The 144,179-nt window shown below is 37.6% G+C and overlaps 1 pseudogene; it reads left to right on the plus strand.

Moving 5' to 3' along the window:
- Positions 1 to 47,253: 47,253 nt before the first annotated feature.
- On the plus strand, positions 47,254 to 113,290 carry LOC149263555 (protein-tyrosine-phosphatase IBR5 pseudogene; annotated as a pseudogene).
- The last annotated feature ends 30,889 nt before the right edge of the window (positions 113,291 to 144,179 follow it).

Raw genomic sequence — 144,179 nt, forward strand, 5'->3', positions numbered from 1 at the left:
AGAACCTCCAAGTGGAATCAAGAACTGACAGAGGGAGAGGACACTAGTCAGATCTCAAGCTGACTCATCCTCTCTCCAAACATCTATATATGGATCTCTCCTCCATGAGATCTAGAGGCTGGAATTTTGTTATTGCAAAGAATTGTTGTTGGTTTGAGACTGGAATTATTGGGTGCTTAATGCTTTGAGGGAAGGTGAAGATAGGAATTTCATTTGCTGGGGAGGAGATGCTGGATTGGAACCTTCTTGGTTGTATCTCTTCCTGAACCTTGTTATTCATCAATAAAGCTATCTTGGTTTCTCCTATATACTGATGTATCTTTGATGTATGGTTGCATTAGTATGTTTAGTTTATTTCTAATCCTGAACTAGTTATGAATATGAATCTATGTCTTTGTGTAGTGTTCTCTTCTTGTGATCTTGCAGAAACCTCTTGAAGCTGGGCGAGCGAGAAGGCAAGTAGCTGGGAACTCCCAAAGAGAAGAGAGAACTGGATCGAGGGACAAACGGAAGACGCCGGTTAGTCCATCTATCTCTCTTCATTCTTAATTCATGAAGGAAGAATACTAGAATAGCTGTCTCTGTTTGTTGCTAAGGCACTGTCACACCTTAGGTGGATAGGATCGTCCTACTTAGGCATTTTTCCCCACAACAGAAGGGTGGAGCAGGTCGTAGGAAAAGGCACAAGTCGTAATGCGCCCTGTCTTGGGCAAAGGCACATGGTGACATCACACATGTTTCGATTATTGGTTGTGGGCATGGGTGAAGGCACTGGACTTGACATGGGTGTCTCGGGTAGCTCGGGTAGGAGTGCCCGCTCGTCGTGCAAGGTTAAATGAGGAGCGCAGGTGGAGAATTGGTGAAGTCGCCCTGTGCGTGCAAATGGTGGAAGCTTTGTTGGTGAAGCCGTGCAAAGGTGAAACGAGGGTGTCTTGGTGACTTGGTGGAGTCGCCCGCCCATTGTGCACAAAACAAGGTTCGATTGAGAAGTGCGATAGGTAGCTCGTGTGAGGGCGCGCCCACCCAGCTTGGGCAAGGAATCTTGGTTATCACACGGAGGTGTGGAAAGTTGTAATTTTGGCTAAGCATGAAACTTGGTGTTTCCCAAGTATACTTGGAAAGGTTTGTAATATTGAAAGATTGTATAATATATTATTTGGACCGACTCATTGTTCAGGGAGTTACCCCTCCCTTTATACTGTGCAATTGTGTTCTCTTTTATAATTGCTGATGATAATGAACGTGTATGGGTGTTCATTGGTATAAAGGAAACATAATAATTACTTGGTTTAGAAACACAAACTAAGTAGGACAAGTGGTTAGGTGTAGTCCATGAACATAAGTATTGGTGAAAAGGAAGTGTTCGATGGTGCCGCACCTTGCCAAGAGCAGTTGAAAGATTACCGCCAGCCTAGGGGCGTGACAGTATTGGTATAGAAGAAGGATGGAACCTAGAGGCTCTATATTAACTATTGGGCACTGAACAAGATCATTGTCTGGAATAGGTACCCAATCCCATGAATTTATGACCTTCTGGACCATCTCAAGGGTGAAAAATATTTCATCAAGATTGACTTGAAGTTAGGTTATCAACATGTGCCTATTGAACCCTCCGATGTCTAGAAGACTACCTTCAAATACAAGGAGGGCCTTTTCAAATGGTTGGTCATGCCATTTGGATTGATGAACACCCCTACAACCTTCATGAGACTGATGTACAACACCTTGCGACCCTTCACCAATGCATTTGTGGTGGTTTATTTAGATGTCATCTTGATCTTCAACTAGATTTGGGAAGAACACCACCACCATATTTGATAGGTCCTTCAAACCCTTCAACAACACAAGTCGTGTGCTAACTTGGAGAAATGCACCTTTGGCCTAACCCAGGTTCAATATCTCGGCTACATCATTGATGAGCAGGGTGTACATGTGGATGCATCTAAGATACAAGTCATTCGGGATTGGCCGGCCCCAACCAATCTAATAGAGTTCCATATCTTTTTGGGTCTTGCCAATTTCTACCATAGGTTCGTGTTGGGGTTATCTCATATCACTTGACCTTTAAGTCAAGTCACCAAGGGTGGAGCAAAAGAAAATTTCTTTTGGTTTGAAACCCAACAGTGAGCATTCTCTGAGTTGAAGAAACACCTATCTTCTGCACCAGTGCTCATGTTACCAAACCTGCAACAACCATTTGAGATTGAGGCAGATGCCTCCAACTATGCTATTGGTGCACTTCTTGCTCAACATGGGCATATAATGGCTTACCACAGTGAGACACTTTTAGAAACAGTCCAAAAGTACCCCACTTATGACAAAGAAATATATTCCATTGTGCAGGCCTGTTGTCAATGGAAGCATTACATTCTGGGGAAGGAAACGATCATCCACACAGACCACCAACCTCTACAATTCATACAGACACAAAGGAAGTTGCAGAACGATTGCCATCATAAATGGTCCACCTATCTGCAACAGTTCCATTTGAACATTAAGTATAAGAAGGTGTTGTAGCAGCTACAACCACCCCAAAAATTTTGGTCTGCACCAATTTCACACCCTCCCTTGAGAGTTTCACTTGATGATTGCACACACTCGAGTTCACTCCATGAGCTCATGTGAGTCTTTGCATCTGAACTGCTTGCTCTTTTCATTCAAGTTCCTATATGCCGGTGTCTAAGTCATGCTTGTGACCATGTTTTGGTTATGCTCAAAGTCTTCACCTTCACTTCATATGTTCTTGTTGTGTTTGCTATGAAAGCATCTGTCGCACTCGCACACAGAGTCACATTCACTGTCGTGTGAGCATTGTCTTGATCAATGAATGATTAATCATGATTTTCTCGCTTCTCACTTTCACCGTCGGTCAATCATGTTGAACATGTGTGTCTAGATGGTTTGGGTCATTTTGTCATCGAGTTATGTGAGTGTGTGTTCATATGATCACCTATGCATCATTTGATCATTCATACACTTAGTCATTTTTGTTGAAGTACTAACGACTAGACTCCCCTCTGATAGCCATACCATCACCCCACTTTTGACTCGATCAAGTGTCAACCAGAACAGCATAGAAGCACCAAGCTAGTCTTTTCAAGTTGTGCTGCCCACAAGCAATCAAATCAACTTTCATGCTGACCACCTGGACAGTCAGACCTGGTAGTCACCATGGGACTGACTCCCTTCAAAAATTGCACATAGGCCACTGACCTCACTCACTCCATTGGCTGAGGAAATTGTGCAGACCGGTCAAACAGACACCAAGTGCCCATCCCTATCTCCTTCAGAAAATTGCACAGTTTTCCCAGTCGGTCATCTAGACAGTCGACTAGCTGCTCCTCTAAGAAATTGTGTAGTTTTCATGAGCAGGCCTTCTTCCATCCAATAGGCCTCTCAACTTAGAAATTGCACATAGATGATTAGTAGGTTTCCTCCCAGCTTTAATGTAATTTCCCCACCAACAGCTCCTAGAAGCAGAGTGCCAGTTCCCTCCAGGAATTGTGTAGTATCTACTACTAGTGATTGAGTAGCCAATTGTCAGTTCCCTTTGGGAATTCTGCAGTTTTGGTTGCCAGTATCCTAGGCACTTCCTCCGAAAAACTATGTAATTTCTGCCCGCTGACACTTCATGCATCTTGGCCCGTTCCTCTGGAAAAGTATGCAAATCTAGTTGTCCAGCCCCCGGTGCCTATTCATTCCAAAAACTACGGAGACCCTGCCTACCTTGCCTTCCTATAGCCCAAATTGTCCCTCCCGAAATTTGTGCAATTTTTCCTCCCATGCGATCTAGACCTTGCAGATAGTCACTGTTGACTCAGATTGCCTCTCTCTATCACTGAGTGACTCTTGCACAATTTTCATCAGCGGTGCCCAGAGCCATCATCCCATTTCACAACCTTGCTGCCTCTCCCAGTCATCTTTATCCAAAATGATCATGTGTTATGGTAGACTAGGAGGTTTTAGATTTGATGTCATCTCATCATGAGTGACTGCGGGTACTGGTACACTGACAAACATCGCAAGACGAGGAATGGGATGAATGAAGGGAGCACATGCAAAAGGACACGTTCACCAATGGACGAATGAATGATGCATTTGAAATAGATGAACACAATGAAAATGCACCTTCGTGAATAGATGAGCCTATCAAGCCTTCCAACATGCAAGCAAGTAACAACATGCTAAGGCTTCATCAAGTGAACCAAGGACCATCGATGACTCCGTGCACTTCGCCATGTGAAGGTGAAGCTTTGATACACCATGAAGACACCCATCACCCAGCAACACTGAAGCTTGACATGCACTTCAACAATAAAATGAATGTACCATCACTGTCATGTCGACTCATGTCACGAGTCATGTCGCCCACATCTCTAATATGGGCTATGTTGTCAATCAATATGATATAACGTGGAAGTCCAAGAGACCCACTCGTTGAACAAAGAGACATGTAAGTTGAGAAGCCATGGATGTCAAGTGGTCATGACGGTAGTCGAATAGCCATAAGGGTTAGTTTCACACTTAGCTATAAATACCCCCTCATTTGTACATGCAAGGGACTTTTTCACCTTAGCTCCTCCCACATAGCCAAGAGAGTCTATAATATTTCCTTTGAGGAGAGTAAGTAGTGGTTCTAATGCCCCACACTAGGGGTTAGTGACGTATGGTGTAACGATGTGTCTTGGAACTTTTGCTTAATCTAGAAGCTTGCTATAGGCCAGGACGTTTTCACACATGTATTATATCTGTTGTAAGACTAATATTTAACACTTGTAATGCATGTTTCTTTAACCTATGTTCTACATCTTAACTATTTCACTTGTTGTAATGCATAATCCATTAATGGAAATGTGTTGTATATGTTGTTAACATTGTCTTGCTCGTGTAGATTAATCTCTCAGACATCAGATGGACCTTTCACATGAAGCTTGTTGTAACAATCGTTGCACTCGTTCAAACTAATCTGTTGAGAAATGTATGTGTTATCTTACCTTGTATGTTGTGATTGTCGCATCCATGTGGATTGCTCCTTTGGAAGTTGTGCATGTCCTATTGTGTTGTGTGTTCCTAGCTGAATTGGGACTTCATCCCATCCAACTTGGGACTCACTTTCACCCTCTCCCTTTATAGTGAAATAACCATTGACACAAGTACACTTACACTCACCAGGCATGCGAAACTCACTTCCTAAAGACAAAGAAAACCACTCTCTTGTACTGACAAGCAAGAGTTGAGGCAAATACTTAAGACAATGGCAACTAGGCCATCATACTGGATGGGACTCCCACACTAAATGGTGTGAGGTCTAGTTGGGACTTCATACCGAGGTGATCCCTTAAATGTTGGTGGGCCCAGCACCATCAACAGAAGGGCAGCACCAATAATGTCATTGATTGCCTCAGCCAACCACCGATCATGGCACTAATCACTGTGCTTGACTCTTGTTAGCATAAGACATTGGGGTGGCCACATCTTTACAAGAGAAATCTAGAATTCGGTAGCATATACTAGACACTCCTGGAGGGGAAGAAAGTTCCAAATTTTCACCTTCAAGATGCATTTTTACATCACTTGGGACACATATGTGCACCTTCAAGTGAGCATGCCAAGACGATTTGGGAGGCGCACTACAATTGGGTCATTGGACATTTTGGAGTAGAGAAAATAGTGGCAGTATTGCAGAAGTATTTTTATCGGCTGAAACTTCATCAGGATGTTTAGAAGTACATTAGATCATGCAACACATGCACCATTTCCAAACCAACCATCAGGAAGCAAGGCCTGTATACTCCTCTACCTACTCCTAGTCGGCCTTAGGAATCCATCTTCATGGATTTTATGTCAGGCTTCCTTCTACTAAGCACGGTAATGATTATGTTTTCATGGTCATTGACAGATTCTCTAAGATGGAAATCATGGTGGCCTACAAGAAGAGTATCACAACAAAGGCAATTGTTGAGCTCTTCTTTGAGTGACTGTGGGTACACTTTGGGATCCCACATTCCTATATCTCAGATCAAGACAACAGATTCTTGAGTGGAATTTGGTCAAGTCTCTGGTCGATGCTGGATACAAAACTTACTAGGTACATGAATTTCCATCCCCAAAATGATGGCCAAACAGAGGTTGTCAATAGGATGATCGTATACATTCTATGCATGTACTACTCAAAGAATCCACGCACATGGGATGAAAGTCTCCCCTATGTCCGACACAACTACAACAAAGCTCTCCACAGCTCAACAGGCCATATCCCCTTTCAGGTAGAGTTGGGATTTCAGCCATTATGCCCCATTGATTTGGCCATACCATTTGCAGCCACTTAGGTAGATTAGGCTCATGTGTAGTCCGAAACTAAAAGGGATAACATCTTCATTGAGCGCATTCAACACATCTTCCAATAGGTCCATGATATATTGGACAAAGCTAATGCCAACTACAAGCAATGCCATGATCAACATCAAGTGTCACACAACTTCCAGGTGGGTGACAAAGTTTTCCTACATTTGCAGAAGGAGCGCCTTTCTAGACCCCACCACAAGCTTTGCCTGCTCTGGTATGGGCCATACACAATCAACAAGGTCATTAGTGACAATTCCTTCAAGCTTAGCATCCCACCGTTCCTTGGTCTCTTCCTAGTGTTCAATGTAGATCGCCTTCAACCATACTTCCCACCATTGTTGGGCACATCTGATATTGTAGAACAACTCACACCAACAAAGCTCAACCCAGACTGCATGGAATGGGCCATAATTGATCAAATCATGGACACATATATCAAGGAAACTTGGCAACCATGGATATAGCTATATCGAGTTGTCAAAGTAGGCCAACTCCTTCACCAGGGACCAAGTTTAGCAAAAGTTTCCTCATCCCATGGAGGAACTCAATGCAATGGGGACCATTTCTTCCTAAGGGGAGGAATGATCCAGGTGGATATTGGTGGCCACCCACCTATTCCACATAGACTCCCACCATTGTTTCTTTCATTTCTTGCAGTTTCCTTAATTGTAGCATAGTTTACTATTTTTGGTATTTTTTGGGTCTTGAACTTACGAAGATGTTTTTAGGCCCTAAACAATGTTTTTTTGGCAAACTTCCTCTATCAATTGCTATGGGAATCATGTCGGAAACTATAATCCTTCGAGATACTTTTCCAATGAGGTATCATACGTGTCAAACAGAGATAATATGACCAAGTTACGAACCTAGGAACTTGGCTGCACAACTAACCCCAATGAGGCCCATAAACTCTTGGTGTTGCATCTCCTTAGGTTAGGGTTTTGGTTTTTTATGGTTTTCTCTTATTGTTCAATAATAAAAAGGCCCTTGAGCCTCATTGTAACTTAGTTCAGATGCATGTAGCTGCCACATCTCTTCTCAGAGATAAACTACCATCGCCCGAGCTATCTTATTTCCATCCTATTTGTAAGCATAGTTCAGTATTTTTCTATTAATGAAATGAAGAGTTTCCCTGCTGCATCTTTTTGTTTATGATTATATCTGTAAGTTGCAGCATTCATGTTTAAGTTCGGATCAGCCACCATATTTGAACATTTACTCTTGGGAATGATATAAATTTTATATGTTTATTGAATGTACCTCTAGGAAGGGTAATTGAGCCAAATTTAAATAATTTTACATTTATCTGTTGAGAAACATTGATTCATATTTAAGAGAGACTCAGATGTCCTAAGAAATGACCCTTATCCTCAACCCAAGGGCTGTATCTAGGAGTAACAAAAGGAATGACATCACTATGTATGATATCTATAGATCACTAGATGAACAAAGGAAATTTAAATTCCTTGCAATGCTTGTATGGACAATTCAAAATGCCCTAGGGCTAACACATTTATGTGGTATGTTATAATGTTACCCTTCACTTTAATAGTGTTTAATTTTATTTAGTTCATTTCATGTTTGTTTTTAAAATAATCCCTTCATTGTACATACTTAAAATAATTGATACAAAAGTTATTCCATCTCTTATAGGTCTTCAAACAAAGGGTAAATTTGTTTATCTATTTTTTGGTCCTAAGATTAAATCTTGTTATTCATGAAGATTAGGAAAGGAGGTGTTTGATGGGTATAGGAACTTCCTTTCTAAGAACCATAGGTTCCAAACTATCGAAAAACAACTTTTCAATGGGAAAGAATAGACTAGATTTAGACTATCGAGAATGACACCTTGTGCATGGAAGTTGCAATATAATAGAGTCTCTCAAGGTATGGATCAAATTGTCTATGTATAAATATACATGATGTGTTTGGATTATTTTATTTTTTACGGCATTTTCTTCACTGTACTAATCGATAGGTTCTATTTTTGTTATAATATCTTTAACTATGCTTCACCTTGTAGGCCATCAAGGCATTAATAACAAGGCACTTCCATGATAAATGAAAAGTTATCCCAATCAATTAAATAGACTCTCCTACTATGAGAAGCTATAAATTGTTAATTTGTTTGATACAATGCACATCAAGTATAATGTAATAGACACCTTACAGTGAATCTTAGATGGAAGGAGAGATAAAGAAAAAAATAATCAAGATCCGTAATGACATTAAGGAGGCCAATCATGCAATGAAAAGTGTGATTCATTCAAATAGCGATGGATATGACCAATATATAAGTGCCCTTCCATAGTTATTGACAGGGGAACAAAGCAAGGATGTTAAAGAGGTTATTGGAAAAATTAAATTTCCAACTGGATTTTCTTCAAACATAAAGAATATCCTAACAAATAAAGGTGAATTAGGTGGGGCAAAAACTCATGATCAAAATACACTCATTAAGGTAATTATTTTGGTGTATATATTTGTGCCTTTGTGAAACAACTTGTTAGTGTTTTTTTCTACTAATTTTAAAATAAATAACGATCAATCATTATTTTTGTTATAGTATGTTCTACCTCTATCTCTCCCAGACAATTTTCACAACAATGTAAAACAAGTTATATATTATCTTGGAAAATACATGAGGTAAGTGTGTATTTAAGTGCAAAGTGTAATTTTCTCAATAATTTATTGTACAACTTATATTTGACTGCATGTGTTTTACTTGTCATCATGCACTAAATACTTTTATATTGAAACTTGTGATTTTCTTGCATCATTTGCAAATGGTTGTCATCTGAAGAAATCGATAAAGAAGATATAAAGTCTTGGAGGAAACAAATTCCTCATCTAATTTGTGAAATGAAAAAGTATGAACCTCCAACATTTTTCAATGCAAAAGAATGCTACCTTATACACTAAGTCAAGGAGATTTAAAAGTATCAACCTATACACAAAAGATCAATGTCGATGTTTGGGAGGCACTTGAAGTCATTGAAGGCTTTGGTCAAACAAAGAGCACATCTTGAGGGTTCTATGGTAGAGGAATATATGGTATACCAAACCATGGTTTATATTCTTCAATATAGTCCCGCAATTGGAAAAAGTATTAATTTATTGCATCACATTTTGGATGTCAAATCCATGAACAAATTTCAAGGGGAGCACCTATTAGGGAAACGTAGAATGAGGAAAGTGAGATGTAAGTAGAAACTGGATATTTATAATCTATTTAACTTTTTTGTTTCTATATATGTATATCATACTTATTTAATTTTTATTCTTTCTTCATAATCCATTATTATAAAGGTATAACATGGTAACTAATTATATATATGTGAATTGTTTTATTTTAATACAACCAGTCGAGAGTGGGATGCAATACATTTATACATTGCGAACAATATTGATTCGATGAAGGTATGGATTGAATGATGAAAACAAGCTAATAATGGTGAGTTATCATGGTATGGTGTGTCTACATTGGTCAAAGAAGCTCAACATAGTGAAGATACCAATATTACACAGAGGGAAGTTGATTTAACATATGGTTTAAAAGATTATTAGGCCAACATATGCACCCATAGTAATTAATTTTTTTACAATTATATTGATGCATATGGTGTGTTTTTTTCTTAATTTGAAAATTTTCAAAGTATAAATATGTTTATCAATTAAAAATACATTTTTTATGTGTTTGACATATTGCAGTTGAAACACCACAACAAAATGTGGTGCAATGGATGCAAATTTCACATCAGAAAATTGGATGAAAAGATGAAAACTTCCAATAGTGGGATAACTTTAATATTTTAGGTTATCAATGTTGCCTCTAGAGGTGACAGGCATCTAGAAGTCTCTAATAATTGATATTATGGGTCTACATGATATACTTGAGTGTAACTTTAAATCCTTCAAAATAGTTGTGTTCAACGTCAAATGGTTTAGGCTACAAATCCATGAACTTGACCTTGATAGAACTATTATTGAGCATGCTAACAAATTTGCCATGGTTGATTCAAGGAATTTTGAGCCAAGATCAGAGCCGTATGTTATTCCACGCCAATGTGAACAAGTCTTTTACATAGAGGTTCCAGGTAAAGCAGGTTGGTTATATGTTGTTATATATGATCCAAGAGGAAGGTCGATAAAGTATAATGTTGTGGAAGAACTAGATGAAATTGAAGAAGAAGTTGATGTAAAGTAGAAGGGGGTTCACGTTTCAAATGAAAACGTTGAAGAATTTCAAGGATATGTTAATCGAGACAATGTTGATTTGGACAAAATAGATGATATATTTGATGTTGTGTTGAACAAAGAACTTGAAGAAGTGAACCAAATCTATAGGAGCATGCTCCATATGATGATATAGATGATGATGATGATGATACTGATATGGAAAATCCCTTGAACATGAATTCTGAACTGGATAATATAAATGATGAGTTGGATGAGGAAGAATGTCAATGATATCAAATTGTTGAAATGTACGAGGTATGTATTTATATGTTTTCAGTTGGTTTGTTCTCTTTCGTTCACCTTAAACTTTTCTTTTCCTAGTTTTTATGTTTGATTGTTATCGTATTGCCTTCAAATATATTATAGTAGATAGATTAGATGTCAAGTAATTGAGATTGATGTGATGGAGGAGAGGGGCCATATGAGCTTCCCCCTTTATGTGGTTGGCCATTTTCAATAGAGAATATAATATTATTGAAACAGAGAGAAACTCATTTAAGTTTATACCATCATCTCCAATTTTAACTTTGGATTGTCTAATAATTTCCAAGGTTTTCCATTTACTAATTAGTGGAAATTATTCTTTGACACAACATAGAGTTACCTGTGAATGGGGAAAAAGGAAAACCTAAGTTCAAATGACTAATTCATAGAGTTCATAAATGAAAAAACTAAGTTCAAATCAAAATGTCATGACGAACATACATTCAAATCATCGTCATTGTCATCGTTGTCATGTTTTTCATCATCATCATAAAACATAAGCTAATAATGTGCTAAAAGGAATTCAAAAAATGCACTCAAATTGAAACAAATATGTGCAATGAATATTGCTCAAACATAAGCCCCAATGGCTACATGGTCTTTGAGTATGTTGTACATTGTCCAAGCTTCTAGATAGACCTCCGAAAACTTGTGAATGTATTATTTGAATGCTACAATGACCATCTTAGAAAACATTGTAGGGAAATCGTTAAGTCCAAAATGTATGACATTTTCTAAACCCCATTTTGTAGCAAAAGTTGTCTTCTTCTACTGTTTAATAATATCCTAATAACCCATTGATGAAAGAATAGGTTTCTTTCCTACAAGATGGTCAAGCACCTAAACATTGGATGTGATCAAGAAAGTGTCACAGACACAAGAACCATTTAATCCCTTGACATCCACATAAACACATGTCCTTTCTCATATTTTCTTATCCATAATTACAATCACGATAATCCACTCTCAATCTCCTAAAAAAAGATATTTCAGTAAATAACATTTTGTCTATTTCCTCCTTTAAGTTCTTCCTCACTCGATAATACTTCTTGTAGAACCAATTCTTGATAAGTTTTACATTTAGTTCAATTTTATTTTACTCTCCACTAGCTCTCTTTTGATTCCATTTATCTCTATAAACTCCATGGAAAAAATCTCATATTCTCTAAGCAAGGTTACAACTTATGAAATGATATTCACATCCTAGTAATATCACATTGATGTTACGTTGGGCTTGTCTATAGGACTATATTGCATTTCCTTATATTTAGGGATGCTTGATAGTTTTACTAATCTTAATCATCCCCAACCTCCTAAACAAATTTCTTTCAACCATTCCTCAAATATGAGGTGGTACAACTCCTCACACTATCCTATAACCCCATAATTGTTCCTAGTCAGCTAACCATATATACTGATGAAATATTAATATTTAATATCATTTATATATATATATATACACACACACATACATATAATATAGAAAATAGAATATATATATTATATATAATATTTACTATATATTATATATATTTTATATAAAATCTATATTAGATATAATATATATGGTATAATGTTGTGGTGTAATTTGTTATTAGAGCATTAATCGAAAAGGGTTATTATGGCTAATCAAGCATAGAAAATCAGGGGTGTTCAAGTAGGGAATGAGGGCATGAGGGAATTTGAGAACTCAAGGGAATACAAGAAGGCGGTGGCAGGTGTTGACATGTAGTAGAAGGTGTGGACATGTGGTGGCACAAAGGGACAACAAATATGCAGGTATACATAGCCAAGTTGATTATTTTTGTTTTGTGGCATCACATTGGTTCAGACATTTGTGGAAGCAAATGGCTCTTATCCAATGGCTCAAGAAAAGCATATTTTAGTCTCAAATATGAAACCTTTCTTGCTTAGGGAATTATTAAAATATTTAAGAGTCTAGGGCTCAGAATTTTTGCAGGTTAATTATAAAAATTTAATTAATTTTTTTGAGCCTATCTTCTTTGTAAAGCCATGAATTTTCATTGAGGTCATCTTTCAGTTTTTTTAGGGGTCCTTGAGATTTATTTGAAGGACAAGATTGACTCTCCTTGGTGGCCATCTACAATTTTTTTTAAGTTAAAAGAAAACGTGTATTTCCTTCTCCCTTGAGCATAACCTATCTTGAATGTATTCCTTTATAGGGTTTAATCATAGGTCAATTGATCAGTTGACATTTCAACTAAGCAACAAAAAATTGGGGCCTTAGCTCTAATATCACATCTTATCAAAAGAATTGTAGACCTTTGTGGAAGATAATGTCTTTTAGCCAAGGGCTCAAGAAATTTGTCTTTCACTCTCAGATCTAAAATCTTTCTTTCTTGGAGAAATATAGAAATATTTAAGAGTCAAGGGATTATAATTTTTGCAAGTTAATTATAAAAATTAATTAAATTTTGTGAGCCTATCTTCTCTACAAGGTTGTGGAATTTTAGATTTCATATGTCATTTTCAGAGGGGGGCGTAATATTTTTCAGAAGGACAGGAATGAGTCTCCTTTGTGGCCATCTAAAAAAAAAATTAAAGTTAAAACAAATCGTGTGTGTCCTTCTCTCTTGAGCGTAAGGAAAATTGAACACATTCCTTGGAAGAGTATTTGAAACCAAGAGAGTACTCATTGAAAGCCATTAATCAAAATCTTAAAGGAGATTCGTATACATTTATGAGCTATTTCCCTCGCTGCCACATTCACATGTGAAATCACTCCTTTTCCATGAGTGAAGACCCCTCATGTAGAGAAAATGAATAAAACTTTATGAGGGATAATTTACTCAGGCCTAGTAATTATTTTCCTCCTAAAGTCTTCTAGTATGAATATTCCTCATTCAATATAAATTATGGACAACTTGAAGTTTTTTTATTTATCTGTGACAAATTTTATTGTTTATAGGCCTATGATTATCAAGTTTCAATGTGATTATCCTATGCATGCAACACTTCAAATCTAATATGTTAGGATAGTTTGCAATAGGTGGCAACGAGAGAAGAATCATGGACACAAGGCCTTATGAACTCACTCCAAGAGATGATATTCCTAGTTAAGTGCTCAAATGACAATATTTTACCTTCAAATAAGAAATGTAACTCTGCACCAAGTAGTCTTAGCCTGCAATCAACCACAGTTAGCCTATTAACCAAATGCAAAGCCTTTCAATGAAGTAATGGAAAGTTTCCAAGTTAAAACAATGATAAACACTTGCAATACTTTTGATTGGGCCTATGAAAAATGTGGATTAGTATGAGGATCATATGTAATAAGTTTAAGAGCCCTCCAAGGCCTACAAATAAGGCTAGAGGCACCTTACAAGTGATCCATTCCAAGAACAGAGCATGAAACACCTGCGATGATGGATGGAGGCTTACAAAAACCATATAATTAGCTCTTAAATCACCTACAACAATAGGAAACCCCTCACCAGGTTTGCAACCAAGGAAGAGAGGCCTATTTGGGCCTACGCTAAGTCAAACAAGACTGTAAAAAAACCTTTAAAGACCTTTGGCTAGGGCTCCAATTGATTAGACCATGCAACTTGGCACAATGTTATGAAGAGACAATGTTAAGCTAAAGGAAGAGGTTAAGTATTACAAACAAAAATGTGTAGATAATCTCAATAAATAAGGATCACGGTATAAAGGGTATCCCTTGGAATTTTTTAGGTTAACTTGTGGGTAAGAAGAGATACTTATGCCTAGCCTCAAGGATTTATTCACAACACTTTATCCATGTAAGGAGTTTTCAACCATTATCTTATAGGTCAACACATACTTAGAATAGTGGGTGACATAATTGGATAAGAAGAGGTAAAACTTAGATGAATTCATTAAAGGGAAATAATAGTCTAAAACCCTCCCCAACAATTTCCATCCATTATATTCAAGTGAAATAAATTGAAATTTACAAGCATATAACACATTAGCGACATTAGTCCAAAACCCTCCCCAACAATTTCCATCCATTATATTCAAGTGAAATAAATTGGAATTTAACAAGCATCTGCCACATTTTTTAAAAATGGACTGGTATGATTGAAATATTAGATATCTTGTTTGAAGGCCATAACCTTTTACACCAAGTGCCACAAAATCTCCATTTGTCTAAAATTCCCACCCCTCTACATAATATATTTGTAATTTATTATTTACTATTCTAAAAACACTTCTCCCATATACCCACTAGAAAATATTGTTAGAAGCTATGTATCGACAATACATATGTCCATACTAGAATTAGAGATAAACATTATGAATGCTCCATGGTTAGATCTATCTAATCTTCCTTGAAGCCTGTTACAAGATGCTCTTGACTTTCATTGACATTGTTCACAACGTTGTCAAAATTCTCTATGAGCTCCCCATTCACTACATCCTCCATATCATCGACGAAAGATTGATTGTGCACTGGTCCAGCTTCATCCCCTCTTCTTCCAATATTATCAACTCTAAACTCCAAAATATCAACAGCTAACTAAATATGCTCTTTTTTAAGCTCCAATAGCTCCAACCATTGCGACAACAATTCTTTATAGGCACGTGTATCTCCCAATTGCATCTCAGAAATATTGGATATCAAGCTGGTCATGAATTCCACCATTCCTACAAGCCCATCTATAATGGTTCCGATCTTGTAACACCCCCGAAATTAAAACATGTGATTAATTAGATTAATCATGCGATTTATAATCAACACACAATTGATCAACTAATTGACATCAAATTTCAATAAATGAGTAGAGACTACTTACCTGTGGTGATGATGTTTCTCACTTGTGATTTTAGGGTTGAATCATGATAAGAATGCTTATAGAGTATTATTCTACATTTGATAAGTATTGAGATGTTTCTCATATAGATGATATGATGAGGGTAATCATTCACATGTGGTTCATATTTATATAGTTGTTAAAATAGTGATGATTTGTGGAATAAACCTGAACAACGGGACTCGTGCATGGGCTATCGAAGCCGAACGAATTTCAATAGTGATGATGTATCGTTAGGATGATAGGCGTTGTGATGTTAGGCCAAGGTATATTGACATATTCATTTGCTACGTGATGATAGGTATTTAATGTTAAATACTCATGATGGATATGATATGCATAGTGTGGCATAGGAATTATGATGCTAATGTTATAACTTATGAAGGTATTTCATAGGGTGAAACATGTGATAGTTGCATACAAATTTATGACATGCATGAGCATGCAGTTTGTTATTATTCATAATGTTGCGATTAATAATGATGAATGTTCTCATGATGACATGCAAGACTTGGCATGTGGATTATTTTCTATGATACTATGATGCTATAGCTAATACATTGGTTTCATGTTGAGGTGTGATGATTGACAAGACTCCACAAATGGGCCGAGAGGGCCGGTTTACTTGATGATCTCATGCGAGCCCATACGCATGAGGGAGAATAAGTAACACCATATGAGTTCGGGACAAACTCAATCAACACTACATATGCCAATGGTTCCTTTGTCTTGTGTAGCTCTTGATGGATAGCTCTTGAAGGGCTATGTGACCATCTTGAGGAGGCCAAGTGCCTGATATTGTAGGCTAGGTGCCTAGTATTGGATTGGGATGCCGAAGTCTGGTGGGGGTGTAAGGACTTCGATGCCTGGGGTTGTGTGCCTTAGTAGTTGTGGAGGGAATGGGCCAACCTTTCAAGATGCCCGGAGTCATTGAGTACCGTATCGGATGCCTGCCTTGGGGAAGATGAGGTCTAAGTTGGGCACGAACCTTGCCGCCAGCCTTGGACTAGGATACAGACTGGGGAGGCTTATGCCTGGTTTTGAAAGTGGGAAAAAGGACAGAGATTCCTTGGGATTTCCCAGGTGTTGTGAAACTTTCGATGCCTGCTAGCTATACTAGCTCAGCAGAGGGTGTCGGTGAACATGAAGTAATAAATAACAAAATAAAATGTTAAATAATTCAACTTAACTTCGGGACGAAGTTCCTTAAAGTGGGGGATTATGTAATGTCCCTTAATAATAAATAATAATAAATAATAATAATAATAAATAATAATATAATATAATATAATATCAAAATACAAGAAAATAAATAATAAACCATAAATAAAAAAATAGTAATAGTAAATAAATAATAAATAATAATAAAATAATAAATAACAATACCAAAGATCTAAACAAATATAAATATAAATAAACAAAAAAATAGTAAAAATCAGTAAAGCTATCAAAAAACCAAAAACAAAATCAATAAAACAAGAAAGCAGTAAAAATCAATAAATCTATCAAAAAGTAGAAACAAAAGAAATAAAATAAGAAAATTTGCATGTGGACACATGGAGTGTGTGCATGTGGTTCCCCTTCCAATGTTTACTCTATTTAATAGATGGTGAGGAAGATGAGAGGCATTCCATCATTCCATGATTCCATCATCCATTCTCTTGGGAGAATAGTGTTGTGAGATAAAGGATTCACTGGCAGTAGTACGTTGATTGAGGGCTCGGGGGTGGCTAGTTGTAGCAAGATTTTGTGCAATTGAGCCTACAGTTGGTTGGAAAGTCGTCCCCAAAACCTTGTTGCGATATGTAGACTTCAACCACAGGTAAGTGCTACTCATAGTTTGAACTTGATGTTAATTATTTGATTATTTACATGTTTATTTTGGGTTGTCACAGATCTCCTCACTGAACTCCCGCCTCATTGCACTCCATTTCCACCTGAATTCTCTGAATTTTCTAGCTCATTGCACCTATAATTTTAATTCCATTGTAATGCAATCCTCCACTACCCTGTGATCTATATATATTGACAACATTCCCTTCTTGCCTAAATTATAGAATCCTACTACATTGAAAGATGATTCTTTCACCATAACCACTTGCGTCGTATCCATTAAATTTTTGACACGAAACCTTTGGTTTTACAATGCCAAATAGATACTATGGATCAAAATATATGGGATCAAACATTTTGTATACCATATTATGTAGTCCACGGCTTGTCGATATGTCCTTTATTGATTTCAAACTTGCATTGCTGCTCTAGGTCACCGAGAGGACTCGATTCTCTAAAATAATGGAAGGCCTCCAATACATGTACCTTATTTAATAAGGTTCTTAACTCAAAGGTGTCCAACATGATTATTATAATCAAATCTCTATTCCAAATTTTAATACTTCTCAATGCTTGAAAGTTCCCATTTGGCTATTGTACATTATGGTGAAGGCTTGATGATTATGTCCTCACTATTTATCCTTAATTCCCCACACTTTAATAATACACCCTGATTTTCCATAAGATCAAATTTAACATTAATATTTGATTTGATATGGTGAAAATATATATTAACAAAATTCTTAATCATTAAATTAATTCAATGCAATATGGAGGAAGCCAAGGATCATCATTCTAACAATTTTTTAACAGTTGTTGAATGATGATCTTAGAGTCTCCAAATACCTTTAGGGAGCAAAAATTATTGATGAAATCCAATTCCAAACCTTGCTAAAGTGCATAGTACTCTATCTTTTTATTTGTCGACAACCCTAATCCCCAAGAAAAAATTATCTCTTTTTCTTCATCGAGGTGAGAAAGAACCCATTCCACTCCAGCCTCTATCTAAGTTTCCCATCTCCTATTTGTTGATGATGTATTGTGTTTTATTTAAGGTCTTGTAGGGATAACATTGATCCAAAATGGATCTAGCACAAACTTTTAAGTCTAAAAATCTTCTTCACAAAGGAAAAAAAAGGGTGCTAAATGGCGCAAATGCATGTAAATCCGAGTTTGGATAAACATAAGGGCAACGGTGGAGGATCATGGAGATAAATGGTTTTACAAGCAAATATTAATAAGGCAGCGAACCAATCGACAGTTCGGAACAGGGGCTTGTTATATGTATATATATGTGTATATATATATATATATATATATATATATATATATATATATATATATATATATATATATATATATATATATATATATATATATATATATATATATATATATATATATATATCACATCGCAATAATATAAAGGGCAGACAACAAGCCTGAAGCACAAGCGACATGAGATTGCGATGTTCACTTTATCGCATCGTAATGTGCCATGGGAGATGGCCATGACTCGTATCCAATGCGCAAAGTAATTGCGATATGCGATGGGGATGCGTGGACTCAAAAGGATTTATGAATGCAGTTAAATTCCATTTGAGATCCGGCCTTGAGCATTTCAAGTAGATTTCTTTGTATTTCCCATTTATTCCATTATTTGGGGTTTTGTTCGGGTTTCGCCATGGGCCATGTGATAGGAGATTTGTGATATGCGGACTCGAAAAGGATTATGATGCGTCTATTTCCATTTGAGTTCCGGCTTGAGGCGTTTAGGTCAGATTTCCATGAGTCTTCTATGTAATCCGTTATGTATTCGATTTGGGGATTAATAACGGAAAAAGGTCAGGGTGGTCGGGTTACCCAAACCCACTGTTTTGTTTATTTGTGAACCGACTCTTTATATGAATAGTCAGGCTTCCACACAAAAAGGAAAACAGTAATCAAACAAGTTATAAAAACACAAATAATATGGAGGACAGAGGATTAGTGGAGGGCCACCAGAGGTTGGGAGGACGGAGAAGCCAGAGCCGAAGAGTCGGAGCCAGAGCCAGAGCCAAAGAGCCGAAGCCAGAGCTAGAGCCGAGAAGCTAGAGTCAGAGCCAAGGAGCCAACACCAAGAGCCAAGAGCCAGAGCCAAGAGCCAGAGTCAAGAGCCAGAGCTTCAACATCCAGGGATAACATGGTGTTTGAACCCACTGTTTATGTGAAAAACAACAGGAGTTAAGTCAAGAGCTTGTAAAGAAGACTTATACCATAATCCCAGAGAGCCTAGTTGAGTTAACTAGAGCTCATGGAGATGTAGCCCAAGATTTGTGGGTGAACTCCAAATTAAATTGATGTTTCTGTGTGTGTTTCACTACTACATTATCTCTGCTATTTTATTTAATGTTATATGCATTTATATATCAGTTTAAGCACATCAACTTACAACACAACAACAAAAATTAAAGAATGTAATCAGTTAAAAACAAATACCAGCATACACCTATATTTTCAAGCATTTCTTAATTTTGCATTGGTTAATCATTAAGACTTGGGAGAATTTAAAGCTTTGGAAGTGGGAGAGGTTCTTGTAAGTTAGACAAAAAGCCTAAGTGCCCCATTTTCATATTAGGTGGTATCAAAGCTTAAAATTGATTAACCCCACCTTCATAGAAGGTATTATCAGAATGCTTGATTGACAAAGCAAAGACTGCTTGTCTGAAAGGTGTTTGAACAACAAGAGGCTAATTGTATGCTTGTTTTACAGACTGACTATTTTCTGAGTTTGCAGAGGTAAAGGGAAAGTTGTTGCTAGCTCAGTCCAGGAAGGACAAATAGGAAGAAGGGATGAAGGCATTCTTCTATCCAAAAGGACCTCAAGGTAATCCAAAGCACAAGAGTTTTGTTGCAAAAGGTTGCTTAAATAAGCTCTTTATTATCTTGTTGAATTTTTTTTTTTTCATTGGCATAATGGCAACTTCTACAAGTGGGTCCTAAAATTCTACTCTCTTCACAAGATTCTTTGATGAATACATGAAGCAAGAATTGTCCACCATGATGGATATAGTGAGAGAAATGTATGAGGATGGAAGGAAGAGCAGCATGCTTAGAAAGAAACTGAATTCCATGAAGGAAGAGAAGTAGTTGCTTGTTGACAAATTGCAGGAAATGGAGAGGCAACTTCATATTGAAAATATGAACCTGAAGAAGATGCATGAGCTGGAAATACAGCTTTTTGTTGCCCAAGAAGCCTTATTCAAGCATCAGCTTAAAGAAGAGGTAAACCATTCTAGTTTGTCTTCAAATTCCTTTAAGGATGCTTATATTGGTTCTTTTGAAAAACATACTAAAGGCATAGATTCCAAGCTAATGTCCAAGATGGGATATGAAGGAAAGGGTTTGGGTAGACATGCACAAGGTATTGTTGAGCCAATAATGATTGAGGAGAGGCCTAAGTATTTGGGTCTTGGATATGGACACGCTTATGGAGAAAGTTCCAAGGCTGCCATGAAGGTCATTGAAACAACTCTAAGAAGGAGTTACATTACAGAGTGTGAAGGTTGTATTCAAGAGGAATGCGATAGCTTGAAACATCAATTATAGGATGCAGGTGTTCAAAATCACACACTTGAACCAGAGAGTTTGGGAGACTCCAACAGCCTTGAAGAGATTGATGGTATTCCAAAGGGAGCCACTTCTTAATTGGCTTCACATCCTCATGAAGGTGATAAATGTGAAAGAGAAAGGTATAAATTGGGTTCTAAACATTTTCCTTTTGATTGTGCAAAGCATGATAAATTTCCACATATGTATGGGAAAAGAATTGCAAGTTACTTTTGTGGGCTAGATAACCATAATGTTTCTAGATGTTGGAAGAGAATGGCCACATACAGGAAACTTTTGAAGGAAAGGAAGGAAGAAGCCAAAAGTCCATTGGAAAAGTCAAATGATGTTGTCAAGAGGATGCACATGCAGTGCACTTACTGCCGTAAGCAAGGACATCTTGTTGTAAAATGTTGGACACTTAGTCCAACAATGCCTCCACAAAAGCCGAAGAAAGTGGAAAGAGAAGATGGCAGAAATGGAAACGAAGATTCCATGAGTGATGTGTCTCAAAATGATTCACATGTTGATGTTGATGTGCAGACAAAGGTAGTACCTTTGAAAGGGATTGGTAAGAAATGGTTAGAGTTCTTATCCGATTAACATTGCATGTCTATTGATGCATCTATTTGCATTTCTTTGTTAATAGAATGCAAGTCACAGGTCTACCAAGATGGTGAATGGAAAAAGGTTGAGTAGGAGATTCACTTTTTTTCTACAACATTATATTTCATTTCATCTTCAAAAGTACAGTGTGCTTAAGCGAAATTTGAAAGATGAAATACATGCATGAGCTTGATGTGCATGAACACAGGGATGTTGATGATTTCCTTGTATTTGAACATGTGTGTGTAATTATCTTGTAGGGTTGATTGCTTTGACATTCATGTGATGCAATGTTGACTTGGGAGTAGTTAACTTGGTCTCCTAGATGGGGATAATGATGATGTGTTTCATCTTTCGAAAAAGAATCCAAATGGTCTTTTTCTACATGCTTGACTAGAAGGGTCATTTTTTTTAAAGGCATGTTTTGTGGGCTTGTTGTCTAGTCCATCATTTGTATGTAGATGTAAGACATGGAAGTGTACAAAATGTGAAATCTATTCTTTGTTGAAGTAGGAGTTTAGGCCATCTAGTTGTGGTCTGTATTTCTATTTTTGTCAACAGTTGTTGTTGACAGCTTGTCAAACAGGTACAAATGAAAGTTTTGTGGAGCAAATGTACTTCACACTTGTTTGAGCCACCTTGGATCAATGATCAAGGCAGAGAAGCTCAAACTACCTTCTATGACCATTTCAGTAGAAGTTCTACAGAAAGGCAAGGAGGAAGACAACTCTTCCCAGGAGGACCAACACATTGAAGAAGGGAAGTGGTAAGAAACTTTGGTTCAGAGGCACTATGCATAGGAAAGTGTAGGGAGGCTGAAAGAAGAGGGTGAGTTACTCTCATCGACTATTTAGATCAATATATCAGTCTTTTGGAGTCCAAAAGATTTTTAGTGGGAAGGCGTGATCCAAAATGGATCTAGCATAGACTTATAAGTCTAAAAATCTTCTTCACAAAGGAAGAAAAAGGGGTGCTAAATGGCGCAAATGCATGTAAATCCGAGTTCGTATAAACATAAGGTAAAATGTGGAGGATTATGGAGATAAAATCTTTTACAAGAAAACATTAATAAGGTGGCAAACTAATCGACGGTGCGGAACATGGGCTTATTTTATATATATATATAGATATATATATATATATATATATATATATATATATATATATATATATATATATATATATATATATATATATATATATATATATATATATATATATATATTGCATTACAATAATATAAAGGGCAGAAAACAAACCTGAAGCACAAGTGATATGCGATATGTGATTACGATGGGTGATATGTTATCACATTGCAATGTGCCATGGGAGATGGCCATGACTCATATCCAATGCGCAAAGTGATTGCAATATGTGATGGAGATGCACGGACCCGAAAGGATTTATGAATGCAGTTAAATGCCATTTGAGATCCGGCCTTGAGCATTTCGGGTAGATTTCTTTGTATTTCCCATATATTCCATTATTTGGGGTTTTGTTTGGGTTTGGCCATGGGCCATGCGACATGCGATTTGCAATATGCAGACCCGAAAAGGATTATGATGCAACTAATTCCATTTGAGTTCCGACTTGAGACATTCAAGTTGGATTTCCATGAGTCTTCTATGTAATCCGTTATGTATTCGATTTTGGGATTAATAACGGAAAAGGGTTAGGGTGGTCAGGTTACCCATGCCTGCCATTTCATTTATTTGTGAACTAATTCTTTATATGAACAGTCGGATTTCCACACAAAAAGGAAAATGGTAATCGAACAGGTTATAAAAACATAAATAATATGGAGGAAAAAGGATTTAGAGAGGGCCACCAGAGGTTGGGAGTATCGAGAAGCCAGATATGAAGAGCTAGAGCCAGAGCTAGAGCCGAAGAGCCAGAGCCAGATCCAGAGCTAAAGAGCCAGAGTCAGAGCCAAAGAGCCAGAACCGAGAGCCAAGAGCCAGAGCTTCAAGAGCCAGGGATAACATGGTGTCTGAACCCACTTTTTATGTGAAAAACAACAGGAGTTAAGTCAAGAGCTTGTAAAAAGGACTTATACCATAATCCTAGAGAGCCTAGTTGAGTTGACTAGAGCTCATGGAGATGTAGCCCAAGAGTTGTGGGTGAACTCCAAATTAAATTGATGTTTCTGTGTGTGTTTCAATGTTGCATTGTCTCTGCTATTTTATTTATTTTTATATGCATTTATATATCAGTTTAAGCACATCAACTTATAGCACAAAAAAAAAAATTAAAGCATTTAATCAGTTAAAAAAAATACGAGCATACACCTATATTTTCAAGCATTTCTTAATTCCCCATTGGTTAATCATTTAGACTGGGGGAAATTTAAAGCTTTGGAAGTGGGAGAGGTTCTTGTAAGTTAGACAAGAAGCCTAAGTGCCCCATTTTTATATCAAACATCTCATTGAAAGGTGATAAATTTTTTTATCTACAAGGCCATTGAAATGGTCGCTAATGTGTAGAAATGTTTTATGATCAGTGATGAAAAGTCAAAATCAGTTAGAAATATGGATAGTGAATCTTTTCCTTTCCCTTCAAAAAGATTGGAGGACATGCTCAGTTACTTAGGTTTCTATTTGAAACCTAATAACTACCATCCAACAAACTAGTTATGGTTAGTAAGAAATGTGGAATCTAGAAAATCATTCTCTATATTAATATTTTTATCTAAAAGTGATCCTTTGATTATATTGAAATCAGTTCTAGAACACATCCTAGTATACCAAACCTCTATTTCTTTAGTTCCAAAGTGAAGGGAAACACAGTAAAAAATTAATTATAGAGCATAAAATATTTAACAATAATACACCAACTCACACACACTAACTCAATCAAATTTCATTAATAGTTGCATATATTTATACATGAGGATAGGTCTCAAGATTTTTTCATCTCCAAAAATTTCTCAATCAATACCTCCACAATTCTCTCAATCAATCAGTCCACAAATCTCTCACACAAAATAACAACTTTACAATAACACTAAGAATTAACAAATGGATCATTATTCTAACATTTCTTTCCCATAATGATCATTTGGAAATATTCCAAGATCATCTCTGAATTTGCAGATCTTTTCCTTCGATAGTGCTTTGGTGAATATATCAGTTACATGTTCATCTATTCTACAATACTCGATTTTGATCACTCTTTGCTAAACCAGATCCCGAACAAAATGATACTCAATATCAATATGTTTAGTCATCTTAGGATAAACTAGATTCCTAGACATCTGAATATCTCTTTGATTATCACACATCAACTAAGTGGGTTGTTCTTGTTATTCATGTAGATCCTCTAGAATTCTTCTCAACCAAACTGCTTCACATGTTGCTGCTACTGATGCTTTATACTTTTCTTCTACTGTGGAGATAGAAACTATAGGTTACTTGTTAGTACTCCAAGCAACTACCGTTGAACCCATAATGAATGGATACCCTCAATTTGATTTCTTGTCATCCATACATCTAGCCCAATATGAATCTACATAACCAATCAACCTTAAATATGTTCTAGACCTGTATACCAAACCATAACCAATTGTTCCACACAGATATCTTAAAATCCTCTTTTGCTTCTTTCCAATGCAATTCCTTCGGTTCTACCATAAATATTGATACCATACTGACTGAAAATCAAATATCTAGTTGAGTTGTAGTTAATTATATCAAAATTCCAACCAATTGATGATACAAAGTAACATCAACTGAATTAGAGTCATCATGTCCGTATAACTTGAACCCAACTTCTAAAGGAGTTTTTGTTGGCTTGAAACTCAACTTTCTAAAATTCTTCGAAATGTTCTAAGTATACTTGGCTTGTGACATGAAAATACCATCTTCCTTTTCCCAAACATCAATACCCAAGAAGTAGTGCAACTCACCAAGATTTGTCATCTCAAACCCCGCAATCACACATGACTTAAATTTTTGAAATAGTTCATCATTGTTACCTATGTAGATCAAATCATCAACATATAACACAACTATCAGAATGTTTTGTCGTGACTCAAAGATATAGATATTTGGCTCAGATAAACATTTAACTAAGCCATGGTCCTAAAAATACTTATCAATTATTGAATATCTTGCCCTTGGCACTTGCTTAAGACCATATAAGGCCTTCTTCAACTTATAAACATAATCATATTTTCTTGGCACTTCAAAACCTTCAATTTTCTCCACATAAATTTCTCCATACACATAACCATTCAAAAAAGTTGATTTAACATCCATCTGAAAAATTGGCCATTTGTATCGTGCATCTAATGCCAAAGCCATCCTGATTGTATACAACCTTTCCACTGGGGAAAATGTCTCAATATAATAAATTCCTTCTTTTTATGCACATCCCTTTGCAACTAAATGAGCCTTATACTTACCAATTATGCCATCTTATTTATACTTGGTTTTATAAATCCACTTGGTGCCAATTACATCTTTTCTGTTTGGTAATTTTACCAAGTCCCATGTATCACTTTTTACCTATGCATTCAATTCTTCTTCCATAGCTTCATTCCATTATTTATTTCTTGATGCTTCTGCATAATCCTATGCTACATCCATTTTCATTACCTATCCCATAAGTGCATAATTCACTAGAGAAATTTGAGATCTAATAACCCTTCTTTCAAACTTTCTATCCAACATACTTCTTTCTAAATGACCCCTTCCAAGCCACTTAGGATTCTTTTTACTTCATCTATCTTTACTAACTTCGAATTTGATTCATCACCAATATTCACTACATCTTTCTTCAATTTAAATTGTAGATGTTATGGCCAGTAGATTCCCTATTCATCAAACAAAACATCCTTGATTATTATCACCTTCCTTGCTTTAGGATCAAACAACCTATAACTTATTGTTTTATTACTATAGCCAAAAAAAATACATTTCACACTCTTATCATCCAATTTCTTCCTCTTTTCCTTATGAAAATGTGCATATGCAGTACAATCAAAAACATCCACATGTGCAACACTTGGCCTATATCCTAACCATGCTTCTTTTGGAGTCAAATCCAACATTTCCTTTGTAAGACGTCAATTAAGAGTGTATATTTTTGTGTGTACTGCTTCAGCCCAAAACGCATTTCCAAGAGAGTTGGTTTTTAACATGCTACTAGCCATTTCAACTATGGTCTTGTTTTTCCTCTCCATGACATCATTTTTCTAAGGAGAGTATGAAATGGTAAACTCTCAATTTATTCCATTTTTCCTATAATAACAAAAAAACTCATTTTAATTGTATTCTCCCCCATTATCTATTCTTAGTGTGAGAACTTTTAGAACACTTTTCTTTTCAACTAAAGCCTTAAACTCAAGAAAATGAGAAAACAGATTAGACTTCTCTTGTAGAAAATACACCCATGTGTTCCTAGAATAATCATCAATGAAAGTGAGAAGTTCCAAAAGACAAAGTCTCCATTGAACCACACAAATCTAAGTGCACCAATGTTAGGAATTCTCTAACCTTACATGTTCTATTTTAAAAGCTTTCCCTATGTTGTTTCCCAAAAATTCACCCTTCACATACATCAACATCTAACTTAATATAAGGAATACCATTCACCATGTTTTTCTTTCATAACAACACCAAACTCTGAAAATTCATATGTGTCGTTATATAATGCCAAAGCTTACTATTTTCTTCTTTTGTTGCTTTCAAGCTTTTTGAATTACTTGAATCAAAGGATATCTTGAAAATTATATCTTCAGTGGTTTCACCTCTTGCTACAACTGCATTGTGATTCAACTTATCCATGACTAAACACTATTTATTATAAAACACTAACTTGTAATTTTGCTCAATCATTTGTCCTATAGAAAGTAGGTTCTTCTTCAATGTTGGTGTCGACAAATTTTCTTCAATTAACTTATTCTTACCATGCAATGTTGGTATTGCAACTGTGCCTTTTCATTTCACTTCAGAAACACTATCATCACCAAATATGTCTTTTCCAAAATAATTCTCATTTATTTTGGTAAACAACTCCTCTTGAGATGTCATATGAGTTGAACATCCTGAATTGATATACCATTCTTCACTTTCTTCACTATGTTCCATCAAACTTGAGATGAATACCTTCTCATTTCTAGTTTCTTCAATGACTATATTAGCACCATTACGCTACATATCTCACATTTTTTCATAACAATATCTTTCAAGATGCCAAAATTTTTGGAAATAATAACATTTTGGTCCTCCACCTATTCCTCCATTTCTACCTCCATCTCTTCCCTGTTGTCTTCTAGAAGATCCATCTCTGCCTCTTCCCCTAAATTGACTAGGATTCCTTCCTCTACCTCTTGAAGGAGATGCATTTCCTTGCTAATTTTGTTGATTTATTTTTTGATTTTGATTGTGATATTGACCCCTATTCCTTCATCTTCCTCTATGCCTTGTAAAAATTAATCTTCCACTTGCTCAGATGATTTATTTTCCTTAACAGTTAACAAGAATCCACTTAAATCATAAATTTTCACTGTATTTAAGTCTTTGGAGACCATAATACTGGTGGTGACCATCAAAAATTTGGGAAGAACAATTCTTAAAATCTTCTCAGTAACCTTCGTTCTGGAACATCTTCATCTAATGACCTCATCTGATTAACAAGATCTTTCATTTTTGTGATGTAATCATGAATGGATTCATTGCTTTGCACATGGGTGTTATCACCAAAAAATTGATCATCTAGCCTTATTTACTAGATGGATCGAAGCATACCATGTAAGGCCAATTTTACCATAGTAAAATTGCTTTCACTGTGAAAAACTATTTAATAAACCATAGTTGTTAAGTAATTTATAATTAAACCCATGAAGAATAATTAAATAAATCACTATTTATTTAATTTTCATCGAGGAATAATTAATTAAACCATTGATTAATTAATATTCATTGTTATATTTGACCTAGTTATGAAAATTAAATAGATAAATTATTAATTATCTTACTTTTCTCTAGGAATAATTAATTAATCGCTAATTAATTATTATTCCTTGTCAAGTTTGACTAAATATCTCATGAATAATTAAATAAATCATTATTTTTTTATTATTCCTTAACCATATTTCTTGAGATGATAAATAAATCATTTATTTATTTATTATTTCTAAATAAAAGTTTAAATTCTTTTTCCCTCCTAACCAAATATAATAAAATATTCCAAGTGGCTTTTCCAAGAATGGGGTTAATAATTTTTTATTATTGCTCATTATTCGAGGATAACTCAATATTTTGTTATAAATAGAAGGGTTTTCTATTCATTATTCACTTTTGATTATTTTCATTATTGTACTCATTGTTGTAACTCTAATTTTTATCACCGTCGCACACCATTTTTCTTCCATTTGAGTTCCCATTGAGCTCAAACATTTTATTTGTTGGGTTTACACATTATAGAGGAGAGAGACTCTACACAAGCTGAAGACGTTTGAGGATAGCCAAGAACCCATCCCATAGAGAGGGACTTGTAACACTTATTTGTTCCCTTCAGAGGTGTTGTTTAATAAAATATATTCTTTGTATATCTAGTTTCCACTGGATTATTAGAGTTTCCCGCATTTATTACTATTCCATTTTGTTCTTTAACTATGATTATGGCATAGATCAAGACTTTGGTAGGTTTTGTTTTTATCATTTTCTGCATATCTACAATGTTTAGTAGCCATTTATATTTTTGGGATTGTTTGTCATCCACAATCTTAGGTGATTTCTTTCTATACACCTTTAAGAAGAAAATACTATAACAAAATTGGTGACTCCACTGGGTTTTTACTTCTTATCTGGAAACATGGATGACCTTCAGTTTTTAGCTTAGGGTTTCCTATTTTTTCTGTCTCTTAATGTTGTTTACTAGATTTCTAACCATAGATCTGTCAAATTTCTAACTTCTAGAAGTTTTCTGGTCTTTTTCGTAGGTCATAGGAACTAGCCACGATAGAGGCGGCAAATTTTTCTAAGACTTTCTGACCAAAAATCAAGGAGTAGAAATCACACTTTTCTACCCAAAGAGTGTGATTTAGAGGTCTAGAGCACACCTTTCAGCCCAAAATGTGTGATCCCCATGAAATCAGGTTAGTACCTTGGATGTTTAGGGTTTCTGGGTTTTTTTCATTTTGTTTCTAGGTTTTTCTAAGGGTTGTCTATTGGGTTGGTTGACCATCATCCTATCCCGCTTAGGCATTGATCTACTTTGATTTACTCGTCTAAGTGGAATTTATCCCCTTAGGGCTTCTACTATGATTCCACCTTTATAGGAGGAGCTTAGGAGAGTAAGAAGTCTGAGTTTCTGTAGCACTTTCAGCCATATTTTCCAAATCTATACCCCTTTGTTTCAAATCTTCAAAGATAGGTTGTTTCCATCCAAATTTTCATCTTAAACCTTGTTTGGTCATTAGCCTTAGGGTCCCATCGATTACCCTAGGTTTTACACCCATCTCCATATCTTTTTGCAGCGATCTTCCTCTCTGGTTTTTTTTTGTTGTTGCACCACTTTCCAGCAGTCTAATGTCACTTGATCCCAGTCACATCGACACTTAGATCTCTTGACCCTTTTAGTGTGTTTTCATTTGATTTCACCACCAACCAGCCACGTGTTTGCAAACCCAGTTTCGGTGGGGTTTAGCTAATTGATTTGCTGTTCGTTTTCTGTTTTGAATTCCAATTCTTTTCAGTGATTTTTTTTCTTCTTTCAAACACGATTTGGGCTTAATTAATAAACACACTTGCACACATCAGCACGGCTTAAGAGAAGGGTTCTTGGTTTACACCACCAAGCCAAGACTTAACATAATTAATTTATCTTCCCACGTAGAGAAAAAGCATATTGTTAATCTCGCTTCACCATTTCTATGTCCCTTGTGTGTTACCACTTGTTCCTTCATCTCCAGTTTCTTCTTGGGCATAGTACTCCTCCCCATATGGTTCGAGTTCATAGTCCCTCGATTCCCCATATTGAATCCTCTTCTAGTTCATCTGATTCCTCATCTCATTCAAAGCCTCTTACACTGCATATCGTCATGATGTCTGGACCCACAGTTGGTGCAGCAACCCAACATGGTGTTGGCTCTAATTCTACCCTAGTGGTCACATCTAGCTAAACTATTCCAGCGGCTCCCATGCTCCCTTTTATGGTTGGGTTAGGTCTCCCAGATTTTAGCCAGTTGATAAATGACCCTACACACCAAGATGTTATTTTTCCTACTATGTCGACTAAGCCTCCCTCTGACATCCAAAAGTTCAAGGGTAATTCTCTAGAGGACCCTACCAATCATGTCCGCTCCTTCCACATGTGGTGTTCATCCAATTCCATTACCAATGACTCCATTCGTCTTTGGTTGTTCCAACGCACGCTCACTAGAGACGCTACAAAATGGTATGTAGACCAGCCCATCACATCTCATTCCGTTTTCGGGATGCTTGTTAAAGCATTCCTCTCATATTTTTAGTTACCTCTCTCATATGACACTAGTATGGAGCTCTTCACCACATTCCGTTAGTCATCTGCCACCCGTCTTTCTGTTCATGTTCAGGAATGGCATAGAAGGAGGATCACATTTTGTTCCCCGCCCTTTAAAGACCGTGTCTATCTTGATTGGTTTCTTAAGATCCTTTTATCACCCATTGGCAAAGATGTCACGTCCCATTTTCCTCGAACAGTGGAAGAAGCTCTCCAAACCGCTTTGAGATATGACCTAATTTATGCGCAATCAGATTATGTCTATACTATCATTCGAGACCTCCCTCAGCCTGGAGGTGCCAATGCATCAGGGCATCTCACGTCGCCAACGATATCATTGGAACCCTTTCACATCCTTCGCCATATACTCAGAAACATTATGGCTATCCGCAGGGGGGCACCAGTTCCTCTAACACTTATTCCCCTCCTTCTAGCAACATCTTTTCATGGCTATCCAATGCACAGCCTATTTAGCAAATCATTGCTCCTTCCTCTGCACAACAAAGCACTCCAACCCCCCAAGCACTAACATTGTAGCCTCCCATGCATTCTCAGCCCCAGTAGCCATTTCCCCCTCAGGGTCAAGTATTCGCACAACAGAGTGTGACCAATCCCCAAAATTCGAAGAAAAAGAATAAGGGGAAAGGTAACAAGGGTAACCAGGGTAATTAAGGTAATCAACCTAGTGAACCCCAAGGGAACTAGCTTGACACCAACAACTAGTAACAGGGCAGTCATCCCAAGCAGAACAAGGTTATTTGTACAAACAATCCGTGTGCATGTTTTGGTGTACATGGCCATTATATACATGAGTATCCTCTCTTACCACAGATGTGCCAAATGTGGGAAACTCTAACAGCTTCTAGAGGTCAACCCCCATACAGCAATCACCCCGGAATCATGCACCATCTCAATAAGCAATGCTTACAAATCCTTTCCCTCAGCAAGGATTTGTTGCTACTCAAACTCAGTTAGGTTAAGAAGCCCATCCCCCAACCTTCTGGTACTGGTGACTACTAGATCCTCATAGTGAATTCTGATGAGGTTAATCCCACTAATATCAACCGCAAACTCGGTCGTGTCAATATGACAAACCATCAACTTCGTCCGCCATTGAGTCCAAAACAAAAGCATCTATTGAGCCTCTTATGACACCAAATGGCCCATTATAGATCCCTCAGCCTAAAGTTGAGGCCATTCCCAAGATCCCAAAGGGACCATTATGTCGTAACGCATCTTCTAACCGAGCTTCCCATACATATAGTATAGTAGATGGCTTGGCGCAATCACCTGCCACCATGTCAACATTGGAGGTAATCCAGTCATGCCCATCTCAAAAGAAATTTATACTAACTTCTTTGGGCACAGTAGATACATCAGAACATCCCCCATTACCTTCATTCATTGCTTTCCAGATACCAATCTGAGTCCGTAATGCCATCATCTCCTGATGCATTATTGACGAAGGTGCATCCACCTATGTGATGTACGCTTTCATTTGGAAACAAATTAAGTCACCTAAGCTATCCCCATCCACCATAACTTTGCATGCTTAGAATGGTCATTCCTCCCAAATTCTTGGCATGTATCACAATTGTCCCATGACTCTTTCGGGAAAGACTATCCATGTAGACAATGAGGTTATTGATGTCCCTTTAGATTACAACATTCTCTTGGGTCGTAGTTACACATATGCCATGTCAGTCATAACATCTGTAGTTGTCCGCAAGATGTGATTCCCCCCTGAAGGATAGATTGTTACCATCAATTAGTTGACATACTACGAACCGGTATTGGTGACGTCCTCTAAGTCCATCATCTCATCAACATAAGATAAGCAGTTTTCAACTCCTCTCACCAATGTTTCACCCGGAGTCTACAAAGATTCCTCTTTGTTGGGTGCTTTCCCTAGTCCTCCCCCTCTCATCTTAGAGCCTAACTCTTTGAGTGTTTTCATGTTACAAGCATCATGGGTTGCTCTCAAGTAGTCTAGTACATCTGACCAACAACCAGCTCCTCAACACCCTATTGTCACCCTCTCAGTCGAGCGATCTGAATCCAACCTCCCAAGACCTCCTCCATTTGTGGTTGCTTATCCTATGTTCCCACCAGGAATTGTAACTCCAGGTCTCAACCATCCAGGAGTTGTTCCATTGGGACATTACCCTATAGGCCAAATACCTTTCTTTTTTCCTCCTCCGGGAATCCTTTTTTTCCCTATCATGGTTGCGCTAGTTCTCCCTAATATGACTTTGGGGATCCTAGTATGGTACATTGATACCCTTGCAAGCACTCTACCTGGTCAACTAAGACCTTATCATGTTTGACCTTGGTTCAATCGGTCCTGTCGGCCCCTACCGACGCTCCAATTCCATCACAACCTCAATAGGAACCCACTTCTATTGCGAAAGCATCCAAACAGAGGGGGAAAGCCAAGAGAAAATAACCTAAGTACAGTGCTCCCTAATCTCCTCCAGATCCCAAGGCCCCAAAGTTGTCACCTCTGTGCGCTTTGTGTAAAGCTATTGGGCACATCGCCAATAATTGTCCTGAACTCCCTCATCTCAAACCTTTGGTTCATGAAATGTTCCCTAAGTCAATATCCCTGAAGTTCATGTTAACTTACCAGGTCCAGCCAAGAAACTTAGAACGTTATGCACAAATCACCTTTGTGGCTTATGCGATCATCATGGTCACTATTCCCATCTTTTTCCTCATCTCGATGAATTTCGCAATTGCATTAAGGAACTTCATGAAGACGAGACCACTCATAGTGGATCACCTACTCCTTTACCCAAGGATTCTAGCACCATAAATAAACTAGAACAGGGGGACTCTGGTCCCACCATCGTGACCCCTCCCCCCGATGTGAAGATGACGAACTCCACGAGCCATATCCTTTACCTGTCATCATCCTTGAGTTCCTCACAGACAAACCTTTCTACGGTTTCTACGTGTGTTTCTATCAAACCTCTTTCGATAGAATCCCAAGTCTAAAAATCCATAGATCCTCCATCTACTAGATTTTCATCTACCATTCCAGATGATGCATACGTGAACCTTCTCTCTTAGGTCAATGCACCATGTACTGCCGCCAAATCATGTAATCAGTCTTCCTCCCATCCACCCATCTTCCATTCTGATAAGGACATCATGGAAGCTATGCCTACCCCTGATTACCCTTGCACTTAGGCAAGGGGTCATATTTTTTTAGTATTATGATGGCCATCTCCTTCCTAATTCTCCCAATGCACTCTCCCTCAAGAAATTTTGCTCATAGCATATCCCTTTGATTTTCATGTCATTATTTCTGTCATGAAGTTAGGTAGGTTGCATCATCTCATATGTTTTCTTATGCACCTTTCAGATGGATACATCATCCACATCGTATCTCGATCATGCTGACGGTGCAAGCCGCTTTTCCAAGAATCTAGCCTCAGTAGCCTGGGCCATTTTTACCCCCATTTATATGTTATTTCTTTTGAACGACATGTGCATTGGATCTACCTCCAATAACCAGGTCGAATATGATGCAGTGTTAGGTTTGTTAGTCGATGCCCTCGCTCATTGCATCCTTCATCTTCATGTTCATTTAGATTCCTTGCTACTTGCATGCAATTGAATAGTGTGTATCATGTGCATAACCAAGTCCTATTTAGAAAATTCCTATGATATAAGCTATTGGTACAAGAATTTGATATGATTACTTTCAGTCATGTTCCTAGAGCCCAAAATTACTATGTACATACCATTGCAAATAACATTCTATATTTGCATTTATCACATGTATATCACATAATACAACCATAAAACACAATGCATGGTGAACCATCATCATCATATACAATGCATAATCATATTATGTATCACATAAAACATATAAGTGTTGATGAGCCTAGGTATTGCAACAAGAATGTTGCAACTCCTAAGGCTACGGACTTTAATTATCAACCCGGGGTTCATACAAACTTAAGAGGTGTCGACACTATATGTGCAGCATACAATGTGTCCTTCCTTTGTTGTCATGATATAATGGAGTGCATGTACTGAAGTCAAATCTTAAACTAATTGCAGAAAATGAAATGTTTGAAATGGAACCTTAACCTATTGCAGGAAAGAAAGTACAAGGAAAGAGACGGAAATTCAATGCTAAATCACACCATTTCCTAACTAACTGCCAAGAAACTATGCTTTGCGATAATGATAAATTATCATGAACCAGACACTACTATCTAAGCACGGAAGTAAGAAGTATCAAACATCACTAATGTCCAAGTAAAGGGAGCGAAATAAATCCACTTTTGTCTTTTTGTGTTTTCATGCAAAATCAAGTATGCAAACTAATGTCTTTTGGTGATGTGGCAGGTGAATTAAGGATGTTAGAGGATCAATGGAAGGGTTAGGAGAAGGTTGGATGGTGTGGGATACCCTTGGGATGTTTTTGGTGACTTCCTAGAGGTTTTCCTCAATTCGACCTCAAAACAGGCCATTTTAGGAAAACCTACAGGATGTACTAGAAACGTACAAGATGATCCTGTAGGAATTACAGTGAACCTAAAGGATACAACCGAGAGAAAAATGTGAGGTGTTGGAGGTGATGGGAGGCCTATGAAAGGTTTGTGATGGGTGGAATGGAGTGGGATAATTCCTAGAATCACTCAGAACTCAAAACCAAAGTTGGGAGATGGATCGATTCGCTCAAAAAGCTTGGAGAAGATTCCTTGTGAAATGATGAAATTGGTGAGGGTTTAATGACCAATCAAATCAAATCCAAATTCGATGGGACAAAAAATTTTATTAACTAGGATGTATTAGGTCCTTATTCCAAGCAAAATTGCTCAAAAATACCTATGTTAACCCATGCAAAAAAAATAAAAAACATTACTAGTCAAAAATCTAGAAATTTGAGAGCTAGTAAGCTAGTAAATATAAGAAATGCCTAACCAAATCAAGTGCAAATGCAATGGGGTGATTTTTGTTATGAAATAGAATTTTTTTGTGATCTAATTCAAGTGGAATCAATTTGATTGAAGATTGTTAGGATGCTCTAAAAAATAGAAGAAATTTACTATTCTTTGCTAAAAAGGAGGTCCATCATTCTAGATTTGGGAATAAGAAGACTAATCCAAGCATCTCAATGATTACTATGAACTTCCAAAGCTTTTCCAAAGATGAAAAAATTCTTGTGATCTTGCAAAAGAACTTACATCAACCATTTAACTCAATCCGACAACAAGAAATCATTAATTCTAAATGTAGAAATAGAAAGAAATAAAAACTGGAGATGCATGTGAATAAGCAAAGAAAAGGAGGAAAGAAAATAATACAAAAGGGCTCTCAGGTCCCTGGGATGGCCAAGCCCAAGGAAAATCAGAGACATATGGAGGAGAACAAGATTTAGAAGCTGAACATGACACCAATATTCATTATTTTCATCAATAGAATTACATCCCTGTAAGAAAATACAATGGAGATGCAAAAATACAAGCTCTATCCACAATAACACTAATCAAAATCTCCCCCTACAGGAAAATTTGACTTCGTACTTATACAAAATGCTTAGGAATAATTCCCCATGAATGGAGGAATATTTCCCCACCAAAATCCCTTGATTAGTGGATCTAGTCCCCAATACTAGGATATGAATTAAATGGCAGGGAACACATTCCTAGATTTTTTCAATCATTCCCTAGAAGAAACTTCAACATGGTACTTATACAAAATTATTAAGAATCATTCCCCATGGATGGAGGAAGCTTTCCCCACCGAAATCCCTTAATTAGTGAATCTGCTTCCTTGATTAGTGGATCTGATCCCTTGATTAGTGGAACACATTCCTATATTTTCTCAATCATTGGAGTTCCACAATTTTTGCCATAATTCCAAAATATCTTGTTTACTTAGTATTTATTAATGATCATCTAGTAGTAGGGAGCAAGTCCATAAATTATTTCCTCCTCCAACTCTTCATAATCTGCCCAATATTCTCATAATATTCCACCAAAATAAATAATATTATGCACAAATATTCAATTATTCATAAAACTTCCTAATGAATATATTAAAGTTAAAAATAAATTAGCTAATGCAAAAACAAAGGTTTAATGCGCTGAAGGATGGTCATAGGCCTTAAATTATGTTTCAAATTAGAGGCATGGGCCTTAATTTATGTTTAATTTAGAGGCCCATCATACCCCCTGCTAAAAGTGTTGCTCATCCTCTAAGAAACTTAGTGAGCTCATTGTGCTTCATCCATGGCCCTGGTGGCCTCTCTCTTGTGCATTAAGAATCTTAACTGTAAGCTCTGCAAGGACAAGCCAAAAAAAAATTATGTGCAAAGAAAAATCCTTGTTTCTTGAGACCATTAGTTTGCCTGCTTCCCCTTATTCAAGATGGTTCTTGATTTTTTTTCAGTTTGGCAAGGTCTTCCACACCCTTATCAACATTCTGCTACCTTGTTCCACCACTTATTTTCCTTAGGGCTTCCTCCTGTAGGATTTATGGGCCACTGTAATTCCTACTGGATCATCCTGTAGAAAACACAGTCTCTTTGTAAACTGAAGTAAAGGAGTGGAAAAAATGACATAAATGGTGTAGGAACGAATGGTAATGAGTGGTAAAATAAAAATTTGAGTGATAGGGGTCTCTTTGTGATCCTCCTTTTCTCTTTGACTATCCCTCTTGCTAACCTGCAAATGGAAATTTCATGAAAATGGAGAGGATGCTCTCTTTGTCTTTTTTTCAAGAATGAAATGGGCTAGATGAATGATGAATAGATAGTGAATATGAAGTGAATGGAGGGATTGGAGTGTTTGGTGACCTTGGCCTTTGCAAAAATTTCTTCTTTTAACTGTTGTCCTCATTCCATGAAATCATCACACTTCATAATTTGACTTTTTAACATTGCATGAGTGAAGAAGTGAGTTACAATTAACTAGTTGAAGGTGACTAAGATTGCTGACTAATCCTTATCTTATAAAACCTCGTCTCTCATGCATTGACAACAAATTTCTAACTATAATATGCTCAAGAGAAGAGGTCGAGAATATTGCATACATGTACCTACTGATGAGCCCCAAATTTGGTAACATTTTGGGCTCATTTGGCCTAACTACCTTTGCTCAATCCTTCATTTTTCATAACTTATGCATCATTTTTTAGTATGTTTATGTCATTTGTACGAATAAGGGCAGTCACTATTCCTAGGTGGCTAACACATGCTCATTTCAGGTTTTTTGACACATGATTGGAACAAAATCGAGCAGATAAGGGCCAGGAGACAGACAAGATGGGGTTGAGGATTCATAGGAGGGTTGTCCACAGCATTAAATGGCCTTCCTCGGGATCTTCACCCCCAACTCCGAGCTCCAACAGCCACCACAACCGGATCTAGAAGGCAACCAAACGGATTTTGAGGAAGCAGCAATTCACTCCTAGTTTGGTCAGCCAAGTCCCACTGATTTAGGAGGCCAGCTTGGGGCCTCGTGATGTATAAATGATAAGGCTTTAGCCTTTGAAAAGGACTTTTTGAAACATTGTTGCACATTCTGCACTACGAGCTGCTAGCTCTGTTTTTGCTCTTTTGTAGTCATTATTGGCATACTTTTTGACTTATGATTATTATTTCTTAATGGGAAGCAGTCAGATTTGATCTCAGTTTTGAGTTTTTAAAGGAGCCATAGCTCTCGGGGTTGGGCCCAACCTGAGAGCCTAAGGCCTCCTTCTTTTGTATTGTTATCTTTTCTTTCAGCATTATGGTTTTCTTTACATGCACTTGAAACGTAGTTTGTTGAGTTAGATTTCGTAGTGTGGTTAATTAGGTTATTGTTAGAAGATAGAGTCGCTCCAGATGTTTAGAATAGAGTAAAGATATTAGAATTGATAAAAGCTCCAAAAAAGGGTTGCCTGCACTCTCATTTTCACCTCTTTCTAGGGGCTGGAATTGCAGACAGTGTTACCCACCAAAAACATTGGTTTACGTACTCATGCAATCTTTGGTGCAATATTTTCATTTGTAGTAGTTGTCCATGCGCTCAGACCTCTTGGAATGTTTCTTTGCTTCAGTACCATACATGATTCTCTTTGGAAATAACGTTGTTGTTCATTGGTTTCATTAAATAGTTAGAATAGGTTAGTCATATTTTGGTTATGTGGAGGACGTGGATGATTTGGTTCAGTTTACACTGTGCAGTGCTACTCCCTCACTCTCTCATCCTTCTAAGCCTTGCCCAGGCCAACTGCTCATCTCCCAATTAGACCCCTTGTCTCTCAACTACTCTATTGCCCACGTTACCCTGCCTTTTCGGCCTTCCATTCCCTCTACCCTCCTTCAGACAAACTAGCTTTACACACCCCCTCATCATCTCATCTCTCTGTCACTAAGTCATTAAAAACCTCTCTCCTACCTCCCTATCCACCCATGCAGCCTCTTCCACTCACCCATCATCCAAAATCCAATCGTAGAACATCATGTAGGAATTACTGAACATCCTGTAGAAATTTTGAAACATCCTGTAGAACCCCTGCAGACTTCCTGTAGAAGCTCATAAACTCAGTTTTTGGCAGCCAAACTTTGTGAAACTCTCTGGAAGGGTGTTAGGAACCCCTTAGACCCTCTGTGAACCTTCCCAACCTTTTCCAAGCATTTCTCCTCCTTGATCCACCTCTGCACAGTAAAAGCTAGATAAAAGCACATGCATGATAATTCTAATAACTGAAACAAAAATACAAAAAAAATGTTTTCTTCAGATAGAGGTAGTCTAGACGCATGCATTCTACCTCCATAGAAGTAATGGCATCTCTTTCAGTAGTTTGCATTTCCATCTCTGCATCAGTAAGACTAGCTGGTAGAATTAGGGTTTGCTAGGGTTTGCGTTTCTTGTTGACTATCAGTTCCTTTCTGCAAGTAGATCAGCTTCCTTTGAGTTAGCTTTCGTCCATCAGTTAAAAATCTTCTTCTAAGAGCTCATAGAAGTTGGCTTGAGCCCCTAGCGAACTTGTGCCAGCTGACCAAGTGACAGCTGCAGCAAGAGCTAGTAGTTGTGCATACAGCACCGTCGCTTCCAAGTTTGTTACGAACTACCGGGTTGATAAAACTAAAGAAGGAAGCTCCAGGAGTTGTAGCATTATTGCTACAATACTGGAGCCCACCATCTTTTTGGTGCCGTTGCCGGGGAAGCGTCAGAGTATTGGTGATTGTTTCTTTTCTTCTACTTTCCTACTCTCGCCTTCTGCTAAGTAGTTTATTTCATTTTCATTCTGCAATTTCTTTTCTGCAAAAGTAGCATAGACATTTCCTGCTTTCATAGATTAACATTTCAATTCCGCAATTTCATTTCTACAAGCGTAGATTAGCATTTCAATTCCGCAAGCGTAGCCTAGCATTTCATTCCTGCAATTTCATTTGAGCAAAATAGATTAGTTCTTTCATGCTTTCATTTCAATTCCGCATTTCCATTTCAGCATGATAGTTAGTTGCAGTTCAATCTGTTTTAGTTTTGCAGGTACCAGAAAAAACAAAAGCAATCAAAAGTCTTTCCATTTCATGCCTAGTAGAAATCGAGATAAAACAGGCAAATTCTTACCCAACACCCGCACCACATCACTAAGTCACCCTTCTCTCTTCTTTGGTGACAGTGATCCAGAAGAACCTATAGGCGAACCTCCTGAGACATACGAAGATCCTATAATAGAAGAAGAGTTAGAGAACACTCCATCTGAAGCTATGGCTGACAATAGGGGAGAAGATGAGAGAATTGAAGGTGCCTTCCCCATCTGAGAGACCAATGGAGACATGAAAATTAAGAACATCAGCCCCTCCGCTTTAACTCACTTCCATGGACTGACTACTGAAGACCCTGATACCTTCCTGTTTGAGTTTGTCGTCCTTTGTCGAACCTATGACTATACCGAAGATGAGAAAAAACTGGAACTCTTCCCCTCTACCCTTAAGGAGGCAGCATTACGCTGGTTCATGGGCTTACCTGGGAACAGTATCACCACTTGGGCCCAGATGCAGCAAGCTTTCAATACCAAATACCGGGACTACTGTAGGTCCAAGGAAGCCAAGGGAGAAATCTTTCAGATGACCATGGGGAATGATGAGTCTTTAGAAGATTACGAGGAAAGGTTCCAACTTAGCTATAAACGGGCCAGGTGCACACTTGACCCTGAATCCCTCAAGTTGGTCCTGCTCCGAGGAGTCCCTGAAGACCTCTTAGAGACCCTTCACATGCTAGCTGGAGGAGATATTTACCAACTACCTTATGAGGATATAAAGACTGTGTTTAGAAACCACTCTAGGGCAGCCCAGAAAAGAGGTAGAGGAAACCTCCTCTCAGTTGGTATTCCTTTCTCCAAACATGAGTTTGCAAATCAATTAGAGGACCTCAAGAGTGAGGTGAGACAGACCATCGCCATGCAACTTGATACATTCCGAATCCAGCAGAAGAAAGAGGAAGCTGAGAGGGCTTTGGCTATCTTCTGCCCTAGGTGTACAAGGAAACACCCTAAGAACGAGTGCCCATTACATTCGGTTGAGGTATGTTTTGTTTGTGAGGAGGACCACCCCACAAACCAATGTCCAACCTTACCTGGGCTTAAAGCCATGTATCAAGGGACAGAAGCGCCCACTGAACCTCTATATTTCCTCAACCAAAGGAGGCCACATGGACCTAGACCTTACCAACAGGGGATGCAAGGGACGCCCCAAGCTTATTACAGCCCCAACCAATCTGCTCCTATGCCTTCTTAGGGTCCCCCTGCTCATCCTTCCTGGTCTATACCTCCTCCATGGTCTTACCCGCCTCAGTACCATACTCAGCCCACTACTCATTCGTTTCACTCACATGCCCAGCCACAACCTCAGTGGAATGCACCTCAATCGGGGTGGAGGCCCCAGTACAATACTCCTCCCGCCATTTTGCCTCCACCACCAGCTCAACCACAACCATTACCTCCTGCTCCTCCAAGGCAACCCCAAATGCCTGCTCAACAGAACCCGAACCCCAACAACCGATAGGCCCAGCAGGTATATACTGGGGAAACATCATGCCCTACCTATGCTGTGGAGATCCAGGAGATCAACCTGCGATCTGGAAAGACTCTTTCGGATCGCCAACCTCCTCCCCCGGAGGACGAGGAAGATAAACAGGAAAGTGAACCAAAGGCCATTCCTCCCTTTCTTGAGAGACTAACGGCCACCACACAACCCAACCCAGAGGAGGATGAGCTTCTGGGAGAACTCAAATAGTTGTGTGTGAGAATACTTCTTCTCCAAGCCATCAAAGATGTACCGATATACAACAAACTGGTTAAGGAAAAGTGTTTCAGACACCCAGGCAGGCGAAAAAGAGATGCTTCAACCATCAATGTCATAGGACAACTGTCTGATCTTATGTTGGGGCAGGCCATCTGCCCAAAGTATCTGGATCCTGAGAGTCCTGTAGTTGATGTCCACATCAATGGCACCATCATACCTCACACATTGATTGATCTGGGGGCTGCCATTAATGTGATGACTAGGGATACCATGCTCAAACTCAACCTTCAGGGTTCCTTGAGAAAGACCTCAACAGTCCTGCAACTAGCAAATCGCTCCACCGTGACTCCCGAAGGGATTGTAGAGGATGTCATGGTATCTGTTGACTCTTGGGAGTACCCTGCAGACTTCTTGGTCTGCAACCAAAGGCAAAGCTTACTGGATACCCTCTTATTTTGGGAAGGCCCTGGTTAGCCACTGCAGATGCTTACATAAGCTGTCGTGCAGGAAACATGACCATCAAAAATGGTCCTATGTCCAAGCAGCTAGTCCTGTACCCTCCTGCCCAACCCCTATTAGAGCATGACTTACCACTTTGGTTGGAGGAAGGAGAAGAGGATGAGGTGTACTCAGCACCTTTGTGCACCCTAGACACCACTAGGGGAGGCCCCCCAACCGAGGATGACTTGATTGAGACCTTGATCCAGAATCCACCTCCCAGTGCATTGTCCTTAGGGGAATTGGTGGAGGATGCCCAAGCCAGCACCTTAGTGGACCTTTGTGTGACCAACCCTGTCACTCCCAGAGTCAAAAATGTGGAGTTCGGCCCCGAGAGAACGTTAAAGATCAGCTCCTCCCTATCTCCTTCCCAGGAAAAGGAGTTGTGTAGTCTGTTGGCCAGTCATCTAGATGCTTTTGCTTGGAGCTATAAGGAGATGAAAGGATTCCATCCTTCGGTCTGTACCCATCACATCTACATCAAAGAATATTGTAAACCGGTTAGGCAACCCCAAAGGAGAATGAATCCAGCCCTTAAGGACATCGTCAAGGAGGAATTGCAAAAACTGTTGGATGCCGGATTCATTTACCCCATCTCGGATAGCGAATGGGTGTCCCCTCTGGTGTTGGTTCCCAAGAAAAATGGGAAGTGGAGAATCTGTGTGGACTACCGAGAACTGAACAAGGCCACCAAGAAAGACCATTTTCCTCTACCCTTCATAGATCAAGTGTTGGATGGACTGGCAGGAAAGAAGTTTTTCTCTTTCCTAGATGGGTTTAGCGGGTATAACCAGATCCAAATCAGCCCGGAAGACCAAGATAAGACCACCTTCACTTGTCCTTGGGGTACCTTTGCTTACCGAGTTCTTCCCTTTGGACTATGCAATGCTCCTGCCACCTTCCAGAGAGCCATCTTGAGCATCTTTTCTGAGCTGGTCCATGATTCGGTGGAAATCTATATGGATGACTTCACTCCTTATGGGTCCAACTTCCAGGAAGCATTGTCCAATCTGGGAAAAGTCTTAACCAAGTGCATTGAGATGAACCTGTCCCTTAGTCCTGAAAAGTGTGAATTCTTGATGACTGAAGGGACTGTGCTAGGCCATACCATTTCTTGCCAAGGGTTACAGGTGGATCCTAACAAAATTGCTCTCATCAAGAAGGTTACACCTCCTCAGAAGGTAAGAGATGTTTGAAGTTTCTTAGGTTTAGCAGGGTATTATAGGAGATTCATTAAAGACTTCAGCAAGCTAGCCTCGCCATTGTTTAGCCTCTTGGCAAAAGATGTTGAGTTTAAATGGACTGACGATTGTCAGAAGGCTCTGAATGAATTAAAGGACAAGTTGGTGTCTGCCCCAATCTTGAGAGGTCCAAACTGGGCCCTACCTTTCCGCATCCACACTGATGCCTCGAACAAAGCCATAGGGGCAGCCTTAGGACAAGTTGAACAAAAACTTCCATACGCCATATACTTTGTCAGCAAAAACTTATCCAAGGCAGAACTGAATTACACTGTAACTGAGAAAGAATTCTTGGCCGTGGTCCATGCACTGAACAAGTTCTGACATTATATTACTGGATATCAAACATTTGTACATACTGATCATGCTGCAATTAGATATTTAATGAATAAACTAGATGTGAGTGCTCGTATTATTAGATGGTTACTTTTGTTGCAGCAGTTTGATTTGACTATTGTTGACAAGCCAGGTAAAGAAAATGTTGTTGCTGACTTTTTGTCTAGATTGGATTTACCTGCAGGTGAGGATGGAACAGTGGATGACTAGATGCCAGATGAACATCTGTTTGCTATCTCAATACTCTCTCCATGGTTTGCTGATATAGCAAACTACCTTGTCTCAGCACAGTTCCCTCCGCACCTATCCTCAAGGGAGAAGAGCGGGATCGTGAGGAAGAGTGCCTCGTTCACTTGGATCAGGGGCAACCTGTTCAAGCTTGGCCCTGATCAGATCTTAAGGCGTTGTGTAAGGGAGGAGGAAGTCTTTGATATCCTCCTAACCTGTGATGACGGGCCTTGTGGAGGACATTTTGCAGCCAAAAGGATTGCCTTCAAAATCCTGCAGGCAGGCTACTATTGGCCCACGCTTCATCAAGATGTCAGAAGGTATATCAGCCAATGTGACCAATGCCAAAGGATGGGGAAACCGACTCCAAGGGACGAAATGCCTCTCCAACCTCAAGTGACTCTTGAGCCATTTGAGAAGTGGGGTATGGATTTTGTGGGTCCAATCAATCCTCCTTCGAGGCAAAGGTCTTACATCATTGTGTGCACGGACTACCTGACAAAGTGGGCAGAAACCAAGGCAATCAAAGCAGCGACAGAAGAAAAGGTGGCCGAGTTCTTAAGAGAAAACATCTTCTACAAATTTGGCTACCCAAGAGAGCTAGTCACTGATCAAGGAAGCCAATTCACCTCCAACTTAATTGAAGACCTACTCACTCATCAAAAAATCAAGCATAGGACTTCCACCCCCTATCATCCTCAAGCAAATGGGCAGGTGGAAGTCACCAATAGAGCATTGGAAGGGATCTTAACTAAGGTGGTGAGCAGCAGTAGAAAAGATTGGGCATATCGCCTTGTTGAGGCCACATGGGCTTACAACACCACTTGGAAGACCACAACCGGCTTCACACCTTATGAGCTGGTTTATGGGAAGAGAGCTTTGCTGTCAATTGAGTTCGAGTACAACACCTTGAGGATGGCAGCTCAGCTGGACCTGGATCTCAGCCATGCCCAACAAGAAAGGTTATTGCAGTTGAATGGATTGGACGAGCACCGAATGCAGGCCCTTCTCCACTCAGAAGTGGTTCAACTTCAGAGGAAGGTGTGGCATGACCAACACCTCAATGACAAGCAATTTCAGCCAAGAGATTGGGCGCTGTTGTATGATTCCAGGCATAAGGATTTCAAGGGGAAGCTGAGAACCAGATGGCTGGGACCATATGCAGTGGAAAAATGTAATGACAATGGGTCTGTTCTTATTCGGACCATTGATGAGGAGGCCATCCCCATGCTTGTCAATGGGCATCGACTAAAGATCTACAGAAACACTCTTTCAAGGCAAGAATTCATCAAAACTGTGGAAAAATCAGCGCTGGTCATAGAGAAGGGTTCTGCCTCTGTTTTGGGCATACCCTGAACATCTCAAAAAGAGAAAAAACAAAAAATAAAAAAATAAAAATAAAATAAAAAAATAAAGATCCTTGGGTGAAAACCTTTCTGAGGCTCTGAAGGCAGATGGTAGGGGTGAAAACCTCATTGAGGCGTCCCTGCTGTCTTCTGAAAATGTGTGAAAAAAGACCCTTGGGTGAAAACCTCTCTGAGGCGCTCAAGGCAAATGGTAAGGGTGAAAACCTCATGGAGGCGCCCCTGCTATCTTTCAAAAAAAAAAAAAAAAAAGAAAAAACAAGCAAAGAAACAAGGAAAACAGGTTCAAGATTTTATAATTCATGCAGGTTGCAGGTGTTCCATGCAGGGAAAGAGGTCCCTCAACTCAAAGACAAGTGTCCCTATTATGCTACCAGGTGACCTCACCAGCACTCCCTCTAGAAACACTCATCTCTTCCAAGGTCTGGGCATGATTTGATCACAGTTTAGCCTTCTACAGGAAGCTACAGGACTTTCTACAGGAAGTTCTGTATTTCTACAGGAAACTTCCTGTAGAATCTTTGGACGGCCCAGAACCGACTGTGTGGGGAGATCTAACGCCCGAGGTCCGACACGGAGGCATGCAAGCTAATGTTTTCTCCATCACGCACTGTTGTCGCCTCCTTCTACCACCCCAGTCGCCATGCAATGGAAATACCTACACAGTCAAATCAGAACGTTGAATTCTCAGAGGAAGTGATTCTCAAATGGAATAAAGGATGCAGAGACACCATGCACTACTTATCAAAGCCATCCGAGGATTCTGCGACCGTGACCGTGATGCCACCATCTCCACCGTTTCGGCATGCACCCGAGGAGGACAAACTGCTACAAGACATCCTACAGGAATACCGTAGCAGTTCATCCAGCTAAAGTGTACACCATCAAGGTGCCTGCAACACCTAAAGCGGGCACATGCACCATCCGCAGCCAGGTAATAAGCTTCGTAACCAACAGCAGTCTGCAAGGAGGAACCCCTGTGCCTGTGCATGAAGCAGCAGCAGGCAGATTCGTCACCCTCATCCCGAAACCTGAAAATCACGTTGTGGCCACACAGGTAAGTGCCTCACCCTTTTTTCGTCAAATTACATGAACAATGCTCTGAAATGTTTGCAAGTGTGAAAATGAATGGGTTGAGCAGTCGGGTAGCCATTCAACTGGCCACCATGACCAGTCTGATGGTCTCGTTAGATTCGGAAAGTGTTGGTCGTGTCAAGCAAAACGGGAAATGGACACGTGGGAAGCGTCCAGTTGGGGAGAAGCGGCAATCTAACAGAAATGGTGGTGGCAGATCTGCAGGGAATGATGTGGCGGTCAGGGAGACTTGCAGTGAAATGAATTGGTGACGTCGTCCAATGGTCCGGTAGGGACAGCTCACCCCCGCGCCACGAATTCCGCAGGGATTCAAATCTACTGGCTAGATCGTCACTCCACTCATTTATCATCAGCCGTTTTGTAGTCGAGTAAGCGTCCGAATTTCCCTGAAGCTCGTTACTCCAATTCTTCGACTTGTTCCAACGTCTGGTGGTTGCACAGAAGGCGCAGAACCACTGACGTGCTCTCTGGAACCTGTGCACGACTTCTACAGGAAGCTGCGCTACAGGAAGCTCGCCGCTACAGAGGAAATCGATCTATTCACGTCAAAGGTGGCGAATTGGGAAAGGTAAGCCTGAACCTTTTCCTCCCATGCAATTGGTTGGAAGGGTGGCAAAGTCGACGTCCTCAAAAAAGTAAAACTACAGTCTGAGCATAAAATTGCAAGCGTCGTCTTCCTTTTGCATGAAAATTGTCGTCGTAGTATATGCGGGGTTTTCTATAAGATGTGGTTCGTAATTGAGCCCCTGTCAAGGCTCACCTGTAGATAGCCAAGAATTCACGAATTGTGTGCTTGACGGAGGCTTAATTCTATGCTCTGTCTCAAGAAATCTGAAAGGCCCATCTTTTGATACGCACCAGCCACCTCTAGCTAACATAGCAAGCTTTCACCATGCCGGGTGGATTCATTAGGAAGGAACCGACAGACTCAAAGAAGCTACGGGAAAACCCTGAGGTGGTAGAACTGTTCTCTCGTGCACAATGGATGTCGTTCTGCGACAAGCTTCAAGGTTATGATGATGAGGTGGCAGAGGAATTCCTGCGAGCTTTGAAGCCAAAATCAAAAACGCTGGCCGTTGTAAATTTCAGGGGTTTGAATCTCAGACTCGCCCCACAGTTCATCAACAGAGTCACTCATCTCCCAATGGGGGTACCGTGGGATAAGGAGGAGAGAAAACTAGGCCAGAAGGCTAAAAAGGAGTTCTTTTTACCGGAGGAGCAATTCTCAGAGGATAAGAACGGGGTTCGCAGAGCTAGCCTACAGCCGCTTTGGAGTGAGGTCAGCCTCCAAATTATGAAATATATCACGTGCGAAGGACGATTTAGCATTGTATATGGGTACCATTTCCGGCTGCTCACAGAACTTAGGCACCAGATGGACCTACCTTCAGAAAACAAGCTAAGTATTCCCTACTTCCTTCTGCAGTCCATGACTGAATGTGCCACCAAATTATGAGAGGGCACGCCAGACCAGGTAGCCCATCATGGGCTCATTAAGCTCCTTGTGGAGGATGCACTCCACACATACACCGTCCCTCTCTCGTGGGAAGCCTTCCGAAATCTGACTAAGGATGGCGATATCAAAATGTTGACCGAGGAGCTTACTTCCTCCAGCAGCGAGGAGAAGGAGCCAATACACACAGAGAAGAAATGGAAAGGCCAAGAAACCGCGGCCAAAGCACCGAAGAAAGAACAAAAACGGAAACAAGAGAAACACCAGGTTGCCGAAAAGGAGGATGACAAATCCACATTGACACGCAGGGAGAAAAGGTTACAACGTAGAGTGGAAAAGACTGAACAAGTCCACGTCAGTAAAGGAACCTCGAAAGCAGCATCAGCAAAGTCAAAAGACAAAGCACCCTCAGCCAAACAGGCTAAAACGGTGCCACCTGTTTCTACAGGAAAGTCAAAAACAGCTTCTACAGGATGCCAGAAATCAGCAACTACATGGCCTTCTATAGGAAGCCCTAAAAAAGGTAAACCAAGGGAGAAGACAGATGAAATTCTTGCAAGGGAGGCAACAGCCGTGTTGGCCACCCTTAGCACACCTCCCAAGCCGAGGGAAAAACGAAAGAGGGAGATCCCTCTGTATTTCAAAGCACGGAGGAGTGTAAGGATCAAAACAGGCAGGCCCCAACCTCCATCCAGCAGCCCAATTACTATAGAGGACACCCCTACCTCGCCAAGGGAGAGGTCCCCCTCAAAAATATCAGTCACTTATGAGCGGGGGAGCCCAAAGACAACTGCTTGGAAGGAGAGAATGGACAGGTTGGCTTCGAAAACCCCACTACAGGATGCTGAGGCCGTTCTACAGGAAACATTGGCCCGGCTCAAGGAGACAGAGAAAATGGAGGGAGAGGCAGCCACATCACCACTTAGGGAAGACGGAGTAGAGCCACCGAGGGAAGAAGAGAAAGAGCATATTCCGGAACCTAGTCCCCAGCCAAGCTTGAGCTCGTATTATAACTTCTTGGAGGCTGGAAAAATTATCCCACAGAAATTCACTGTGCCACTTTTCTTTGCATTGGAGGAAGAAAGAGTGAGAACTCACACGTGGATGAAAATAGCTAAATCAAAAGGAGTGGCAGATATAGGCCCCTTGGAGGAACAACTCAAGGAGGCACGAAAAGAATTAGCTATGGCCAAACACGTGGCAAACTGCCAGCGGGTATTCCTACAGGAAGAGAATGAGAAACTTAAACTGCAGCTACAGGAACTGAAGAAAGAAAAGGGCACATCATCAGGGGACACTACAGCAGAACATCAAGGCAAAGAAGGACTGCAAGTTGGTCTTGGGGAGCCAACCTCGCATCTACAGGAAAGGGAACTGCAAGCACAAATCGAGATACAAGCTCTCAAACAGCAGTTGCAGCAAAAAGAGGCACAACTGGCCTGCATGGCCAGTTGGGCCATGGATGCTCTACAATGCAGACAACCGGCCAAATCTTATGGCTTGTACCTACGGGACTAGTGGCTGCAATTTCAAATCAATGCATTGGCACAGAGGGGTATCTCCCAAATCCAAGACCCCCAGCAGTTCAAAGAGTTATGCAATAGCAGTTCATCAGAGGACAAGGCCAAACTATCAGAGTTCTATCTCCATAATTTGGCCCTTCCTAATGTGACTTCATGGGATCCCAACACAACTGTAGGAAATATGCAGTTGATGGCATTTGCCTCATGGTTGAACCATGAAGAAAAGAGAGCAGCGGAAGTCAAAGAGGTCATGAACCGAGAGTTACATGAGCCACTGCTGATTAGAGCAGAGCCAGGGGATCCCACTGCATTGATATCGGCCCACCAACACTTAGCCACCAACCCTCAAACGTTATTGAAATACATGGATCAGCAGGCCCAGGCTATAGCACATTTCGAGGATATGGAGCGACTATTAGGGGAGAACTGTGTTCATGCTTGCACCCGCCGATGGAACACATTGTCCCACAGCCTTAAAATCAGAGAATATCACACTCCAACTCGAATGAGGGAAGCTCTAGCACGGGTGCCCCTCTACAAGAAGTCCATACAGAACCTCCAAGCCAGCTGGATTGGCCTCAAGCTAAGCCCACCTCTGCTGTTAGGATTGATGGAAGGCAGCACAGAAAAAGAAGAGCATAAGCAGTGGGAAGAGGTGGAAAGGAAGGCTGGGTTCCATGCCAGTGAGGAGGAGACTACTTCTGAAGCCTGGGATGTGAGGGTGGCGGTGAAAGCAATGAAGGACGAGGAGCTGGATTAGTTGCTCAGGGATGAGAAATCATTTTAGCTGGGGGGTGATGATGAGCCCCAAATTTGGTAACATTTTGGGCTCATTTGGCCTAACTACCTTTGCTCAATCCTTCATTTTTCATAACTTATGCATCATTTTTTAGTATGTTTATGTCATTTGTATGAATAAGGGCAGTCACTATTCCTAGGTGGCTAACACGTGCTCATTTCAGGTTTTTTGACACATGATTGGAACAAAACCGAGCAGATAAGGGCCAGGAGACAGCCAAGATGGGGTTGAGGATTCGTAGGAGGGTTGTCCACAGCATTAAATGGCCTTCCTCGGGATCTTCACCCCCAACTCCGAGCTCCAACAGCCACCACAACCGGATCTAGAAGGCAGCCAAACGGATTTTGAGGAAGCAGTTGTTCACTCCTAGTTTGGTCAGCCAAGTCCCACTGATTTAGGAGGCCAGCTTGGGGCCTCGTGATGTATAAACGATAAGGCTTTAGCCTTCGAAAAGGACTTTTTGAAACATTGTTGCACATTCTGCACTACGAGCTGCTAGCTCTGTTTTTTCTCTTTTGTAGCCATTATTGGCATACTTTTTGACTTATGATTATTATTTCTTAATGGGAAGCAGTCAGATTTGATCTCAGTTTTGAGTTTTTAAAGGAGCCATAGCTCTCGGGGTTGGGCCCAACCTGAGAGCCTAAGGCCTCCTTCTTTTGTATTGTTATCTTTTCTTTCAGCGTTATGGTTTTCTTTACATGCACTTGAAACGCAGTTTGTTGAGTTAGATTTCCTAGTGTGGTTAAGTAGGTTATTGTTAGAAGATAGAGTCGCTCCAGATGTTTAGAATAGAGTAAAGAGATCAGAATTGATAAAAGCTCCAAAAAAGGGTTGCCTGCACTCTCATTTTCACCTCTTTCTAGGGGTTGGAATTGCAGACAGTGTTACCCACCAAAAACATTGGTTTACGTACTCATGCAATCTTTGGTGCAATATTTTCGTTTGTAGTAGTTGTCCATGCGCTCAGACCTCTTGGAATGTTTCTTTGCTTCAATACCATACATGATTCTCTTTGGAAATAACGTTGTTGTTCATTGGTTTCATTAAATAGTTAGAATAGGTTAGTCATATTTTGGTTATGTGCAGGACGTGGATGATTTGGTTCAGTTTACACTGTGCAGTGCTACTCCCTCACTCTCTCGTCCTTCTAAGCCTTGCCCAGGCCAACTTCTCATCTCCCAATTAAACCCCTTGTCTCTCAACTACTCTACTACCCACATTACCCTGCCTTTTCGGCCTTCCATTCCCTCTACCCTCCTTCAGACAAACTAGCTTTACACACCCCCTCATCATCTCATCTCTCTGTCACTAAGTCATTACAAACCTCTCTCCTACCTCCATATCCACCCATGCAGCCTCTTCCACTCACCCATCATCCAAAATCCAATCGTAGAACATCCTGTAGGAATTACTAAACATCCTGTAGAAATTCTGAAACATCCTGTAGAACCCCTGCAGACTTCCTGTAGAAGCTCATAAACTCGGTTTTTGGCAGCCAAACTTTGTGAAACTCTCCGGAAGGGTGTTAGGAACCCCTTAGATACTCTTTGAACCTTCCCAACCTTTTCCAAGCATTTCTCCTCCTTGATCCACCTCTGCACAGTAAAAGCTAGATAAAAGCACATGCATGATAATTCTAATAACTGAAACAAAAATACAAAAAAAATGTTTTCTTCAGATAGAGGTAGTCTAGACACATGCATTCTACCTTCATAGAAGTAATGGCATCTCTTTCAGTAGTTTGCATTTCCATCTCTGCATCAGTAAGACTAGCTGGTAGAATTAGGGTTTGATAGGGTTTGCGTTTCTTGTTGACTTTCAGTTCCTTTCTGCAAGTAGATCAGCTTCCTTTGAGTTAGCTTTCGTCCATCAGTTAAAAAGCTTCTTCTAAGAGCTCATAGAAGTTGGCTTGAGCCCCTAGCAGACTTGTGCCAGCTGACCAAGTGACAGCTGCGGCAAGAGCTAGTACTTGTGCATACAACACAGTCGCTTCCAAGTTTGTTACGAACTACCGGGTTGATAAAACTAAAGAAGGAATCTCCAGGAGTTGTAGAATTATTGCTACAATACTGGAGCCCACCACCTACCTGATGGTTGTTAGAGAGACATGCATGTTTCTGTTGAATTGATGTTGATGTACAGGTGTTGGGTGGAGATACTGATTATCCTGGCGCTACTGCTAAGCTCTGGAGGAGCTTCTTCGACCTCTGGATCTCCTTCAAAACTGCTCACTACCAATCCTGTAGGTGTTGTTTTGTATCCTGTAGGTTTAAAGGACAACAACTTACTTTGTCCATATCTCCCAAAGGGTAGCCTGGATTGAGTTGAAACTTTTTCAGCATGTTGCCATCACCATTATGCACCTCCCCATAGAAACATTTTGGTCAATGGATGCATGTATCTCGAGAAAAGCTAAAAATGGCTAAAGGTGATTGAGGTCAATTTCTTGGAAAATGTGCACTAGAATTTTTTGAAATTTCTTGGGCATCTTAGCAGCATGCACATGCATGTCCCCATGAAATAACCTTTTAAATGGATGTATGGATATTGAGAAAATGCAAAAATGGATGAAGGTGATGGATGCCAATTTCTTGGGAAATGTGCACTAGAATTTGATGAAACTGCTTGAGCATGTTACCATCATCAATATGCATCTCCCCATGAAACATCTTGGCAAATGGATGCATGGTTTTCAAGTTATGGCGAAAACAAATTTCTGCTATATGTATTTTTGTATCCTGTAGTACAACAAATCATCTTGTAGTTTTTTAGGACAACAAAAAAACTGAATGGTAGAAGCTTGAGAATGATGGGTGGATGGTGAAAATAGATGAGGGTGATGGATTGGCATGGCCTTGGCCTTGTTGGATCATTTGAGAAAGGGAGGGGAAAGTCAAAGTTTGACTTCTTTTCACTAGGCTTGACCAATTTTCCTTTTGGTACTAACTTGTTCTTGTTGCTTGCAGATGTTGAAGAGTACATGCATTTATCAAAGAGATGCATGGAGCAAGGATTTATTTTTTTTCTCTTTTTTCTTCTAGGCCCACTAGCTGCCTCAATGAGGTTTTCAACTAGTATGTCTACCTAGGCGCCTCAAAGGAGGTTTTCACCTAGGATCTTATCTTTCTTCTCTTCTTTCTTTTTTCCCAACCCATTGACCGCCTCATGGATGTTTTCAATCAATGAGCCAATCTGCGACGCCTCAAAGCAGGTTTTCACCTGAGATTTTTATTTTTTCTCTTATTTTTCATTTTTTTTTTTTTTACTCTACCCTACTTGAAAAACAAAATCACTTTCATGTATAAGAATACTTCCAATGGAACCATGTGCACATCAAGATGATAGAAAAACTGACGTGTAGGCTTCAGATGTATGCTTTGACATTTCCCTGAATTTGAGAGATGAAATGATATGAATTTGATGATATCAAGCACAATTGAAGAAGAGGGTGTTGTTGCAACTTAATGACTATCCAGAACCATATTTCAATATAGTTGTGATGCCCCTAGTCCACTTGCTGATTTGGATCATTCTTCATGTCTTCTTTTACCATGACCTTCAAATATTCCTCTTTTTGCTGATTGTTCTCTTCAACACATGGAGGATTTGATGGTAGCCATGACAAAGTTCTCTTGATCTCTTATTTTTATGTCTACTCTTCATCAATCGCAACCCATGGTTCTATGGTCTTCTTATTTGAATCCTCTTCTTTTGGATTTGGTACTTCAACGATATCAAGATGATCTATTTTTTGCAATACTCTTTCTGAGCTATGGTGAATACCATTGATCTCAGGAGGAGATGTTTGAAATTGTTGTACCTCAGCATTGTAAGTGGGCTAAGCTACTTCAATGTGTGGGTTTGGGAATGGTGGTACAGGTAGTTGAGTGGGAGTGTATATTTGAGATGGATGTGGATGGGGTTGTGGTTGTAGTGGAGGTGAATGGTAAGGATAACATGGAGTTTGGTATGGAGGATATTGAAGAATATATTGATGATATTGTGGATGGCTCCCATAAGTTCCTTTCCAACCTTGTTGCCAAGATTGGTTTTCAGGTTGAGATGGCCAATGTTGCCAAGGAAAAGTTGTGTTCCAATTACTTTGAGGTGGATGTGCATAAGCTTGAAATTGTGAATTAGGCTCTTGCATCATATCAGGCTGAATAGGCTCGCATGGTCCTCTTGCAGCTACATAACATTACTGCATTGGCAATTGAGTTGCTCCATTGTCCTCTTCGTGAAATTCCTTCAACCTTGGTAATGAGGAGAAACATTTAACATCATGTGATTCTGCATGGACAACACAAACATATTCTTTTTGATCATTTTGTATTCTTAACATTTCTACTTATTTCGTTAGATTGCTAATAATTTCTATTTTAAAGTCATCAAACAAATTTCCAAGTTTAGCTTGACTTACCAATTTTGATGTTGATTTACCTACTCTTGTTTATCCTCTTGATATGTGTTTGCATGTTTCACAAGTTTCCTCAAATGACAATTGATATACATCACCTCTACTCGTGAGATTAAGGAGATCAATCCATTCATCCTTAATTGTTCTAAGTAAGAGGGTTTTTAGTGTGTTGGATCCTAAATAATGTAGTTTTCCCCTCTTAACATTATACATGAACCTCTCTATTAGATCCTCTAGACTCTCATCTTCTCTTTGATTCATTCTAAATATTTCCTTTTTAATATCGTGATCTTTATATTTTTATACGAATATCTTTCGCATATCATTCCATGATATTATTGAATTGGTCCCTAAACTGATGAACCATTTAAGAGCTCTATCCTTCAGTGTTGCCGGAAGCAATCTCAGTTTTTGAGCTTTTAGTAAGTAACCATAAGATCTACAAACAATTTCAAATTCAAAGAGAAAGGTTTCTGAATCGTTTAACCTTAGCCCATGAAATTTCGGAAGATAAGATGGAGGGATGTTCTTCACGTGCACACTACCATCAATATCTTAAATGGGAAATCCGAGAGGATCTTCCTCACTGTCATCATCTCCATCCATTTCTTCTACATTTTTTGCCACTTTCTTCTTGTACCTGCAAAAGTGAATGGTGATGTGGCTCTTACTGCAGCACGTGATCAAATGGGGGGGTTGGTTTGGTGTTGGAGATTGTTTGTTTTGTTTTTATGATTGAATGAAAACACTAATGCAATGAACTTTTGAAATGAAATATGCCTAATGCAATTAATTTTTATTTTTTCAAAAACAAAAAGAAATGAATCAACTAGAGAAGAAAACAATGCATAAAATTTTGACACCTTCCCAGCAACGGCACCAAAAAGTGATGAGCCTTGGTATTGCAACACGAATGCTACAACCCCCAAGGCTACCGACTTTAATTATCAACTTGGGGTTTGTACAAACTTAAGAGGTGTCAACCCTATATGTGCAACATACAATGTGTCCTTTCTTTGCATTCATGATGTAATGAAGTGCATGTACTAAAGTCAAATCTTAAACTAATTGCAGAAAATGAAATGTTCGAAAGGGAACCTTAACCTATTGCAAGAAAGAAAGTACAACGAAAGATATGGAAGTTCAATGCTATTCACACAAATTCCTAATTAATTTCCAAGAAACTATGCTTTACAATAATGATAAATTATCATGAAGCAAATACTACTATCTAAGCATGGAAGCAAGAAGCATCGAACATCACTAATGTGCAAGTAAAGGGACTAAAATAAATCTATTTTTGTCTTTTTGTCTTTTCTTGCAAAACCAAGTATGCAAACTAATGTATTTTGGTGATGTGGCAGGTGAATTAAGGATGTGGGAGGATGGCTGGAAGGGTTAGGAGAGGGTTGGATGGTCTGGGAGATCTTTGGAGGCTTTTGGTGACTTTCTATAGGTTTTCTCTCAATTCGACCTCAAAACAGGCCATTTCAGAAAAACCTACAAGATGTACTAGAAACCTACAGGATGATCCTATAGGAATTACAGTGAACCTACAAGATACAACCGAGAGAAAAATGTGAGGTTTTGAAGGTAATGGGAGGCCTAGGAAAGGTGTGTGATCGGTGGAATGGAGTGGGAAAATACCTAGGATCACTCAAAACTCAAAACCAAAGTCGGGAGATGGATGGATTTGCTCAAAAATCTTGGAGAAGTTTCCTTGTGAAATGATGAAATTGGTGAGGGTTTAATGACCAAGAAAATCAAATACAAATTGGATGGGACAATTTTTTTTATTAACTAGGATGTTTTAGGTCCCTATTCCAAGTGGAATCAGTCAAAAAGACCTATGTTAACCCATGCAGAAAAAAATAAAAATAAAAAATAAAATAAAAAAAATTACTAGTCGAAAATCTAGAAATTTGAGAACTAGTGGGCTAGTAAATATAAGAAATGCCTAACCAAATCAAGTGCAAATGCAATGGGGTAATTTTTGTTATGAACTAGAATGTTTTTATGATCTAATGCAAGTGGAATCAATTTTATTGAAGCTCATTAGGATGCTCTAAAAAATATTATAAATTTATTGTTCTTTCCTAAAAATGAGGTCAAGCAATTTAGACTTGGGAATAAGAAGACTAATCCAAGCAGCTCAATGATTACTATGAACTTCCAAAGCTTTTCCAAAGATGCAATAATTCTTGTGATCCTGTAAAAGAACTTACATCAACTATTTAACTCAATCTTACAACAAGAAATCATTAATTCTAAATGCAGAAATAGAAAGAAATAGAAGCTAGAGATGCATGTGAATAAGCAATGAAAAGAAGGAAATAAAATGATACCAAAGAGCTCTAAGGTTCCTGGGATGGCCAAGCCCAAGGAAACTCAGAGACCTATGGAGGATAACAAGATTTAGAAGCTGAACATGACACCAATCTTCATTATTTTCATCAATAGAATTACATTCCTGCAAGAAAATACAAAGGAGCTAAAAAAGTACAAGCTATCTCCACAATAACACTAATCAAAATCTCCTCCTAGAGGAAAATTTGACTTGTTACTTGTACAAAATGATTAGGAATCATTCCCCATGAATGGAGGAATTTTTCCCAATCAAAATCCCTTGATTAGTGTACTAGGAATTTGCATTAAATGGCAAGAAACACATTCCTATATTTTCTCAATCATTCCTTAGAGGAAAATTCAACTTGGTACTTATACAAAGTGATTAAGAATCATTCCCCATGGATGGAGGAAGATTTCCCCACCAAAATCCCTTGATTAGTGGATCTTCTCCCTCGATTGGTGGATCTGCTCCCTTGATTAGTGGAACACATTCCTAGATTTTCTCAATCATTGGAGTTCCACAATTTGTGCCATAATTCCATAATATATTGTTGACTTATTATTTATTATTGATCCTCCAATAGTAGGGAACAAGTCTCTAAATTATTTCCTCCTCCAACTCTTCATAATCTACCTAATATTCTCATAATATTCCACAAAAATAAATAATATTAGGCACAAATATTCAATTATTCATAAACCTTCGTAACGAATATATTAAAGTTAAAAATAAATTATCTAATGCAAATAGAGAGGTTTAATGTGTTTGAAGGATGGTCATAGGCCATAACTTATGTTTTAAATTAGAGGCATGGGCCTTAATTTATGTCTAATTTAGAGGCCCATCAAGTGTTTGGAGTCCACCACTCTAAATACATCCAGTACACCCATAGCATATTGGGGGCACATAGGCCCCTACATATTGTTATCATCCTTTGGAGGATATCGTGCCAAGTTGGGCCGAGATGTTTGAATCCCCTTTTCGAGCACTCAAAACACAATGGCACTCCACAAAGTCCTCCTGCTAGGGGGCATCATTCCCACCTTGGCGTACCAAATCATTCCCTTCCTTCACATATGCTTGAGGTAAGTATGCCATGCTTGGGGGCATGATGGTTTTCCCCTGGCCATATTCTCAATTGATTAACATAAGTCTCGGCCTAGATCCCACCAGATCTACCTATTGTCGATTATCCTCCCATTCCTTGGATATTTTGTCCTACCAACCTCTCCGGAAAGTCATATTCACATAGCATATTGTAGACATTTGATACCATATCTTCAAATATTCTACTCTATGTCATACCACCTAGTCCCCATGTTTGACGTAGTGGGTGAGGATGATTCTAGACCTCCTCTAGTAGCTCATTCTCATTTCCTCTTCCCTTAATTCTTCACCACGAACCATCATTCCAAGAAGCATTGAGGCCATCGTTAGACAAGTAAGGCCACTTGCCTAAAAGTCGTAGACCCTGATTCCAATGGTCGGTTTGTTTGCTACAACATCGACAAGATTTAGGGCCTTCTCCTCCTCTCCAAATTCACCACATCTCACTTAGAAAATGAATTAAATTGGAGGGAAAGTATCCTTTTATAGGAAAACCCACATTTTTTTTTTGCACATTGCGACTAAACTGTAGCTCCATCTGACAAACCTTCAGCACCATTGGAAATCTCTGCTTGAGTACTATAAAGGGTCTTTCTCAATTTTTGATGATTTGATACTTCACCAAGAAGCCATTTTTCCAAGAAGGGTCACGTCGTCGCCTCTCAAAATTGAATTTCTTCATAAGGCAACACTTGTACTTTGAGGTCCACCTCCTCTTAATACTTGGCATCCCACGTGTTGATTTTTTTCATGAGTAACCATCATTTACTCATGCCTTCATGGTCCCCACCAGGCCTATTATGTGTGGCAGCGTCATCGAGTCAACCATGTTCAGAGCATTTGCAATGAGTCACATTTGCATCCATGGAGTCTATTTCGCATCCCATTATATCATGTCAAAATATTCCATCAATATTTTCATACCATTCATCCTGTGTTTCCCATTTTGGCCTCTAGTCATAGTGTCCCCCATCCCCTCCAGAGTCGAGTTAGTCGCTGCCAGGTCAACCATGCACTTTATGCTCTGACAAGGGAAGTCATGTGTTTGTCCCTGAGTCCCACATTTTCCATTGTCCCTAGTGTCAATCCAACTGTCACATTACTATTTTCCCCCGTGCCTTAGTTAAGGATCCTCATTGTCTCACCTATCGCGGGCCCTATTCTGTCGACATCAGCTCATTTATTCTAGAATAATGGCCTAAAAGGCGATGTATCTTGGTTCTAGCTTCCACTCTTGTTTGGTGCCTTGGATCAAGCAAAGAGACTCATCATTTCCCATTGACTTGCTTGTTTCATGTTCGCGATTCATACACTTGATGGTCCAGTGATGCAACAGATTTTACCAGTGATTCCTGGGTGTGTGTGAGATGTTTCAAACCTCACGAGGGGGTGACCCTTCAAGTACCCTCCCACATGCCCAAATGCATTCATATTATGCTACAGCCTCAGATGTAGTTCCGCAGATTTGATGGGTTCGGTTCCTACTGATCGCATTGTTCATAGCATGCATGTCTCCTTCAGATGATCCATTCAATTTTGCAAAGCCCTTCCCTGTTCAGCAAGGCTTCCTTGGTTGTTCTACCCTCTCTCCAATCCATTTTTTGAGGGAAGGGCCATTATATCTCATGTACTAAGATGATCTTGTATTCATTCCTAACTCATGTTTTTTCCAGGTGCATTATGTATATGGGACACATTGTATTATTTTATGGCTCAGTAATGCCAACATGTCATGTACAATTCAAAATGTACTTCATTGCTCAGTTTTATGTTTTTGGGCACACCATTATTTTTGTACTAAGTTATATCGGCAGTTATAGGTATGCCTCCCCTGCCTCACTGAGATCGTACCACAACATAAAATTAGACTTGCATTGGTCTCACCCCCTCTGTCCATATCCTCTTTCGCTTCAACTCTATTGCTCTCTCTCTCTCTCTCTCTCTCTCTCTCTCTCTCTCTCTCTCTCTGAATCCACTTTGTCATCTAGTGATTATGTCTTTGAAATGTACTTAGGTCATAAGTTTTACTCCTAACACCCGTATGTTGGGGGACAATCTGTTATCAAAAAAAAATTGATCATCTAGCCTAATTTACAAGATGGATCAAAGTATACCATGTAATGCCAATTTTACCATAGTAAAATTGCTTTCAATGTGAGAAATTACTTAATAAACCACATTTTTTAAGTAATTTATAATTAAACCCTTGAAGAATAATTAAGTAATCACTATATATTTAATTTTATTCTAGGAATAATTAATTAAACTATTGATTAATTAATATTCTTTGTCATATTTGACCCAATTATGTAAAATAAACAGATAAATTATTAATTATCTTATTTTCTCTAGGAATAATTAATTAATCACTAATTAATTACTGTTCCTTGTCAAGTTTGACTAAATCTCTCAGGAATAATTAAATATATTATTATTTGTTTATTATTCCTTAACCACATTTCATGAGATGATAAATAAATCATTTATTTATTATTTCTGATTTATTTATTATTTCTAAATAAAATTTTAAATATTTTTCTGTCCTAACCAAATATAATAAAATATTCCAATTGGTTATTCCAAAAATGGGGTTAATAATATTTTATTATTGCTCATTATTCGAGGATAACTCAATAGTTTGTTATAAATAGAAGGATTTTCCATTCATTATTCACTTTTGATTATTTTCATCGTTGCACTCACTGTCGTAACTCTGATTATTATCATTGTCGCACACTATTTTTCTTGCATTTGAGTTCCCATTGACCTCAAACATTTTATTTGTTGTGTTTAAACATTATAGAGGAGAGAGAATCTAGACAAACTGAACATGTTTGAGAATAGCCAAGAACTCATCCCATAGAGGGGGACTGGTAACATTTATTTGTTCCCGTCATAGGTGTTATTTAATCAAATCTATTGCATATCTAGTTTCCATTGGATTATTGGAGTTACCCGCATTTATTACTATTCCATTTTGTTGTTTAACTGTGATTGTGGCATAGATCAGGACTTTGGCATGTTTTGCTTCTATCATTCGCTGCAAATCTACAATGTTTAGTAGTGATTTATATTGTTGAGATTGTTTGTCATCCACAGTCTTAGGTGATTTCTTTCCATACATTTTTTAGAAAAAAAACACTATAACAATGAGCATTTTCAAAATTCCTCCCTAATGTTTGCAATTTGTCTATGACAACACCTTCATATGTCTTCTTTAAGATATCTCATGCTTTTTTAGATGATATTGCCCCACTGATTCTTGGAAATATAGATTCTTCAAGAGCGCTTCCTATAAGTGAAAGTGCTTCATTATTTTTCTTAATAAGTTCCTTAAGAGATTTATTTTCATCATAACTTAATTCTTCAAATTCATTAGGCGAAGGCATTGTGTATCCATCAATTACAAGTTCCCATAAATCTTTAGTGATGGATATAGGTTACATGTGTTTTCTCCAATAAAAATAGTTTGTGCTAACAAGTTTAGGCAATACAATACTTCTTGTTTCCATGAGGAGAGTAAGAGAGAGTGATAGAGAGAAAATGCACAAAAGAACACAATGTGTTCCACCACGGGACAAGAACCAAATGTCCCAAAAATTGAGACTCAACCACCACCACAAAATATCATGAGAGTACAAGTTGGCGCAACAAAAACACAATTACAATCAATTTTTCTTTCAAAAAAAATAATCACTAATGAAGGTGATGAATACTTCTCACCTTATATTTTTATCTCACATACAAATCTTTTCTTTTTAACTCAATTCTTTCAAAAATTACAACTTATCTCCTTTTGTTATTTCAAACCATCTTATATCTCCCTTGATTAGAAGAAATATTAATTCTCCCTTTTTACAACCTTATAAAACACATTTTACTTCTTATATCTCCCTTATTAAAAATGTTAATCCCTTTTACACAAAGTCTCTTTCACAAAACAAGAGGGTTGGCAAGCAACAAGTCCCTTCCAATGCAAAAAGTCTTGTGGGACCGGTTCGGGTAGATTTAGTATAGTCCTAAGTTGGACGAGAACAATTCAGGTAGATTTAGTATAGTCTTAGGTTGGATAGGAATGGTTCGAGTAAATTTAGTATAGTGCTCCAATTCCCACTAAAGAATAAGCAACAGATCCCATTGTAGTTTACCAAGTAGCAAAGGCAGCATTCACGGGCACCAATTTAAGTAATGGACGTATCGTTGTATCATAAGATTTTGCACATTTTATTCTATTATGACTTTTTACACATGCCACCTAGTTCCATTTCTAGTTCCAGTCCCAACTACAGAGCAATCACCTGTAGCACTTCTGTTAGTAGGAAGAATCTATTCCTTTCTTCTTAGCGGCGAATTCTCAAGGAATGAAATACGATCTACCCATGCCACCTTTGCACCAATGAATTTACCACTTCAAGGTTTTCTATCCACAAAGTCAATGATATCTTTCAATTGTTTTCCAAATAATTTAATCTATGTATATAAGTCGATTGATTAGTTTATCATGCTTAGATATTTATTTATGAATCATATTTTCTAACTTTGTAACCAGAGAACCCACAGTAACAACCATTTTTCGTCAACGTTTCAAATCCTAACAGGGATCCATCATCACGACTTCTCTTCTTTAATGATGATAGTAGAAGAGCTTGAATGAGGGTTTTTAATAGTTTTTAATAGTTTTGAGGTGAGAAGATTTAAATGAATGTCGGCTTGTTTTAATAATTTTTATTTATTATTTATCCTTATTTATAATTAATTTCAAAGTATTTTAAATTAGTTTCAAAAAACTATTTATTAATGTAATAATAAATAAATACTTTGATTATTTAATCTTTATCATCAATATTTACTACTAAATGTTTAAATTTATTATTAATGGTTTAATTCAGTTAATAGATTTATTAGTAGATCCCAAATAATCAATCAAAATTATTATAATAATATTCAATATATATTAATATTAATATGTGAATATATAAATATTTAAATTATTAGTGTATTAGTATGAATCATATTCTTTTTATAGATTTATGATTGTATATTAATATATTTAATTACATGTTAGTAATTTAAATAAGTTGAATAATAAAATTGCTATTTTTATAATTGCTGATGTTGGTTAGGTTAAAGCATAATGTTAAGTCATCCCGCGGTTGGTGAACTAAATAGGCCTCAAGACCATCACGCGCAGGCGAGCGAGATACCAAACTCAATTCACCCTTCAGGCGTTAGGGAAGGGATGGCTCACGCGGATAAAATACTCGGGGATCCAGGTTGATCCAAAGACCATACGCAAATTTAAGAATAACATGTATGAAAAGATCTATTTAATCATATACCTTCGAGAACTTCGCTGCTCAGCACATAAGGTTAACGTTACTCCTCATTGTAAGAACTTTGCTCCTTAGTTCATTAGTATTTGACATGTTCCATGTCTTTGAGAACTTCGTTCTTCAATACAGAAGGTTAACATTATTCCTCACTATGAAAAGAACATCGTTGCTCAGCTCAAAAGGTTAATGTTACCCCTCACTATTAATACTCCTCTCATTTGGAAAGCATGCATAGTCTATTTATATCTGGGCTTGGATTTTCATGGACTGTTTGTGTATTTTGATATATGTGTATATAACCGAGAAGTAGGAAGCATTTCCCGCGGGAATTTTTATTTATAAGTGTAATCGCATATTAGAAATATCTAAGGATTAAAGAGGTGATCCTGCTACTCCACGCTGCGATGACAGGAGCAATGACAGGTGGCGAAGAAGATACCTCATAAAAGTACCACAACCCTCAAACCACGTTTAAGAAATCACCTCTAATAAATTTCATATATGGCTTGATACCTTGTCAATATGCATTCAAATTCCCATTCAAACCACGTTTAAGAAATCACCTCTAATAAATTTCATATATGGCTTGATACCTTGTCAATATGCATTCAAATTCCCATGCAGGATGGCAGCAATGCTTAGTTTTAGACTTTAGGTCACGTTTCAAGTCTCTCAGTTTTACATTCATATCTGGGTGGTCTCGTAGGAATTAGATAAATGGGAATTGTTATCCTAATATTTTGAGGCATTGATTGGTATTAGATAATGTCGAAAAACAGCTGCAAGATACCATTAAAGAGATGCCAGGGTATTAGAAAATCTTCAAACGCAGTTTCAGGGAGTAGAAAGGGAGTTGGCCCTCAAAGAAAATTCTTGTACAAGCGACCATTCAGTGCAAATTGGAAACAGAGAAAGCTCAACTTGAGTCTCAGATCGAAGAATACACTAGGGTAGTGGAAAATCTTCAAACGAAGTTTCAGGGATTAGGATTAGAAAGGGAATTGGCCCTCAAAGAAAATGCTTGCACAAGTGCGCACTGCCAAGCCGGAGGAACAGAGGAACCAGGCAGTATGTCGTGTTGTTCTTGGTATGAGAAATTGTTTTGGCACTACAACAATTCAACTACACTGACCTTCCATCTTAGAGCATGTACAAATGTGAGGGGACATCCTTATCGTAGTTGCTAGATTGCCATGGCGTGAGTAGGTCTAAAAATATCATAATCTTAATTGGTTAAATTTTACCCTTTTTGAATTTTTTAAAGTGATGGTCAAGCTAGGCTAGTTAATCGTGTGCGTCATATAATAAGAAAACTATAATAGATGATTGTCTTTTGAACAAAACTAGCTATTGGATTAACAATTGATTCAAATTTAATTATTAGGGAAAAGAAAGGGCCTAATATACTAATGCTTCTTCTCTTACGCAGTTTATTATTAACAATTGGCACATCACTTCACGATGGGATGCTAAGAAAAAATCGTCGAAACAATCGTGGAATAATCGGGTAAAAGAAATTCAAAAAATACAATATATTTTTTATTCAATCGTGGAATAATCGGGTAAAAGAAATTCAAAAAATACAATATATTTTTTATTTTTTTAATAACGGTTTTACTGTTGTGCAGGAAAAAAATATTTAAAATAGTTACCTGACCGCCTAAGCAAATATTCTTCCCTTTTCTATGCCACCGGCATCAGAGCCGAGCGAGATGGAAGTAAATCAACCATCTTTGCCAATGATCCTTTTCTTTGATAACAAAGAAGCAGATTTGGGATTATATAACAAAACAACAGTAACATGTTTCGCTGCCTTCGCTGGTAAGTACTATCGTAAGCCCAGTGCGGAAGAAAGTTTTTATGGCAGGTGTCCCATGAGCACATGCCCTGGAATGGGAAGAACCTGAAACCCGGAATTCTTTTGCCGGGAACTAAATCTGGAACAGGTTTATGTAGAACTAGACAAAACCGCTCCTACTAGAATTAGACAAAAGCATTGAGCTAACTCGACAAGAAAAAATGCTAGCTAATCTGAAAGCTTAGTTTCAGTATGCAATTTTTATAAATGCAAGTCTGCAATCACAAATTCAAGGTAAAATTAAACTTATTTTTGTGCATGTAGTATGTGTTTGAAAAACCTTTCTGTGTCCTGCGTTATGCTGAATATTCATGCTTTTGTAATGATAACTCAGACTCAAGAGAGCAAAATATGGAGCTTCAGTTGTGCTCTATAATTTCTAGATAACTCCGACTCAAAAGAGAAAAGTAGGGAGCTTCAGTTGTGCTCTATAATTTCTGGAGTGAAATTTTCCTTTTCCTTGTGGAAGCATATTAATTTAGTCCTTGTGGAAGCATATTAATGTAAGAGAAATATCAAAACACTACATGAAATCCCTAAATAGTCATCATCAATCTTACAGGTTCGTGCACAAGTGCTTGCGGCGTATACTCTGAATCTTATAGGTTCGTGCACACTCTGAATCTTACAAGTTCGTGCACATGTTCTTGCAGCAGAACACGCTTTTGTTTAAATCAAAAGGTCGTGGCCAATTCCCATGCTATTTCATGAGAAAAAGTCCCTTGCAGGCTACCGTGACCAAGAAGGTGAAGCAAAGGGAGGCCGGGTTTAAAACCAGGAATGGCCAGAACAGGGTGTCAAGCAAACAACAATAGGTGAAGCAAAGGGAGGCTAGGTTTAAAACAAGGAACGGCTAGAACAGGTTCTCAAGCAAACAACAATTGGCAAGCCTGCGACAGTGGGTTCTCGGCTAGAACAGGTTCTCAAGCAAACAACAATTGGCAAGCCTGCGACAGTGGGTTCTCATGCAAACCGTAATTTTGACAGGGAGGCTGTAATTTTGACACAACAGACAATTTTGACACGGCAGACATTCTAGAGGTACATGTTACTATACATATTTAATGTCTATAAATTAATGCTAACATTAAACCAACATTCATTTATATGACTTTTCACTTATTGCTCTAACCTTTAAAACGAAGAATGCTTCGATTTGAGGACAGGGTAGACATTCCAGAGATACATGTTACTTGTTTGTGGAGATAAAGATACATGTTACTATAGACATTTAATGTCTATAAATTAATGCTAACATTAAACCAACATTCAGTCGTTTTCACTTATTATTCTAAGTTTTAAAAGGAAAAATGCTTCACTTATTATTCTAAGTTTTAAAAGGAAAAATGCTTCGATTTGAGGTCAAATAAGACGATAATTCTTTTGATTGGTTAAAACAGAAGATTTGATTAGCTGATTGGTTAGAATTAAAAGAAAAAAAAAACATTAGTTTCAGTGTGGCACTAATACATATTCGTAAAACCTATTACTATAATCCAACCTATTTACTATAATCCCTGCCAGCCCTTTGAGCAAGGACTAATAAAAGAGTGTCATACACACTTTGTAAAAACACATTTTACTTCTTATATCTCCCTTATTAAAAATGTTAATCCCCTTTTACAAAATAAAAGAGACTTCAAGAAACATTCATGTGCACTCCAAACAAAAAGTTTTAATATTTAAAGATTTGTAAAGGAGACTTCAAGAGACATTCACGTGCACTTCAAACAAAAAGTTTTAATATTTAAAAACTAATGAGAAGTCACAACTCAAAAATCCATTAATATTTAAACTTTAAAGTTCACTCCACTATTGTTAGATGTCAAGCATGGAACGATCCCAATTTGAATGAAATCGCAGGAACTCTTGCAAGCTCTAACGCTGTTATGCGTGCAACCAACCAGAACTAATAACGCTCTTCCTATTCTAATAACAATAGCTTTGGACCGAATAGCTTCGGGAGACACAAGGTTGAACATATCTTCAAATTACTCCAACGTTGATACTTACGACTGGTTTAATAATGCACATGGATTGGAGGGTCTTCATGCTTAGATTCTCATCCATAGCTGCACATAGGTCTGGGTCTGCTCCTACTCCACGTTGGTGACTCCTCGTTTGTTGCTCTACACAGAAAAAAACTTCGCTCTAGTTCCAACGTTACATCCAACGCTCACTAGGGTCAGTGAACGCACGCTCACAACTTCAGATGCAGGTTCAAACAAATTTCACAAACTCTCTCATCCAGAGTGATGTCTTTGTTACGAAATGAAGGGAAACAAAAAAATAAAATTACAAAGCATAAAATATTTAACAATAATATATTAGTTCACACACTAACTCAATTAAATTTCATTAATAGAAGAATATATTTATACATGAGGAGAGGTCTCGGATTTTTTCATTCCACAAAGTTTTTATCAATAATTTCACAAATTACTCCACAATTCTCTTAATCAATAGGTCCACTAATCTCTCACACAATAAAAACCTTACAGTAACACTAACAATTAACAAATGGATCATTATTCCAACACTTATTCCAACACAAAGCATGTTGTCTATAGTATTTGAAAAATCTAATACCATTGCTTATAGACAAGTGTTACCATTGCTTATAGACATGTGTTAGATCGCTATAAATATTTTTTGTGGTAAATTGGTCTAGCCTAGCTACTTCCAAGGAATTAGGTAGATGGGCCTTAAAAAAATTTAATATATTTTCCAAATCATTGGCCTACAAGAACATATTGAGAACCACCTTACAATAACACTAACAATTAACAAATGGATCATTATTCCAGCACAAACCATGTTGTCAATAGTATTTGAAAAATTGAATACCATTTCTTATAGACGAGTGTTACATAACAATCAATAATTTCTGTGGTAAATTGGTCTAGTCTAGCTACTCCTAAGGAATTAGGTAGACGGGGCTTAAAAAATTTAAATATATTTTCCAAATCATTGGCCTATAGGAACCTATGAAGAATGGTTCAAGGTAGCTTCCTTCGAGCAAAGTCATCCAAGCCAAATATTTTCCTAATATTTAAACTTCCAACTACTTTATCCTCCCTTAGAAATCAACGAGACGGTCACATGTTTGGAAGCCTCTAGTGGCAGCCTTCACTTTGGTTGGAAAATGGGTATCCAAGAAAGTAGGGGATGGAAAGAAAATTTGAATCGGTAGATATCCTTGCTAGGATGCTATTAATGGCTACCTTCTATCTGACCCTCTTATCTAAAATCTCATTTACGAAAATGTCTTTTATTTGTTCAATGCAAAGTTATAATCTCCCCAATTTAGAGGTAGTCTAGGTTAGAAATTGGCCATATCATTGGACCTAAAGGGAGCTCTAGTGGATGAGTGGGACCAAATTCATAAATCTTATAATGAAAAATAATATTATCCTCGAGGAATACTCTTATGATTCTTTGTGATAGTCAAGGAACTCAAAGAATGGCAATTTCACTTACTAAGCTAGGTTATAACGCTTGGGTTGAAAACAATTATGAGGGTCCAAAATTATGGTGATGGAATGAAATCTGGAAGGTAAATGATCCCTTCATATCGAAAATAATGGATCTCGGCAACAAACTGTTATTTCAAAATGGGGATGGTTTCAACCAAAAATATGTCCCTTGTGCAAAACATAGGAATAATTTTCCTTCCATTTATTTGTTCACTACAACATTATTAATTGATCCATCTCTTTAATCTCGAAGGAATTCAATCAAATAGAAAATTGGATGTCACCCAAGTATAATACTTTGGTTCTCTAATAAATCAATAAGGTCCTTTTTGGGTCTACCATGCATTATAGTTGGTTGTTTATGACAAAAGACCATGCATTATAGTTGGTTGTTTATGACAAACTCACCACATGATTCTGTTTCAAAATAAAGAACCCTCTCCAGAACCTTATGTAGCAAAAATTGTTTCTCTTGCCAAAAAATTGAAGCCCGATATGGAGCTTCCATTTATTCCATCAACTCCCCATGCTAGACCAAGAAATACCTTGGGGCTACTTTGATGGGCCCAGCTAAGGGCATGCCCAAGATGTGGAGTAAGAATTGTTTTATATTTTAGTCATATACATTTTTTGTATTGTTAATACTCACATAGAAGGGGATGAAGTAATAGGGAAAAAACCATTTCTTTATGGTTGTTTCTCGAATTTGCTTTGAAAAATATAAACATGCTTCAACTAATAGGAAACTCCAAGTTATTCATCAACTGGCCTAACAGGGGAGTGGTTGTAAATAGCATTAGCTTAGAGCCTATACTTCACAACATTCAACAGGCTACCAACTCTTTTGAATGGATCTCCTATTCTCGCATTTTATATGAGTTGAATGAAGAAACCGATGATCTATCTGAATAAACACTCTCCCTTCCACCAAGTTTAGTGGGCATTTATGAATTCAATAACATGGGCAAACTGGAATATATGGAAACAATTTTATAATTTCTTCTTTTCATTTTTCTATATTTTCTATTTCTCTAGTTATAGTTAGTTATCTGTAAGACTTTTTGTTATTCTAGTATGCAAACAAAAAATAGTTTTAATAGCCATAAGGGTGATGTGTATAAAGCATGGAAAGACAGAATGAGAACCTTTTATTTTTGGATAGCTATCAAAAAAGTAAGGTGGTCAAGAAACTCGGTTTCCCCTCGGGGCGGGTTGAGATCACCACAAGCATGTAGTGATTTCAATTTGCGTTAATAGAAAAAGAAGGTCTCTCCCTAGCTTACAAAAAAAAAGTTGTTATCTATTGAAATATAAAACACATATAAAGTATTAAACAACAAATAAAAATGAAACATAAACCCAATAAAAATTCCTATATTTGAAATTAAAATAATATATTCTACCTCTTTTTCATTCATTCAGAAATCACTCCAAATGTATTTTTTCTTTCTTATAAATATATATCATTTATATAAATAATTATAATTTTATTTGATAATGTAATTATTATTGATTTTTATTATGCATAAAAATAATATTTTTTTATTTTTCTTAATAAATATAATATATATATAGAAGATCAAAAATATAAAATTTTAAATCTTTCATTTAATAAAATTAAATATAAAATATAAAATAACAATAATAATTAATTACACATTTTAATTTTTCATATTTTAAATTTTGTATTCTTTTAATATTTAACAATTTTAAATTAGAATAAATTAATTTTAATTAAAATATAATAATTACACATTAAAGTAAATATTTTCTATATTAATAATATTACATTCTATGGATTAGAAAAAAATATATTATAACCATGAAAAAAATTACAAAGTTTTAATTTGGCATTTTCATACTGTGTGGATTTAGGTTGCCCTATTCCATTTCATTAATTAATATGAAGAAAGTGAAGTTACTTTAGAATGTAGGTTCCCTAATACCATTTCATTAATTAATATGAAAAAAGTGAAGTTACTTTAGAATTGTTTTAAATATTTAAAAAATATGTCTAAATGGACTACATTGTGGAATTGTTTGATTGAATTGAGATAAGAAAAATTGAAATGGTAAAGAAAAGAAAAAGGTGATTGTTTCATTAATTAATATAAAAAGGTGAAGTTATTTCAGAATGGGTTTATTTAAACAATATGCGCAAATAGACTACGTTGTGGAATTCTTAGATTGAATTGAGTTAAGAAAATTGAAATTGTAAAGAAAAACGTGTTCCTTTCATTAATTAATATAAAAAGTGAAGTTATTTTAGAATTGGTTTGTCTAATCTAACAGATTAGGTGTCAACATTCCCCCCTAATCTAAAGGGATGTTGGTAAGTCTAAGCATCATTCTGAATCTTTCAAATTTTTCTCTTCCAAGTGCTTTGGTGAAGATGTCTACAACCTGCTCATTTGTGGAACAATGGCGTAGGTGGATTGTCTTAGCCTCAACATGATGTCGAATCAGATGGTATTTGTATTGATGTGCTTCATTCGATAGTGGAATTTTGGGTTCTTGGCCAACTTTATTGAAGAAGTGTTGTCAATCATGAGAGGAGTTGAATGTACTTGTTTCTCCTACAAATCTTCCGGAATTTTCCTGAGCCACACAATTTCTTTGTTGCTTCAGTTGTTGCCACATATTCTTCGTCAGTTGTGAAATTTGTCGGAACTGATTCTTTGTGTGACCTCGAGGAGACAGCTCCAAATCCAAGACTCATAACATAACCTTAAGTAGATACCCTAGTTTCTTTATCTCCATCGAAGTCTGAATTAGAGTGTCCAATCAAGCCGAAGTCATCCACCTATGTATACGTAAGTCCAAAGTCTTGTGTTCCCTTAAAGTACTTTAGAACTCTTTTTGCAGCATACCAATGACCCTCACAAGGCTTTTTCATAAACTTAGATAATTCCAACAACAAATGAAATTTTTGGTCTGGTAGTAGTCAGGTAGTTGGGAATTCCTATGAGCTATCTATACGCCATTACATCCTCAAATTCATTTCCTTTAGTGGATATGAGCTTGAATTTTAATTCCATTGAAGTAGTCAAATGATTATACTCAGTCATGCCAAACCTATTCAACAAATCTCCAATGTACTTCTTCTGAGAGAGGAATATAAACTTCGGATGTTGAGTTACTTGAATACCAAGATAGTAGTGAACATAGCTCAAGTATGTCATTTCAAAACCTTTCCTCAATTCCTTCTATGGATGCAATGTAGCTCTTGACAAACAAAGTTACATCATCAAGATAATAATGTTTGAAGTTGAGTTTTAGAATATGCTTAGTTAAATTCTCGTACTAGGCCCGCAAAGCTTGTTCGAGGCGATACAAGGATTTGACAACTTGTATATTTTATGTTCTTGGTCCTTCACAACAAATCCTTCTGGATGGGACATAAAAACATTATCTTTCATATCTCTGTTTAAGAAAGTAGTTTTTACATCCATTTGATGGACTTTCCAACCATTTTGTGTTGCCGATGTAAAGAGTGTCCGAATGGTAGCCCATTTTGCTGTTGGGCGGGGGGGAAATTCTCCTCATAGTCGACCCCTTCCTTCTATGCAAAACATTTTACCACAAGCCTAACTCTTGTGCTTGTCAAGTGATCCATCTGCTTTATACTTGTTGTTGTAGACCCACTTGCAACATATTGGTTTGGTTCCCAAAGGAGGATCAACTAGCTTCCAGGTGTGATTTTTTATCAAGGAATCATACTCTTTCTGCATCAATTCTTTCCATTCATCGTGAGAAGAAGATTCTTTGAAGGAAGATGGTTACAAATTTGTGGCCAAATTCAGCTCACAATCATAAGAAACGTCCATATCAACAGGTGAATCATAATCGTCTACATCACCTCCATTTTGTTTGGATGAACTTCTTGTTTATGTCTTTCCAACCTCATCAAGATGAACACTTTCCAGTGTCTTTGTCAACCATTTTGGAGGACCTTTATGAGATGTCCTAGGTTGCTTAGTTGACTGAGATGGGGTTGAATTAAGATTTAGTCTACCAATTCTTTCAATCGCATCACTGAAAGTGTCATCAATGGCGGGAGCTTCATGTGGGGGAGAGAGTGCTTCAAAAGAATATTCCACATATTGATCGAGTATAGGAATCCCCCCTTCAAGATGTGTAATCTCGTTATCAAATTATTGAAAATAATTTAGATGTATGAATATATCCAAGCAATCAAGTTCTCGTTAAACAACATTGTCAGTCTTGGAAGATTCATGAAAGATCACATCTCTAGATATTATAAAATTCTTGTTTACTTCATCATAGAGATGGTATGCTTTGGAGGTATTTAAGTACCCTGAGAAGATACACTTGTGACTCCTTGCACCTATTTTATTTCTCTATTCCTTATATATCAAAGCGTAATAGGTGGAACCAAAAACCATGAGATGCCTCATCGAAGGAATATGGCCATACCACATTTCAAAGGGAGACTTGTGTTTGATAGCATTAGAGGGACACCTATTCTTTATATACACAGCGTAAAGAACTGCATGAGTCCAAAACACCAGTTTAAAATTCTTGAAAAACATCATGGAATGTACCATACTTAAGATTGTCCTATTCATTCTTTCAGTTACTATGTTATGTTGGGAATTATAAGGCACAGTTGTTTGATGTTTAATCCCATGTTGGGGAAGATAGCTTTCAAATTCTTTTGAAGTGTATTCATTTCCATTATCAGTGAAAATAGAACTAATATGAGATTGTGCATCATTTTCATTCGATGCATGAAAGTTCTTGAATGTTTCAAAAGCATCAAATTTGTTCTTCAATAAATAAACCCAACACATTCTAGTGTAGCCATCAATAAATGTTATCATATGTTTATTACCATTTACATAAGGAACATTCATTAGGCCATATTTAATCTGAATTAATGAGTTTAAGTTTTCTATGTGCTCTAGAGTGAGAATCATGAAAAGATTGTTTGTTGTGCTTTCCTAGAATACAAGCATCACATTGGTTAAGTTTCTTAGGAATTGTAGGAAAGTCAGTAACACCAGTTTTCCTCAACAAACAAAGGTTGTCATAGTTCAAGTGTCCAAATATAGCATGCCATAAAAGACTTGATAGAAATGTACCTTCATCATAGTGAGAATTATATGAAAAGTTTTGTGCACGAGCAGAGGTACCATGCGGCTTCAAAATCCTTTATTCTTCTATCCCCATCATAATGTAATCATAATATAGTGCCTTGACATAAGCTATGAGAGAAATATCTATCTCAACACCAATGGCTTTTATATCATGCATAATGGATCTTACTTTTGATGCTAAAGCAAGAGGGTCATCATTTTTAAATTCAAGACTGAACGACTTAATCATCAATTCAACAACTTCATATTCAAAGTGTGAGTCATACAATTCCTTCAATTTCTTAAAGATTCAAAGGCATTTGAAAATGGAGAAATATGACAACTCACCTCTTCATTTACTAAAGTTTCAATCAAGGAATAGCCCTTGTTGTTCTTGTTTTCCCAAATGGAAAACACCTTATCTGAAATGGGCTTTTCAGGTGCATTGTCTCCTCCTCCTTCACAAACCCTTTTCCATAACTCATTGAAAGTGAGAGTGTGCTTTATCTTCTGAGACCATTCAAAATAGTTCTCTTTTCCAAACAGAACTACACCCACAATAGATATTAAGAAATGCATTATGTACCTAAAAAAAAAACATAACTCAAATGTGAAAAACATATGATCCAACTCTCACTGCTACTCACACCATATATTAAACATCTCCATAATATATTTACCACATCCTTAACGTATGGTTTTAAGATAATCACACCATATATTAAACATCTCCATAATATATTTACCACATCCATATGTGATTCATAATGGGAGAACTCAACGTATGGTTTTAAGATAAAAAAATTATGTATAGTATATAATCATTATACCATATAACCCAGTTTCATATTTCATATGTACCAAATATTCATATGCCAACTGCTCATAATATAATCATAAGGCCTCTTATTGAAAAACTCAACGCATATATAAAACAAACTTCACTTCATATATACTTTATATAAAAAACACACACCACATGCACGGTAACCTTTCATATGCATCACTTTTCACCATTAAAAATATCATATGGCCATAGCCTTAAGTAATTTCACCACACACAAAAAGACTCAACCCTCATGTCACAGTTTGTAGTAGTTACACACCATTCGACCTAGGTAGGTATGCAGCGTATACACTAACAAGGAGTCATTTATTGAGGCAGAGGAATTGCCCAGATGGTTAAAAGTGGCCAAAATCCAAGTAAAAAAAATTCAAAAAATCTTATAGATGAGGTGTTTGAATCATGTTTTTGATGGTGGAAATGGATTCAACGCCATCAAAAACATCTAAAACACCTAAAATTATGAATTTTGGCAATTTTTACTTGGATTTACAAAAATTCCTGCCGAATTTTTTAAATATATGACCGGAATTTCCAAAATTTCCATAACTTTCTTGGGAAAAGGGCATAATTTTTAGACTACGGCCACTAACAATGAGCAAGGAATATTCCATAAACATTTCAATCTAGCACAATTCATGATTTTGAGTGCAGAGGTAGAGTTCAACCACAATTTAATGACCGGCATGCAAAGTACAAAGGCGTCATTTCTTAAATGCACAAAATGTAGCACGACCAATAGTTTTCACGGGTTTGACCCACGATCCTTTAATACATAAGGTTGAGTTTGTATTCATGGGGAGAATGAGCCTTTTATGCTAAGAGGAAAGATGGTTGACTCAGGTTGTGGATGAATTACATGAAATTAAACAAAATAGCCATTAAAAACAATTCTCCTTTGCCACGGATTAAAGATATATTTGATTAATTAATAGAAGTAAGAGTCTTTTTGAAGGTCAGTTTTAGATATGGATAACATTAGGTGCACATCAAGGATGATGACATTTATAAAACCACTTTTCGAATGAGGTATGGGAATTATGAGTTCATGGTAGTTCAATTTGGGCTTACTAATGCACCTGCAATGTTTATGTCTTATGAACAATGTGTTGCACCTTTACCTAGATAAATTTGTTAAGGTTTTTTTTGTGATATATTTGTCTCTTCAAAGACAAAGGAGGAGAATGAAGAGAATTTCGTTGTAGTACTACAATTGTTAAGAGAACACAATATTATTGCAAAGCTTCATAAATGTAACTTCATTACTTGGGGCACATTGTTTCAAAAGGAGTATCTATTGTTCCGAGGAAGATCAAGGCTATCATGTAGTTGCTAACACCAAATAATGTGGTTGGAATTAGGTCCTTTATGGGACTAGAAGGCTACTATAGGGGATTCATTAAAAAAAATCCCTAAGATTGGCTATCCAATCATAACACTGCAAAAGAAAGGAAATAGGTTTGAATGGACATCTAAGTGTGTTGCAATCTTTGATCATTTGAAGAAATTTCTCACCAATGCACGAATACTATGAATAACATATTCAGATACGGATTTTGTGGTGTGCACAAATGCCTCCAAAGAGCGGCCTTGTGGAGTCTTAATGTAGGAAGGCCATGTGGTTTATTATGAATCACAAAATTTAAATGAACATGAGAAAAAAATATGTAACTCATGACTAGGAGTTGTCTTCCATCATCCACGCATTAAAAATGAGGAGGAATTATCTTCTTGGGACATTTATTTTCATGAATAATCATGGAGGGATGAAGTACTTATTTGATCATCCTAAATTAAATGGCAGGAAAACTTTGTGGCTAGCCACACTTGGTAAGTTTTATTTTGAAATTAAATATGTCAAAGGAAATGGAAATCAGGTTGTCGATGAACTCAACAAGAGAGTGAAAATATGCCATGTAGTAGCCATTATTTCTTACAGAACTAATATTGAAGATAAAATTAAGAATGCAGGGCAACAGGATGAAAAGTATCAACAGATAAATGATAATCTATAGTGAGAGTCCAAGGGAAAAAATGACAAGGAATATTGCATCTTAGAAGATGGGATGATTCAATTGAATAACATAAACTATGTGCCAAATGATAGGAATTTAAAGATTTTTTTATTAAAATAGTTTCATACAAGACAATATTCTGGCCACCCAGGATACCAAAATACTATAACTTCCATTAGGAAGTCTTACTATTGGGAAAAATTGAAAATGGAGGCCGATGATTTCATTTAGAAGTGCATACAGTGCCAACAAGTGAAACTTGAGAACCAAACTGTTTATTGTAACCCATTACCATTCCACAAAAAAGTGGAAATAGATTTCCATGGACTTTGTTACTAGGATACCAAAGACATCCAAACAAAATGATGCAATCATGGTAGTTGTTAAAAAATTAAGCAAAGTTGCTCATTTTGTCGTTGTGAAATCAACCAATTTAGTGGGTGATGTGGCTCGAGTTTAGGTAAAGGAGATCACAAGATTGCATGGAGTTCCCACGAAAATCATCTCATTAATTTTACTTAAAGTTTTGGAAGGAACTATTTGTAGCCTTGGGAACAGAGTTGGATTTTAGCACAACTTACCATCCACAAACTAATGGGAAAAACAAAAGGACAAATAGAATCCTAGAGGACATGTTAATAATGTATGTAATGCACCAACCAAGAATGTGGGATGAATATCTTCCTCTTTTTGAATTTGCATACAATAATGGGTATAAAATGTCTCTGAAAATGAGCTCACTTGAAGCACTTTATAGGAGGAGTTGGAATACTCCTATCAGCTGAAGTGATCCAGAAAATAGGGTCATCATTAGGCCTGATATTTTAAAGGAAATGGAACAAGAAATGATGACTGTTAAACAAAATTTGAAGATGGCATGTGATAGCCAGAAGAGTTATCGAGACTAGCATAGAGTGTTGCTAAAGAGTTAAAGCTTGTGGAGCATGTGCATTTGAATGTTAGACCCAAGGAAATGTCCTTAAAATTTGGTTCATGTGCCAAGCTAGCACCACGGTTTTGTAGGTCGTTTGAACTACTTGAAAGGATAGGGCTAGTGGCCTATAGGCTGGCCTTGCCACCATCAGTAAAAGTTCATGATATTTTCGACATTTCATTTTTTAAAAGGTATATGAAAGATTCTAATAATGTAATTGATTAGTCTATATTATGGTAGAGCCAGATGGAGAGTTCTAGCCAGAAAATCTGGGCATCCTAGAATGTAGGAAGATCATGCTCCAAAATCAAGCAATAGAGCAGGTCAAAGTGAAATGAAGGTAGTTTGAGCCCAAGGAAGCCAAATGGGAAATGGTTGATCACGTGCATATATAATATCCTTTTTTTGTTTGTTGGTTGAAGCAATTGCAAATAAATTTTGTAAATATTGTATCGTTGTGTATGTAAATATCCAAACCAGATGTACTTACTTTTAAACCATGTTTTTTTTGTGTTTGGTTATAGAACACCAATGAAGTTATTCCTCCAAGGGAGAGGGATTTGTGATAGTCCTTTGTTAATACCATCCCAATTGTAAATCTTGTAACCATGAAAATTTAATGCAACAAAAGGCCTAAGTGTTGGTACATGGATTCCATGGCTTGAGGAAGGAGGTTGATTGATATTAGAAGGAAGTTGAGTTGTTTTATGAAAGACATGGGGGGCTTGTAGGTGGGCCTTAATGGTATGACTATGATAATTAATTTCGTTAAACAAATGGAGGACAAGAGCATGCATTGTTTGAAAGCAAGCTTAAGCAAAAAAGGACACAAGAAATAAAGAAATGGATGGGATACATTGATAAGTATGATAGACCAGGTCGACCAAATAGAAGTGGAAGGGGAAGGTGGTATAAAAACATTCCCATGACCAATAGACAACTAAAATATGGCATCCAAGACAAGGGAGTGGAAAAAAATGAGTGGTCATAACTGATTAGAGAAAAAAAGAGAACTTTAATAGCTACATGTAAGAGAGGAGGGGTTATTATTTGAAAAGAGGATTGGAACCATGAGAGTAACTTAGTTTTTAGGATACATATTGAGAGACACAAGAAAAATGTGGGTGTTATAGTAAAGTTATATGTTAAGTGAGAATGTAACAACCACAGTTTGATTTTATATGTAAATAAAATAAGACCAAGGTCATTGGACACATATTCCAAGTTTAATGTTGGGAAAAACATAGTGTTGGGTATCACTAGTGATTAATTTATGGCTATGGAAATTTGCAAAGGCATTGTTAAAGGAAAAGAGGAAATACTTGACATTTTATTTATGAAATAAAGGAAAATAGGAGAAAATGAAGGTGAAGAGACACATATTTTCATGATAGGGAAATGAAGAAAATAGGGGTCTAAATGATAAAGAGGCTTATGAGGATCATATGCTAGCCTTTGATAGTTTTGGGTTGAGCTCTCTTCCATTCTCTCATTCTCTCATACTCTTGCACACTTAGAGTATTCTTGGAGCATGCTTGGAGCACTCTATTATTCACTTAGATTTAGAGAAAGAAGGCAAAGGAAGCAGGAAAGCGTAAGGGAACAGTTGGATTAGAAACTACAAACAAAGCCCTTTTCAAGTAACAAGTTTCATGTGTGATTTCCTTGTTCATTTCTAGATGCATGGTATATGCATGTGATTTTATGGATATGCATTGTCAATGGCATGGAAATTTTCCTAGATTGATAATGGTTTTAGCCTTGCCTTGCCATCTCCTAGATAGCCATGGTGTTGTGTGCTTTTCCAATTGCTAGTTTTTCTGAATGGTTATCAAGTTCCTTATGGTTTTGGATTGGAACAAATGCTCTAGAGGCCCTTGAACAAATTAGGTTGAGTTACTAGTCTGGTAGCATAGGTCGGGACAAACACTCTGGAACCCTTAGTGAGTTGAGTTACTAGTCCCTAGAGCCGAGTTCAACAAATCCTCTCGAGCTCTATAAAATTGTGGATTGAGTCACTAGTTCTTGGAGCCCTATACAACTTAGGTATTAACCAATCTAGTTGAATTTAGTGATTTCTAGACTGTAGAGGTGGAATCACTATGGTTGAGGGTTGAGGTGGTTTGGCCTTTGGGAGCCTTGGATGGTTGTTTTTTGGTTTATTCCATGTGATCCCACATTCATGCTTGGAATATGGCATGAGGGTGATTGGATGAAAGAGAGATTTGGTTCAACCCAATATATGGTTGGGTGTTATGTGGAATTCTCTAACCTGGTTGTTATTTTCATATATTAATAAGAGCTATTTTTCTATTGTGATTCATGTATACTTGTAGTGATTATGTTGGTGATTTTATGGTTGAGTTTCCATGGTTTCTATGTTGGATATTTGTTGGTTGCATGATGTATGTTATCTATGGATCATGTCAAGATTTGTTTAGCTATCTAATATTTAATGATTATATGGACTAATAAGTTTGTTGCAGCAATGTGGAGAGGGCATAGAGCCTTCTTAGTGATTCTCAAATGAATCTCAAATTCGTATGATTGGAGATGCATTCATGACCTGTAGCTAATATGTTTGCCATGTGTTCAATGAAAAGTCTAGTGCGTTCTAGGAAGTCTATATCAAGTTCTACCTTCAATTTTGAATTACTATCATTGTTTTTATGAGAAATATGGTTCTAAAAAGCTACAAGAAAATTTGGACTGTGGTCTAGAGACTAGCCTAGAAAAGTGGTTTACATCTCGCAATTGCAGACACAAAACTAGAGATATGGGGTCATAATTGCATGGAGTAAGGCTTGTGAATGTGGTTGGAGGCTCATAACTACATGCATGTAGTGTCAAGGGTGTAGTTATAGGTTTAGGTCAGTGAAACAAGGTTCTAGCTTAGGGATTGACCACATAAGGTGTTTCTTCTGCTCTTGGGTGATCTATAGTCCCTGTAGGATGTCAATTTGTGGTTAATTTGTAGGCCCCACTTCCTTAACTACAATTAGGAGGTCAGGTAAAGTCATAGTGACACTCACCTCTTGTTTACCTTGGACAGCTTGTGAATATGGGTAAATATGGGACAGGATGTCACAGGGTGGTATCGAAGCTAGGCTCAAACACTTGAACTGGATGGGCTAGGTGTGATTGTTATGTATGCCTGTCTGATTATCTATGTGTTTGTCATGCATTCATGTTGTTTATTTCTCGCGATGGTTACTGTTGCATATGGTGTCATCATGTTGAGGTTGGTGATGTTGGTATGTTATGGGGATCGATATGTTGATGTTATCTATATGTTGGGTCCCTATAATACTAGTGATTACCCCATTACTATTATAGTTATACCCCTTATTTATATTGTTGTGCCCATATTACCCCATATTATTATTTCTATGCCACATAGAATCCCTCTATTGTTATTTTTGTGGGTTTATATTATTATTGTTAGGTCGGCTGGATTATATTGTGACTCCTTAGACTCCTATATATAGAAAGGAGGTTTTGTCATTTGTATCATCCAAGAATTGTTCATTTATGTAATGTAAAGGAGGTTGCCCCCTCAAAGAGGCCGAATTCTAAGGCGTTGATCTATCTTTTCTATCTTTTCTTGAGCTGGTTTCATAGCATTTGGTATCAGAGCTTGGGATTCTAGGGTTTCGCTGCTCCAAACAGGTCATCGTGGAATTTTCGCTATAACGTTTTTTCTATGATGTTTCAGAAGTCGAAAAAAAATCCCATTTGAGAAGAATTGACGTTGAACCTTGGGTCCAAATTTCAGAGCTTTTCACGCGATATTTTCATAGATATGATCTGAGAAAGTTGGTCTTTTTGCAGACTCCTGAATTACATTCAAAACAGGTGACCTGGGGAAAATCGTCGTAACTTTCTCTCTGAGGATCAGATTGAAATTTCGTAAAAAGGTACAGAAAGAGGGTGGACTTTCATTTCTTGTGGGTGTTTTTTAGATCCAAAGGTCAAAACAGTGACTCGCGGCACGTCGTACAAGTTAGCTCTACTGAACTAGTCTATAATCAAGTCACTGTGGGAGATTTCGCATAACTCTTCCTTGGAGAATCCAATTTGGGTCAGACTTGTGGCATTGGAAAGAGGACACAGAGAGCTACTACAGGTCACAATTTCAAAACTAGATGACTGGAAAGTACAGAGATACATCAGAGGCAATATCGAGCTCCTACAAAGTGAAAAAAGGTGTGTAGATTTTTTAAATTTTTTCTTAAGCTTGGTTTGAAAATTTATTTTGAAGGAATTCAAAGGGCATAGTAGAGCATTATTATCGGTAACTGATGCCCCGAGGAAAGAAAATGCAAACACCTAGTAAGGAACCTGAAAGCTCTAGCATGACTCATGAAGAAGAGGAAGAAATGCTACATGATATATCAAAATTACAAGAACAAGTGCAACAAATGTCACGCTCACAAAAGTTAACAGATGCTAAGATAAATGGCGTGGAAGCTAAGATGAATGGCATGGAAGCTAAGATGGACAATTTGAACACAAATTTGAAGACAGGCATGGCAGATTTGAAGACAGATTTGACTAATTTTCTACAAGAAATACTTACTAATGGTGAAAAGGTAGTAAAGGAAACTCATGATGAGAACAAAAGAAATGTTAATCATGATTCCATAGACGCTAATGTTGGATCGAAGAATCACCACATTCCAAAAATCGATATGAGGAAGTTTGATGGCAAGGATCCCGCCACATGGATATTACAGATGGAGCAATTCTTCGATCTCAATAATGTGCAAAACACACAAAAGGTACGTATGGCAACTTTATATTTGGAACCAAATCAGTTTGTATGGTATCAATGGCTTTGTTCTCGTAAACAATTTATCACTTGGGCAATTTTTACGGAAGAATTGATAGCACATTATGAGGATACAAAAAGCAACACTTTTTTTAGCCAATTGATAAGTCTCAAACAAAAGGGTTCAATAATGGAGCACATTGAGGAGTTCCAAAAATTGAACATAAGGGTAAAAGATATTCCAGAGGAGCATAGGATTGATGTGTTCATAGGGTCTTTAAAGGATAATATCCAACATGATGTGCGCCTTTGGGAACCTGATTCATTAGAGAAGGCATTCAGGTTAGCAAGAAAAATGGAAAGCAAAATTATGGCAACTAGGAAGCATACCATTCACAACTATAAAGACGGAAGTGTTGTTGCCCATAGTCTTCCACAACCTACAAGGTTGACACCACAACAATTGGAAGAAAAAAGAGCAAAAGGGCTTTGTTACAATTGTGATAGCAAATACACAAAAGGTCATAAGTGTGCTGAGAAGAAATTATTCTACATAGATTGTGAAGAGGAAGAAGAAAAGGAGCAAGAAAGGTCAAAAGAAGAGGATATATTCCAGGAACAAAGCCTAGATGAAGAACAAATAAATCCGACCATATCTTGTAATGCATTGGCGGGAATTACCACTCCTCAAACCATCAAGATAGAAGGACAAATCAAGAAGAAAAAGGTAATAGTGTTGATTGATTCAGGAAGCACCCACAATTTTATTCATTGTAGGGTAGCAAAAGAATTGAATTGCTTCCTATATCCAGCACCAGAGTGTCAAGTGATGATTGCAAATGGAGGAACAATAAATTGTTCTGGAAAGTGCCATAATATCAAGCTATCCATGGGAGAATATGTATTGACTAGCCCAATGCTTTCCATTCCAATGGGAGGTGCTGATGTTGTACTAGGAGTCCAATGGCTACAATCCTTGGGTACAATAGCTTTTAATTTTCAAGAACTTTTCATGAAATTTTCTGTGGAAGGAAAGGAAGTTGAATTAAGGGGTATTGCAGGGAAACCAGGAAAGATAATCAGCTCTAATGGCATGACAAAGCTTCTAAAAAAGGAGCAAAGAGGTGTAATTGCACAATTATGTTCGCTAGATGTTTCCACATTGGAATCATCTATTTCTCCAGATCTCCAAAAAGTCCTGGACAATCATTCCAAGGTATTTGAGACTCCCAAAGGTCTCCCACCTATGCGTGATCATGATCATGCTATTCATCTGATTCCAGGAAGTGTTCCTCCAAACATCAGGCCGTACAGATATCCCTATGTCCAAAAAAGTGAAATTGAACGTATGGTTGCAGAAATGCTAGAGGCTGGTATAATTCAACCGAGTCAAAGTTCTTTCTCAGCTCCAGTAGTATTGGTGCACAAGAAGGATGGATCATGGCGCATGTGTCCAGATTATAGGGAGCTCAACAAGCTCACTATTAAAGATAAGTTCCCATTCCTGTCATTGATGAATTACTGGATGAATTGCATGGATCAATTTACTTCACCAAGTTGGATCTTCGTTCGGGATATCATCAAATCAGAATGAAGATTGAAGACATTCCGAAAACGGCATTTAGAACTCATGAGGGTCATTATGAATTTTTGGTCATGCCTTTTGGCCTTACCAATGCACCTTCAACATTTCAAGGTTTGATGAATTCAATTTTCAAACCATTCCTTAGAAAATTTGTGTTAGTATTTTTTGATGATATACTAATCTACAGCAAGTCTTGGAAGGATCATGTTGAACATGTTGACAAGGTGCTACAACTATTGGAGGAGAAACAATTATATGCAAAAAGATCCAAATGTTTCTTTGGAGTCCAGGAGGTGGAATATTTGGGTCATATTGTATCTCATGAAGGAGTTAAGGTAGACCCTAGCAAAATTAAAGCCATTAAGGAATGGAAAATCCCCACATCCATAAAGCATCTGCGAGGATTTCTTGGGTTGACAGGGTATTATCGCAAGTTTGTTAAGAATTATGGGAGAATAGCAGCACCTCTAACAACATTATTGAAGAAAGATTCATTTTCATGGACTCCGGAAGCAACAAAGGCCTTTGAACATCTTAAAGAGGCAATGTGCCAAGCACCGGTCTTAGCTACACCGGACTTCACAAAAACCTTTATTGTGGAATGTGATGCTTCAGGAAATGGAATTGGTGTTGTTCTAATGCAAGATGAAAGACCCATTGCTTTTGAAAGTCGTCCAATCAAGGGAAAGTTTTTAAGCAAAGCTATTTATGAGAAGGAAATGTTGGCAATACTCCATGCACTTAAGAAATGGCGACCCTACCTAATGGGAAGACACTTCAAGGTAAAAACGGATCATGATAGCCTTAAATACTTTTTAGAACAAAGATTATCCTCTGAAGAGCAACAAAAGTGGGTCACAAAGATGTTGGGTTATGACTTTGAAATCATCTACAAAAAAGGGAAGCAAAATGTGGTGGCAGATGCACTCTCAAGAAAGGATGAGGATGTGGAAGCATTGTTGTGTGCCATTTCTATTATCCAACCAGATTGGATAAACGAAGCAAGGGAGGAATGGAAGAATGACGAAGAAGTGTGGGCACTTATTCGAAAGCTACAACAAGATTCCAGTACTTCTGATACATTTAGCTGGAAAAATGATTCGTTATGGTACAAAGATCGCTTATACCTCTGTAAGAATTCCCAGCTAAAACAAAAGATTCTTATGGAATTGCACACTTCTCCCTTAGGAGGGCACTCAGGATTTTTAAAAACTTACCACAGGGTTAAGAAGGAATTTTTTTGGGATGGCCTTAAATCAGATATTCAAAAGTTTGTGGCGGAATGTTTGGTTTGCCAACAAAATAAAGTTGAAACAATTAAGACACCGGGTCTATTACAACCTTTATCCATTCCAAGCCAACGTTGGGAGGAGGTTTCAATGGATTTTATCACAGGTTTACCCAAGTCTGAGGGAAAGAGTGTCATCATGGTGGTAGTTGACAGACTTACCAAGTATGCACACTTTTGTGCATTATCACATCCATTTAAAGCCAGTACAGTTTCTACTGCATTTATGGAAACAGTTCAAAAGCTACATGGAAACCCAAAGATTATTGTAAGTGACAGAGATCCCATTTTCACTGGAAATTTTTGGACAGAATTATTTTCTTGTCTTGGTACTCAGTTAGCTCATAGCTCATCTTATCATCCTCAATCTGATGGGAAAACTGAGATAGTAAACAAATGTTTGGAAGGATATCTTCGTTGCTTTGTATCTGATAAACAGACACAATGGGTCAAATGGTTGCCTCTGGCTGAATGGTGGTATAACACTTCCTTCCATACAGCAACAAAAATGACCCCATTTATGGCACTTTATGGGTATCAACCACCATCCATCACATCATATTTAAGAGAAAATTCTAAGGTTCAGGCAGTGGAACATCACATCGAACATCAACAACAAGTCCTCCAACTCTTAAAGGATAACCTCGTGTTGGCACAAAATAGAATGAAACAACAGGCAGATCAACATCGCAGTGAAAGAAGTTTTGATGTAGGTGATTGGGTATTCCTACGGCTACAACCATATAAGCAAATGTCCCTAAAGCAAGCTAAGAAGGATAATAAATTATCACCAAAGTATTATGGTCCGTACAAGGTGTTGCAAAAGATTGGTACTATGGCATACAAATTGGAGCTTCCTGCAGCTTCTCGATTGCACCCAGTTTTCCATGTTTCATGTTTAAAGAAGGTTATAGGCGACAAGCTCCCAGTTCAAACAATATTGCCAGAACTTGACGAGGAAGGAAAAATTATATTGGAACCGGAAGCAGTCACAGAAACAAGAACTCGACAGCTACGAAATCGATCAATTTCAGAGTATCTTATCAAGTGGAAGAACTTATCCGCTGAAGATTCCACATGGGAGGATGAGAATTTTATGCAGAAGTATCCAGAACTACTCAAGCGTTGAGGACAACACTTTTTTGAAGGAGAGGGGCATGTTGGGTCCCTATAATACTAGTGATTACCCCATTACTATTGTAGTTATACCCCTTATTTATATTGTTGTGCCCCTATTACCCCCATATTGTTATTTCTGTGCCCCATAGAATCCCTCTATTGTTATTTTTGTGGCTTTATATTATTATTGTTAGGTCGGCTGGATTATATTGTGACTCCTTAGACTCCTATATATAGAAAGGAGGTTTTGTCATTTGTATCATCCAAGAATTGTTCATTTATGTAATGTAAAGGAGGTTGCCCCCTCGAAGAGGCTGAATTCTAAGGCGTTGATCTATCTTTTCTATCTTTTCTTGAGCTGGTTTCATAACACTATATATATATATATATCTATATCTATATCTATATATATATATCTATATCTATATCTATATATATATATATATATATATATATATATATATATATATATATATATAGATATATATATATATATATATATATATATATATATATTGTGTCAATTTGGATTGGTTTGTGCAAGCAATATAACCTCCCATGAAATTCACTGAGGTATGTTGATTATGTTTATATTTGGTTATTTGACATGGTATGTTTGCAGGAAGTAGAAGATCAAATATGAAAAGGAAGAATGGTGGACTACAGTTCATGTGACTCTCCTTATAGATTAGATAAACAAAAAAGAGATCTGTACTCTTTTGGTATAGCAGATACCTTGAGAATTTTAAAGGCAGAAATTAGAAGTTGTAAGGTGGATAATGACAAGATAATTCAGTCACATGAAAGACTTTCTAGGGCACAAGAAAAGAAATCATAGGTCAATGAAGTGATCCTTCAGAGCTTCTTGGATTTCCAAAGATAGGGATAGACACTAATCAGTCGTCGATAGGAGGAAAGTACTAATAGTGCATATGGTAGTAGGTCTCATGGAGGACACAGGTTGGACAAGGATGACACACTTAGAGGTGGTATATGGATGGATACATCTGATAGCAGAGGTAGTGCTTATGGGTTCTATTCTAGTTCTGGATCAAAGATGCATCATGCTTATCATCATTATCATACTTATAGGAGGAATAAGAAGTAATACTTTCTAGATGACTTCAAGAAAGCCAATCCTCTTACATTGATGGAGAGCTGAAGAAATCAAAACATGTTGAAGCATTGTTTCCTAGGATGAAGAAGTTATTTGGATGTATGATTATACAAATAATATGAAATCTAGGATAGCCATTTTTAGTCTTAAAGGAAAATCAAACATCTGAGGGGAATATGTGAAGTGTGTTAGAAGCATTAGGATAGAGGAATTGAACTGGCATGAGAGTAAGAGACTCTTCAAAAATAGGTACTTATCAATAATATACTATGATGGTAAGGATGAGTATTTCTATGAGTTGAATATGGGATCTATGATACATGAAGAGTATATGACTAAGTTCTTGGAGCTGTTAAGGTATGTACCATATCTTAAGGATGAGAAGACAAAGGTTCAAATATTCATTAGTGGATTTCCATTAGAATCTAAGGATCAGATTGAGTATGTTGAGCCTTGGACATTGGAGGAGGTAATTGGGAAGTTGAAGCATTGCTATGAGCAGTCTAAGTGTAGTTTAAAACCTAAGTAGGGTTGGAAAGGTAATGACAAAACTAAAGGAAAGTGATATAAGAAGAAATGAATACCTAAGGATGTAGGTAAAAAGGAGAATGCAACATCGTACAAAAAGTTAAATGAAGTTGATAGAGGATAGGGATTTCAGTTTTAGGAGCAGAAAAAGCGTGATGATACTAAGCCTTTGTAGTGTTGGACTTGTGGCAAGGATCATTGTAGGAGATATTTTCCACAACATGAGGGTGGTAGGCATAATATTTATAGTACTCAAGAGGCACAAACAATTAGGGATGTTCGAAAAAGTATTCCTCAAATTTATGGAGCATTTGATACTAGGTAGGTTGATCATTAGACATCTATTATCGAGATGGATTTTAATCTTTGTGATCAATTTGTTTCTATTTTGATTGGCCCTAGATATAAATATAGTTATATCAGTCTTGACCTGGTGGATAAGTGTTTCTTGAATAAAGAAATGCATGTAGAATCTTGGTTGGTGTAGTTGGCTATAGGTACCAAGAAAATAGTTCATCATAGGGTGAGATCTTTTGTATTTGAGTGGAATGATATGTCTATATGAAAAAATGTAAATATGCTTTCGTTGGGTTCATAATGTTTTCTTTTGGGCATGGGATGGTTGTACATTCACAAGACTAAGGTAGATTTCTATGATAAGGCTATTGAGTGCTTGGATGATGATGGAGAATGGAGAATTTTGCAGGGTAAGAAAAAGACTATGTCAGTGAGAATGGTTACAACTATGCAGTAAAATTGCAATACCAAGAAAGGATGTGTATTGTTTGCAATTCATATTTATAGTGCAAAAGGGAAGGATGTTGGGGATGATAAAGTTGTGAAGATGTATCTTGTTTTTCCACAGTTTTATGATGTATTTCCAATAGATATTTTAGAATTACCACTTCATAGGGAAGTGGAATTTTCTATTGAGTTGATGCCGAGAGTAGCACCAGAATCAAAGGAACCTTATAGGATGAGACTCTGGAATTAGTGGAATTGAAGTTGCAACTTAAGGAAATTCTTGATAAGGGATACATTAGGCCAAGTGTGTCACCTTGGGGTGCACCAATGTTGTTTGTGAAAAAGAATGATGGTACTCTTAGGTTGTGCATTGATTACAGGTAGTTGAACAAGTGACTATCAAGAACAAGTATCCTTTGCCACATATTGACAATTTGTTTGATCAGTGGAAGGGAGAAACAATGTTCTTGAATATTGACATGAGATTACTATATCATCAGGTATGCATAAAAAAAGAGTACATTTACAAAACCATGTTTCATACTAGGTATGGGCATTATGATTTTGTAGTAGTTCCTTTTGGTGTTACTAATGCTCCAACTACTTTCATGTGTTTGATGAATTGTGTGTTGCATCCTTATCTGGACAAGTTTGTGATAGTATACATTGATGACATATTAATATATTCTAAGAATGAGAAAGATCATGTAGAGTCCCTAGCAATAGTATTGATATTTTTTAGAGAGAATTAGTTGCATTCCAAGATTAGTAAGTGTGGTTTATTTCAAACAGAAGTTCATTACTTGGGACATGTTTTTTCCAAGGAAGGTATAGTAGTGGACCCGAAAAAGATCAGAGCTATCATGGAGTGGGAAGCTCCTAGAAATGTAGACGAGGTCAAATAATTCATGGGATTTGCGGGTTATTATAGGAGGTTCATTAGAAACTTCTCACAGATGGCTTATCCTATTATATGTTTGTAGTGAAAAGGGAAGAAGTTTTAATGGACTTAGGATTATGCATCTATTTTTCAATAGTTGAAGAATTTTCTTAAAAATTGTTAGGCCCCTATACTACTAGTGTAACCCCTTATTGTTATTAGTACAACACACTTATTATATTGATGTACCCATGTAATGCCCATATTGTTACTATCGTACCCCATAGAAGCCTACTATTGTTATTATTGTGCCCTTACATTATTATTGTTATGTCGGCTCTGATACCAAATGTTATGAAACCAGCTCAAGAAAAGATAGAAAAGATAGATCAATGCATTAGAATTCAGCCTCTTCAAGGGGGAAACCTCCTTTACATTACATAAATGAACAATTCTTGGATGATACAAATCCAAGAGCTGGTTTCATAACATTTGGTATCAGAGATTTGGATTCTAGGGTTTCGCCACTCCAAACAGGTCATCGTGGAATTTTTGCTATAAATTTGTTTTTGTGATGTTTCAGAAGTTGCAAAAAAAAACCCATTTGAGAAGAAATCACGCTGAACCGCGGGTCCAAATTTTAGAGCTTTTCACGCTATATTTGCGGAGATATGATCTGAGGAAGTTGGTATTTTTGAAGACTCCTAAATTAGATTCCAAACAGGTGCCCTGGGGAAAATCATCATAACTTTCTCTCTGGGGATCGGATTGAAATTTCGTAAGAAGGTACACAAAGAGGATGGACTGTAGTTTCTTGTAGATATTTTTTAGAGCCAAAGGTCGAAACAGTGACACGTGGCACTTCATAAAAATTCGCTCTTCTGGAAAGGTCTATAATCAGGTTATCTTGGGAGATTGTGCATAACTCTTTCTTGGAGAATCCAATTTGTATCAGACTAGTGGCATTGGAAAGAGGACACAAAGGGCTACTACAAGTCGAAAATTCAGAACTTAAATATCCAAAAGTACAGAGTTACAGTCGTTTCAAGATCGAGCTTCTAAAATCAAGAAAAAGCAAGATGAGGAAGTTTGATGGCAAGGATCCGGTAAAGTGGATACTTCAGATGGAGCGATATTTTGATCTACATGGTGTACCACTGTTACAAAAGGTACGAATTACATCTTCATATTTAGAACCGGATCAATTTTTATGGTATGAATGGCTTTGTTCTTGTAAACAACTTATTACGTGGTCAATTTTCACGGAGGAAATGATAGCACATTATGAGGATACAAAGAGCAACACCTTCTTTAGAGCAACACCACAAAAATTGGAAAGAGTAAAAGGGCTTTGTGACATAGTGGAAAGAAAAATTATGGAAACCAAGAAGCATACCCCTCAAAACTATAGAGATGAAAGTGTTGTTTCTCCTAGCCTTCCACAACCTACAAGGGTTACACCATAACAATTGGAAGAAAAAAGAGAAAAAGGGATTTGTTGCAATTGTGATAGCAAATGCACTAAAGGTCATAAGTGTGCTGAGAAGAAATTATTTTACATAGAATATGAAGAGGAGGAAGGAAAGGATCAAGAAACATCAAAAGAAGAAGATATACGCCAGGACCCCACCCTAGAGAGAGAAGAAATGAATCAGACCATATCTTGTAAAGAATTGGCAAGAATTACCACTCCTCAAACTCTCAAGATAGAAGGACATATCAAGAAGAAAAAGGTGGAAGAATTGAAGGATCACATCGAGAAAGAAGAAATGAATCCAACCATATCTTGTAATTCATTGGTCGAAATTACCACTCCTCAAACTATCAAGATAGAAGGACATATCAAGAAGAAAAATGTTCAAGAAGTGAAAGATCACATCAAGCATCAAGAAATGAATCCGACCATATCTTATAAAGGATTGGAAGAAATTACCACTCCTCAAACTCTAGAGATAGAAGGACATATCAAGAAGAAAAAGGTTCAAGCAGTGAAAGATCACATCGAGCATCAACAACAAGTTCTCCAACTTTTAAAGGATAATGCCACTTCGGTGCAAAATCAAATGAAACAACAGGTAGAACAACATCATAGTGAAAAATGTTTTGATGTAGGTGATTGGGTATTTTTACTGCTACATATCAAGCAAGCTATTTATGAGAAGGAAATGTTGGAAATACTACATGCACTTAAAAAATGGTGACCATACCGAATGGGAAGACTCTTCAAGGGTGAGGATGTGGAAGCATTGTTTTGTGCTATTTCTATTATCCAACCAGATTGGATAAACGAAGCAAGGGATGAATGGAAGAAAGACGAAGAAGTATGGCCACTTATTCAAAATTTGCAAAAGATCCCAATTCAAACAATATTGCCAAAAATTGAAGAGGAAGGAAAAATCATATTGGAACCTGAGCAGTCACAGAAACAAGAACCCGACAGCTACGAAATCGATCAATTTCAGAGTATCTCATCAAGTGGAAGAACCTACCCACTGAAGATTCCACATGGGAGGACAAGAATTTTATACAGAAGCATCAAGAACTACTCAAGCGTTGAGGACAACGCTTTTTGAAGGAGAGGGACATGTTAGGCCCCTATACTACTAGTGTAACCCCTTATTGTTATTAGTACAACCCACTTATTATATTGATGTACCCATGTAGTGCCCATATTGTTACTATTGTGCCCCATAGAAGCCCACTATTGTTATTATTGTGCCCTTACATTATTATTGTCATGTTGGCTCTGATTATGTTATGACCCCTTAGACTCCTATCTATAGAAAGGAGGTCTTTTCATTTGTATCATCCAAGAATTGTTAACTTATGTAATGCAAAGGAGGTTACCCCTTAAAGAGGCTGATTTCCAATGCGTTGATCTACATTTTCTATATTTTCTTGAGATGGTTTCATAACAAAAATTCTCTGGTTTTGAAGATTATAGATCCAGATAAAGGGGTTGTGGTACATGCAAATGTTTGTAAGATGGGACTTGGTGGATTCCTGGGGTAGGAAGGACAAGTGGTATGTTATGATTCAAGAAAACAAAATGATCACAAATAGAACTATGTGACTCGTGACCTTGAGTTGGAAGCTATCATTCACGCCTTAAAGATGTGGAGGCATTATATTCTTAGAAGGAGGTTCATCTTGATGAATGATCATAGTGGACTGAGGTACTTGTTTAACCAAGCTAATCAAAATGTCAGGAAAGTTAGATGGTTTGCTACTCTCAGTGAGTTTGACTTTGAGATTAGGTACATTAAGAGTAAGGAGAACAAGGTTGTAGATTCTTTTAGCATAAGGGTGCAAGTAAATCACATTGGAGCTATGAGTTCATATGGGACAAATTTGTAGGAGCAGATATTGCAGGCAAGGAAACCGGATGATAGGTACCAACGATGTAAGCACATGTTACAGTAGCAGTGTACAAGTAATAAAAATGTGAATTATCATATCACAATAGATAGTTTTGTGATATTTAGGGACAATATATATGTTTCAAAAGACAATGAGCTCAAGAAGCGTATCTTGATGGAATTTCATGTTAACCTGTATTTAGATCATCTGGGATATTGTAAGACTTTGACTGTTGTGAAGAAGTTTTACTACTGGCCAAATTTGATGAAAGAGGTAGTTGAATTCATCACAAGGTGTTTGGATTGTCAACAGGTAAAAGCATAGTGAAAGCATCCAAGTGGTTTATTGTAGCTGATTCTTATTCCAGAGTGGAAATGGGAGGAAATTTTTATGGATTTCATCATAGGTTTGTTGAGGACATCTAGACAACATCATTCCATCATGTTTGTGGTTGACAGGTTGACCATGGTAACTCACTTCATTCCAGTGAAGTCTACTAATTTATCTAGTGAGGTAGCTCAAGTCTTCTTTAAGGAGATACTGAGATTCTATGGTGTTCCTAAGAAGATTGTATCCAAGAGAGATGCCAAGTTCACTTCTAAATTTTGGATGGAGTTGTTTACAGGTGTGGGAACAGAGTTGAATTTCAGTAGAACTTATCATCCATACATAGATGGATAGATGGAGAGGGTCAATAATATTATTGAGGACATATTAATAATGTATATCATGCATCTACAGAGGATTTGGGAGGAGTACCTTCCACTAGTAGAGTTTGCATATAATAGTGGGTATCAGGAATCCTTGAAGATGAGTTTCTTTGAGGCACTTTATCGATGGAGGCGTAATAATCCCATCTGGTGGAGTGATTCAGTGAATAGGGTATTGATTGGATGGACATGTTGGTAGAGATGGAACAGGAAATGTATATTATCAAGAAGAATCTAAAGGAAACACCAGATAGACAGAAGAGTTATGCAGATCAACATAGGGAATTTAAGGAGTTTTAGGTTGGGGTGCTTGTATATTTGCACATCAAGCCCAAAAGTAGCTCCTTGAGGATTGGTTCATGTGACAATATGGCACCTTGGCATTGCAAGCCTTTTGAGATCCTTGAATGGATTGGACCAGTGGCCTATAGACTTGCATTGCCTCCGACAATGATAGTCCATGAAATTTTCGATGTTTAATTGCTTAAGAGGTATGTCCAGGATACAAATCATGTGATTGACTAGTCTATATTGTAGGTGCAATCAGAGGGATAATTCCATCTATAACCATAATGCTTTTTGCAGTGGAAATAGCTAATGCTCACGAACAGAGCAATTGAGCAGGTTAAAGTGCAGTCGAAGCACTTTGGGTCCGATGAAGCTACATGGGAGATGGTTGATCATATGTATGCTTTATGTCCATCATTATTTTTTGGTTCAAGCAAATTATTTTTTGGTATGTGTATATTTATATGTATGTTGTTGTAAATTATATAATGAGTTTTATTATAAAGCTCCAATAAGTGGTATGATTGTCATGTTTGTCATGTTGGTTATGGTTGCAGTAGTTGTTCATTATAAATACTGCATCGAGCTATGTTATAAATATCCATGGGTAGTATGTTTTATTTTTAGTGTTTGCTGGTCATTTGTGTCATAGAACACTAATGACAATGTCCCCTAGGGGGAAGGGGTTTGTAAGAACCCCTGGTTGATTTTCTATGTAAATAGAATAAGACCAAGGTTATGGGACATGTATTCCAAGCTGAATGTTAGGAAAAGCATAATGATGGGTATCCCTTGTGATTCATTTATTGCTATGGAAATTAGAAAAGGAATTAGCAAAGGCAAAGAGGAAATACTTGGAATTTTATTTATGAAATAAAGGAAAATAGGATAAAAGGAAGGTGAAGACACCCAAATTTGCATGAGAGGGAAATTATAGGAAAATGAAGAGAATAGAGGCCTCAATGATAAAAAGGATTCTGAGGATCAATTACTAGCCTTTGATAGTTTTGGGTTTAGCTCTCTTCCATTCTCGCATTCTATCATATTCCTACGTACTTAGAGAATTCTTGGAGTATGCTTGGAGCACTCTAGCATTCACTCAGATTTCGAGAAAGAAGGAAAAGGAAACTGGGAAATTGTAAGGGAATAGTTGGATCAACATCTACAGTAGGATTTGTTTGCAGGAAATAGGTTGCATGTATTATTTCCTTGCCGATTTCTGGATGCATGGTATATGCGTGATTTTCTAGTTATGTGTTGTCATTGGCATCAATATTTTACTCTATTGGTAGTTGTTTTACCCTTACCTTACCAATTCCTAGATAATCATGGCATTGTGGGTTTTTCCACATGATAGTTCCTTTTATTGGTGCTAATTATCTTTATGGTTGTGGGTTGGAATAAATGCTTTGGAAGCCTTGGAACAAATTGGGTTGAGGAAGAGAAAATATGAATAAGGCATCGTTTTATGACTTGTATTTATCCTAACATTATATTTGATTTCATGTTCCTAATGAACATAAAAATAGAGGATTGTTTCTCGAAAGAAGTGCATAAAGAAGTATGATTGAAATCTTCAATGAATTGCTTGAACCTATACTAGATATGAGCACATTGATATGTTTATGATATACATAGAATAGGGTTAATTGAGGACACTACGCTAGATCTTTCCCCTTGTTTGAGATCCCAGGGTGAGGAATCAAGCCATATAGCTCCTATGGTTGAGGAATCTCTAGAAAATAGGGTATCGCCCCTATCATTGGTCTAGTATAGTATACCCTAGTTTCCATTTGTATTTCCAACCCATCTAACCAATGAGTGTTTCCTGCTTGAGTTAGGTGTGATCCTTACTATTTATGGTAAGTGGCATCCCGCTCAAGCTAAAGATACAGGTGTTCTACCACTTGAATTAAGTGTCATTGTTGGGAAGATCATTAGATAATATGATGGTTGTGATCCTTACCTCATATAGCAAGTGGTATCTTGCCCATTCATTGCATAATGAGATGGTTCTGACCCTTTCTTGGTAAGTGGTATCTCACATATTGCTCGACATAGGGTGGAAGACATATGCTCCCTTATTATATGGCTTGGGTGAGAGTGTCGAATAGGACCTTCCCCATTATCATAGGCATGAGGTGAGAGTCTCCCATAGGACCTTCCTCACTGTCATTGGATTTTGGGATGAGATGAGCTCCCCGATGTGGTTTCGGGTTAAGCAGGGCTCTCTAATGTTAAGCTCTCTGATGTTTCGTGGGTAGTATCATTGGGCTCCCTACTAGAAGATTATTTTGGGTGGTAGTAGTGGCTCTGTGATGAATAGAAGGTGGTAGTCTGGACTCCCCTTTGATGTAAAATTATTATTCATTTTGATTCAAGAGTGTTCAAATTAATGAGAAGATGAGAATAGATGAGCATATATGAGAAAATGAGAATGAATGAGCAGGAGATGAGCATATGAGCATAGATGAGTAGAGATATATAGTGATGATATTTGACGATGATGAGATATTTCTAATAGGACATATGTTGCAGATGATAATTCCTCCCTAGCTGAAAGGGAGTGTTAATTTGTAATCCCAGGGAAAAATTCCCTCCATTAGACAACCTCACTCATCAATAAAGGCCATTCCTAACCCTTGGAAGAATTTAATTTGGTTAAGGAAAAATATAGTTTTAATTTGGAAACCTATATGTGCAAAAAAGGATAGGTCAAACCAAAAGAAGAAACTGGACACCCTTGGATGGCTATAAATACAATTCAAGTGACCCTCATTTAGATATTATCAATCATTCTTCTTTCTTTGGTTTGGCTCGCACAAGTCTGAAATTGCAGGGTCCCAAGCTCACACATGCAATTATGGTTTTTGGTTCTAAGTTGCAAGGTTGCCATAAGATATTTTCAGTTGCAACCACACACACAAGCCTATCCCTAGGGTTGGAGGGTTTCAACTACAGACATGTACACTCTCTCCATGTGGTTAGAAACTACGGTTCTGTTTTTAAAAGTTGACTATAGATCATGATAGTTGACAGCAGATGATGACAATTGACTGCAGGCTTCTGAAGCATGATATTGATCAGTATTATTATTTGGTTCATCTTTAGGATATTGTTTGGTTGATTTTGTTGGATAGTATTGTGGACAAAGAATTGGATTATTGTAATCTCTCTTTATTGAAACATTCAATGAAAATCTAATAATAAGAATAATTTGAAATATTTTTCCCCTTGTGTGGTTTTTCCATGGTCTCCGACCAATCCTCGTGTCTCGATGTGTGAATTATTTTCTTCTATTATTCCTTTTTGTTCCACTGCATTAAGGATTATATCTCTTTCTATATAGTTGCATATGTTGTTGAATAATGTTATGATGCTATGGGGTGAATCCCAATACGTTTATAATGAAATGTCATTATCAAAGAAAAGAACAATATATTTGATCTACGTGCCTGTAGAAATGCTCAGAATTTAAAAGTGGCTCAAAATAGCTCAAAAATGAAAATCATCAAATTAAATTGAAACTAGGACCAGATCATAATGCTCATTTTACTGATTCCAATGTCATGAATGACACTCAAATCCGATTTCATATTCTCAAGATATTCGCAGTCAAAGTCTTAGGCAAACTTGTCCTAATGTGAGTCGGTAACGAAGCAACAATTTGGCAAAGGGATGGTGCACAGAATATGGTGGCCTAAAAAGGTGAATTTGTCACCTCTTTAAATTCAACAATGACTCCTAGTTTACAATCAGTGGTTTTTGTCCAATATATATTAATATATATAAAAATTTAAAAATATTTATATAAAAGGGTTGGCGGGCGGTCAAACCTACCAACACTCATTGTATATATATAGATATATATATATATATATATATATGGAAAGTATCGACATACAGTCACCACCCTAACCGTAACTCCATATATGAACTATGATGAAGCCAATGGGGATTGAACCAATGTCGGCTAGTGATCTACCCAGCCGACGTGGAGGCTACAGAAAAATGTTGTACCAACAATCCAATCAAACATAAAACCACCACATGTTTTTTAACCAAAATGTGCCATATCCTAAACAATATGCCAACATCAAAACAAACTGCCAATTTTGGTCGAGTCAATTTTGGAATGCCCAACCACCCAGAACCCACCGTCTTAACTTAGACACCGCCAACCAATAGTCCAATGGCCCAAGTTGTGAAAACTTCATCCAGAAAACATTACATAAACCTAATTTGTCATTCGACCGGGAGAGAGGGTGGCAGAACTGAGCACCAGGGTCAAGGCAGAACCTTGACATAGTGGCCAAGGTGGAACTAGGCATGGCATGTTTTTCAAGAGATAATATTCTAAGAATATTCCTTGATGCTTGAGGAATATTTAGATTCCCTTGGAGGTTTATTTTTGACAGATGTGCAATGGTGCCGAGTTTATAGTCATTCTTCTCAAAATTTCACAAGGAATGTAGTGGTGTGCTTAGAATTTTTTTTCGAGCAGTAGATTTTGCACCCATCTTGAGGAAAAAATCTTTGAGATTCTCGAGGGTCCATATTTTGATGTTGTCCAAAAGAGGCCAAGTTTATAGTCGTTTGACACGATTTCGTGCCACGAATACAATGGAGATGTTTGTTTTTACATCTGATCTTTGAATTTTTCATCCATGTTGTAAAATAGAGGTAAAAGGGTCATTTACAAATTTGATTATAATTCATTTTTGTTGCCATTTAATGAGAGAGGTCTGCCCACTTTGAGTAGGCCCTAGAGACATAACCAACACTGGTTGAAATTTGTAATCAAATTGTCTTGTGCCTTTGGTCTCATGTTTCTTTTGATTTCTGCTTCTTTTCATGTGTTTATGTTACCTAATTACATGCTCTTTTAAATGCAATTTTGTATGCACCCATGAAGTAAAAGATTTGTATCAAGTCTGGTATCACAGCATGGCTTATTTATGTGAGTTGCATGAGTGAATGCTAACTAGGAACAAGCTCAAAAGAGAAGGAAAACTCAAATCATTTGATCTGATTGCGAGGTGTGAATCACAAAGATGGAACATGGCAGATGAGGAAGCATGAATGGAGGAAGGGATAAATTATCACAATATATTCTTCACCATGGCATAGATAGTTGACAAGTTGTTTGTAGAATATGAGAAGAGAATCAAGCCTGAGAAGAAAGAACTAGATGATCATGCCTCGGTAAATCATGAGGGCGGAGGAGAAGAGACTCCTCCCTCTCCATCCTCCAGGAAAAAATCTTCTTCTTCCTCTTCTTGTCATTCTAACAGGCATCATAGGAATGCTTCTAAAAAGCTTTTTTTAAGTTGGATTTCAAGTTTGATTTTCCTATGTTTAGTGGAGATTCTAATGTAGAAAAGCTAGATAACTAGATCAAACAGGTTGAAGTGTGTTTTTGCATACAAAAAATAAGAGAGGATGAAGCTAAGACCCAGCTAGCATCCCTTCAATTGAGTGGCACTGCTCTGGTATGGTGGGAAGCAAAACTGCAGAAAGGTGGTAAGAATAGTCATAAACTTCTTTCATCTTGGTCTGAGTTTGTCTCTGCTATAAGAGGATAATTTCACCCATTGGGCTACATACAGAAAGCCATGATGGAATGGAAACATTTGAAACAAATTAAAGGTTAAACTATTCATAAATACAGAGTTTAGAAAACAAGCATTAGCATTGAATGTTCCACTAGAGACTTTTGAAACGTTGTTGAAATATATTGGATCTTTGCATAGTTCTTTGTGTCATTCATTGATATTATTTTAACGTAATTCTCTTGATGAAGCTAATGTGAAGGTTGTACATCTTGAAAGCAGGGGGGGGCATGAGCAAGATGACCACCCGAAGAGGGAAGCAACAACTAAGAGAAGAGAATCCAAGCCCTCTTGTACTCATTATGATAAATAAGGGAATGATGAGGAGAAACGTTGGAAACTACATCCAAAATTGAGGCCTAAGAGGTGTTAGTGTTCTTGCTTTATAAACTACAGACGGATTCTGAAGATTAGCCAGGTAGCCTTCGAAATTATTTTGTTTTTCATTATCGCAAGTAGATAAACGCTACTTCAGTCAATCTCCAGTATAGTCTTATAAACTGAACATCTGACTTGCAAATTGCCCTAGTACATGTATCAAGTTCAGATCCGATTGTTGATGGTGGACAATGATCAGACACTGGAAAGGCTGAAATCATTCACCTGGGGATTCCAAGTCATTTTCGAGATCAGATCCAAAGACTCCACTGGAGGATGAACCCGACCAGTAAAAACATGAAAGGACAACATGGACATATCAGGTATTCAAGTTGGTATTTCATCCCAGACATTTTGTTCTTTGCTATAAATTATTTCTTCTCTTTTCTCAAGAATTTCAAGAAGGCTTTGCAAAGTATATTGTATTTGAGAAAAGATCCTTGACCTGCATTTGATTCCTTCCCTTTGAAGATTGTAAATACTAAATATTTGCATGCCTTTGAGCTTGATCAAGACCCTTTTTCTGAATCTTGTGATGACCGCCTTCAAATTAATCAGCCCAAAGAGACCAAGACTGATTCTATATGTTTTGTACATACCCCTATACCTTGTAAAGTTCCAGATCAATACAAGCCTATGATTTTACCTCCTATATCCCATGATTTCCCTAAAAATCATGACCTATATCTACCAATATTTGATGGTGAACGCAACAACGTCACTGCTGAGAGACATGTTCTGAATTTTGACTCTTTTCTTGACCTTTTTGAATTTGATGAAGAGGATGTCAATATTAGGTTTTTTTCTCTTTCTTTGCAAGGCAAAGTCAAGAGTTGGTTCAAAACCCTACCTGATGCGAACATCTCAGATTTCCAGTAGTTCGTCAAAGTTTTCCTCGACAGGTTGGTGGTAAGACAAAACCCTTTCTTGATTATAGAAGAGTATAACTAGCTAAAAATATTGCCAGGGGAGACAGTACAACAATTTTCTTCTATGTTTAACCAAGTCTATTTTCAATGCTGGTTAATGTAAGACCTCCTCTTGGATCCACTCTCTTGCACTACTGGGGTACCTTTGATCTGAAAATGGAGTTTCAGCTGAGAGAAAGGAATCTTGCAACACTTGAAGAGATGCAGAACATTGTAGTAGATGTAAAGGTTCATTTGCTGATCCGAAGGGAAAAGTTGAAGGAAGAAGAGATGAAAAACATAGATCCAGAGGAATCGACATCTTTATAGGTAAAGCTTGACATTTTGGCAAGTGCAGTGGAAGAGATGATGCAAAGGATCACCACAAGGAATGAGTACAATGTTCAAGCCCATGGCTCGATGATTGAAGAAGAACAAGTTGTTGCTCCAAAAAAATTTCTTTCTTATCCCAGTTGTCATAGATCTGATAATGATTGTTTTATAGATCATCTTGGAGAAGAGAGATCTATTGATATGACATGTATGCTTGATGATGTGTTTTATACTGATGATTTACCTCAGTTTGATTAGTATGATGATGCTTATGTTCTCCAAATAGAAGCTAATCTTGCAGACAAATCAACAGCTATTTTGTGGGAGGAAGAAGTTCACTTTCAGCGACTCGAATAGAGTGATTAGCCAATGCATATTAGCTATGACAGTGACGGGGAAAGTGCAACAAATTTTGAAGTAAGTGAAGGATCTTTGCCTTTTTGTTTTGCTTCGTTTCAGTTCATCAGAGACAACATTCATGCAATCAAAAGTCAATCATCAATAAGTCTTGATCTGAAACTTTTTGAGGGCAATGAAAACCTTGTTCAAGACTTCTCATATCCAGATTTGTAGCCCCCGAATGCCATTGATTTTCATGTTGCAGATGAAGACTTGGAAGCTGGCACATATGATCAAATGATACAAGATGATTCCATACCATTTTGTTTTGAATCATTTCAATTTTTGAAGGGTAAATTGCATAGTATATCTTCAAATGAGCAGCCTGTAGGAAATCATGGAATCTCATCAGAACCAATAGAAAATGGGTTGCATTAGTATTTTCAAGTTTTTCACGATCCAATAGCTGATGTGTTGGATGATGTCTACAGTCAAAGTCCTTCCCAATTGACTATATGTAATCTTGAAATGTGTACTGATAAAAACTTGATCCGGCAGCTAGTTTCTTTGTCACAAAGCTCAAAACAAAGTTTGCATTCATGGTATGAGGAGAAGAGAAGTAATCCATTGGATGAGTTAAGTCCCATTGTGCATGAATTTCAAGATCCTTATGCAGTGTTTTTGGAGGCGAATAGAGAATCCATATCATTCAACAGATCTGTTCATAAGTTTTCATGGGAGTTTCTTTTTAGTAGTTCTCTCTTGTTGTTCATAAGTAAGTACTTGCAGAGAATTCAAATAGCAGTCGGAATACTTATTTGGTTGCATTGGTTGTTTCATTTCACTTGTTCAGGTGATGAATGAAACTGTTAGAGTAGGTTTTGATGAATAAGCTTTATTTTGAGCATTATTTTCTAGTTTGTCGATTATGTTTAAGTATCGAGTCAGTTTTTAGTTGAGTGAGAGTTAGTTTGTGTCATCAGTTCATCAGTTTTCAGTCATGCATTTCAGCTTGATTTTTTGACTCCATTGCCCAATGGACGAAGGCACTCTCTTCTTTCCAAAGATCTGTAGTTCTTGGCACCTCCAAGGAGCTACCATCCCCATTGGAGCCAATGTTAGTGTCAGTCTTTGTAGCCTTCCTCCAGTGATCAAACATGCTCTTGCAAAGTTATTTTAAGGTGTCAAGGTCAAATTTTGTCATTTCAGTGAGTCTTCAAGCAAAATTTAGTCACTAGGTATTAGGTCTAGGGTTTGCTTTTACTCCTTTCAAAGTTGTCCAAATGTCGTTCCATGTCACCCTTTAGTTTAGCGTACCATCATTCAGAGGGTTTTCATCATCATGTCAGGTTCTAATGAGTCATTTTACACCTTGTTCATGCTTCAATTGCACCTAGGTAAGGTTCATTTCCCTCTCCTAGGGTTTTGAAGGCAATTTCTCTTGGATGGTAAAATCATCAGTAAAACTTGTATTATAATGTTCATACACCTTCCCCTATCCTTAATGTACCTTATTAAACACTTCCCATCACTGAGATCCCCCAAATTCCTCATTTTCGCACAAACCCTAGTTTCTTGCTACAACTTGGCAATTTTCTAGGCTAGGCCTATGTTTTTCCCTTTTGGACCTCTTCCCCTCACTCGATCTCTGAAATTCAACTTTCCCCTACTTCCTAACATCCCTCCCTACTTCCCAAAATTTTCTCAAGAATTTAGAAGCCCCTTATCCCCTTCATTTCACTTCATTTCGACAAATCCCTTGTTCCACACATCAGGATAGGTTTTACTCCAATGATGTTTCTAAGAAATAAAAGATGAATTTGAGATAAATGAGAGAGGTTTTTGTCCAACATATTCTAATAAATAAAAACCTCCTTCACTTTTTACAAAGGTGTCATGGTTTTAGAGAAATGTCAAAAATACAGTTTCCTCGGGAGAGTTGATGCACCTCTGAAGTGACCTTGGGAAAATCAAGTTTTCTCCTAGCTTGGTTGGCCAAATCACTTTTTTGATGAGTCAAATAATAACTAGACACAAATATACTTCCAATGAGATATCATGAGCTCAATTTGGAGTTGAGTAAGACCTTCAAACGTTGACTGTAACAACACTCTTCCTTTAGGCAGCCTCATTTGGGACATTTTGACCAGTATTAGGAGATTTGATTTTTGACTAGGAAAATGAAATTGAAATTAAAAAATTACAATTTCGTTGGAAATTAGACTCAAATATATTTCCAACAAGCTATCCCGTGCCCAATTGGGACACCGGGAAGGCCTCCAAAAGTCTCCTTCAAAAAGCACTATGCACTGGGTGGTGGCGCGGCGCATTGGGCTCCGATTTTTAGTGCAAAAATACACTGGCGCAGTGCATAGAGAAGGCACGGTGCATTGGGCTTGAGGTGCGGCACAGAGAGCTGCCAAGCCCAATTTTCTCGAAAACTTCATCAAATCACCCAAAACACGTGGACTTGTCTTGATACAAGTAGGTCGAAGCTTCTATTGTAGTTTCTTATTCCATGTTGGTGTTTTTTTTATGGTGTTTGGCTTATGGTATTGAAAAATGAAAATCAAACCCTACCTCTCTCTCAAAAGCAAACAATGCTAGGGTTTTTTATTGACTATTTTGCTACCAAGTTATCCCCTCACACCTCACCACTCCCTTGCTCCATTTTTTTTCTTGATTTCCCTATTTCCCAAAACACACCCCTAAATTCACTAAATCCCATGCACCAATTCCCATTTCCTAAAACCCAAATACAAACTCCCAAACCCTAACCCCATACCAAAAATTCCTAAATCATTTCCTAATTCCCTATCTCCCTAACTAAACCCTATCCTAGCAGTTCCTAAATCCCTCACTATTTGTTCTTCCCCCTATAGTTGTATCACTCTTACCCTTGGTGGAAAAATTCAAAACACACCATCAAGACAGTTCAACACATCACAGCTCACCTATTTCTCATCAAGGTAGCTCCAAGACAGTTCATCCACTAGAAGAGATGGCATCTGATCTGTCATATGATCATGAAGAAGAGACACACAGTGACTCTCCCATAGAGGTACATGCACCCAGAAGGCCTCATAGAGTTGCAAAACATTCGGGAGAATCGCCAAGCTACCCAAAGGAGGAAGGTGGAGTTCACTTCACTTGAGCAGGAGGTTAATGCTGATAGGGAGTCATGGCTTGAAAGAGCCAATATCCACTTGGAGAGGAAGCTAGAAAAGGCCAACAAGGAGAAAAACTTGTTGAGACACATGGTTGTTCATTACATGGCGAGGAACAAAATTTGCAAGGTGCGAATCAGGAGTTTAAAGGCAAAATTGAGGAAGGCATCAAAGAGGAGAAAGGAGCATGGTCGACTTCAGATATTGGCTAAGGCTTCCTTGGCCAAACATAGCTCTTAATAGACAAGACTCAACCCAAATTTCAAAAAATTTGGAGCAATTTTTGCATTTTGGAAATTTTTTGGCACAAAAACAGGATTTTCTGCCCTATGCATTGCGCCACGTGGCGCTCGCTTTTGCTAGGAGCCTTCAAATCACAAAAGCTCAGTATTTTTGGATTTGGCATGAGAAATTATGCTTGCCTATTCATGGCCAAGAAATTTGGGCAGGTTTTGAGCCCTCAAAAGGGTCAAAAACACTCAAAAAATTACCTCACTACCCCTATTTTGACACACAGGAAGCAGTGTTGGGAGAACTGACTTTTGAAGGGGAATATGGAGGCCAAATTGAAAAATTCTACTTGGGTTGGAAATTAGACAGGCAGACCCTTCCAACAAGCACACCTAGAGCTCATTTTGACATCAGGAAGGCCTCCAAAATTGGATCCAAATAGGTGCGATGCATAGACAATTTGGCGTGGCGCGTAGAGGAAAAATTGCCAGTTTGACCAAGTTTTGCTCTGTTTTTCACCTAGCTTTCCCTAGTTTGACTTTTTTTACTTTCCTAATGGCAAATTTGTGATGTAATTTGATGAACATTGATGGATCATGATGTAAATATGTTAAATTTTGACTTGTAGAGGTAGATTCATCAGTTTAAAGGTTGTTTGAAACTTAATGAATCAGTTCCCTTGTTTCTAGAGGCATGTTGTTATGTTGCCTATTTTCTAGTTCTCAGTTTAGAATTAGTTGGATCAGCTCCTAAACATGTGTGCTCAACCCCAAGAGGAAAGGATGAGCTATGTTTGTCTATATTATGTTGTTTTTCAGTCATTAGCATGGTTGGACTCTAGAGAAAGCATTGAGCTTCATTGTACACTCATATTTTCATTTTGGCTATGGAATTGAGACCAAGATTTGCAGCACTCTTTGGGATTCATGTGGCAATTTGTCTTGGTACAGTGCTTCTCTTTGTAATTTCGAATTTGTTTATGTGATTGCATGCCATTATCTATCTTATTTCTTCTGAACTAAACAAACAATAGTGTAAGTAGAATTCATTGAAAGTGCAGTGCTCTACTTGAAGTTTGCTTTATTTATTTGATGTTTTCAACTTTTTGGGGAGAATCCATGATTTCTCTTGCCCTCTTCAACACCTCACCTATCTACTCCTTCCATCTTACTCAAATTTAAGTTCCAAAATGATTGCCTACCTTGCCCCATTGAGATCTCTGCAGAACTGAGCCTCAATCCTCGCAACCCCAAAATGTGCCTTTCCCTTTGAGCCAACAAAAAACTATTTTATTCAATCAAACTCTCTTGCACTCATACCTAGCCTAATATGAGAAGATATTTCAGTCATCTCAATCCCTCATCGATCATTATTTGCTGAGATTGACCCAGAGAGAGCCCTTTCCTGACCTGGTAGGGCTAGCTACCAGGCTGAGCATGGTTTGATGTTGGTCTTGGATCCTACCTTTTTAGTCTGAGGTAAATCTAGGCACTAACAAGAGGAATGACAAAAAATAGAAGCAAAATACAATTGGATTTATATGCAACAAGGCCAAGAATATGAATCAGAGGATGATGAGAATATCACAACTATTGTATTTGTAGGTGTTGGACCAATTTACATAGGATTAGACTAAGGTGATGAAATGAAGATTGCAGCTCTTAGGATTGCAGAGGATGGACCCATCGACTTGGGTTCTAATTCGAGCGATGATACAAATATTTCAGAAAATGTCATGCCAAAAATGAAAAGGGCACCAAATGCGATGTGGCTCCAAGAACTCGAAGAAATAAACCAAAGCATTTAGGCAGAGAATGATGAACTAAGGAGACATCTACAAGAAGCAGATAAGGAGAAACATAGGTTGCAACATCAGTTACAAGCCAAGAAGGAGGCCTTGAAAAAGTTGCAGCATAACCGGCCTGAGGTAAAAGTGATTCTTCAATTTCATGTACTTTTTATGATGATGACTTCTCTGGTTTTGAGAAACATACTACAGGAATTGGATCAAAATTGTTGGAAAACATGGGGTATCAAGGAAATGGCCAATGCACTGTGAATCCCATAAAAGTGGAGCACATTCTAGCGATACTGAGGATTCCACGTGCACTTATCAGAGGTGTACCAAGAATAAGAATTCCAAGATGATCTAGAAAGTTTGAAGGAGACCGAATAATTGTAGTCACAGCCTACGAAATTGGACACCAGAGAGCCACATGTCAGATGCTCCATGCCCACAAAGCACCTCTGAGGAAACCAGCTAGAAAATTTGTTCATAAAGTGAATCAACTATAGGATTATGACCCCTTCCCTTTGTTGATTAAGAGATGGTTTTACTAGATATATTAGCTTGTTATGGCCACATTTTGTAAATCATGTGTTGCGATATAAATGTAAAAGTTATGATGTGTTTTTCATCACTTATTAAAATCAACGATGACGTTTTTTCCTTTTATTGATAGCTCGGGGTATTGGTTTCTATTATGATGTAAACTAGACCATAGCGTGTGTGTTATAATCTCTTGGAAAGTATGGGGTTTTTTGAGTCATGTTTTGTCTTGTTTGTAAAGAATGGACCACAAGTTTGCAAGGAATGCAGATGTTGAAAGTGTGGCTTGAAAAGGACATAAGAAGTTTGCAGGATATGTTCATGCTTTTTATGGACCAAAAGCTCCTTAGTGGGGAGGAATGATCCAAGTGGCTCAGAATAGCTCAAAAATCAAAGTCATTGAATTGAAGTGAAACTAGGACCAAATCGTAGTTCTCATCATCCTGATTCCAACGACGTGAACAACACTCAAATCTGAGCTTGTATGCTCAAGATATTCGTGGTCAAATTTCTGGTCAAACTAGGCCCAGTAACAGTCACTAACAAGGAAACAATTTGGAAAGGAATGGTGCAAAGAATCCGTTGGCTGGAAAGGGAGAATTTTTTGCCTCTTTAAAATGTTCGATGACCCCTCATTTATGGTCAGTTGTTTTTGTCCAATATATCTTCATATATATATAAATTTAAAAATTATATGTAAAAGGGATGGCAGGTAGTCAAACCCTACCAATGCTCATTGTAATATATATATATATATATCGACATATGGGGTGGGCCACCATTCGTAGACCTACCACCCCAACCGTATCTCCATATATAAATTATGATGGAGCCAATGGGCATTGAACCAATGTCGATTGGTGGCTGGCCTGCCCCACGCGATAACTCCACAACAATATCGTTCCAACACTCCAATCAAACATAAAACTTCCAACCATATTTTATTAACCGTCACTTTGACTTAAAAAAAACCGCCACGTGTTTGTTAACCAAAACTCGTCATACCTTAAACAATACGCCAACATCAAAAATAAGTTCCAAGTTTGGTCAGGTGGGGTTTGGAAACCTTGGTCATCTAGAACCCACCGTCTTAACTTAGACATCACCAACCAATGGGCTAGTGGCCCAAGCTTTACAAACTCTAGTAAGGAAACATTACATAAACCTCATTCGACATTCGATCGAGGGAGAGGGTGGCGGAACCGAGCACGAGGGCTGAGGCAGAATCTTGACACATTGGCTGAGGCAGAACCAGGCCTGGCACATTTTTCAAGATAGAATCTTGTAGGAATATTCTTTGATGATTGAGGAATCTTTAGATTCCCTTGGAAGATAATTTTTGACAGAGGTGGAATATGCCAATTTTATAGTCATTCTTCTCAGAATTTCACAAGGAGCGCAGTGGTGTGCTCAGAATTTTCATTCGAGTAGTGGATTTTGCACCAATCTCCAAGAAGGAATATTTTGGGAATCTTTGAGATTCCCAAGGGTTTGGATTTTGATGTTGTCAGAAAGGGGCCAAGTTTATAGCCATTTGACACAATTTTGTGCCACAAATCCAATGGTGATGTTTGTTTCTACATCTGAGTTTTACATTTTTCATCCATGTCAGAAAATATAGTTATAAGAGTCATTTACGAATTTGACTGTAATTCATTTTTGTTGCCATTTAATGAGAGAGGCCTCCCCACTTTGAGAAGGGCCAATAGATGTAGCCTACATTGGGTGAACTCCGTAATCAAATCAGTTTGTTCCATTGATCTCATGTTGCTTATTTTTTCCATTTTTTTCATGTGTTTATGTTACTTGGTTACATGCTCTTTTAAATGAAATTTTGTATGCACCCATGAAGTAAAATATCTAGATCAATAGCCCTAAGAAAAAGTAACACCTAGTGTGTCCTTCCCTCTCTTTATCCCCCCATTATATATCTTCTATTTATGAATCTTTCTATGTATATCTATCTCTTCTTCTCTCTTTGTCTCTCTCCCTCCCTCTCTCCCCACTCTCTCTTTCACTCCCTAACTATCTATATCCCTCTCCCCCCGATCTCTCTCTCTCTCTCTCCCCCTTTCTCTCTGTATGTTTGTCCTCCTCCCTCTCTCTCTCTGTATTTTTTTCCTCCTCCCTCTCTCTCCCCCCTCTATCTCTATCTCTTTCCCTTTCTACCTTCATATTTGTCTCTTCATCTCAGCACCCCTCTCTCTCTCCATATTTATTTGTATCTTTCTCCATATCTACCTATCTCTCTAACACTCACTCTTCCACTCTATGAATATATTTCTCTATCCCCTCTTTTCTTGTCACCCCCTTCTCCCACACTTTCTCTCCCCCTCCCACTCTCCTCTCCCTCTCTCTCTCTCCCCCTCCCACCCACCCCCTCTCTTCCCTCTCTATCCTCCCCTCTCTCTCCTCTATTCCTAGTATGCTTCCCCCTCCCTCTCCCTCCCCCCCCCCCCCCCCCCCCCTTCTCCTTCTCACTCTCACCTATCATTAACTCTTTCTCTCTCCATATCTATCCATCCATCTCTCACTCCCTCTTCCTCCCTCTTCCTCTTAGTCTCCATCCTCTCTCTATCTCTCTGACTTCCTTCCCTCCATCCCTCTTACTTCTCCCTCCCCCTTCCTCTATTTAATTGTCCCTCCCTACCTCACTCAGTCCATGCTTCATAACAACCCCCTACAAAAAACACACATTCTCTCTCTATACCTTCTAGATCTATATTTATCTCCATCCCTTTATAATTCTCTATATATCCCTCCTTTCCTCTCTCTCCTTCACTCTCTCCCTCCATCCCTATTTATATCTCTGCATTTTATCCTTCTCCCACCCTCCTCTCCATATTGATTTATCTATGTCTTACTCACTCTCCATCTCTCTTCCTCTTGCTCTCCATCCCACCCCTCTCTCTAATCATGAATCATTCTCCCCCCTCTAACTCTATCTCTATTATTCCGTGTCTTCTTATCTATCTCTTTGTCTCACCATCCTTCTCTCTCTCTCTCTCTCTCTCTCTCTCTCTCTCTCTCTCTCATGCTTACTCTATGACTTATTTCCCTCGAAGTCCCCACCCTTTTTCTTATCTATCACCCTTTTTTAATCTCGCTCTCTCTATATCTCCACACTTAACAACTCATTCTTCCCCAGCCCCCTCTCTCTGACTCTCACTCCCTCTATATTTCCTCACTCAATAAATCATTCTTCCCCACCCCCTCTCCCCATTTCTTTATTTCTCCCTTTATCTCCATTGGCCAATCTACCAATTCCTCTTTTATCCTCCCCACCCCCCAAAACCCACCTCAACCATTTCTCATCAACTCATTCCTTCCCTCACCCACTCTATCTCTTTGTCTCTATCCTTATTTATCTCATTATCTCCATTCTCCCCTTTATCGCTCCCTCTCTCACCCTCCACACCCCCCAACCTACTTCAACCATTCCTTATGTCTTAAAGTCATTATTTATAGTAACATGTGCATGTCCATATTAATAGAAACACAAAAACACTTTTAGAAAAAAAAAATGTGCACACCTTGTTGGCGCGAAAAATACAAACATTTTTTTGAATTATTTTTTTCTTTGGAGGAATCCTACTTGCACAGTGATATGATTGATTTGAATATAGGTTTAGGATCATGAACCTTGTAGTCTAGGCTAAAAATACATGAAAGAATTAATTTTTTAGAAAGAATGTATATCTCTAAAGTTGAATTTATTTCTATATAAGCTAGACAAATCCATTGTCCATGAAACTGTATCACATATAGTTTCAATTATCTAATTCTAGACATATAATTTTGTAAAAGTAAATTGTTTTACTATTAATACCCTTATGTGGATGTTCACAGTTATTCATGTTTCTGAATTTAGTTTGTCTCAAGTTTTGGGTGGATAATATTTTTAGTTTCTATGTTATTTTTTAATGTTTATGTCATAAGGTGTTCTCTTTGAGAAGAAATTCCTTGCTTCCCTCCCGTCATCACCCTGCTTCATTATATTATATGTTAGATGATGGGAGGATTTTCAGCAGTTTGATCAAAGGTAGTTTCGATAATCCATTAGATTGATTTTTTATTGATAACTACCTTGACTCTAGCAACCTTAGTTGTGGCACATCTCCTACTAAGAAGCAAACCATTGTCGCCTTAGCCTTATTAGGATCCAAAAATTAAAGGTAGAAACTAGGAACTAGATCTGGATAAAAGAGATCCATATGTGAACTAGAGGTTTAGGTTTAGGTTTGGCTATGCCATAACATGTAACTGGAGTTATTTTTCTTGCACTGGGGAATGTGCAAGTCTATCGGAAAAAATCCATCAATGGGAGTTTGAATCGCCGAAAGATCCATTAATGTGGGGCACAACCCTAATTCGATTTGGCACATATTTGGAAAGATAGAGATCAACTATTGTGTTAGGAATACATGTAGAAGAACAGGCACGAGAATCTATGGGCATTAACACAAATTTGAAGTGGGATAAGTGTGCACCATTTACAGGCATCGCTTGTAGGGAGCCAATGAGAAATTTTCCCATGCACCCAGTGCGCTTCCATATATATTTTAGTAGAATTTATATATGTTAGTATCTATGATAAGTCATCCATAGCCAAGCTTATCAAGATTTAGGGAATCACCATGATACTTAATACAGTGCCAAAGTACCAAAATCTATATAATAATTCCTTCACTTACCACTTCCTTAAAGAAGAACAAATATTACCTTTCAACGAGGTTGTTGAATTTATTGAGCAATGTCAAAATCATCAAGTTTGAGTGCTTGTGCCTTGCATGTCAGGCTAGAGTAGGTCTCATGCTATTGTAATTTCCTATTTGATGCACTAGAAGAGGTGGAGACTCACAGAAATCTATCAGTTGGTGACAGAGAGGAGATGAACAATTAATTTGAATCCAGCTATACTTAAACAATTGCAAGATTATGAAATGAAATTTTTTGGAATGAATTCATCATCAACTCTAGTTTTCACAACCTCAACTAGTCTAAAATTTGGGTTTTAATTTCTAAATAAAAACCAAGCTGTTGTTTCACCTCCAACCTTTTGTCAACTTTCATCAAATCCACATTTCAATCTTAGGGCAACAAATACACCTAGCTCTGGAGGCTTCACCTTTTCAGCTACTAGACAATATATTAATTCTTTAGGTACCATCACAACAATATAAATGGATAATTGCATGGACAACACCTGACATTTTGCTTTTATGTACACTCAAATTTTATTTAGTATTAATTTGTGTCGGGAGCTTACTGATTCAAAAAATAAAGGCTCTTTGTTATGCACATAGTTTGGGTAGTTTTTGTCATATAAAGGTTGCAAATATTAATAGGGTTTTGGTAAATGTTGGTGATTTTCATGATAACAGAACATAAATTGTTAGCTTTGAGGTTACTAGGTAAGTTGTGTCAAGGCTTCTATTATATATTCAACTTTCAAATAGTCAGTGAACTTTGGTGAGCTCCTTGATCTTTCAATGATGGATAGTACATGCTTGTTTTATTTGTAAAATCATGCAACTGGAGGTTGAGTTTGAGTTATGCCATAACATCATTAATAAGAACAGTAAAGTATTACTCTCATACCATAAGGGGTGCTGGCCTTGCAAGATGTTTCCACCCTTTATTCGATGCCCCCAATCCCTGCATTGGGATAGCAGTTTGGGTCATCTAGGAAATTAGTGCTTTACTTTTTTGAAGTACAAAATTTGTTGTTCCATTTTGGTTACTTTGTAAAAAAAATTACTCATTTGTCCTTTTCATAGTGATTTTCATTCATTTTGGATTATTTTGTAGGGATACTTATTGAAGGATGCAAAAGTTCAAAAGGAAGGCTTAAGATCTGAAAGTAAATGTGTATGCTTCAAACAATGCCCAGTAAATGGTGATAATTGTAAATAAAAAAGTAGGGCTTCACCTAGCACTTGTTATGAACCATCTCACAAAAAGATAGAAAATATAGATCAACGACTTCAAAATGAGCCTGTTCGAGGGGGAAACCTCCTTTACATTACACAAATGAACAATTCTTGGATGATACAAATGACTAAACCTCCTTTCTATATATAGAAGTCTAAAGGGTCACAATATAATCAAAGACGTCATAACAATTATAATATAAGGGCACAACAATAACAATAGTGGGCTTCTATGGGCACACTAATAACAATATGGGGATAATAGGGGAGCAATAATAATAATAAGGGCTACAATGACAATATTAATGGGGGAATCACTAGTATTATAGGGACCTAACATGCCCCTCTCCTTCAAAAAAATTTTGTCCTCAAAGCTTGAGTATTTTTGGATGCTTTTGTATAAAATTCTCATCTTCCCATGTGGAATCTTCAGCAGGTAAGTTATTCCACTTGATAAGATACTCTGGAATTGATCAATTTCGTGGTTGTCAAGTTCTTGTTTCTGTGACTACTTTAGGTTCCAATATGATTTATCCTTCCTCGTCAAATTCCGGAAATATTGTTTGCACTGGGAGCTTGTCACCTATAACCTTATTTGAACATGAAACATGGAAAACTGGATACACTTGGGAAGCTACAAGGAGCTCCAATTTGTATGCCATAGTACCAATCTTTTTCAACACCTTGTATGGATCATAATACTTTGGTGATAATTTATTATCCTTCTTAGCTTGCTTGAGGGACATTTGTTTATATGGTTGTAGTCATAGGAATACCAAGTCACCTACATCAAAACTTCTTTCATTGTGATGTTGATCTGCTTGTTGTTTCATTCTATTCCGCGCCAAAGTGAGATTATCCTTTAAGAGTTGGAGAACTTGTTGTTGATGCTTCATGTGATCTTCCACCGCCTGAACCTTAGAATTTTCTCTTAAATATGATGTGATGGATGATATCCATAAAGTGCCATAAATGGGGTCATTTTTGTTGTAGTATGGAAGGAAGTGTTATACCACCATTTAGCCAGAGGTAACCATTTGACCCATTATGTTTGTTTATCAAATAAAAAGCAACGAAGATATCCTTCCAAACATTTGTTTACTATCATAGTTTGCCCATCAGATTGGGGATCATAAGATGAGCTATCAGCTAACTAAGTACCGAGACAGCAAAATAATTTTGTCCAAAAATTTCTAGTGAAAATGGGATCTTTGTCGCATACAATAATCTTTGGGTTTCCATGTAGCTTTTGAATTGTTTCCATACATGCAGTAGAAATTGTACTGACTTTAAATGGGTGAGATAATGCACAAAATTGTGCATACTTCGTAAGTTTGTCATCTACCACCATTATGACACTCTTTCCTTCGGACTTGGGTAAACTTGTGATAAGATCCATTGAAACATCCTCCCAACGTTGGCTAGGAATGGATAAAGGTTATAATAAACATGGGGTCTTAATTGTTTCAACTTTATTTTGTTGGCAAACCAAACATTCTGTCACAAAATTTTGAATTTCTAATTTAAGTCCATCCCAAAAAAAATCCTTTTTAACCTTGTGGTAGTTTTCTAAAAATCCTAAGTTCCCTCCTAAGGGAGAAGTGTGTAATTCCATAAGAATCTTTTGTTTGAGTTGGGAATTTTTACGTGGGTATAAGCGATCTTTGTACCATAATGAATCATTTTTCTAGCTAAATTTATTAGATGTACTAGGATCTTGTTGTAACTTTTGAATGAGTGCCCACAATTCTTATTCATTCTTCCATTCATCCCCTACTTCATTTATCCAATCTATTTGGATAATAGAAATGGCACAAAGCAATTCTTCCACATCCTCATCCTTTCTTGAGAATGCATCTGCCACAACATTTTTCTTCCCTTTTTTTTACATGATTTCAAAGTCATAACCCAACATATTTGTGACCCATTTTTGTTGCTCTTTTGAAGATAATCTTTTTTCTAAAAATTATTTAAGAATATCATGGTCCATTTTTACCTTGAAGTGTCTTCCCATTAGCCAAGTCGCCATTTCTTAAGTGTGTATAGTATTGCTAACATTCCCTTCTCATAAATAGATTTATGTAAATACTTTCCTTTGATTGGATGAATTTTGAAAGAAATGTGTCTTTCTTCTCGCATTAAAACAACACCAATTCCATTTCCCGATGCATCACATTCCATAATAAAGGTTTTTTTGAAGTCTGACGTAGCTAAGACCAGTGCTTGGCACATTGTCTCTTTAATATGTTCAAAGGCCTTTGTTGCTTCTAAAGAAAATGCATCTTTCTTCAATAATGTTATTAGAGGTGTTGTTATTCTACCATAATTCTTAACAAACTTGTGACAATACCCTGTCAACCCAAGAAAAATTCGCAGATGCTTTATGGATGTGGAGATTTTCCATTCCTTAATGGCTTTAATTTTTCTAGGGTATACCTTAAGAACTTCATGAGATATAATATGACCCAGATATTCCACCTCTTGTACTCCAACGAAACATTTGGAGATTTTTGCATATAATTATTTCTCCTCTAGTAGTTTGAGCACCCTGTAACCATGTTGAATATGATCCTTCGAGGACTTGTTGTAGATTATTATATCATCAAAAAATACTAACACAAATTTTCTAAGGAAGGGTTTGAAAATGGAATTAGTTAAACCTTGAAATGTAGAAGGTGCATTAGTAAGGCCAAAATGAATAACCAAAAATTCATACTGACCCTCATGAGTTCTAAATGCTTCTTTCATAATTTCTTCAATCTTCATTCTGATTTGATGATATCCTGAACGAAGATCAAACTTGGTGAAGTAAATTGATCCATGCAATTCATATAATAATTTATCAAGATAGGAATGGGAAATTTATCTTTAATAGTGAGCTTGTTGAGCTCCCTATAATCCAGACAGATGTGCCATGATCCATCCTTCTTGTGCACCAGTAGTACTAGAGCAGAGAAATAACTTTGACTAGGTTGAATTATACCAGCCTCTAGCATTCTGCAACCATATGTTCAATTTCACTCTTTTGGGCATAGGGATATCTGTAAGGCCTGATGTTTGGAGGAACACTTCCTAGAATTAAATGACTAGCATGATCATGATCACGAATAGGTGGGAGGCATTTGGGAATCTCAAATACCTTTTAATGATTTTCCAAGGCTTTTTGGAGATCTAGAAAAATAGATGATTTCGATGTGGGAACCTTTACTAAACATAATTGTGTAATTAGGCCTCGTTTTTCTTCTTTAGAAGCTTTGTCATTCTGTTAGAGATGATTATATTTCCTGATTTCCCTGTGATACCCCTTAATTCAACTTCCTTTCCTTCCGAACAAAATTTTCTAAAAATTTCTTGAAAATTAAAAGCTATTGTACCGAAGAATTGTAGCCATTGGACTCTTAATACAACGTCAACACAACCCATTGGAATGGAAAGCATTGGGCTATTCAATACATATTCTCCCATGAATAGCTTAATATTATGGGAATTTCTAGAGAAATTTATGGTTCCTCCACCTGCAACTATCACATGACACTCTAGTGTTGGATATAGGAAGCAATTCAATTCCTTCTGTATCTTACAATGAGTAAAATTATGGGTACTACCTAAATCAATCAACATTGTTACCCTTTTCTTCATGATATGTCCTTTTATCTTGATAGTTTAAGGAGTGGTAATTCCACCTAATTGTTATAGACATTTTTGTGCCTTACAGCACGGAGCATGAAATGTCAATAATCTGAGGGATCCAAAGTCCCTAAACATGTTGTTCCTACCCCTAGAGGAACAAGGTCAGCAAACCACAGCACTTCAGATCAGTTCTCCACTGAAAAACACTCAAAAACAGGTCAATTTTGGATCAAAGCAGCTGCTCCACTAAGCATCTGCACTGAATGTCAAAAGCTCTATGGTGTACCTGCGCTTCATAGCAAGTGCAACAAAGGCTACCTGCGCTGGGCGTACTTTGACATGTGGAGGAATCTTTTCTTAATGTGCCAGTGCCCAGGAAGCTTCCAAAATGACACTTGGATCAGAAGATTCGCCTAATGATGAGTAAAGAGGTTCTAAAACTCCAAGTGGAAGGTAGAAACTCCGAGTGGACTCAAGGACTGAAGAACAACTGGAGTTGAAGAGGACAACAAGTCACACATCAAGCTGACTTATCTCCACTCCAAAACTCTATATAAGGATCTCGTCCCATGGGATCTAGAGGCCGGAATTTTGTGCAAAGAATTGCTGTTGGTTTACAGTTGTGAGTATTGGGTGACTGCTTGAGGGAGGTGAAGAAGAGATTTCTCTCCGTCGGGAAGGTGATGCTGGATTGGACCTCTCATGGTTGTATCACCGCCTGAACCTTACTTCCATATATTAATAAAGCATTTGAGGTTCTTCTATTCGCATGTGTTTCAATGGTGTATTGCCTTACTTGTGTCTTTGATTTATGCTAATCCTTGAATCGATTATGAATGCATGCCTCTTGTAGTTTCCTTTTCTTGTCTTATTTGCAGGATCTCGTGTAGCTGGGCCCGTGAAAATACTTGGATCCGGGAGCAAGCAGCAAACGAAGGAGATTGGATCGACCATTTGCGCAAGACATCGGTAAGTGGATCTCTTCCTTCTATCTCTTGCATGTCATAAAGAAGAAACTTTAGATAGCTTTGCTTTCAGCTGTTGCTAAGGAACTGTCACCCTTAGAGTGGGTTAGGGTCATTCCGAGTTGGATACTTTCCCCCACAACAGACTGGCGACTCCGCTGGGGATCGTGTCTTGTTGGTAGCTTGTGTTTCTTGCTATTCATTTCTTAAACAAAAGGAGTACCGAATCGAACTGCATTCGAGTCCTTCGAATGCAAAGTAGAGGGCAGCTACTCTAGCCCAGTGCTGGGCATGTTTATGATCTGAAGAGCTGATCCACAAGGACTCTTTGTAGCTCTTTGTGATAGTGTTCATCTTCCTTTAATCACCCTCTACTGTATACTTGACTGATAGCCTCTGATTTGGCCAAAAACCGTTGATTTTTTAGCAAACCGTGACCCGGAATCTGAGAGAGACGAGAGTTGTCTCATCAGTGCAGCTGCAACAAAGGCTACCTGCACTACAACACAGGTCCCGAAGGGGCTACCTGCGTCGCATATCAGATTGACAGTGCAGCACCTACACTGCATCTCAGATTGACAGAGCAGCACCTGCGCTGATCCAGTTTTGCCTTGTGCAACTGGGGTTCCCCACTGTCTGTTGCCCAGTTTTCAGTATTGTTTTGCAGCCTGTTGTCAACCTGTATACCCAGCTGAAACCACTTCTCTTTGCCTTCATTCCGCCTCAGTTGTATGAAGAAACTGTGATTGTTCTTATTGTATTTCTTGCTTTCATTCATAGTTTCCCGTAGCGAAAGTGAACTAGTCTTGCTGTGACCCCTTGGATCTAGACCTGTGATAAAGTGTCGTTGTGATTCTAAGAGCTAGTTTACTACTGTTCATAGCTGCTTGAACATTTGCTTTCGTTATATGGTTCGAATCTCAGTATTTCTTGTGTTGAAACGAGTGAATCTTAAGGTGTTCTTTTGATTATTGGACAAAAGCTTGTTTGCTTTCGCTTGAAATTGAATTCGAAATCATACAACAACTTTCTTTTTGTAATACATCAACATTAAGAAAGAAGAAAAGAAATACTTGCATTGTGCATGTGCATTTTGACAGTTTGCATGTCGATTTAGGAAAGTGCATCAGTGTGTGCTCTATGATCTGTTTGAAAAGATGATGTCTTTCTTTTCCCTCAGTAGTTAAGATTTTCATAAGTTGAAAGAATTGAAAAAGCTTGCTTATCATTCTTAGACTGCATTTAGGAGTTGTATCATACATCACGTGGTGATCCATAAAGGCAAACTGCTAAGCAAGATCAACCTAAAACGAACTGAATTTACATAACAACGCTTTGAAACATAACGAAACACAGTAGAGGTCTAGGTAGAGACGTGTTCCGGCGTCGTTAAACATAGTGACTGTCGATCTCTACGAAGGTGGGTGATTCCTCCTGAGGGACGATAGCACTAATACGAACTTGTGCTCCCGCGTACCGTTGCGTATATTGGGAGACCCCTATAGGAACAAAGCCTTTATCCATAGGAAGCCGTGTCGGCCGCCCTACTGATCGCGATGTAGTGAACACAGCATTCACGAAGATCGACCACTCGTACCGTAAAACGTATTCTGTGGTTTCGCGAAAGGTTTGGCACACCCTCTGCCTAGAACTCCAGAGTAGTTTCTTTTGGCCTTTTTCAAACTCTATAACTGAAAAAGTCCATCCGAGCATTTGTCACTTCGGGCTCGTTAATACATCGAAGGAGACTAGAGTCATCTTTAGCTTTTTCTCGACTCTTAAAAAGTGAAAAAGCAAGTTGTGTCTAAAAGCGTCGTCATAATAAAATTCATTTTAAACGGAACATAATCACCTCCTATTCCTGCGTTGATCTTCGAAGTTAGTCTTTTGGCATCGTAAGTTCTTGTAGAATCGCTAAGAAATATTTTGGATAGACTAGATATGTCTGAACAACCGTCGACATCTAGGACTGTGTCGTCTGACACAGCAGTAGCAGAACCTCCTGCTGCTACTCCAACGATGTTCGCTGGTATACCATCTGTCCCGGCAAATTGTCAACAACAAGCCGGAGTCCCATCAGGGACAACAATGTGGTTAGTTCCTATTTCTTCATCCGGATTATCATCTGGTATTTCTAATGTTGAAACTCAACAAATTGATCCAATGTGTCTTCAAAGGCCAATTTACCCTTTAAGTACTGGATTTCCACCATATGGAGGGCAGTATGCTCTTTCATTGTTCCCTCCCGGAGAACAACCATATGGGAGTTTACAACAAGGTTCAGGTCAAACTGGAATTACATCCAGCGGTTGGGTACCAATACTGCCTCAACAACTAGGGGTTGTATATTCAATGCAACCAGTACACCCTATGTCGAATATTCCCACCACACCTGCTATGGTGAATGCGTCGCAAGTACAAGCGCTACCTGTTGTATGTCAACCCCAAGTTTCTCAGGTTGCAATACAACAGCCTCTTGGCTCAACGGCTCAATCACAATCTCAGGGTAGTGCCTCCTTATCTAGAGCGACTCAGGCTCAAACAAGTACTGTGACTCCTAATCTTGGTCAATCATCCAGTATTGGTCAACAGCAAATGGTCCAACAACCAGAGCTGTTTCAATCTCAACAACCGCCATTCCAGCAATCATATCAAGGACCTGAGCAACAAGTCTTTGTAAGTAATGGGCAACCATACTATAGTGGCTATGCCCATCAACCTTGTCAAAGTTGTCAGCATTATGCTGGTTTACAAAGACCCATTGCTCAGGTGATCCCATCTTATCCTGGGTATGCTTCGCTTAATCTGAACCAACAGTTGCCTTTTGTAGCAACTCTAGAATTACCAGATCTAAACCAGCTGACGAATGATCCAATTGCTTATGCCCCTTGGTGGCCAGCAATTCCGCATAAACTTCCATCGGACATTCCTAAATTCAATGGAAATCCAGGTGAAGACCCGTCGAATCACGTCATGACTTTTCATCTGTGGTGTTCATCGAACACTCTAAACGATGATTCGATAAGACTTCGCCTCTTCCAGAGGACATTGACAGGTCCAGCGGCTAAATGGTACATTGAATTGCCAAGAGCCTCTTTCGACAATTTCAGCTCCTTAGCCACGACTTTCTTAACCCATTTTCAATTACCGATAAGGTATGAAACGGGAACAGAACTCCTTACCAACTTCAAACAGACAACGGCCACTCACATATCTGATCATATACATGAGTGGCGTCGTTGTCGTAGGATGGTGAAAACTTACGTTCCCGATCAGCTGTTAGCTGAATGGTTTATAAAGTCGCTACTTCCGGCTATAACGGAAGATGTGGCCAAGGGGGGAGTCGTAACAGAGGAGCAAGTCATTGCTCGTGCTCAATACTTAGACTTAGTATATACTCAGTCGGGCACACTCTACGACAAAATACTTGACGCCCCTAGACCTGAATTTTCAATTCCTCCCCCTCCTAAATCGAATACTGACTCTCACGCCAGTAATGGCGTGACTGGCAAACGCAAAATTTCTAGTCAAAATGCAAATGAGGAACTTCTTGCCTCAGAAGTAAATGCCATGTCGACCGACAAGGGCAAACAACTGAAGCAACCAGGGGGCAAGAAGAAAAAGAAAAGGAAAGGGAAACCCCCGACAAGGTGTCATATATGCGATGAGGATCATTGGACGAAAGATTGTCCACATATAGCTGAAGTTAAGAAACTCTTCAAGAGTTCAAAAACCCCAGCAGTATTGACTGATCCGTTTCCTAATCCAGGTCAAAATCTGGTTGCTAATCGAAATACTTCCCGATCCCAAGTGCTTATGTTGTCTACCTCAAAACAGCAGAATAATGCTTTGACAAGGAATAAAGATCACAGGAATCCAAAGCAGTTGAACAACAAGGCAAATAAACAACCTAGTAGTTCAACAACAACTTTGACCAAAGTCGTACCACCCATCATTCCTGAACCAATGATAAAGTCGCAAAAGGGAGTAGTACACAAATCGACATTTAATCCTCGTGCAAAAATAGCACAGAATTATAATATAGTAGAGGACCTGGCCCGATCGCCGTCCGCTATGTCGACACTTGAGGTACCGCAAAATTGCCCCTCCCAAGAGCAAGCTTTACTATCAGCGATAAGTGGGATTGGCCCAATGGATTCCAATCTTGTGGCCTTTGATCATAAAGGATATGACCCTCAGTTACCAGCTCAACTAGCTTTCCTTATTCAAGTGAAATCCCTCAACAAAACTGTTCATCAAACAATTATTGATGAGGGGGCATCTACATGCCTTATGTCGATGAGTTGCTGGAAAAGTTTAGGCTCACCACCCTTGTCAAAATCGTCAACGACATTAAAAGCATTTGATGGACGATCATACACTCCATACGGGATTTTAAGTAACTTGCGAGTTGAACTGGGGGGCAAAACAATAGAAGTTGATGTGGAAGTAATCGACGGAAACCTCGATTACAACATCCTACTGGGAAGGCCTTGGATATATGCCATGGCTGCAGTTGTGTCGACCTACTTCAGGAGGATTGTATTTCCTTTTCAAGGAAAAATTACAATCGTCGACCAACAAACATTTCTCCCCAACAGTTCTCAAGTGACGGGAAGCAGCACAATGATCCATGAAAGTAATCAATCGCTCCAAAATATTGGAGTAGGTCTCCTAAAAGACCCTGCCTTAATGGGTACTTTTGCCCTACCGCCGGTGAGTAATCTGGCAGAAGTAGCCACAGTGGAAACCTACAATATGAAATCTTCTATATCCAATGGATTCGGAAGATTCCTAAATATTTTGTCAGCATGGATCATCGCCCTAATGGAAATACTGTAAATACAGTGGGCTCCGAGGACGGTTCTTATCTCGTGTCAACCTTGTTAAAAAATGAAACAAGGAGTCATGAGGATAGTTCTTTTACTATGTCAACCTCATTAAAAAATGAAACAAATCCCCTTTTCAAAATTCAAAGGTAAACCTTCATTCCAACCACCAAGTTGAATGTAATGAAGCTTGGGGGGCACCCTCCTTTGACATGCGTTATTATGATGCTGGGGGCATGCAAAATAAACGAGCAGTTTTGGCAAAGTTCATGCTCGTTAAAAAATAAACGCAAAACCGAGCAGTTTTAACGCGAAATTCATGCTCGTTAAAAAATAAACATAAGCATGTGAGCAAGCTTCCTCCAGAGTTCGAGCTCATCCAGAAAAAATGAACCGGTGAATAACCATTTGAGACCGTAAATTCATCAGCCATAAAAAGCCTTGGTCGTGTTTGCACCGTCACCTCCACTTGTCATTTGGCCGATCATTCACATCCACTTGATTGTTTACCCATTTTGAGGAACAGCTGCGAAGAGTGATCCCACCTAGCCATCCTTGTAATACTGCCGTGATTGGAAAAATTCCAACCTGTACCTGGAATCTGCTGCTATCCCTGTTTATCACTCGTTCCTCAAAAGACGAGTCTTCTTTGAGCTCTTTTCACTGACTCGTAAAATATGAAAAGTTTGCCGAGTTTTGGCCTTCCAGCTCGTTAAAAGGACCGGAAGAGCTATCCCTCCTCTAGATTTTAATCTTTTTGGACCTGAGGGATTATTGCACAAAAAGATCGAGCGCTTGTCTAGTTCGGCTCGATAAAGATATCGAACATTCATCCCTTCTGTATTGTTTTATACTTTTTCGGACTTAAGGGATTAGATGACGAAAAAGGACCCCTGGAGTCCACTTTATGTACCCTTTTCAGACTCTCTAAAGATGAAAAGGACCGAGTTGTCTTTGTCGCTGGGCTCGTTAAAAATATTAGATAGCGACAAACTTGTCTTTAGACGAGAACGAGTTTCCCTATCGCTAGGCTCTTTAAAACATAGTGATGGGCTTGCCCGAAGGGCAGGTTATAGAACAAGCATATGTTATCCTCCTCAAGCTTGACAAAAATAAAGAGGTACTGGTCAGAAATGACTGGGGAAAAATTGCGAAGAACCTCAAAGCTTAATGGTAGCAAGTCACTCTTGAACATGACACTTTTTCCTCCGTAAATATCGGGTTGGGTTATTATCATTCATCGGTCCCTTCACCATGGTCTCGCCATACCATCCATACATGGGGTAATGCTACCGATCCATCACATCAGTGTCGTTATATGTTCAAGAGATGTCATTCAGAAAGTGTCAACCGGGTCCCATCCACTACCGTACATCATCTTTCATCCTTCCATGACCACCACCCTGAATCATATTTCACAGATCGTTTTCACCATCATCACTAGCTCCGTTCCGTGTCACTGATGTGGGATTCATTAAGGCCCTCCTTTGACGGATCACTTCTTGTCGACATCAGCTCATTATCCAAGAAGTTGATCTAGGAACACCCCCTCAGTACTTTGAAGCTTGCATGCCTCAATGGCAAGTTTCTCACTCCCGGCGATAGGTATACATTAATGACCTTCGACCAGGAGACTTTGCGTGGTGTTCGACGTCAGATCCTATATTCACACCACGTGAATTGTGCTGCAGTACCTTGAGGGTCATCATCATTATCGGTGATTCCTCTCGCGCTTGTTAATAGTTTACATTATTGACTGGTAATCAAGCGATGTCTTTCCATGTTCGACTTCAGGAAATTCTCACATGGATCGACTTGTACTAAAGTGAAGATCGGACAAGTTTGAAGACCCCGGATCTAGTTTCATCCATCCGGGCTGCGATATATATTCAGGAGATAAAAACATAGACATGTGCAGCAGATGATCATCCTACTAAAAGGATGATAATTAAAAAGCAGAGAATTATCAGTCTATTATCAGACGATCGTCTGTTTATGTACAGCAAATGTATTTATAAAGCTGAGCATGGGAAATGCCCGCATCAGCTAGATCATGAAAAGAAAGTATGAAAATATAATGTATTGTATTGTATTTTGTTACAGGTCACCTCCCGACGATTGAATGAACTTCGGATCCTCCTAATAAAGCATTTCACTCGATAAACGACCTCATACTTTAGGGGGCAACTGTTATAGACATTTTTGTTCCTTACAGCACGGAGCATGAAATGTCAATAATCTGAGGGATCCAAAGTCCCTAAACATGTTGTTCCTACCCCTAGAGGAACAAGGTCAGCAAACCACAGCACTTCAGATCAGTTCTCCACTGAAAAACACTCAAAAACAGGTCAATTTTGGATCAAAGCAGCTGCTCCACTAAGCATCTGCGCTGAATGTCAAAAGCTCTATGGTGTACCTACACTGCATAGCAAGTGCAACAAAGGCTACCTGCGCTGGGCGTACTTTGACATGTGGAGGAATCTTTTCTCAATGTGCCAGTGCCCAGGAAGCTTCCAAAATGACACTTGGATCAGAAGATTCGCCTAATGATGAGTAAAGAGGTTCTAAAACTCCAAGTGGAAGGTAGAAACTCCGAGTGGACTCAAGGACTGAAGAACAACTGGAGTTGAAGAGGACAACAAGTCACACATCAAGCTGACTTATCTTCACTCCAAAACTCTATATAAGGATCTCGTCCCATGGGATCTAGAGGCCGGAATTTTGTGCAAAGAATTGCTGTTGGTTTACAGTTGTGAGTATTGGGTGATTGCTTGAGGGAGGTGAAGAAGAGATTTCTCTCCGTCGGGAAGGTGATGCTGGATTGGACCTCTCATGGTTGTATCACCGCCTGAACCTTACTTCCATATATTAATAAAGCATTTGAGGTTCTTCTATTCGCATGTGTTTCAATGGTGTATTGCCTTACTTGCGTCTTTGATTTATGCTAATCCTTGAATCGATTATGAATGCATGCCTCTTGTAGTTTCCTTTTCTTGTCTTATTTGCAGGATCTCGTGTAGCTGGGCCCGTGAAAAGACTTGGATCCGGGAGCAAGCAGCAAACGAAGGAGATTGGATCGACCATTTGCGCAAGACATCGGTAAGTGGATCTCTTCCTTCTATCTCTTGCATGTCATAAAGAAGAAACTTTAGATAGCTTTGCTTTCAGCTGTTGCTAAGGAACTCTCACCCTTAGAGTGGGTTAGGGTCATTCTGAGTTGGATACTTTCCCCCACAACACTAATGCATTACAAGATATGGTCAGATTCATTTCTTCTTTCTCTTGGGTTTGTTCCTGGTGTATATCCTCTTCTTTTGATGTTTCTTGTTCCTTTTCTTCCTCCTCTTCAAAATCTATGCAAAATAATTTCTTCTCAACACACTTATCACCTTTAGTGTATTTTCTATCACAACTATAACAAAGCCCTTTTGCTCTTTTTTCTTTCAATTTTTGTGGTGTCAACCTTGTAGATTTTGGAAGGATAGGGGCAAAAACACTTCCATATTTATAGTTGTGAGTGGTAGTCTTCCTGATTGCCATAATTTTGCTTTCCATTTTTCTTGCCAACCTGAATGCCTTCTCCAATGAATTAGGTTCCCAAAGGTGAACCTCATGTTGGATGTTATCCTTTAAAGTCCATATGAACACATCAATCCTATGCTCCTCTAGAATATGTTTTACCCTTATATTCAATTTTTGGAAGTCCTCATTTTAATCCATCATTGGACCCTTTTGTTTGATATTTTTCAATTGGCTAAAAAAGATGTTGCTTTTGTATCCTCATAATGTGCTATCATTTCTTCCATAAAAATTTCTCAAGTGACAATTTGTTTATGAGAGAAAATCCATCGATACCATACAAACTAATTTGGTTCTAAATATAAAGTTGCAATGTGTACCTTTTGTGTGTTTTTCACATTATGGAGATCGAAATATTACTCCATCTATCGTATCCATGTTATGGAATCCTTGCCATCAAAATTCCTCATATCGATATTTGTAACATGGTCAGTCTTCAATCCAATTTTAGAGTCTATGAAATCATGATTAACATTTCTTTTGTTCTCATCATGAGTTTCCTTTACTACCCTTTCACCATTAGTAAACATTTCTCGTAGAAACTTTGTCAAATCTATCATCAAATCTTCCATTTTTCTTCCATCTTAGCTTCCACACCTTTCTTTAAACCATCCATATTATCTTCCATGTCATTCATATTATCTTTCATGCCTTTATTTAAACCATCTATCTTATCTTCCATGCCATCCATCTTAGCTTTTGTTCCTTACTTTAAACCATCCACCTTAGCTTCTGTTACTTTTTGTGAGAGTGAAATTTCTTGCACTTGGTTTCGTAATTTTGACAGATCATGTTGCATTTCTTCCTCTTCTTCATGAGTCATGCTAGATATTTCAGGTTGCTTACTAGGCATTTCCATTTTCTTTCTTTGAGGTATCAATTAATGATAATTATGCTTCACTGTGCCCTTTGAATTCCTTCAAAATAATTTTTCAAACCAAAATTATGCAAATTTAAAAAAAAAAAAAAAAAAAAAAAAAAAAAAAAAAAAAAAACTACACACCTTTTATCACTTTGTAGGAGATAGATATTAAATCTTATTCATATCTAAAATTTTGCATCTCCAAGGTCTGCAATTTCGAATGGTGGTAGACCTCTGAGTCCTTTTTACAACACCACCAGTTTGATCGAAATTGGATTCTCTAAGAAAGAGTTATGCCCAATCTTCCAACATGACTTGATTATACAACTTTTTAGTAGAGTGAACTTGTATGAAGATCCACGTGTCACTGTTTCAACCTTCAGACTTGAAAATGATGTAAAGAAAACTATAGTCCATCCTATTTCTGTAACTTCTTACAAAATTTCAATCTGATACCCAGAGAGAAGGTTATGACGATTTTCCCAAGGTCACATGTTTGGGATGTAATTCGGGAGCCTGCAAAACCCTAACTTCCTTAGATCATATCTTTGAAAACATAGCGAGACAAGATGAAATACAGACCCGAGGATCATCGAGATTTCGACTCAAATGTGTTTTTTGTTTAGCTTCTGAAATGTCGCAGGAATATATATATATATATATATATATATATATATATATATATATATATATATATATATATATATATATATATATATATATATATATATATATATATATATATCTATATATATATAGATATATATCTATATATATATATATATATATATATCTATATATATATATATATATATATAATGAAAATTCCACTATGACCTCTTTGGAGCAGCGAAACCCTAGAATCCAAAGCTCTGATACCAAATGTTATGAACCAGCTCACAAAAAGATAGAAAAGATAGATTAACAACTTCAAAATCAGCCTCTTCTAGGGGAAACCTCCTTTACACTACAAAAATAAAAAATAAAATTAGATGATACAAATGAATAAACCTTTGTTCTATATATAGGAGACTAAGGGGTCACAATATAATCAAAGCCGACATAACAATAATAATATAAGGGAACAAAAATAACAATAGCATGCTTCTATGGGACACACTAATAATAATATGGGGACAATTATAAAAATAAGGGCTACAATGACAACCGTAATGGGGGAATCACCAGTATTATAGGGACTCCCATACCGTAAGGGGTGTTGGCCTTGAAAGATGTTTCCACCCTTTTGTTTGATGCCGCCAATCCCTACATTGGGATAGTAGTTTGGGTGATCTGGGAAATTAGTGCTTTACTTTTTTGAAGCACAAAATTTGTTCTTCCATTTTGGTTACTTTGCAAAAAAAATTACTCATTTGTCTTTTTCATTGTGATCATTCATTTTGGATTATTTTGTAGGGATCATTATTGAAGGATGCAAAAGTTTCGAGGGAAGGCTTAAAATCTGAAAGTAGAAATGTATGCTTCAAGCAATGCCCAGGAAATGGTGACAAGTTTCAATAAAGGAGTGGTGCTTCACCTGGAAATGAAGTTGACATAACATGTTTTTCTCAGCCAAGCATTGCATTAAAGTCACAAGAGATGCCAAATCAGTAGACGTCGGGTGCACTTTCCTTTGGAACTACTTTAAAAAGTCACTCCTTTAATACAAGTAGGTGATTCAGATGACAAGGGCCTTCTATTTTCCCGTCCAAATTCACTTGATATTTTGAAGTGATTTTTGATTAAAATTTAAATTTTTTATTAGGTGATCATGTAAAATATGTTATATTTCCTCAAAATTGACGTATCCTTCCTCTCTCCAACATCCTTGTAGGTAAGCATTTGTGTTTTGTTCATCTTAGCTTCTAGATTCTGTTACTTTTCAATCTATGTAGCTAATTCATGGACTACTTCTATGTATGTCATGTATTAAGTGGCCTTGAGAATATAGTCTCGCAATGGAAAATTTTCCAATTGCCCCATTCCCTAATCCCTGTTCCCAATTCTGACAACATCAAATCGCTACGATAACATGGATTTAAGTGGACATATTTTTAAGAAATTTTGTGAAGAGAGGAGATAAGGAGGAAGAGATATTGACTCATCCATCATGTATGCTAAATTCCAAGCTTTGAAATAATAGTAACAAATAGGGATTATTGATGGAAAAGAAACGAATGTCTCATTTGATAACTTCTTGTATTACCTGAGGTAAATGGGATTTTCTTTTACTGTTAAATTTTATGTTTTGTTCATGGGTATTGACATGAAAAAAAGTGATCAGGTATGTACAATGCCTCATTTTCTATATTGTGTTTCTGAAAGAAATCAGTTGGTTTGCTCCATGACAATTTATTGTCCTTGCAAAGATTTGCAAAATTGACCTTTATGTGATGCTTGTGTTTCCTTGTGTGTTAATTAGATTTTATGTTGTTTTTTGCATATCCTCCATTGGCTTCAAAATGTTTTTAAAATGATTTGTTTTTTGTGTTGAGATCCTGCACTTGTCATTGGTAGTTGAGACCAAGAGAAGAAAAAATCGAGTGACTCGTGATCAAAGTATATCTGGATTTGGAGCTTTGTTGTCTAATATTATTTTTATTTTGTTTCTATCAACTATACACATGTATAAATACTGTAGTACACATGCTTGTGAGCCTTTATTTCCAAACTAGAAGATTTTCGTAAAGGGAATTTCACTTTGCATAAATTTTAGCAGATTAAATCCCATTTTCATCTATTGATAAAGTTGATTTGTGGTGGAATTTTTATTAAATGATGTACATGCTTTTGAAACCATCTCTATGTTTTGTATTGATTTCATAGGATACTTTAGAATTGCTTCAAATTATGTTAACCATAGCTTCTAGAATGTGGCATAAGAAAGAGGGGGAGGTCATTTCTAGTAGGTCATTATTATATTAAAGGAAAAGTTCCATGTTCTACATTCTGATGTATTCACAAGTATATAAAGAGAATTACCAACTTCAAACAAACAAGACAAGTCCAATGCTTTTTCTAATAGATACAACATATCAATGAACAATAGCAATTTCACAACATTTCTCATTTGAAAATTAGACAAAAATTGCACCTCTTATAAAAACTTCAATTGCCACACAAACAATTCAGTAGGTTGAGAAATCCCTGAGATTTCACAACTCAAATAAACTTGTAATTCCAACAAAGTCTAGCCAAATTCTAGGAAAATACAAATTAGACTAGAAAATAAATTGTTAAAACCTCCAAAATGTCTTAGAAATAGAAAGAAAAATGTAGAAATACTGTGCTGGTAGAGATAGTGATCCTTCAATATTGAATGTGTGGATAATGTGAAAGAATGTGACCCAACATTCAATAGCTACACCCTCAAATTTTATATGAACCCAGTGACATATCACATGGTATAGAACCCTTGCACTTAAATAGCACATTGAAAGCCTTTCAATATGATGCATGAAAACAACCATTATCCCCAAATCCTTTCTGATTGTAGAACATGAACAAAATCATTGTGGTCAACCATGTGTGGAGATACACCCTAGGCCATCCAAAAATAATTTATCCTTTCTCTAGTCATGTCTTTATGAAAAAAATTATATAAATATGATGACTGTACATTCGCTTTTTGGTAGCTTTATATTGAATAACATAACAACAATAATTACAATGATGACTCAAGTTGTTTTGATACTTTGTCGATATGAATGAATCCATATTTAGCGGATTGATTTTAACTAAGAACTATGGTGCCTAGGTCTGTACACTATGATTTCTTTATGCCCTTCTAATGGTGTGAGAAGTGGGGCCCAAGAATTCCAAAAGGAAAATGGAATCAAGTCAAAAGAATTCAGAAACAAATTGTGATCTCATCTCTGCAATTAAAAACTCCACACAATACAAAATCCTGTTGGTAGAAATAAGACTATGCCCACTTGAGCTAGAGAAAATAATGACAACATTATATAGAATGTAGGACGGATATGGACAAGAGTAGATTAGAGCACGAAATCAGCAAGCAGATGCTTCAAAGAATAATGAAAACATGTGATATGCAGTGAAGAATAATGTTGGAGGCATAAAAGAAGACAACACTGAATCAACACATACATCACTACTGTAGGACTCAGATATGCAAGAAGGGAGCATAAAAAAAGCAACAATACTACATTGAGCATGTTAAACTAATAGGATAGATGAAAGTGCAAGACTACCTTAAGCTTAATGTGCCTTGGAGGTGAAAGCATCTCATGGCTCAACTATGCAACTACACAGAGATGGAAGGAGCTCAAGGAAGAATGTAATGGAAATGCTCACTAAGTTTGCATATTTAATTAAGTAGAAACAAATGAAACTTCCCCCTACATTGTACCACCTATAGAAACATTAATATGGGATCAACATTAGAAGAGAAAGGTTGGCACACAATTTTCTAGGACAATTAGTGGGAAAATGTTGCAAGGATAGCATCACAAATGATGCACCTCAGAGGAAAATTGTTGCAGGAAAATGCACAGGCATTGAACCCCAAAGAAGCCATTTAGCTAAACATTTCAGGGACTATTTCTCAAACCTTGTATATAGGGGTATCCTCCTTTTGCAATGAACTTACCATTTAACTTTTTAAATGCATTCATGTTTCTCATAATTATCTGTTCTATATTTTGCAAGGTAGGCCACCTCAAGCTATAACACCTTTGTCCTATAGATACTTGATCTTGTGATCTTGTGGACATTTTAACAAAAGATATATCTACCCATTCTATCTATCACATGATGAGCACTAGAAATAATTTGGTGCTAGAAAAACTACTTAAAATATATAAAAAGTATGTTTAATGCCATCTCATTTCTCCCTTTTCGGAAGAAATCATATTCAATTTCTAGTAAATGTTATTAAACTAGCTCACAAATATAGGTTTTAACCCCGTACAGAGATTACCTGCATACAAATTCTAAGAATAAAAAATAAACAAATGTGAGAGTATAACACATATACACAGAGATTTTCCCTTGGATCCTAAAACGGGACTACCATCTTGATCTTTCGTTATGTTCTTTTCAGTGTTACGATATATATATATACATGGTGAAGCATCCAATACCATGGACTGAAAACAATCGTTTCCAAAACCATGTGTGGAAAACCATGCACAAAACCGTAGGTAGGTCCGCCCAACCTAAGATAGGGTACCAAAAAAAAAAATCCACGGGGCATTGCCCCAGACCTCGTAGAGGGGGGCTACCCACCCTCCGTAAACTACGTGAGCTAGTAGTGGAAATAATATAACACAACCAAACATTCTCCCACTTGTTGTTTTCTTTCCATAGGAGAGCTTAGTCATTTATCCAACCCTAAAATGCCTATTGTTTCTCTACACCACTTCTCAGAGCTCATAGATTTTGTCAATGCATCTGGAGTATTCTTCAAAGTGTCCACCTTTACAAGCAACACCCTTTTTTCTTCTATCATATCCCTCACAAAGTGATACTGAACATCAATGTGCTTTGTATTTTAATGATAAGTAGGGCTTTTTTCCAAGAAATTTCACTTTGGCTGTCGTATTCTATCCTTATAGCTCCCTGTACTAACCCCATACTTGAACAAAATCTATACAACCAAACTGCTTCCTTGCTTGCATGAGTGGCTGCCATGTATTCTGTCTCTGTAGTTGAGAATGCCACTATAGATTGTTTCTTACTCATCCAGCTGACTGCACCTCCAAATAGGTTAAACACATACCCACTTGTAGATCTTCTCTGATCCAGATCTCTAACCCAGTCTACATCAACAAAGCCACAAATATCCAAAACTCTGTCCAATCCTGGTCTTCCTTTGTAGCACAAACCATAATCATTAGTGCCACACAAATACCTGAAAACCTGCTTCACTGTTGTCCAATGCTCTTTTCCTGGTTTTGACGTAAACCTGCTCAATAATCCCACTGTATGTGCAATGTATGGTCTAGTACAAACCATCACATACATCATGCTATCGACTGCACTTGCATATGGAACATAGGACATGTCCTCTTCCTCTTCTTGTGTCTTGGGACACTGTTCAACAGATAATTTTACACCTACAGGAATAGGAACCTTCACCAATTTACTATCTTGCATATTAAACCTCTGCAATATTGTCTTGACATACTTCCTCTAGTTTAACCAGAGCTTCCTCTTTGCCCAATCTCTTTTAATTTCCATGCCCAAAATATATTTTGCAGCACCAAGATCTTTCATGTCTAATTTGGAGGATAATTGGGTCTTCAAATCCTAGATAATTTCTTTTTTATTTCCAAATAGCAACATATCATCCACATACTGTTGTTGGGAAAAGTATCCAATACGGAATGACCCTATCCCACTCTAAGGGTGATAGTACCTCAGCAACAACCGAATGCAAAGTTATTCAAGATTACTTCTTTATGAGATGTAAGAGAGGGGAGAAAGGGATCCACTAACCGTTGTCTTCCGCTAATGTTTGATCCAATCTTCTCTCCTTGCTGCTTGCTCCCAGCTCCTTGCTCTTTCACTGGCCCAGCTACACAAAGATCCTGCAAAAGCACAAGAAAGGGAAACTACAAGAAGCATACATCCATAATTGATTCAAGGATTAGAATAAATCAAATATACAAGCATCAATATGCCACAGAGACACATGCATATAGAAGAACCTCAAATGCTTTATTAATGGAAGAAGTAAAGTTCTGAGAGTGTTACAACCATAATAGGCCCAATCCAGCAACACCTCCCAGCAGAAAGAAATCTCCTCTTCACCTCCTTCAAAGCAATCACCCAATAGTTCTATACTCAAACCAACAGCACTTCCTTACATTCACAAGATTCCAGCCTCCCTAGACCTCATGAGAGAGCTCTATATATAGGAGATTTGGAGAAAGGATGAGTCAGCTTGAGGCTGGCATGAAGCTGACTAGTGTCCTCTCCCACTTCAGTTATTCTTCAGTTCTTGAGTCCACTTGGAGTTTCTTGCTTCCACTTGGAGATTTAGATCCTCTTACTCATCACAAGGCGAATTCCCTGATCCAAGTGTCATTTTGGAAGCTTCCTGGGCATTTGACACCTTGCAGAATGACTGTGCCACTTGGCCAATCTCGCCCAGCACAGGTAGCCTTCATTAGATTTGACATTTAGCGCAGGTACAGAGTGGAGCAGTTGACATTCAGCGCAGATGCTCAGTGGAGCAGTTGACATGATCCAGAATTAGCTTGTTTTTGAGTGTTTTCAGGTGGAGAACTGATTTTTAGTGCTGTGGTTTGCTGACCTTGTTCCTCTAGGGGTAGGAACAACATGTTTAGGGACTTTGGATCCCTTAGATTATCGACATTTCATGCTTCATGCTGTAAGGCACAAAAATGTCTATAACACATACAAGACCAGATAAATAACATGGTCACAAATTTATTTAAAATACACACGGTGATCTCCTTTGCTTCTGGTGAAGCCAAGTCCCCATATAAATGTATCAAATTTTTTATACCACATCCTTGGTGATTGTTTTAGCCCACAAAAAGGCTTCTTTAACTTGCATACCAATTCTTTCTTACCCTTCACTGCAAAGCCTTTAGGTTGCTTCATGTAGATCTCCTCTTCTAGATCCCCATGAAGAAATATTATCTTCACATCCATCTATTCTACCTCAAAACCAAAAACAGCAACAACAGATAAAAGTAATATAAGAGAAGCTACCTTGGCAACAGGAGAAAAAAATATCACCAAAATCAATTCCCGACACCTGGGAATAATCTTTTGCTACCAAATGAGCTTTATATTTCTCCACCTTTCCTTTTGCATTTGTCTTCTTCTTGAACACCCATTTTTTGCTAATGAGTTTCCTTCTAGCTAGCAACTCCACCAGATCACATGCCTCATTTTTGTGCAAAGATGCCATTTCATCAACCATGGCCTCTTTCCAGAGTTTTCTATCCTCTGAATCTACTGCTTCCTTCACAGTTCTGGGATCATCATTAGTAATAGATAAAGCACAATATGAACAGAAAGTAGATGGATTATACATTTATGTCTGCCTTCTTTCTCAAACTGATCTTCTCACACTTGGAGTTTGTGGCTCTTCATTTTCTTATTCCTCTTCTGCTGTAGAGTCTGATTCTTCCTCCTTTAGCTCAAACTCTATCTTCTCAGGTTCCTTTGGTTGGAATTGATTTTTAATAACATCTTTAACCTATCTGAACACCACACCTTAGATGTACACAACCTTCCTTGTTACTAGGTTCCAAAACTTATAACAATTTAAACCATCCTTATACCCAATAAAGTTGCACTTTTTAGAATTAATACCCAATTTTGTCCTCTTCTCCTTTAGAACATGTGCATATGCATCACATCCAAATACCCTCAGATGTGAAAGAGAAGGTTTCTTACTTGTCCATACCTCTAATGGAGTATTATCCTCCAACGCTAATGAAGGCGACCTGTTGACCAGGTAACATGCAGTCTCCACCGCCTCTGCCCAGAATTCTTGTCCTAGCCCAGCACCACTGAGCATTTTTCTTTCCCTTTCCATCAACGTCTTGTTCATTCTTTCTACAACTCCATTTTTCTCAGGTGTATATGGAGTAGTCTTTTGCCCTTCTATACCATACTTCTTATAGAATTCTTCATATTCCTTACTGCAAAACTCTCCATCGTTATCTGTCCTTATCACTTTTATCTTCTTCTCTGTCTGGTTTTCCACCAGAGCCTTAAATTCTTTAAACCTACCAAATACTTCAGATTTCTTCTTAAGGAAATATATGCATGTATTCCTTGAGAAGTCATCTATAAATGATACATAGTGCACAGAGTTACCCAGTGATGGAATCTTCACAGGTCCAAACACATCACTGTGCACAAGCTCTAATATATGTTTCGCCCTCTTACCACCAGAGGGGAAACTCACTAGATTCTTCTTCCCATATACACAACTTTCATAGAAATCAAAATCCAGAGAAATATTAGTCATACCTTCTACCTTACCATTACCATGAAGTATTTGAAGGCTCTTCTCTCCAATATGTCCAAGCCTTTGATGCCATAGCATGGTCTTTTCTCTGGAGACCACTAGATTTTCTACTCCACTTTCAAGAACCACATAAATGTTGCACCCATCAATAACAGTGCTACCTTGCAGCTTGTATAGAGTTCCAATCCAAACTCACCGCATCAATACTAGTGCTCTCTGAACCATCTTTCAGGTATCTTTCTCAAACATTGTTTTTACACCTGCATCATCTAGCTTGCTTACAAAAATCATATTTTTGGCCAATGCAGGAATATGCAGACAACCTGGAAGTATTCTAACCCTTCCACCTTGCAACTTCAACTTTACTTTTCTATGAACAATGATTCTAGCCTTCCTATCATCCTATAAGAAGACGTCACCACCATCATATTTCTCATACTCGAAAAAACACTTTTTATGGGGAGTGAAGTGAAAAGATGTGCCTAAGTGAATCAACCATGTCTCATGACCTACATGTGTACTTGAAGAAGCCATGTATACATCCCCACCTTCATTTGAGGTGGTTTTCACCTCCACGGAAGGACCATCATCAAATCCCTTTCCTTTGTCAGGAGCTTTAGATTTACAATCCCTTTTGTAGTTCCCTTCCTTTCCACATTTCCGGCACACCACCTTTACAGGTTTTCCTGGAGATTTAGATCTCCCACTCGATGAATTTTTTTTTTCCGTTCTAGGACCGTCCTTGTACAAACAAGGCATCACCATTCTGGCTCTCCATATTTTCTTGTCTCATCTCCTACATTAGCAAGGATGAGACTATTTCATCAAACTACATGGTAGTTGCATTGCTACCTATTGCAATAACCAGACTATCCCATGAATCTGGTAGAGAACACAACAAACTAATGCACTTAACTTCATCTGAAATTTTAATATCAATAAATAATAACTAACTTACCAGAATATTAAATGCATTCAAATGCTCTTTCATTGAGTCTCCATCTTTCATCCTCAGGTTATATATTTTTTTTTGTAAGAATAGTTTATTCACCAAAGACATAGATTGATACAAAGTCCCTAACTTGTCCCACAAAGCCTTCATCGTAGCTTCCCATGATACATTTAACAATACTAAATCTGAGATACACAATCGTATTGTGCTCTTTGCCTTCCAATCCAACTTCTTCCATTCTTTATTGGACACTTCCGTTGGTTTAGTACCTAGATCCACCATGATCCACTGATCTTTATCCACCAACAGATCCTCCATCTTTCATTTCCATAACTCAAAGCTCTGACCATTAAATTTCTCGATCCCTATCTTTCCACTGCTTACCATTTTCTTTCACCAGTAGAATCAATCTTGTAGATCTCCAATTGAACAGGGTCTACCACAGGCCGAACAAAACCCCTCAGCAACAAAGGCATCCCCTTGAAGCCAAAACAACTCTGATACCAAATTTAGGTTTTAACCCCGTATAGAAATTACTAGCATACAAATTCTAAGAATAGAAAATAAACAAATGTGAGAGCATAACACATAAAACACATATACACAGAGATATTCCCCTGGATTCTAAAGCCGAGACTACCAGCTTTATTTTTCATTATGCTCCTTTCAGTGTTACAATACATATATATACATGTCCAAGCATCCAATACCATGGACCAAAAACTGCCATGTCCAAAACCATGTGCACAAACTATGAACAAAACCATAGGTAGGTCTGCCCAACCTCATATAGGGTCCAAAAAAAAAAAATCCACTAGGGTGCTGCCCCAGACCCTGTACAGGGGGGCTACTCACCCCCCTCAAACCCCTTATGATCCCGCCACTATGCTATTGGCACAGAAAAGGGGGAGCTTCGCCCCCCCTCTAACCCCCCCATAAACTACGTACGCTAGTCGTGGAAAGAATATAACACAACCCAACAACAAAAAGATAGAAAAGATAGATCAACGACTTAAAAAGCCTCTTTGAGGAGAAAAATCCTTAACATTACACAAATGAACATTTCTTGGATGAGACAAATTTCAAACCCTCTTTTTTATATATAGGAGTCTAAGGGGTCCCAATACAATCAGAGCCTACATAACAATAATATTGTAGGGCACAACAATAACAATAGTGGGCTTCTATGGGGCATAATAATAACAACATGGGGACTATATGGGAAAAATAACACAATAAGGGGTTACACTAGTAGTATAGGGACCTAACATGCCCCTCTCCTTCAAAAAGTGTTTTCCTCAACACTTGAGTAGTTCTGGATGCTTTTGTATAAAGTTCTCATCCTCTCATGGTGAATCTTTAGCAGGTAAGTTCTTCCACTTGATGAGATACTCTAAAATTGATCGATTTCGTAGCTATTGATTTCTTGTTTTTGTGACTACTTTCAATTCAAATATGATTTTCCATTCCTCGTCAAGTTCAAGAAATATTTTCTGAACTGGGATCTTCTCACCTATAACTTTCTTTAAGTATGAAACATGGAAAACTGGGTGCACTTGGGAAGATGCAGGAAGCTCCAATTTGTATGTCATAGTACCAATATTTTGTAACACCTTGTACAGACCATAATATTTTGGTGATAATTTATTATCCTTATTAGTTGCTTGAGGGACATTTGTTTGTATGGTTGTAGTTGTAGAAACACCCAGTCACCTACATCAAAACTTCTTTCACTGCAATGTTGATTTGCCTGTTGTTTCATTCTATTTTGTGCCAAAGTGAGGTTATCCTTTAAGAGTTTGAGAACTTGTTGTTGATGCTCGATGTGATCTTCCACTGCTTGAACCTTAGAATTTTATTTTAATGGGGTCATTTTTGCTATAGTATGGAAGGAAGTGTTATACCACCATTCAGCCAGAGGCAACCACTTGATCCATTATGTCTGTTTATCAGATACAAAGCAATGAATATAGCCTTCCAAACAATTGTTCACTATCTCAGTTTTCCCGTCATATTAAGGATGATAAGATGATATATGAGCCAACTGAGTACCCAAATATTCCACTTCTTATACTCCAAAGAAACATTTGTAGCTTTTTGCATATAATTGTTTCTCCTCCAATAGTTTGAGCACCATGTCAACATGTTGAACATGATCCTTCCAAGACTTGTTGCAGATTAGTATATCATCAAAAATACTAACACAAATTTTCTAAGGTTTTGAAAATGGAATTCATCAAACGTTGAAATGTAGAAGGTGCATTGGTAAGGCCAAAAGGGATGACCAAAATTTCATAATGACCCTCATGAGTTCTAAATGTTGTTTTTGGAATGCCTTCAGCCTTCATTCTGATTTGATGATATCTTGAACAAAGATCCGACTTAGTAAAGTAATTTTCTCCATGTAATTCATCCAATAATTCATCAATGACACGAATGGGAAATTTATATTTAATAGTAAGCTTGTTGATCTCCCTATAATCTGGACACATGTGCCATGATCCATCCTTCTTGTGTACTAATAACACTAGAGCAGAGAAAGAACTTTGACTAGGTTGAATTATACCAACCTCTAGCAATTTTGCAATCATACTTTGAATTTCACTATTTTGGGCATATGGATATCTATAAGGCCTAATGTTTGGGAGGACACTTCCTAGAATCAAATGAATAGCACAATCATGATCACAAATAGGTGAGAGGCCTTTGGGAGTCTCAAATAGCTTGGAATGATTATCCATAATGTTTTCGAGATCTAGAGAAATATATGATTTTGATGTGGGAACCTTTAGTGAACATAATGGTGCAATTATGCCACATTCTTCTCTCTTTATAAGCCTTTTCATCATATTAGAGTTGATTATATTTAGCACTTTCCTTGTGATACCCCTTAATTCAACTTCCTTTCCTTCCCAAAAAAATTTCATGAAAAGTTCTTGAAAATTAAAACTTATCGTACCTAAAGATTGTAGCCATTGGAGTCCTAGTACAACATCTACACCACCCATTGTTATGGAAAGCATTGGACTATTCAAGACATATTCTCCCATGGATAGCTTGATATTATGGCACTTTCTAGAGAAATCTATGGTTCCTCCATTTGCAACCATTACTTGACATGTTGGTGCTGGATATAGGAAGCGATTCGATTCCTTGGTTATCTTATAATGAATAAAATTATGGGTACTACTTGAATCAATCAACACTATTACCTTTTTCTTCTTGATATGCCCTTCTATCTTGAAAGTTTGTGTTGTGGTAATTCCTATCAATCCATTACATGATATGGTAAGATTCATTTCTTCTTTCTCTGCGATTGATTCCTAGTGTATATCCTCTTCTTTTGACATTTCTCATTCCTTTTCTTACTCCTCTTCCCCATCTATGTAAATTAATTTCTTCTCAACACACTTACGACCTTTACTATATTTTCTATCACAATTGTAACAAAGCCCTTTTGCTATATTTTCTTCTAAATGTTTTAGTGTCAACCTTATATGTGGTGAAAGGTAAGGAGAAACAACAATTCAATATTTGTAGTTATGAGTGGTAGGCATCCCTGTTGCCATAATTTTTCTTTCCAACTTTTATGCCTTCTTTAATGAATTAGGTTCCCAAAGGCAAACCTCATGTTGGATGTTATCATTTAAATTCCCTATGAATATTTCAATCCTATGCTTCTCTGTAATATCATTTACCCTCATATTTAATTTTTGGAAGTCCTCAATGTGCTCTTCCGTTGAACCCTTTTGTTTGAGATTTATCAATTGGCTAAAGAAGGTGTTGCACTTTGTATCCTCATAATGTGCTATAATTTCCTCCATGAAAATTGAATAAGTGACAATTTGTTTACGAGAACAAGTCCCTTTATACCATACAAACTGATTCGGTTCTAAATATAAAGATGCAATACGTACCTTTTGTGTGTTTTTCACATTATGTAGATCAAAATATTTTTCCATCTATAGTATCCATGTTAGGAGGTCCTTGCCATAAAACTTCCTCATATATATCTTTGGAATATGTTGGGTCTTCAATCCAACGTTAGATTCTATGAAATCATGATGAACATTACTTTTTTTCTCGTAATTAGTTTCTTCTACTACCCTTTTGCCATTAGGAGGCCTTTCTTGTAGCAGCTTTGTCCCATCTTCCTTCAAACCTTCCATGTCTTTCTGCAAATCTTCCATGCCTTTTTTCCAATATGCTTCCATAAAATTTATATCAACTTCCATGGCATAGATAAAACTATTTATCTTAGCTTCAATCACATTCTTCAAATCATCCATCCAATTTTGATGCTAGGTGTTTCTATTTTCTTGATTCGAGTCATTCTTTTTCTTGATTTTAGGATCTTGATATTAAATTTGTTGTATCCTTGAGGGTTAGAATCTCCAAGGTTTCTAATTGTGAACCCTATCTGTCCTCCTTCCAATGCCACAAGTTTGATCGAAATTGGATTCTTCGAGAAAGAGTTATGCCCAATCTCCCAAGATGACCTGATTACATACTTTTTCATTAGAGAAAACTTGTACGAAGTGCCACATGTCTCTGTTTAGACCTTCAAACATAAACACGATATACAGAGAAATAAATTCAGTCCTCTTTCTGTAACTTCTTATGAAATTTCAATCGGATGCACAAAGATAAAGCTCTGACGATTTTCCCAAGGTCACATTTTTGGGATGTAATTTGGGAGCCTGCAAAAACCCTAAATTTATTGGACCATGTCTCCAACAATAAAGTGAAACAAGACCTGAAATTTGGGACCGAGCTTCAGCACAATTTCATATCAAATGGGTTTTAATTTCGAAGTCTGAACCTTCGTAGAAACAAAATTATAGAAAAAATTCCATGATGACCTGTTTGAGATGGAATTCTGGAGCTTGGAGAAACCCTAACTTCCTCACATCATATCTCTGAAAATATAGTGAGACAGGATCTTAAATTTGTACTCGAGGTTCAAAACAATTTTGGCTCAAATGTATTTTTTTTTAGCTTCTGAAACTTCATAGCCAAAAAGTTATAGAAACAATACCACAATTTCCTATTTGGAGCAGCGAAACCCTAGAATCCAAAGCTCTGATACCAAATGTTATGAAACTAGCTCACGAAAAGATAGAAAAGATAGATCAACGAGTTAAAAATCAGCCTCTTCAAGGGGGAAACCTCCTTTACATTACACAGATTAAAAATTCTTGGATGATACAAATGACAATACCTCCTTTCTATATATAAGAGCCTAAGGGGTCTGAATACAATCAGAGCCTACATAGCAATAATATTGTAGGGGCACAACAATAACAATAGTGGGATTCTATGGGGAATAATAATAACAACATGGGGACTATATGGGCACAATAATACAATAAGTGGGTTACACTAATAACAATAAGGGGTTACACTAGTAATATATCAACCTAACAGTAAAACACATAAATTTCTCAAAGGGAGAGGTACATTTACAGCGAAAAGTCTGATCATCTACTTGTGTGGTAAAGTTCTGGTCATAATATGGAGAAGTGTATCTTCTAAGGATAGAAAATAAAAAACTTGAGTGCTCGATACAAGGGTGGGTTATTCTATCATGTTGAAGAATCTTGAAATGGTAGACCATTAAATTTCCTCCTTGCTAACGAATAACACTTACAACAAAATGTCATTGTTTGCTAGGAAGTGGTAGCTCTAGTGAAAAATAACACATAGTCGAGCCATTAAAAGGCTTGTTTGGCCTTCAGGTTTGTTAATATATTCATATTGTTTGGTGTTTCTCTTACAATATAAAGAACAACTAGTCTACTTAACTGCAATTCGTTGAAGACTTGTGACTTAACAAATAAAGATGTAAATTTATACACCTTGTGGTCCTCATTGAAGCTTATAATTATTGTGGTAATCATCTTATTCAACCTTACATTCATATTGATATTGTGTGCCAGAGAGAATCAAAACAAAACATAGGAAGAACATTACATTCAACAATATCAATAAAAGGCTCAATAGAAAAGATAGCACAACACCCAAAACCACAAAGGCAAGTTGATCAAAAATTTTGCACCAACCAAAATGATAGGGACATGGATGTGCTTCCATAAGAAGATGGAGAGATTAAATGAAATTTTGAAAGAGAAGATTATTTTTACTACCATTGCCTATGATTATGTGATTCAATCAAAATTTAATCTACCAACTGCATGTGAATATAGCTTCTTTATGGAAGGAAAAACAATCTATCATCATGAGCACCAGTTGAGGTTTAGAAGTGCTAAGATTACAGACTCTCATTACCTCATCTTCCTTGTTTTGTAGCTTGTAATTTGTGATCCTTCTTAATTTTATTGTCCTTACAATTGAGACATTCTCCATTGA

The sequence above is a fragment of the Pinus tabuliformis genome, chromosome 6, assembly GCF_031772625.1.
Source record: "Pinus tabuliformis cultivar Carrire ecotype Pingquan chromosome 6, CPIR1, whole genome shotgun sequence".
In the NCBI taxonomy this organism is placed as follows: Eukaryota; Viridiplantae; Streptophyta; class Pinopsida; order Pinales; family Pinaceae; genus Pinus; species Pinus tabuliformis.